Source organism: Temnothorax americanus, unplaced genomic scaffold, assembly GCF_048541705.1.
Source record: "Temnothorax americanus isolate GAGA-0224 unplaced genomic scaffold, ASM4854170v1 Scaffold83, whole genome shotgun sequence".
In the NCBI taxonomy this organism is placed as follows: Eukaryota; Metazoa; Arthropoda; class Insecta; order Hymenoptera; family Formicidae; genus Temnothorax; species Temnothorax americanus.
The window spans coordinates 444,071-566,099 of record NW_027509806.1 but is presented as its reverse complement, the minus strand read 5'-3'; the positions used below and the strand labels follow the sequence as shown (position 1 = coordinate 566,099).

At 35.9% G+C, this 122,029-nt stretch overlaps 7 protein-coding genes, 1 long non-coding RNA gene and 4 pseudogenes across 26 annotated transcripts; 4 read left to right on the top strand and 8 right to left on the bottom strand.

Moving 5' to 3' along the window:
* Nucleotides 1-4,129: 4,129 nt before the first annotated feature.
* LOC143907554 (uncharacterized) lies at nucleotides 4,130-7,324 on the bottom strand (the record flags this gene model as incomplete). Its single annotated transcript, XM_077424395.1, has 4 exons — nucleotides 7,153-7,324; nucleotides 5,589-6,818; nucleotides 5,107-5,280; nucleotides 4,130-4,759 (listed from the first exon to the last, which is right to left on the bottom strand). Coding segments are annotated over exons 1-4 (2,206 nt in total), but the record flags the coding sequence as incomplete, so codon positions are not given.
* Nucleotides 7,325-10,752: 3,428 nt separating this feature from the next.
* LOC143907513 (uncharacterized) lies at nucleotides 10,753-15,236 on the bottom strand. Of its 7 annotated transcripts, XM_077424358.1 has the most exons (5): nucleotides 14,534-15,236; nucleotides 13,002-13,275; nucleotides 12,769-12,896; nucleotides 12,036-12,395; nucleotides 10,753-11,723 (listed from the first exon to the last, which is right to left on the bottom strand). In XM_077424358.1, exons 4-5 carry the CDS (start codon nucleotides 12,142-12,144, stop codon nucleotides 11,101-11,103), a joined length of 732 nt encoding a protein of 243 aa, XP_077280484.1. In that variant the 5' UTR covers nucleotides 12,145-12,395; nucleotides 12,769-12,896; nucleotides 13,002-13,275; nucleotides 14,534-15,236; the 3' UTR covers nucleotides 10,753-11,100. The 7 variants fall into 7 exon arrangements, with proteins under 7 accessions (XP_077280484.1, XP_077280482.1, XP_077280483.1 ...); XM_077424356.1 differs by having other exon boundaries at nucleotides 12,036-12,424; nucleotides 12,769-13,275; XM_077424357.1 differs by having other exon boundaries at nucleotides 12,769-13,275.
* Nucleotides 15,237-16,904: 1,668 nt separating this feature from the next.
* Nucleotides 16,905-67,688, top strand: Tp53inp (Tumor protein p53 inducible nuclear protein). Of its 7 annotated transcripts, none has more exons than XM_077424336.1 (4): nucleotides 16,905-17,045; nucleotides 61,058-61,228; nucleotides 63,788-64,269; nucleotides 64,581-67,688. In XM_077424336.1, the coding sequence occupies exons 2-4, from the start codon at nucleotides 61,078-61,080 to the stop codon at nucleotides 64,725-64,727; spliced, it is 780 nt and encodes a 259-aa protein (XP_077280462.1). In that variant the 5' UTR covers nucleotides 16,905-17,045; nucleotides 61,058-61,077; the 3' UTR covers nucleotides 64,728-67,688. The 7 variants fall into 7 exon arrangements, with proteins under 7 accessions (XP_077280462.1, XP_077280463.1, XP_077280467.1 ...); XM_077424337.1 differs by having other exon boundaries at nucleotides 16,976-17,070; XM_077424341.1 differs by lacking the exon at nucleotides 16,905-17,045 and adding an exon at nucleotides 17,085-17,220 and having other exon boundaries at nucleotides 61,058-61,181.
* Nucleotides 18,309-29,212, bottom strand: LOC143907507 (uncharacterized). Of its 2 annotated transcripts, none has more exons than XM_077424343.1 (3): nucleotides 24,967-29,212; nucleotides 21,819-21,997; nucleotides 18,309-19,553 (listed from the first exon to the last, which is right to left on the bottom strand). In XM_077424343.1, the coding sequence occupies exon 1, from the start codon at nucleotides 28,380-28,382 to the stop codon at nucleotides 28,008-28,010; it is 375 nt and encodes a 124-aa protein (XP_077280469.1). In that variant the 5' UTR covers nucleotides 28,383-29,212; the 3' UTR covers nucleotides 18,309-19,553; nucleotides 21,819-21,997; nucleotides 24,967-28,007. The 2 variants fall into 2 exon arrangements, with proteins under 2 accessions (XP_077280469.1, XP_077280468.1); XM_077424342.1 differs by lacking the exon at nucleotides 18,309-19,553 and adding an exon at nucleotides 21,663-21,695.
* Nucleotides 35,033-38,841, bottom strand: LOC143907522 (uncharacterized). Its single transcript, XM_077424364.1, has one exon. It carries the CDS (start codon nucleotides 36,320-36,322, stop codon nucleotides 35,033-35,035), a length of 1,290 nt encoding a protein of 429 aa, XP_077280490.1. The 5' UTR covers nucleotides 36,323-38,841.
* Nucleotides 67,689-73,592: 5,904 nt separating the features above from the next.
* Nucleotides 73,593-74,048, bottom strand: LOC143907553 (uncharacterized). Its single transcript, XM_077424394.1, has one exon. It carries the CDS (start codon nucleotides 74,046-74,048, stop codon nucleotides 73,593-73,595), a length of 456 nt encoding a protein of 151 aa, XP_077280520.1.
* A 125-nt stretch (nucleotides 74,049-74,173) lies between these two features.
* LOC143907505 (uncharacterized) lies at nucleotides 74,174-76,755 on the bottom strand (annotated as a pseudogene).
* Nucleotides 76,700-77,573, bottom strand: LOC143907552 (KRAB-A domain-containing protein 2 pseudogene; annotated as a pseudogene).
* Nucleotides 77,574-79,980: 2,407 nt separating this feature from the next.
* Nucleotides 79,981-87,559, top strand: LOC143907526 (uncharacterized). 3 transcript variants are annotated; one of them, XR_013259883.1, is made up of 6 exons: nucleotides 79,981-84,806; nucleotides 84,893-84,923; nucleotides 85,615-85,707; nucleotides 86,595-86,704; nucleotides 86,886-86,953; nucleotides 87,036-87,559. XR_013259883.1 is itself a non-coding variant. In XM_077424366.1 (4 exons), exons 1-4 carry the CDS (start codon nucleotides 84,661-84,663, stop codon nucleotides 85,904-85,906), a joined length of 333 nt encoding a protein of 110 aa, XP_077280492.1. In that variant the 5' UTR covers nucleotides 79,983-84,660; the 3' UTR covers nucleotides 85,907-86,169. The 3 variants fall into 3 exon arrangements, 2 of the variants coding, with proteins under 2 accessions (XP_077280492.1, XP_077280493.1); XM_077424366.1 differs by lacking the exons at nucleotides 86,595-86,704; nucleotides 86,886-86,953; nucleotides 87,036-87,559 and adding an exon at nucleotides 85,844-86,169 and having other exon boundaries at nucleotides 79,983-84,806; XM_077424367.1 differs by lacking the exons at nucleotides 79,981-84,806; nucleotides 84,893-84,923; nucleotides 85,615-85,707 and having other exon boundaries at nucleotides 86,595-86,763.
* A 12,670-nt stretch (nucleotides 87,560-100,229) lies between these two features.
* Nucleotides 100,230-101,881, top strand: LOC143907523 (uncharacterized). Of its 2 annotated transcripts, XR_013259877.1 has the most exons (5): nucleotides 100,230-100,346; nucleotides 100,444-100,585; nucleotides 100,687-100,805; nucleotides 100,909-101,217; nucleotides 101,412-101,881. It is a non-coding gene; the product is annotated as an uncharacterized LOC143907523 (long non-coding RNA). The 2 variants fall into 2 exon arrangements; XR_013259878.1 differs by lacking the exon at nucleotides 100,230-100,346 and having other exon boundaries at nucleotides 100,387-100,585.
* An 8,919-nt stretch (nucleotides 101,882-110,800) lies between these two features.
* LOC143907551 (18S rRNA (guanine-N(7))-methyltransferase-like) lies at nucleotides 110,801-114,229 on the top strand (annotated as a pseudogene). The gene is made up of 4 exons (XR_013259885.1): nucleotides 110,801-110,943; nucleotides 112,316-112,802; nucleotides 112,911-113,057; nucleotides 113,832-114,229. The product of XR_013259885.1 is annotated as an 18S rRNA (guanine-N(7))-methyltransferase-like (transcript).
* A 2,491-nt stretch (nucleotides 114,230-116,720) lies between these two features.
* On the bottom strand, nucleotides 116,721-119,175 carry LOC143907519 (uncharacterized; annotated as a pseudogene). The gene is made up of 6 exons (XR_013259875.1): nucleotides 118,576-119,175; nucleotides 118,256-118,500; nucleotides 117,749-118,013; nucleotides 117,264-117,682; nucleotides 116,944-117,179; nucleotides 116,721-116,861 (listed from the first exon to the last, which is right to left on the bottom strand). The product of XR_013259875.1 is annotated as an uncharacterized LOC143907519 (transcript).
* Between the last annotated feature and the right edge of the window lie 2,854 nt (nucleotides 119,176-122,029).

The window sequence follows — 122,029 nt, the reverse complement described above, 5'->3', positions numbered from 1 at the left end:
TCTGCTACGCGGACGGCCAGAAAGCATTTTCAGGTTCAGGCCGTATTGCTAAAGAATCCAAGACGCGGCAACGCCGCGCGGCGTTGCCGCGTCTATAGCATATGTCTCTCCACCGTGCGTCCGTTTGAGCAATTCAGTAGTGTGTGTACGTGTACGGACATACACCACTTCATAGAACCTGAAATTAGTTGGTAACACTGAAACCGGAGTTTCGCGTTGTCACCACGCGAGGTCTCCAATATCAGTTCGGCCTTTGCTTTTAGTTGACAGAGTTGACATTACCGACGTCGAGGAAGTTCGGCCTTAGCTTTAGCATCCCCTTAAGGGGATCCTAAGCCGTACGTTTGTATTACCGACCAAATTCTATATCTGTCCTTGTATAGACAATGATGATAGACAAGGATAGACATGGTTATAGGTTATAATTTCTTCGAAACTCTTATTTTTATTCCAGGCTTTCAATCTCAATTTCAAAGGTACGTTATTGTTTGTGCACGTCTTTTGAAGAGTGGAAACATTTCATGTTGTACATATTACTTATACAACTATGTTTATATTAGAAAATGAGGTGACAGCATTTTTACATTTTTTTTAATTATTACTAATTATTTTACATTCCCATTTTTTATTAGTACCTATACTTTACTCCTGTAAAAGGATTTTGCGATCTATAAAGCCGTTTCAAAGAACGAGTTCTGACTGTTTTTGTCAGTATTTAGGATCCCTTATATACTTATCATTGTACATAGATTTTTGTGCGTACTTTAATTCTGCAAAAGATTTTTGCATTTCTATAAAGCCAATTAAAAATTTATCTAGAAACGATAATGTCGGTAAATCATACGGCTGCAGGATCCCTTTAAATAAAACACTCTGTATTAACATTAAAGTCATGTAATACGTTTACGCGAGCGTTACTTCTGTAGTAACTTACGATATATCACTCGTTTACGCGGAGTAAATTATCGTAAGTTACTACAAAATCCCGTTTACGCGAAGGAATTTTCGTAAGTTACTACAGAAGTAACGCTCGCGTAAACGTAGTAATGATTAATCAATAAGTCTCGAATACACATAACGTACTCTACCTAACAAATCGAAATCCAAAAGTATCGATTCCAAACGTAGAAATAGTCGATACTCTTGACACTAATCGATCCTAATATCACGGGACCTCATTACCGCCCTGATGGCCATGATCAAAACCAGGCCTCACTGTAGTCTAGGCATAAAATTCCATACCTCGGAATCTACAGATAAAACAATTTTTCCCCAAAAAAAGTTTTTATTTATAAAAAGATTTTCGAAATTCGCGCCGTTGAAACTAAAACATGTAATATGTATCTATGGCCTAGGTTATATCGACTGTTTGGTACGCGTACCAAGTAGGGGAGACCGGGGCGAAGTCGTTACCGGGGCGGAGTCGTCATTGCAATTATCTCGAAATCTGTATGTTGTGTGAACTCGCCATTAATACTGAATGCGGCTTATGGTCCCACGTGACCAACGGAGTTTAGTGAGGTTATGTGCCATGTTGTGAATATTTATTAATTGTGTCTCCGAATCTCAAAGTAAATAATTCTAAAGAGTAATGCATGCTTCACGAATCCAGTGAAGTTTTTTTATTTTTATTGATTTGTAATATTTTATGAGCGACCAAACTTGAAACTTGTGTTCGCCCAGCAAACGCAAAAGGATTAAAAAATATTTAAATTTTTTAATACCTTTAAATCCCTTTTTTGGCGGAATTAGATAAAATTAGATGGGGGATTCGAAATGTGAGATGGTCCAATCCCATGGAATCCAAACAAGAAATTTTCAATTCCATCCAATCCTATGGAATCCGTAAAGGTTATGGAATCGCATGGCATTAAATGGTTTAGGGAAACGTCTCGCGCCTCCGTTGTTCGTCGGTGAGCTTTTGTGTATGCCTAAGGGCATTACACGCACTACTGCCGACGGGCAATTAGCCCGAAAATGAGATTTGTAAGATTTGTCAGGCACCGTGCACCGTAGGGGGTCCCTTTACATAGCGGTCGAGACGAAACTTTAAACTCGAGAAGATGCCCCGGCAATGCGACGGCTAGCGACGTCGACGCGAACTGCCGGTAATGCAGATACCGCGCGGGCGTGTACTATTGGTGGCGCGTACCGCCACAGAGTTCAACACGGACACTTTTCAATCCCTATCCTGGCATTCAATGGTATTCATTTTATTGTCAGAATAGACGGAATTCAATGGAATTCAATACGGAAATTTTTAATTCCTAGTTTGGCATTCAATGGTATTCATTTCGTTAACGGAATCAATGGTATTCAATGGAATTCATCACGAAACTTTCCAATCCCTAACCTGGCATTCAATGGTATAATGTTTTTGTGTCGGAATTGAATGGGATTAAAAAAAACAAATTCTTTCTAAAATAAGGAATTTCATGATATTGAAACTATTTTAATCCCTTTTTTGGACAGAATGGAATTCGGAAAGTCCTTAATTGAATTCCTGGCAATCCCGTTTTAATTCTTTTCAATCTTTTTTTGTTTGCTGGGCGGGGCAAAGTCGTCATCAAGCTATATCATGGAGGCTTCCGGCGAATATCAAAGTCAGAGAAGCAGCAGTGGTCGGATTCCGGCGAGGACTTGGATAATATGTGCTGCGTGTGCTCAGAGATGACAGAATAGAGCTGACGAGAAACGTGCGCGCGTAGGGCACATAAGTGTGTGCGCTTTTCTTGTAATTATTTTCCGCCAACATGTTTTTAATTAATGTTTCCATTTTTTTATTCAAAAATAACTAAGAAAATGTATCCTATCATTTTTCATGATCGGAATCATAAGTTTTTATTGCTTTATATGTAGAAAGAGCAAGGACAGGGTTCGAATATATGTTTGCTCCTTGACGTCTGACGAGCTACTGTCTTTATTCGTGTGACTGTGTGACTTACAATGACTTACAGTACACTAGCGCTAGCTACGTATGTGGCTACTTCCACACTCATACGCCGCACATACACTACATCCTTCGCCCTTTTAATATGCATGTAATATATATATGTGTAATACAATACAGTTTTGCGCTATCCAGTGGCGTTGTAACGCTCTACTGGTTTTCTGACTCTAACAGATTTTCTCGTACCCGTTTCTTCTTCAGATTCTTGCGCATTTATTCCGCCATTCCGGTTTTTTGCATTTCTGTTCTTAAAACTAGTTTTTTTCTATTTTCTCATCTGATCGTAATGTCGCTTATGCTCCTCCCCATCTTTAAATTTTACCATACAACTTCGAGGATATAAGTCTTGTATAATTGTAGCTTCCGACATTTTCGGGTGGTATTTTCGAAAATCTTTGGCCATTACTACGTCGTTTTGTTGGAATTTTTCATTGCGATTTCCTATAAAATTTTTTATTTGGTCTTCTTGTTTTAATTCAATAATTTTTTTACTGTCCGGGCGTAGTATATCCAAAGTTGTTCGAAATTCCCGACCCATTAACAATTTTGCCGGTGTCTCGTTTGTAATTGTGTGTTTTGTAGTCCGATAATTGAACAAAAATCTACGCATGGCGGTTTGTATATCGATGTTTGAACTATTCATAATGGCTTTTATTTTACGTTTAAATACTTTTACAAAATTTTCCGCTGCGCCGTTAGTAGCCGGGTGTTTTGGTGCCGCGAATGTATGTTTAGTTCCTATGCTTTTCAAGAAAGATTTGAACTCGTCGCTTGTAAATTGGGTTCCCGAATCTGTTATTACGTGATGCGGTAAGCCATGCTTCAAAAACGTATCTTTGAATAATTTGATTGTGAGCTCTGCTGACATATTATTAACTATATATATTTCTGGCCATTTTGAAAAGGCGTCTAAAATTAATAGAAATGTGTGGCCTAAAAATGGCCCTGCGAATTCGGCATGAATCCTATGCCAAGGCTGCGTTGAGTAAGGCCATGGGGAGAGTGTCATTCTTCTTGGACTATCATTTACTTCAATACAATATTTGCATGTTTTAACTCGTTCTTCAATATAACTATCAATTTTCGGCCACCAAACAACTGACCTTGCCATACTTTTCATTTGAACTACACCAAAGTGACTTTCGTGCAATTTTTCTATTATGTCACTTCGTAACTTACTTGGTATTATTACCCTTTGACCCCACATTAAACATTCCTTTTCTGTACTTAATTCGTCACGCCGTAATGCATAAGGTTTAAGTTCTTCTGTCCACGCATTTATTTTACGCTCTGGCCATCCATTGGTTACCATTCGTTTTACAAGCGATAATACTTTATCCTTACTAGTTTTGCGAGCTACGGCTTTGTAATCTAAACATGTAATTTTGCTTTGAATGGCATAGTGTAGGTAACTGTAACTTGGCACTGAATCTAAAATTTTATTTTGTTCGACATAATTTGTTGGTAGTCTTGACAGGGTATCTGCGACTATGTTGTCTTTAGTTCCTATACATTCTACTTTATAATTGAAAGCTGATAAGAAGTATGACCAATTTTGCAATCTACTTGCAGCCATTTTTGGTATTCCTTTTTCAGGAGAGAAAATTTGCGATAAAGGTTTATTATCTATCCGTAAAATAAATTCACGAGCATAAAGATAGTCATAAAACTTTGTTATGCCAAAAATAACAGCCGCAGCTTCTCTGTCAATTTGCGAGTATTTTTCTTGCGCCTTCGTTAATTTTGTCGAAGCAAACGCTACGGGCTTTTCCCCATCGGAATACGGTTGGCTTATCCACGCATCTAGCCCTAATGGCGAAGCATCGCATGTCAAAATCAATGGTAACTCAGAATTGTAATTAGTAACTATTTGTTTTAACCTGTATTTTGTTTCTGTAAACGCTTTTTCACAATCGATATTTCAATTAAAATGTTCTGAATTCATACACTTATATAATGGTGCTAGAGTTTCTACCCTATTTTTGAATAATCGGCCATAATAATTTACTTTACCTAATAGTATAATAATTGTAAATCTTTGTGATTTTCGGGCTTTTTCATTTCTACAATAGCTTTATATTTCTCTTCATCAATGCTGATATGTCCGTTGGACAATTTATAGCCTAAATACGAAACTTCATCTTTGAAAAAATTACATTTCTCTACCCGTCCTTTTAATCCGCATTGTTCTAAACGCGTTAAAACTCGATCCAAGTTTCGCAGGTGATCTTCATTATCGTCACCGGTCACTATTACATCATCTGCTACGATCGCTACGTTTTTAAGGTCTGTGAAAATCTTTTCGATTTTCTTCTGAAAATAACCCGGGCCTGATGCAATACCGTACATCATGAATCGACATCGGAACAAGCCTTTGTGTGTATTGATGGTCATTATATGTTGCGAATTTTTGTCGACTGGTACTTGCAAAAAAGCATCTTTCAGATCAAGTTTGGAGTATTTTTTTTCTTATTTTTATTATTTCCGCGGGTTTGTAAACGCGCTATTGCGTGATCGAAATTTGGTGGTGCATATCGTACGGTTTTTAAATGAGGATTGACTGTTACTTTATAATCCGCGCATAAACGTACATCGCCGTTTGGTTTCATGATCGGGACGATGGGGGTTGCCCACTCACTAGTTTCGACTGGTTCTAGTACTCTTTCATCAACTAAACGATTCAATTCTCTTTCAATTTTCTTTTCTAAAGCAAACGGTACTGATCGTGCCTTTACATATTTTGGTGTCACTCCTTCTTTCAATTCTAATTTTATGTTACCTTTTGTGAATATACTCTTATTTGATTCAAAAAAACGTTTGTGCGACGAAAGTATCGCTTGCAATCGCTTATTATTACTCGTAGTTTTAATAGAATGTAGCTCTAATTCCTTATACAATGGCCATAAGTTTATAGCTTCTAACCACGAACGACCTATTATTGGCGGGCTTGACGATTTAATTACATAAACATCTGTTCTTAATTTGCAATTATTGGCTTCTATTTGCACATTTTTAAACATGCCAACAGGTTTGCTGATCGATTCGTCATGATTTACAAATTCGATATCTGGTTTATACATAATAATATTATGAAAATATTTCTCCTTTAATTTCATTGGGATAACAGACATTGCCGCGCCTGAATCGATTTCCATATTTATATTTATTCCGTTTATTTTGACCGGCATGAATTGAGGTTTAACCATTTTTTTTCCTGATACATATTTTAGATTGTATAAACCGTATGTTTTGTCGTTCGTAGCAAGATCGTCTTCATCGCTCGCCGCAGTGTCGCTCTTATTGTCTAAATCGTTATGTTCCTCACATGCGTTAACGAAATTTAATTTGCGATCATTATTCGTCGTATAATTGCGCGTTCGTCTACGTTCCTGACACATTAAATCAACATGACCGCGCCGTTTGCACAGATTACAAATCAAAGAATCACGTAACCTACATTCGTTTCTCCAGTGTCCAAACATACCGCAACTGTAGCATCTGTTTACCGATGACCGGGTGTCGCCTTGTTGTCGTCGTTGAGCTGGTATTTGGCCTTGGTTCGGACGGTCCCTTCTGCTGACAGTGCTGACTTCCCCTGTGACTTCCTCTCTCTGCCTCTGTTGATTTGGTTTGCCCCGGCCTTGAAACACGTTCACCTTGTGTAATTCTTCTCTGCTTGTTTCGTTATGTAATAATTTATCAGTTTCTTTGTTAGCTGCTTCTGATGCGAGAGCTTTCTTAATTGCGCTATCTAACTTGAGGTCGTCAATTTTTAAAAGCTCCGCTTTTATTGCTTTACTTTTTAAACCACAAATGAGCTGGTCAAGAATTTGGTCGTCTTTATGTGCATCCGGAAATTTGCAATTTACTGTCAATGTTTGTAGAGCGATTACAAATTCACTTATTGATTCGTCTTCCGTTTGTAACCTCTGGCGAAATTCATTTCTGTATACTACGATGCTGGTGGTTTTATGTAGTCTGTCATAAGCTTGACTATTTCTTCAAAAGTATTTTCTTTTGGCTTTGCCGGCTGACATACCTTAGCTATCACATCATAATAATACAATAATCCCTTTTTTGGACAGAATGGAATTCGGAAAGTCCTTAATTGAATTCCTGGCAATCCTGTTTTAATTCTTTTCAATCTTTTTTCGTTTGCTGGGATATGATCACTTTCTATTCGAACGAACACATGCACTGACTCTTCTGGAACATCCTCGTCGCCAGTTGCTTAATATGTAGGAAGAGCAAGGACAGGGTTCGAATATATGTTTGCTCCTTGACGACTGACGAGCTACTGTCTTTATTCGTGTGACTTACAATGACTTGCAGTACACTAGCGCTAGCTACGTATGTGGCTACTTCCACACACATACGCCGCACATACACTACATTTATGGTAAATTTGAAGAATTTGGGCCTCCTCACCGATTTCGTTAAACTTAGGCTTAATCGACGCGTTTTTGCACAAAACGACCGTATCTGGCAGAAAAAAGTGTCGCTCTGTCCCGCGAAGCGAGATATTAACAGTTAAAGTTGTCGACTATTAGGTTATGAGACCTGTCATACCGACGAGATGTATCGACTACGAACATGCTCTGTGGCCATATGCGCATGCTCAGTGGCCGCACGCGCATGCAGCAGATCACATGACAACTGTTTGGTTGGTAAGTCAGAAGTGTAACTTAATTCGAAATGATATTCTTTCGGCGTATAGATTAGTGACGCGCTTTAAAAGTATTTAAGTGTTTAATGCGCGTCAACTAACCTATGTAGATTAGTGACGCGTTTTAAAAGTATTTAAGTGTTTAAAGCGCGTTAACTAACCTATGTAGGTTAGTGACGCGCTTTAAAAGTATTTAAGTGTTTAAAGTTTAAAGCGCGTCACTAATCTATACGCCGAAAGAATATCATTTCAAATTATGTTACACTTCTGACTTACCAACCAAACAGTTGTCATGTAATCTGCTGCATGCGCGTGCGGCCACTGTGAGCATACGCATATGACTGTAGGGCATATATGTTCGTAGTCGCTACAGCTTGTCGGTATGACAGGAATCATAACCTGATTCCTGTCAACTTTTACGTTTAATATCTCGCTTCGCGGGGCAGAGCGACACTTTTTTCTGTCAGATTTGGTCCTTTTGTGCAAAAACGCGTCGATTAAGCCTAAGTTCAACAAAATCCAGATTTACCGTTTTTATTTAAAATTCAGTCCAAGAATGGAGTGACGATTCCGCCCCGGCAATTTTGACATTTCAATTTTTGCACCTTTATCGTTTTCACTCTATACCAATTGAACAAAGCTAGAGTTCTATATAAAGAAAGAAGCGACATTGATGTCCGAACTTCTGATTGGTAATCTGATTCGTATTCTGATTGGATATCCCCTCCTAAGTTAGCAGCCATATTGGCACCGGAGCTGACCACGATCTTATAGCAAATTCGGCACCTTGCACTAGTGCGCACTGAGTGCAAACTTTTTCGGTGCCACACATTCGGCTGCCGCCCTCTGCCCCAGTAGAGTGAAATCATCGTATTCGATTGTGTTGCACTACTATCATGCGACTTTTGTATCGTATTCGACGAACAAAAACTGCCCCGATATAATGCTAAATTCGTATTCGAACAAACAAAGCAAACTGGATGAGGGCAAATTTTATTGCACTGAAATTTTTGGCAGTGCGGTTTGGTATCACCGAGTATTTAACCACAAAATTTAAAATGGATAAAAAAGTATCCGTTATATATATGGAATTATTGGAAACGAGTAGTAGCGATGATGAAATAGAAAATTTAGTTTTAAATCATATAAGAGAGGAAAAACCAAAAGTAAAAAATTATGTGGATGTAGTAAATGAATATTCCGACAGAGAAGTATGTAATTTTACTTGATAATAACTGCCCTTATAAAATGTATATTGCAAAAAATACTCATATAAAAAATAAATAATGACTATATCTGGAATAGAATATACGTTATAATAAAATAAAAATATAATATAAAATAATAAATTATAAGTTATAAAATAAATATAATAAGTGTAAATTATAAATATACATATATATAAAAATATAATAAAGATAATAATTAGTTGTAATAGATGTTATATATGTTATAGTTTCAGAGAAACTTTCGACTACAACGCAGCACATATGCAAAATTAAAAAATTTATATGAAGAATCACAATTTTTTCACAATGTTGCCGATAATATAATTTCAAGTGACCAAAAATTATTAGCATTTTTATGGTAACAAATTATCCAAAAGCAATATGTTTGTTGTACAAATATATGCAATTATAATAGTATAAAATAAAATCAGATTTTTTTTACATAGTTTTACAATATATAAAAGAGATAATATATTTAAATTACATTTAATTTTTTTCATAAATATTTTTGTATTAAAGGTTTGCAGGTAACAAAGTCAGCATCAGAGACGTTGCTGGCAGATTTAATATGGCAGAATCCACATTTCATAACAACAGTGACAATATTATGGATTTCTTAAATGACATAGCAAAATCAATAATAAAATTTCCTCAGACATTGGAAGAAAAAATAAAAATATCCAGAAAGTTTGAAAGTGTAAGAAAGAAAAATAAATAAATAATATATTTTTAGTGTTGGTGCGTATTGTGTATGTGTGTGTGTACGTGTGTGTACGCACAAATATGTAGTTTTTAATGTTGTATACAGCGTTATAGTAAACATTTACTTAAAGTAATATTATAAAAAAAATATTATTTACTTAAAGAGTAATATTTAAAAAATATTTGGTATAATATTTCTAAAACATTTTTGAAATATTCGGAAATATAATATTATGAAGCATTTTAGAAACATGTAGGTATAAAATATTATGTGAGAACGTTCATAAGATACACAAAATCAATATTTCACGATGTTAATCTGATATTTCTTATTTATTGAGATCTAATTGTTTATTTTTATTTATAGATAAATGGTTTTCCTGGAATTCTGGGATGTATAGATAGAACATATATCTCAATACGTACACCTGCTCACAAAATCAAGTCAACATATGTGAATCGGCACGATATGCCATCTTTAACGTTACAGGCAATATGTGATGCGGATAAGATGTTTCTCGATGTTTTTACAGGACCACCCAGTAAAGTGCATGATGCACGTATCTTTAAATTATCATTCATAAGCACTATATTGCCAGAAACATGTGAAGATGAGTGGCATATATTAGGCGATGCTGCCTATCCCCTTAAAAAGTATCTTATAACTCCTTACAGAGATTATGGAACTTTGACAGAACAACAAAGAAATTTTAATTACAAGTTCTCTGTTTGTAGAGTAAAAATAGAAAATGCTTTTGGTTTACTAAAAACAAGATTTAGACAGTTAATTAGATTATATTTTAATACAGTTCAACGTAGCTGTAAATTTATTCTAGCTTGCTGTACACTCCATAATTTATGTATTCATTATAAAGATAATTTGGATGATTTCATGGAAGAAGTAGACATTGTAAATATTCAAGATTTTGAAGAAATTAATAGAGATAATAAAATTGAAGGTGAAGAAAAAAGGAATCGGCTATGTCAATTATTGTCATAATTCAGTTTTCTAAACTTATGACGTTTATTACGTTTCATTTTTTATTACGTTTAATTTTACATTTTGTGTTTAACTCTATATAAATAATATCTAATAAGAAGTATATATATATAATAATAGCATAGTATAGCAAAAAAATATTTATTTTATTTTTATATTTTTAAGTATATTAAACAAAGTATTTGCACATATTTTTGCATAAATCAAATATTACATAGTAAACATAACTTTCGGCTATTAGAATTATTATTGCGTGTTTAGTATTATTGCGTTACACATAAGCCATAATATTAGGGAGTTTTTACGATACTGTCTTTCAAAAACTTCCCATTATTGTGTTACAATATATGACAAAGTGTAGTATAATAATATACATATACGTTACTATAATTATGTTTATCCTTAACAAATACAAATATATTATATTTCTCATAAATACTTCGTTTTCTTCAACATTACAAAATAATATACGTAATCAGAATTATAAAATAATATGTAATTAATACTGCAAAATAATAAGTAATTAACATTACAAAATAAGTAATTATCTTTTTTATAAATTTTCTTTTTCAAAAAAACTTTTTAATAATTTCATTTTTTCTTCATGTCTTTCTTGTCTTTTAGCTTCTTTTTCGTTATGAATCTTTAATAAAGTCTGTGCTAAACTTGAATCTTTCTTATTTTTTTTAACGTTAGATGTTTGTGGAGTATCTTTAACATTAATCACAACTTTGTTTGCACTTTGTGATATTTCTGGTTGTACACTATCATCTATAGCAGCAATCTTTTTTATTTCATTTTCAAAATTTACTTTCATTCTTTTTGACCCAGAAGTGGAATTATTTTTATCAGAAACGCGTTTTCTTTTAAGGATAGTTTTGTAGCGATTTTCGCATTGAATATATGTTTTTTTAATACCAAGAGTTGCTTCTAAATCTTCTGCTATTTGTTGCCACAGTTGCCACATTGCTTTTTTATTTTTAAACTTCTTCATCGGACCTACTAATTCCAAGTAGGTTGCGTATTTATCCAATAACAATGTCGTGCTCGTATCTAACCATTCGTTTTCAGAAATGTGTTTTTCTTGTGTATGTAATGAATCAAGATCGTTACTAGGAAATTCAAAACCAGCTTCGAGTAACTGTTTCTTTTGTACCATAATTGTGTCTAAATCACCTGTAATATAATAAATTATATATATAATATATATATACATATATATATATATATATATATATACATATATCTTATAATATGTACATATTATAATATGAATAATAATGGCTCGTCTACAATAGCCGCAACAGTATGCAGTAAGCAGTAAGCTGTTGACTAATGGGATTTTTACAATTCAAGAATAATTGACTGTGGTTGGTCAATAGCTTATTGCTTACGTCTTACCGCATACTTTTACAGCTATTGTAGACGAGCTATATGATACAAATCTATAATAGAACAAAAATACAAAATATGTATATGATGTATAACCTGTTTCTTTTTCAACCTCACGTAAAATGTGATCCGTATCTTCTATCAACTTATTATTTTCATCATACATAAAATTTTTAATATTAATCACGCTCTCCTCCACACTCATTTTGCTTTTTTTCAAATTATAAGTGTTAAATTTTTATTGGTTATACCTCCTGAGTACCAGATGCATGAACGCAGGATCATGCCTGAAGATCATGCACGCATGAATACAGTGCTGCTTTATCCCAGTGCTGCCCCATTTCAATGCTGCACTGAGATTGGTCGCATGTAATCGATGCTAACTAGAAAATATGCTGCACTGGTGCTGTATTGGGGCAGCACTAGCACAGAATCAGTGCGTGTCTGCCGAATTCGCTATTACATACGTATGTACATATGTACAACTGACATAGTTAGGTTAGGTGAAATCCAAGAGGCCGAAAGAGAAAAAGGACTGATTAGATTATAATATTAAAATAATTATTGTTGTAAATAGACAGTCATATATATAACCCATTTGATTTATATCGGTTCTTATCTTTCTTACAGTTTTAAATATTAATTAATGATAAATAAATATAGTAAAAAGGTGCGAAGTTTCTGGCTGCCCTGTTAGGCAAGGTAAAGGGTTACGATTATTTTATTTTCCAAAATGTGAAAAGCGACGTTTACTTTGGCAATCTTGGATAAGAGTCAACCGACCTGGATGGAGCCCTAAAACAAATAGCCGCATATGTGAGGTAATTACCTAATTATCTTTATGTCACCATATGACATTCTGCTGTGATATGATTTTACGTTTTGAATAATGTAACATTTCTATTATTTTGTGTATTTATTTTCAGTTGCACTGTATATTTGGGAAGCGCTCACATCCTAACAAAATAGAAAAATATTAATGTTCAAATACATTACGATCTTATTGGAATAATGCATTCAATAAAATTAGAATCGATTGTATATATACAATACGTCATTTACCTCTTTGCATGACATTTTCAATTTTCACCATCAATTATCACTCAATCACCACATTTATTCAATAAAAAACATGAAGAGAATAAAACTGCAACATGTATTAAACATGTGTATCGAACATTTTAACCTCACGCTGACGGAGTATGTTTATATATATTAAATGGAGTTTGATGTTTGATGACATGGAGCGGTCCCAATATGGCGGTGCTGGAGGTGATGGTGGGGATGCGAAGTCTGTAGTGGGGGTTCGATGTCGCTTCTCTCTTTATATAGAACTCTAAACAAAGCGATGTAAACAAAAAATGTCCGTATAAATTTTGTAGCCAAGGTTCACTCTTTACAACAGTATATCACATTTTACTAAAAGTATTTGTTTTGTTAAAAATCGGCATCGAAAAAATAGTGACGACTTCGCCCCGGTCTCCCCTGCTATATCTTATTAGAATCCAACACGGGGGCGGGGGTTACATCATATGGTCCAATATGGCCGATGAAACCGTACAATAAATATTTTGTACCGGTAATATATCGCATAGGTTTTTGATAAATATATGGCTAACTATGCAACATATTTGCGAGTGGGCCCATACAAGTCCCTCTGAAAGGAAAATTATAGAGAGGGAGAAAATATTCTAAGCGTAGGTATGCGGTTTTAATAGTTCACATCTCACTACCAGATGTCATAGCACCCGATGTTGAAAGCTAATATCCGTATAAAATCTTGGGTTATACCGGTGTAAACCGAGATTTGATACGGATTTGATACAAATATAGTACTTGGTACGCGTAACAAACGGTCGGTGTATCTAAACTAAACTAGGCCTATGTATCTGCAGGAAAAACCAGAAGTTCGTGGTATTTTCTCTGAGTACACAAAACTAGTAAAATTATTGTTGACGATATCCGGTTCTTCCTGCACAAATGAGCGCTTCTTTTCAACTCTCCGGCGATTAAAAAATTATTTGCATTTTACAATGCTCCAGAAAAGATTGAATGATTCTAGTATTATCAATACCGCGATGTACATACGTGATCGAAGATTTAGATATTGATGTATTTATTATATTTTTATTAGCAGACATAACTTAAGAATGCAAACATTCGCCATTTCTTATAAGAAATAAATTATAATTGTTTTTATTTATCGTTTGTTCAATTTACTTAATTATAACCTTTCACTTAATTAGTTTAAATTCAACTTGCTTCCCCCCCTCCTGTTACCTGACTAGGGCTGAATAGGGCTCGCGAAAAAACGTGTAATAACACCCCTGATATCACTAGCTACATATATATATTGTACATTTTATTAGCCCTGCGTAATGCGAGAAGAAAATTGAGAACAAAATTGAGTTTACAACGCGATGTGAGAAGATTTAGGCTGCGTTCAGGAAGCGCGCTATTAGCGCTATTGCATCATTCTATCTTTATCGCTCATCAGGTGTGAAACAAGGATAAAATAAGCAAATAGCATTAATAGCGTCTTCCCGAACGCACCCTTAAAGACACTATATATGCGGAAATATGAGAATAAGCACCATATTACATCTTGTAGAAGTACGGGAGTGCGTCGCAGCGAGGCTGCCGGTGTTGATCGGCTCAGGCGTGACGTTGGACAACGTGGACAATTACGCGGACGCGGCGGATGCGCTGATCGTGGGATCGCACTTAAAGACGGCCGGCCGGTGGGAGAACACACTTGACCCGGCGAGAGTCCGTGCTTTCGTCGGGCATTTAAAAAATCAACAATAACGACTGCAATAACATGACTGTATAATCGACGAATGAGAGAAACCGAAAGGAGCAGTCAGCCATCTAAAAAGAACGGGCAGCTGTTCGACCAGCTGAGCGAATTCCCACCTTCGATCAACTACGTCGCCATCAGGACTGAACATTGTATCTGCAAAGCAAGTGGTCTTCGGGCCCTGAGAATTGTAGAACCGTACAATGCGAAGACAATATCAATTTAAGACGATATTTGAAATCCATTACCTTTCTACATATATTAATAGGATATATATTGATTAGAATCTTGGAGAACGTAAACGATCAAGTCTAACAACTTGCATACAAGACTTTGAGAAATTATGAAGATTCATAAGAAGATTAAGGATCGCGTATTAAAAAAAGAACGCCCAAATATTTAAACTACTCATTTCAAACTTCAAGTTTTATCAATCTGCTTGTGTGTGTATGTGGATTTTGCATTGTACAAATGCGAGATGTTCTCATAACAGTTTAGTTCTAAAAAAAAAACAATGATTGATATTATAATGAGCTTTTATCTCAGAGTGAGTGAGTTATTCTCTATTATTGGTTACAAGAATATTACGTGTACCTACATTGTGAAAGATTATGCACAATGATAACAAAAACATATTATTTATTTAATAAATTGAAATTTTTCTTAAATATTGAGAATTATGTAACAAAAGACAGAAACAATAAAAATGACAGAGTCATATATATATATATATATATATATATATATATATATATTTGTCAGTAACAATTTTAAAATAGGATATTAATTATATATCCATATAATTCTATTAATAGAAATAAATACATTCTTGTTTTATTTTTATGATTTTTACACATTTGTGAAATACGATATAGTTGTTTTACAATTAACATAAAAGAGAAACATATATCATATTGTGCCAACTTCATATTACATGTGTTATAATCGCAATAGAAATCGTAGAAATAATTTTAATGAAAATTATCTACGAAAGAGATTTGAAGTTTCTTTCGTACTTATAATTGTTTGCTTAGGTCGGCTTAGGATATGTGCTCTAATAATAAATCTGATCATTGATAACGACCATATCCTGCAAAATCGAAAGCTCCACACATCCAAATGTAAGAAAGGTATGTGATAAATATAACAATTAGTGGAATTTACGGGAAAATTAAAAATGCAAAGGAAAGACATCAGGCCAAGAGGTAAAAAGAAATTTGAATATTTACAAGTTTAACGTGATTTTAAGAATCCAAGGACGTCAAGAAGACATATAAAAGAGCTATAATTTATTTTAAATTTTAAAACTTAAAACTTGTTATTTTTAGAAAAATATAAGAATTTGTATAAGAATATTACAAATAATATTTTGAACATTGATTTCCAACTTTTGTCTAAAAATAAACAATAAAAATGTTTTTTGCAATACACGAACACAATATTGCAAAATTTGTGAGAAAAGAAGAGGAGAAATGAGATTAAAACTTTCTGTGATAGTAATTAATTACATTACAAAATAAATTCGCAGCAACTTCTCGAACAAATTTATAATTCAACACTCAACATATACGAGATATTATCAAAATAATTTGAAAGAATTTGTTACAAAAATTTGAAAACTGTTGAAATATTTAGCAAAATTATCATGTCAGAAATATAAGAAACGTATGCATATTAGATATAAATGTAATATACAACTTTGTCGTCAAATTCTAAATCAAGATAAAATAACGCAGATGACGATTAAATAAGATGAGAAGATACTTCTCATTGTTTCGAATCTAAAAACAATTAGAATCGGCATTTCTGGAGGAGAAAATCATTATTTCAACGGAACGTATCGACCGCGCGGATTCATATCCAGCACCTTCGTCAAATACACCCCTGTCGTCGCTCTACGGGACACCCCACCACGCCGACATTATCTTTCCCCCCGTACGTTACACTCGCCCTCGCAGTATCCGCGTCCTTCCCCTGTCACTGTTCCACGGTAATTCCCCTTCCGCCTCGTTCCTCTGTTTTATCGAGATCTCACTCTCGCGTCCTTTCGTGCAGCCAACTCGTTTCTGTCTCACTCCGCCACGTCTAACTCCCTCGTATACGCCTCTCTTCTCTCCTCTACCATCTCGTGGGAAATTCTTCCCTTCCGTCTCGCTATCCTCATCGCCAACCGCCTTTCACCCCCACACAACCTCTCGTCATTGGACTCGGGTCGCCTAGCCAGCCAGCAGCCAGCCAGCCAACAGCCGAGATCAGCTGACGGCAAGCAGTTGCTACCACGGCTCCTCAAACGTGAAACTGTTCAGGCGAGTGGATCTCTTTGCTTTTTCGGTGATTCTTTGTCTCTTTCTGTTTTCTCTTCTTACATCGTTGCAACATTAAGCGTCACTTTGCTCAATATTTGCGTTGACGACGGCGTTTTGAAGCTGATACGCTTTACATAACCAACGAAAACGTCGACGAGACGATGATTCTTCCATGGTTGGTGCTTTAATCTATACAACCATTCTCGCACGCGCATTTGTCACAATGACCATTGACGCACCGAGTAACGCGCGTAAGGAACTCCGGAGAAAAAAAGGCAACTATCGGTCGTATAAACTATAAGTACATAAGACGAATCCTTTAAAAGTGATTCTTCCTGGTTCTGTAGTGTCTCGTTTGTTAAAACTATACTGCATATAAGGGGTGCGTTCGGGAAGACGCTATTAGTGCTATTTGCTTATTTTATCCTTGTTTTACATCTGATGAGCGATAAAGATAGAATGATGCAATAGCGCTAATAGCGCGCTTCTCGAACGCAGCCAAGATATGCGAGAAAGTGAGGGAAGTTTGAAAAAGAATGGAAAACAAGGCTTTCATACGCGAGAGCAAATGAAGTATTAGGGACAGCCTGACGACAAATTTGTTTATTTTATCGTATTGTATAGCGAACTGTTTCATGACGATGTAATGTGATGTGTGTGTGTGTGTGTGTGTGTGTTTATTTGTATGATGTAGAAATTCAAAACACGAACGATAGATTGGAATACCGGAAATAAAGAAGGCAATTACAAAAGTGCTTCCAAATTTTTGTAAAATTACTATTACATCAGCTGTGTGCAATCGTTCATCCTGAAATTTTACAAAAGTATCTAGAAAAATATGTAAAAAACGACAAAACTCGGAAAAAGAAAAGTTATTTTGCGGCAAAATTTATTTGTTATACTTTATTATAAAACGGAAAAGTAAGACAATTAATAATCAGGATAATGCAAGGAGGATTATTTTGAAATGTATGATTGACGGATTTTTTCATCGTGCACTATAACTTTTACAAGATTACAGTTTTAGCAAATTTGAAAAAAAAATCTTTAAACCAAGACAACTTTGATTTAGAAATATCAAGTTGAGTTTGCTACAAGTCAAACTTTTTATAACTTTATTACCCTATCCGTCGTGTTTTTGCTGAAGAATTTTTCGTAATATATAAAAGTCTCGGAAAAAAGGAAAAGCAAACTAGTTAGAAGGGGATCAGTACGATGGAAGCAACAAAGATGATTAAGATAAGAAAGCGAGTCGTAAATTCATCGTTTACATTTTATTTCATGTTTTTATTACACAATTTACTTGTCGAGTGGTTGAGTCTTGCTTTAATTGAACGTTTGCCACACACATGAGGTACATAAATACAGGGCCTCGAAAAACGAGGGAGATCGGGTACATTTTAATTCTAGCATTGCTAGTCGAGTAATAATTCCGAGCCCAGAATGATGTAAGTCATTCAGCCAATTGTGGAATAAGCCAGGATGATGTCATGGCAAAGATAAATTATGCAATTTGTAATTCTGTCGTCTCTGACAGCCACACAAACGTGGTTGTCATAAAAGTCAGTAATTACGATCGTTTAGGAAATGCGATTTGCAATGCCGTGATATATAAGGGATTTTAGAACTGTCACTCTTTGCGTTTGATCGTGGATTCTGCAAGCTTATAGCTTATATATCTACATTTAAATTTATTTGGATCTATTTTACCTAATTTACATTTTTTTAACTTTTTGCACTTCTTCATCTGTGTATTTTTATGTTTTCTAAAGCCCATATTAGATTACGGATTGGGATTGAGATTTGATTGAAATTTAACCAATCAAAGCAAAGTTCACTAAACTTGAGATCAGTTTTCTCTATTCTGATTGATTAAACTTCAATCCAATCTCAATCCCAATCCGTAGTCTGATGCGGGCTTTAGTTCATCTTTGAACATATTATTAGAATATCATGAATGTGTTTATTTCTGCTCTTGAACTTGTTCGCAATTGATCTAAAAATAATCATACTGTATACTGTGCATGCTTACCTTAAAAAGTAATAACTAAAATAACAATAAGGCTATTAATTAATACAAATTGTTAAAAATTTATGACATTTTAATATTTGAAGAACTCTATTTTGTTGTAATAATTATTTTTGGTAATTTTTCAGAATAGGGCCTTTTCCAAATTTTGATATTTTTTTGCGGTTTTCTTGGTAAAAACTTTTGTTATGACTCCAACAGTGATAATCAATCGGGAGAGCCCGAAAAATATGCACTCTACCGATTTTTTTTACCTATTTTTACTTTATTTTTGGTAAATGTCTAGATTAAGGGCGCATACACTTGCTAGAATAAAACTTTGTTTCTAATATTTTTCTAAAAGAAACTATATAATCTCGATGCGCTTTCATAGGCAAGTGAGTGAGAAGACCACGACCTTGATCTTGAATTTGCTTTTCTCTGTCTAAAAGAGTCTTCTCCCGGAGAATTTTCCTCGATTGGAGTTATTTTTACATTATCTATGTCAAAGTTAAAAAATCGAAATACTAATTGTATAAATTAAAAATGTCATTTGCGTAAATATATCACGATAAGTTATACATTGCCGGCCAAAAGTTTGAGACCACATATACAATTTAAAAATATTCCAGTGAAACACTAAAATCCCGATTGATGCTTACTCAATATCTTTTCTTAGTTTGACAGTAAACAGACATTATATTTAGCATAGTTAACATGGCATTGTTTAATTTCAAGAAAATGGACTACGACCGTTTTTTAAAATGGAGTTGTAATACTCTTTTTAACTTGCAAAAAATATTTTTTGTAGAACCTTTAAACATTTTATTATAATTTTTTTAATTTTACTTTATTGTAAAACAATGATTAAAAAATAATAAAAATATGTTAAATTATATAATATAAAGTTTAATTTCATTTCATAGTAGACATTTTCAATGATTGGTCTTAAACGTTTGGCCAGCAATGTTTGTGCATTACAAATCGCGCAATGCAAGCATGCAAGCTTTAAGGAGTTAAATCTGAAGAAATTATGAGGATTTGTGTTAGGGCCTTGGCACATAGAAAAACTTAAGCGGTAAAACTTAAGCAGTAAGAAATCAACGATATGGATTCGCTACCGCTTAGGGTCGTGCCTTAAGTTCTTGACTGTGATTGGCTGATTTGCTTACTGCTTGAGTTTTACTGCTTAAGTTTTTCTATGTGCCACGGCCTTTACTCGAATAGAAAGAGACTAGGATTAGAAAAGAAAGACATAGGTATATATATGTATTTGTCATTGCAATTAAGATACTTATAGTTATGCAGTTGGCGCGTGATTATCGTCAGGAAAACTACTCACTGAGAGAGAATTCTCTGCTCTTTTAGCCAGACAGAAGCATATTCGAGATCAAGGTCGTCGTGATTGCCTCACTCAACCGCCCACGAAAATGCGTCAAGATTATACAACAATATATAAAAGTGTGTGTATTTATGTGTGTGTCTGTGCGTGTGCGTGTGCGTACGTGCGTGTACGTGTCATGTCGTGTCGTGTCGTTGTTTTTTCGTGTCGTGTAGGTATGTGTATATAAACGCGCGCGCGTGCGAGAAAGAGAAAGAAAAAGAGAGAGAAGAAAAAAAGCAGAGTGGAGTTGAGCTAAGTCAAAGTGCAGGAATCCAAGAATCCATTTTAGAATCGAGAAGTCTAATGCCCGTTTTACCAATGTCGTTTAACTTGAACTTTAGTTTAATTCACTCTTTGTCTGTTTCTAAGAGCCAAAGCACATAATATGGCGTAGCGATGTACCACAGTCGTAGTCCTCGACCTGACAGATCAGGATACGCCAAAGCTTGTGCGTTACTTACGTCCTCGACTACGACTGTGCTTTGGCCTTAAGAGAGACTGTTAGAAAAAGACAAAGATTGAATTGAACTAAGGTTCAAATTAAACGACGTTGGTGAAAAAGGGCATTAGTATCTATATAAGAATATGATTTGAATCGGGAGTAAATAGTGTAAGTAGTGACCGTGTACTTCAATCAAGGGATGAGAGTCGTTGAATAATACCATTTGATAAAGTGATAAGTCAACTCTAAGTAAATTAAATGATTTGTTTGATATTTAAATATTTAACAGGTGAACAAAACTTATTTAAATAGTAAATATTTCTCTTTACACAGCCAGCTCCGATGACCTTGACCTTGACATATGTTGTCAGGGACATAACCTTAAGTAACTTTTCCTTATAACTTAATCGTGGGCCATTGCTTATTTAAAAGTTGAACAAAAAGTTTGAGAAATTTACAAGTTTTGAAGTAATTTGCTGATATGTATGCATAGACAGTACACATATAAATGAGGGAAGGGCTACCCTTCTTCCCCATAGGCAGGGGTGGGTGGGAGTGAAGCTAGGTTCGCGTAGGAAGTTGAAAACTATACAATAATAGACTTTGTTTTGCCTTATATGCAGGCCGGGTCAAATCAAATACCTCGGAACCTGTATATTGTGCGAACTCGCTATTAACATTGTAAACGCTGCTTATGGTACCCATGTGACCAACGGAGTTTCGGCAGGTTACCTGCCGTGTTATGATTTTTACAAGGACAAACGTGTTTTCGAAAGGTGAAAGTTACATTTTCTGCGCGTGGAAATTTTGTAATATCTGCAATAATATTTGCTCTCCAAATCTCGAGGTACGTGATTATAAAGAGTAATGCATGCTGAACACGAATCTAATGTAGTTTTTTATTATTGTTGATGTTTAATATTTCGTGGGCGATCTAACCTGAAACTTGTGTTTAGGGCTAATCCGTCAGTAAGCAGTCCGGGTGCATTTCCAAGGAATTTCCGGGCATTTCCAGGCTCACTGCATATGGAATATGGATGAGACGGGAATTACAACCGTTCAGACACCGAATAGAGTCATCGGACGTCGAGGAGTGAAACAAGTCGGGCGAGTGACTTCTGCGGAAAGAGGAACCCTCGTAACTATTTTTTAATAATGTTTCGCATAAAAATTTTAAATAAATTTTTATATTTTTTTTTAAAAAACAATTATTAAAATGTATCCTATCATTTTTCAGGATTAGATGTACGCATATGTATTGAAAATGCAGTGTGACGGTTAAACCCCGGCATTTTTGAGATTTCATTTTTTCCACCGTTGTCGTTTTTGCTCTATACCGGTTAAACAAAGCGACGTAGACAAAAATTTCCTATATAAATTTTGTAGCTAAAGGTTCACTCTACAGTGGTATACCACATTTAACTAAAATTATTTATTTTGTTGTTAAAAATCGGTACCAAAAAAAAACTGACGGTTTAGCTCCGGTCTCTCCTATGCATATAATGAGACTGCAATTTTGTCGTTGCGCTGCGCTACACTATTGACAGATAAAATTATGAAAGATACGCATGTGGTATGTTTTGTTTTTTATTTGCTTTTTTATTTCACGTAGTCCAATCATGTGATAATAGAGTGTGAAGTAAAAGATTAGCACATTCTCGCAAATATTAAAAATATAGAGATTTAAAGTAGGGCGTTAAAAATAGTAAGATTTGATTGCAGTTTTCTAATATTTATTCCTATCTCGATTCCTATTATACATATAATATATCTCTTACTGTTTAATTAATTTTAGTACTCTAAATTTTCTAGAAAGCTTGATGATCAAACTCTAATTAATTTAATTAGCGATTAATTTATCAAACAATATTAGTAGTTTTTTATTAATATTGAACTAATATTAATATAGAACTATTAATTTTTTGACACATGAAAAGAAAAATTAGATTATAGAGATAATGAATTATATAACTAGAAATTATACTAGTATAAACTGCAATTTTGTCGGTTGAATTGATTGTCGATTAAAGTTAATCGGAATTTAGTCAAAGTCACTCTAAAAATACAATTTTTAGAAAATCATGTGGTATAGGTACCTATATAATTCAAGATAAAAAGATAGCAAATTAATAACTTTGTGTTTTATAATTATAAATACCCCTGGTGGAAAAATTTCGCTGAAAAATTTGTTGAAATTTTATTGAAAATTTTCTGAAATTGTTCCACGTTTTGGAACACTTCTGAGTGAAATTTCAGCCTAATTTCAACGAAATTTCAGTATAATTTCAGGAAAATTTCAACATAATTTTAACATAATTTAGGGATAATTTCAACAAAATTTATGGAAACAAAATTGCATGTTTTTTAACGAATATTTTCATCAAAATTTATTTAAATGTGAAGAAAGTATTTATAAAAACATACAAATTTGTTTCTAAATTTAATAAAATTTTGTTGAAACTATACAAGAACTTCAGATGTTATTAATTATTTAATAATAATTGAACAATAAATTAAATAATTAATTCAGTACAATTAATATCTTAATTTATTGAAATCAATTTTATTGCATCTATATATAAAATAATATAAATCTATATATATAAGTACCGGACGTCTGTCTGTCTGTCTGTCTGTTTGTCTGTCTGACCGTGAACTACTCATTCGTTAGTGGACCGAATTTTTATCAAGGGTACATGAAATAGGGGTAGAATTTCCCGAGGAATGCCATAAAGTGTATAGTTTTTCGTTACCGATTTTCTGGAAACCGATTTTTCTAATTTTTCTAATTTTTTGGGAAATAATTGACCGAATTCGGGAAATAATTAAGGGTACATGAAATAGGGGTAGAATTTCTTGGGGAGTGCCATAAAGTGTTATAGTTTTTCGTTACCGATTTTCTGGAAACCGATTTTTCTAATTTTTCTAATTTTTTGCGAAATAATCGACCAAATTTGGGAAATAATCGACCGAATTTAAAATAATTATATATGAAACGGGTAGAATTTTCCGGGGAGTGCCATAAAGTGTATAATTTTTTGTTACCGATCTTTTTGGAAACCGGTTACCAAATTTTTCTAATTTTTCGGAAATTAATTGACCGAATCTTAAAAAATTATATGAAGTAGGGGTAGAATTTTCCGGGGATTGCCAAAAAATATATAATAATAATATACTTTATTTGATTCGGCCTTCCAGCCTAAAATCCGGGACTTAGTTTACAATTTCGCTACCTAAACATTCACTCCTTCATCCACTCTCTCTTTCCCTTCTCCTATTTAGTCTCATTTTTTCTAATTTTCTCATGCATTTCACATTTGCTATTTTTCCTTCCTCTCCTAAAAAATCCTTCACTCTAATCTTGCGCTCTCCATCTACATGTGTCAGTATGTGCTCCATCGTTCCTTCTTTTTCTTCGCAGATCTGGCATTTTCTTTTTCTTGCTTCCGCCCAGAATCTGTTTCTTTCCTCTTTGTTTCCACATCTCCATATCGCATTCACTTTTTGGCTCCCTTTGTGCCCTTTTTCTCTCAAATATCTCGGTCTTTCCTGCGCCATTATGTCCTTATATCTCTCGTTGCATCTCGTGCTTTCTATTTTACTATCGATCCATTGCCCTAGTCTTTCTCTCTCTCTCTCTGCCGTATTACTTGACCTATATCCACCTCTCCATCCCTCAGTAGTTTTATACCCTCCGAACTAAATCCGTTTTGCCTATAAAACATCTCTCTCTTTTCCCCCACAATGCCCTTCTGTCTCTCTCTCTTTTTCCTTCACGCATTCTACTACCAATTTTCTTTCCCTCACCCTCATAGCCTTTTCCTCGAACCTTACTGCTCTGTTTCCCGCAATTGTACTTAACTTTACTCTCCCTGTTTTCTTATACACTATATAGTTCGGCGTACAGGAGTCGAGGCTAAGGGTCCACTTTACATCCTTTTTATGTATTCTTTCCAATTCTTCTCTTTCTCTCTATCCCCAAATCTCTGCCCCATACATTATAACCCCAAGTACTAAATATTTAAATAATATCATCCTTCTCCTAAAGTCATCCCTGAACCTACGTTCCCCCAACCCCCATACCTGCCTCATCATTATATTTGCCTTCTTCTTTGCACTTTTGATCTGCCCGTCGTCGCTTCCATTCCTCCTCAACTCGTATCCCAAGTACTTGTATTCCTTGACTTCCTCCAGTCTCTTTCCTTCCTATTCCCATCCCACCTCCTTTCCTCTGCCTCCTCCTCTTCTAAAACACATAATTTTCGACTTTTCCGTGTTCAACTGCAGCTTTTTCCTCCAGTCTCTCCAGTCTTCTTATCATCTCCTTCATTTCATCCACACTTTTTGTTAGCAGCACCAGATCATCTGCGTACGCTAGTGTCTATATCTTTTCTGCTCCAACTCTCATGCCGCCTGCCTGCCCTGTCCTCATCTCCTCCTCCACATCTGCGATCAATATCGAGAACAGTAGCGGACTCAGAGGGCACCCCTGCCTTACTCCTTTCTCCGTCCAGAACCAGTTGGAGACTTTTCCGCTCACTTTAACCGCATTCTTCGTCCCTTCATAGATTTCCTTGATCCTTTCAATTATCCTTCTTCTTATTCCTCTTTTCTCCATTGCTTCTCATAAGATCTTTCTGTCTACCCTGTCAAAGGCCGCCCTTAGGTCCACAAAGAACCCATATACTTTTCCTCCTTTTTTCCTCAGTTCTCTCTTGACCACATGCTGTAACACATACACGTTGTCCATCGTCTCTCTGCCCTTCCTAAAACTTGCTTGGGTTTCCGGCAGAATTTTCTTCTTTTCTGCCTCCTTCCTTAGCTCCTCTGCTAATATTCCTGCGTATATCTTATACACAGTACACAACAGGGAGACTCCCCTGTAGTTTTCCACACTTTTCGGGTCACCCTTCTTGAAAATTGGGGCTATTAGCCCCACTCTCCATTCTTCCGGGAAGCCTTCACCTCTCCACACCTTTTTCAGGATCTCCTTCAACTTTCCCTTTATCCGCCCGTCACTTAACTTCCATGCCTCCCCTACTATCCCATCTACTCCTGCCGCCTTTCTCTTCTTTAAGTTATTAATCTGTTCTTCAATTTCTCTTGATCCTGAATCTCCAGCTCCCCATCTTCTTCCTTGCTTCTTCTTTCCACCTCCTCTCTCCTGTCCTCTTTACTTCCTCCCAACAGCTGCATAAAATGATTTTCCCATTCCTCCATCTTTATATCTTCCTCAATTAATACTCTTTTCTTCCTTTCCTTGTTAATTATCTTCCATATTTGCTCTTCTGTTTTTGCGTTCCTGACTTCTTCCTCATATTTCTCTAGCCTTTTTTCTTCCTTCCTTCTGCACATCTCCCTAAATTATCTTCTTAGTTTCACATATACCTCCTTTCCTTCTTTTTCCATTCTCCATCTTTTGTATGTTTTCTTCAGCCCCCTTTTCTTTCTCTTGCTTGCACTCCTCGTCCCACCAATCCTTCTCTCCTATTTTTTTCCTCCTTATCGTAATCCTTTTCCTTACCATACTTTTCTCTACTGCCTTCTTCAGGTTTTCCCAGACGTCCTCTACCTCTTCCCCCTCTACTTCTACCTCTTTCGCTTTCTCCTTATACTTCTTAATACTCTCTTCGTCCCACTGTATCACTTCTTTTGTCTTCTTTTGCCTCTCCTCCTTTAACCTTTCTACTCCTCCCCTTATTTCTAACTCTAAGAGTTGGTGGTCCGACTCCACCCTTTCCCCTATCGTTAACTTGATCACTCTATATATCCCACGCCTCTCGATTCACCACCATGTAGTCCACCACCGATGTTCCTCTTCATCCGGAGTACGTCCACTCTCCTTCCTCGTCGCCTCTCATATTACCGTTCCTTACCTCCCATCCCCTCTCCTCCAGCATCTCTAAAAATTCCTTTCCCTCCGTGTTTATTATTTCGTCTTTAGAGCTTCTCCGTCTTTCTCTGTCGTTGTCCCCCTCGTAATTTTTACTCTCCCCTTCTATTCTTGCATTAAAATCTCCCCCTATACATAGAATTTCCTCCTCCCTTTCCTCTATCATTTCCTCTAATCCTCTTCGTAATGTTTTCATTTTCTCCCCATTATATACCGTTATTATTCTCCATATTTCCCCCTCTACCCTCAGCCTCCTCTCCTGCATTCCGTTTACAAATACCGCTTCTTTAATATTTATCTCCTCTATCTCTTTCCTTATGCCTGTTATTATACCTCCCTTTGCCCTACCTTTACATTTCTCTCTAAACGCGTATTGACATTTCCATACAAATTTCTTTTACATATTCCTTTTTATTCTCTCCCATTCCTTTTCTTCTACCCACGTTTTGCATAGTCCTATAATGTCAAATCCTTCTATGTATTCCCAGAACTCTCTGTCCTTCTTCTTCAGTCCTGCCACATTCCAGAAGATCATCCTTAGTTCTGCGCTTGTGTATTCTTGTTTTCTTTTTCTCTCCTTTTTTTCTTTCTTTTGCCTCCCTCTTTTACTCGCACATCTATTCCTTTCTCTCGGCCAATTTTTGAAAATTCTCCCTTTTCCTTATTTCCTCTGCCTCCTCATTCCATACATACATCTCATTCTCTATGTACATTTTTCTATATCCTACCTTTACCTTCTTTCCTTTCACTCGTTCTTTTCTTGCCCATTCTCTCAGTAACTTTGTACATCTCTCTCTTCTTTCATCAGGTCGTGATCAATGAATATGTTTCCCCCGAACAATTTGCTCTTCCTTTTCATTATTGTTTCCTTTCCCTCCCAATCTTTCATCTCTACTATTATTACTTCCTTTCTTTCCCTGCCTACGACTTGGACACTTTTTACATTCTTTTTGATCCCGAATTTCTTTTTTAGAAATTCTTTAGCCTCCTTCTTCAGGCTGCTCTTCCCTTTCCTCAATCCTCTTATGGTTATGTTATTCCTTCTCTCCTTCTTCTCTCTCTCGTCCATTATCCTTTTCAACCTTCTCACTTCTTCTCCTATCTCGCCCGTTGATTCCCCCTTGCCTCCCTGTCTACCTATCCGTTCCTTCACTTTTTCCGTTATTTTTTCTATTTTTTCCTCTAACCTCCCTTTTCCTCCGGTTCCTTGTCTCTTTAGTTCTTTTACTCTTTCTTTAATTCCTCTCTATCTTCTTCTCCATTCTTTCCTCCTTAGCCTTCCAGCTTTCTTTTAATTCCCGTATCTCGATCCTTGTACTTGCCATTTCTTCTTTTAATTCTCTCAATAATGCTATCATAGCTCCCTCTTCACTCTTCCTCTTTCTATTCTCTTCCGTATCTTTCTCCTTCTCTTTCAATCTCTTCTCTCCAGGTGGTGTTCTATCCATCATATTGCTCCTTTTGAATATCTCTGCTGTCTGTCTCTCTAGCTCGTCCCTCTTCCTCTTATCATACGTAAATTCCAATATGCTAGTTGAATTCGATCTCTCTCTCTCCGTCAATTTATCTTTCCTCGATCCTCTTCTCCCTCTTTCCTCGTTCTTCTGCATGGTATAAATCGCCTGACAATACGCACGGGCCCGCCGCGTTACATGCGGACTCGGCCTTACTCGCAGCCGCTCACTTGTAACCCTACTCTATGCCGTATGTCGACTATATACTCTATGCCCTATGCCGTATGTAAAGCGCACGGCATCCTCTATTTATCCCTAGCCCTTCCCCTCGTCCCTCTATCCTAACCTCTCACTTAGTCGTCTCTTTACCCCTTTAATTAATTTTCACCCCTTACGTCTCTCTACTTCCCTCCACTTCTGTCGCCTCCTCCGCCGTTTACCTCCCCTCTCTTTCTATCCTACACTCCGAATCTATCCGTGAACGCAGTCGCTCGCAATCACCCACGCAACGCTCGCAATCCGCATCCACTCACACACGCATCCACTAACCAAGTCCCTGCCAAAAAATATATAAGTTTCGGTTCCGATCTTTGGGGAAATCGGTATCAGAAAATTTTCCAATTTTTCGGAAATTAATTGACCGAATTTCAAACAATTGTATATGAAGTAGTGGTAGAATTTTCTGGGGAGTGCTATAAAATGTATTATTTTTCGTTACCGATCTTTTTGGAAACCGGTTACAAAATTTTTCCAATTTCTCGGGAAATAATTGAATCTTAAAGAATTACATATATGAAATAAAGGTAGAATTTCCCCGGGACTGCTATAAAGTGTACAATTTTTTGTTACCGATTTTTTTGGGAACCGGTTACACATTTTTTCCAATTTTTCGGGAATTAATTGACCAAATCTTAAAAACTTATATATGAAATAGGAGTCGTGTCAAAATTTTTTTAATTTTTGGAGGATAAATTTAATTTTGTATTAATGGATAATTTTTTTATTAATTAATTGATTTTCTTGAAACCGGTTATGAACTTTTTCCAATTTTTCTAAAGAGGTTTCCGATTTGTTTAAAAAAATGTACGTGATTGTTCTAATTTCCTCAAATTTTGAGATATTAACTGAATTTTTTTAAAAATAATTTTTTGTTATTTTTTTAAAAACGATGCCCAAATTTTTCTAATTTTTTGGGGATGGCAAAGACGTGTATAATTTTTCATAATCGATTTTTTGGAAACGGTTTCAAAATTTTCTAATTTTTTGAGGATGGCTACGATGAGTTTATAGAAAAATTGCTAATAATAAAGGGGTTTCTGATTTTTGCTCCAATTTCCGTAAATTTTGAGATATCAAGTTGAATTTTTTTTTATGGATAATTTTTATAGATAATTTTTTGTTACCGATTTTTGTGGAAACCGGTTACGAAATTTTTCAATTTCTCGAGAGTTAATTGATCGAATTTCAAAGAATTGTATATGAAATAAAGATATAATTTCTTAGGGTTTGCTATAAAGTGTATAATTTTTTGTTACCGATCTTTTGGAAAACTGGTTACGAAAATTTTTCAATTTTTCGGGAATCAATTGACCGAATCTTAAAGAATTACATATGAAATAAAGGTAAAATTTTCCAGGGATCGCTATAAAGTGTATAATTTTTTGTTACCGATTTGTTTGGAAACAGGTTACAAAATTTTTCCAATTTTTCGGGAATTAATTGACCAAATCTTAAAGAATTATATATGAAATAGGAGTCGTCAAAATTTTTTTAATTTTTGGAGGATAAGTTTAATTTTTTATTAAGGTGGTCCTTTCGCGGACCCAGCTAGTCAAGTAACAGTCCGTCATGAGGTAATTGAAAACAAACATTACACAGCATTCCAATAATTATAATAATATAACATAATTTTACACGCACGCGTTAATCGTATTTAATTATTTACTAATTAAAAAAATATCACAATAGTAGTGCGGTTGAACTCGATTTAGGTTAGGTCAGGCATGACAGTACGAGTAAAGCAATATGCGCGTGGATCCACTACTTATTTAACCTCATATATCAGAGCAAAACATTCGGCAAGCCCTTATTTTCAAGGTATGTACGAAATCCGGAAACTTCAGGGAATATTTTAAGACATGAATAATGTATTCATCTGATCGCTAAGTACATGTATTATTCGTTGAAAACCTCGGCCGTAGCGATTTGCATCATTCTATCTTTCTCGTTCATTAGATTTAAACAAGGATAGAATGACAATGGCACGCTCCGCGAACGCACATTTAGAATGACTTATTTCTTGTAAAGTGTCGGTAACCTCACTTGATTTTTCGTACACATGTCCCTTATTACTGTATATTTAACATATATCAACGTTAGGTACTTATCTAATACTTGTTCTCACGAAAGGACCACCTTAATGGATAATTTTTCATTAAGAATTGATTTTCTTGAAACCGGTGCCAAAATTTTTTTTATTTTTTGATGATTTCAAAAAAAAAAAATAAAATGGAAGAAAATGAAAAAGAGTTAATAATGGCGGGTCAACGGAGGGTGAAAACGCGCGAGGCGTGAGCAAAAATAAAATTTGAAGACTTTAATATAAGGGATTACATTTTTGAAATATTTGACAATATGCTAATCTGCATCAATAATATATTATATATTATTTTTTATTTTTTAAAAAAGAATTCGAAGATGTAGGTTAGAGTTTGAGGAGAAAGAATATCAAAGGTGCTTTTAATTAATGAGTGAGTTTGGGGAGAGGGCAATAGATTTTGAGCCCGCGCGAAGCGCGGGCGAAAAATTTAGTAAATATATAAGTACCATCTTCTGTCTGTCTGTCTGTCTGTATGGCCGCGAACTACTCATTCGTTAGTGAACCAAATTTTTACCAAAAGTATATGAAATAGGGGTAGAATTTTCCGGGGAGTGCCATGATGTGTAAATTTTTTTGTTACCAATTTTTTGGAAATTGGTTTTTCTAATTTTTCTAATTTTTCAGAAAATAATTGACCAAATCTCAGAATTATATATGAAACAAGGGTAGAATTTTCTGGGGAGTGCTATAAATCGTATAATTTTTCGTTACCGATTTTTTTGGAAGCCAGTACCAAAATTTTTCCAATTTTTCAGAAATAAATTGACCGAGTCTTAAAGAATTATATGTGAAATAGGAGTAGAAAGAACTAAAAAGGATATAATAAAATTTATTAATGGATCGATTTTCTTGAAACCGGTGCCAAAATTTTTTATGAAACGTACCAAAAGATTACTAATTTTATAGGGATGGCTACTATGGGGTTAAAAATTTGGGGTTTTATGGGGTTCTGTTGGTGCTTCTAATTAATGGGTGAGTTTGGGGAGAGGGAAATTGATTTTTCGCCCGCGCTTCTTAAAGAATTATATCTTTATATATATACATAAATGAATGTATATTTGTATGTTTGTCCGTTATGCAAATCTGCAGTTTTCAACCGAATCTTAAAGAATTATATATGAAACAGGGGTATACATTTTCTGGGATGTGCTATAGAGTGTATAGTTTTTCGTTACCGATCTTCTTGGAAACCGGTTCCAAACGACCGAATTTCAAAGAGGGGGGGGGGAGGGGGGGAGAGATAGATAGATAGATAGATAGATAGATAGATAGATAGATAGATAGAGAGAGAGAGAGAGAGAGAGAGAGAGAGAGAGAGAGAGAGAGAGAGAGAGAGAGAGAGAGAGAGAGAGAGAGAGAGAGAGAGAGAGAGAGAGAGAGAGAGAGAGAGAGAGAGAGAGAGAGAGAGAGAGAGAGAGAGAGAATGAATGAATGACCTTTATTAGCTTTCTCAGCTATTTTTACATACTACATATTTATACATACAACAGAACGTACTCTTTTAGCACACGTTTGAACATTTTTAGTTCTTCGCATCTTTTAATTTCGGCTGGCAATGCGTTATACATTTTTACTCCTTCATAGAAAATACTTTTTTGCGCATTTCTCGTCCTACGAAACACTATTGCTATATCGCCGGTTTGTCTGGTTTGCCTATCAGTGTTCTTTCTCACTAATTCTAGACGGTCTTTTAATTGTTCCGGTAGCATGTTGTTCACCGCTTTAAAAATAAATGTACACACATTATAATATAGCCTCTGTCTTATGGACATAAACTGCAGCGCTTGCAGCATATGCTCCACTTTGGTATATCTATTGCATTGCAGTATGACTCTCATAGCTCGATTTTGCGCTTTTTGCAGCCTGGTTAGCTCCGTTTCACTCATGTCAATTAATAACGTTGCACAATACTCAAAATGAGGAGCTATGATTGTCTTATATATCGTGCATCTGGTATAAGCCGATATATAACTACCAATTCTATTAAGAAAACTCGTTTTTTTCCCTATTTTCTTTAGCATATAATCACAGTGATCTCTAAATCTAAGCCTATCGTCAATCATTATACCTAGGTATTTCATCATTTCGACACGCTCTATCTCAGTTCCATCTAAGCATGTCAACATAATATTACCTCTTAGCTCTTTTCTTACACTTCTAATTATCATATATTTCGTTTTCCCTGCATTCATTTTTAACTTATTTATATTCATCCACTTTTCTCTCTCTCTCTCTCTCTCTCTCTCTCTCTCTCTCTCTCTCTCTCTCTCTCTCTCTCTCTCTCTCTCTCTCTCTCTACTATAACAAACATCGAATTCATTTTCCTTTCTAGTTCTGCGCTACTTTCTCCCTCTACATATATTAAAGCATCATCGGCAAACATTTTTATCTTACTCTCTTCTGGACAGACTTTGATTATATCATTTATGTAAAGTATAAATAACAAAGGTCCCAATACAGATCCCTGTGGAACTCCATATTCCGTTGCCATTAATTTTGACCATTTATTATTAAATCTCACCTTCTGAGTTCTATTCGTTAGATATGAATTAAACCATTCAAGAACCTTACCTCTGATTCCATATTGATATAATTTTCTTAGTAATCTTTCCCTATCTACTGTTTCAAACGCTCGCTTCAGATCCATGAAAATTACCCCCACCATTCTCCCTTCACTAACTATCAGTTTCCATTCGTCTATAACAGTTTGTATCGCTGTTTCACATGAATAGTGTTTTCTAAAGCCCGATTGATGTTCAGTTATAATACTATTATTTTTTAAATATAATTCAATTTGCTCTTTTACTACTAATTCTAGCACTTTCTCAAATATAGGTAACACATTAATAGGCCTAAATTCATTCGCCTTCTTGGCTTTATCTACTTTTGGAATTGGTATTATTGTAGACGTTTTCCAACTTTCTGGACAGCAACCATCTCTCAGAGAGTTATTTATTATATCAACAAATTCCTCTTTTATTACGCAAAACGTTGCTTTTAATATATCGCTAGTTATTCCCTCTTCCGTACCTTTTTTTTGTGGCAGTCCCTTAACAATTTTCTCTAGCTGTTCTATCGTGATATTCTCAAAATTTTCCATAGTTTCCATATTTTCTATAGCATAAATAATTCTTTTACCTGCGCCTGTAGGCTTATCCTCGATTATAGATTTTATTATACTATTAATATTTTGTATATAATATAAGTTAAATTTATCCGCTATATTGCACCTTGTTGTACTATAATCTATGTTATCTAATATTTCAAAATCTATATCTTCTATTTCTTTTGCATATACTGGCTCGCCTTTAATAATTTCTTTTAAAGTTTTCCACATAGTCGTAGGATAATTCGTTTCCTTATTAAAATCTATCATATTTTCATAATATTCTTTCTTTTTTATCCTAATTAATTTTACTACTGCATTTCTATTAACTTTAAATTGCAACCAGCTTTGTTCTGTATTGGCATACATTGCTTGCCTAAATGCCTCATCCCTCCTATCCGCAGCTTCTCTTATTTCATCTGAGAACCATTTTTTCCCTTCCCACACTTTCGGAATTCTAGATTTTCTCTTCGGTGCCATTATATCTAACGCGTCTACTATACTATTGACAAATTTTTCTGCTCTCTCATCCACACCCATACATACACACTGCCAACCCTGACTTTCCTGTAATTTATTTTTTACTAACATAAATTCTTCTTCATCAAACTCTTTGTAATTCCTAGCGCTAAATTCTCTATATTTGCTTTCACTTTTATTCACACTCAACTCAACTTCCAGCCACGCATGGTCCGTAATTTTAGGTTCATGAATTACTTGCACTGTTTTATTATTATTAGCAAAGATTAGATCTATAATTGTTTGACTGTCTTTCGTGATTCTCGTCGGTTCATTTACATACTGCTTCATACCCAGACTTAACATTGTCGTTTGCAGTTTCTTCGCATAAAACGAGTCCGTCCTAAGATCTATATTAAAATCTCCTATTACCATGCATTCTCCCTTTATTATTAACTCCTCTACTATATCCTCGAAAAATCTTATAAAATCCCCGTGCGATGCGCTAGGTGAGTGATATATTACCACTATCACTCCTTTATATAATTTATCTTTTACTTCTACCGTGACACACCAACAATTCGATTTTAATTTTCTTACTAACACTGTCTCGTAAACAATATCATTCCTTACATATAGAACAACGCCTCCTGTATTTCTATTCTCAGCATTACATCTAGTTATACTATAACCAGAAACGTTCACTTCACTGTCTTCAATATCCTCGGTCAATCTGGTCTCCAAAAATGCTAAGAACGCAGGATATATTTTCTTCATAATCCGATGTTGAATCTCATCCTTATACGCTGTCAAGCTCTGCGCATTTGTATACAGTAAAATTTCTTCTTTCTTCTGTCGTTGCTATTCCTCTTCCCAGCCTGCTCTCCTCTTCTCTTCCTGTAACGCCCTTATAAAGGTCGGACATTCCCGGCTAATAGCTTCATGGTCATCATTTATCTTCAAATTGTATGTTCGATTTTTGAACATACAGTTCACACACTTTTTCTCCGTCGCTGTACAAACACGCGAGTTATGATTCCCCGCGCATTTGTAGCATGTTTCTTCTCTCTTACAATTTTTCGCGATATGAAAATATCCCCAGCACTTGAAACATCTTTTGACACTGATGTGATCAAATGCAGGACACTTTTTCCATCCTACATTTAGTTTTGCTTTCTGCAATATCATCTCATGTGTTTCTTCATCTACTTCCACTATTATTGATCCTTCTTCATTTCCTTTTCTTTGATCATTCTTTACTTTGACCATTCTCTTCACAATTCGCATATTTACTGTATCTATTTTATTTTGCTTCTTTATCGTACTTATAAGTTTATTATCATCTAAGTTCATCTCTTCTATATTTATATTAATAACTTTCACCTTTGGTTTTGACTTAGATGACTCCGTTACTTTATAATTCTCTCCCAGTTTAGCCTGAACTGTCTCTTTCAGCTTTTTTACCTCCTCTCCAGTTTTACATCCCATGATTACTACTCCTTTGCTTCCTTTTTTTAATTTTGTTATTCCCATTGCCATATTCTTTATATCTACCTTTTCCTTAATCACTTTTTTCGTGTCTTCACTCTCCTGTTGCACTTTCGGCTTAACAATTATAAGACTTTCTTTCTTCTTTTCTTTAACCGCTTCACTGTAGCTTCTTTGCGTTCCTGCCTTTGATTCATACTCTATTCCCTGTATTATTTTCCTCAAGTTTTCCAGCTCTTGTTTAACATTACTTAATTCTTCATGAACTACCTCCTTAATCATTATTTTAATTTCATTTTTACGCAGCGTTTCATCTTTTATTTCTTTGACAGTTCTTATAATCCAGTCTACTTTTATATCCATGCTTGATCCTTTACTTCCACTGCTCGATGTTGTGAACGCTACTGTAGATCCTGTAGATCCTGTAGATCCTGTAGATGATGTCCTGTCTCTCCCTGCCGCCGGCACCTTCTCACTATCAATTACGAATTCCTCAAATGGGCCTTTACACGGCACGTACTCTTGGTTTCTATCGATAATTTTATGCTTATTTACACATCCCGGATGGTAAAAAAGCTTTGGGCAAATTTTACATTTAACGGCTCTGCTCTTAATCGCCTTCTTACATGCCGAGCATCGATACTCGGCGTATTCCTCGTTCATTCTGCTAATATCGGCAGAGACAGTTAATTGACTCGTCACTATAACACGTCACTTTCACACGTCAGCGTTTTGTGTTCGTCGCCGATGTCTACCTGTCGTACGAGGCTTCGATGACCTCTGTACGAAATGCAGTTCTCGTGTCTATGTATCAACATATTCCGGCTAGATAATACTCATGGCTACCCCCGGTCTATGAAGATATTCGTTACACAACTTTTTAACACTCTCCCTCATTTCTAAACCACCCAAAAATTAACACTTTTACGGAGCGATGTTTCACACGTCTGCTTCTGCTGAGAGAGAGAGAGAGAGAGAGAGAGAGAGAGAGAGAGAGAGAGAGAGAGAGAGAGAGAGAGATTGATTGATTGATTGATTGATTGATTGATTGATTGATTTTTATTATGCCCAAGCAATAGCTAAAGGGCAAAGAATGAATACAATATGCATTGAATACATGTAAATAGAACATGTTCATGTTCATGCTCTCTCCCAAACAATACACACTTAAAACTAACTTACAACTAACTCGCCTTAAAAATTAACGCAACTTAAAACTAAGAGAATAACGCTACGCAAGAATAACTACAAAGAAAAAAATATAGAAATACAGCAATTTGCAAGAACAAAAGTCCAAAAGACCCACTACTCAGATTCAGACGAAAGCAAATATTCACGAAGAAGGCTTTTGAATAATGCAAGAGAAGATGCAGATGTAATTTCATCCGGAAGAGAATGCCAAAAGTATATGGAAGAAAGTTGGAAGAAATTTTTATAGGTGACCGTTCTGTGAGCAGGAATATGAAAGATTTGAGGAGACAAAGCAGCAAGTCGGTCAGATCTTCTGAGTAATGGGTCAAGTGGAGTAAAAAGTTCACTTAAGTACAAAGGTGAAGACAAATAGAGTATCCGATACATCTGACACCCGAGAAAGTACCGCCTTCTGTTTTCCACCAAAAGCCATCCCAGGCGACGCCTATACTGAGTAATATGCTCATCCCGCCGCAAGTTATATATGAATCTAAAAAATGCAGCAGTTCACTAGTCTTTGTACCCGGTGTTCAGTTCATCACTCAAGCCATGATAGACTAGGCAACAATAATCTAAATGGGGTAGAATTAACGTCATCACAAGCTTAATCCTCAGCTCAGTAGAGAGAGAGTTTTTATTGAATTTCAGCTTGTGTAACGCCCAGTGAACAGAGAGAGAGAGAGAGAGAGAGAGAGAGAAAGAGAGAGAGAGAGAGAGAGAGACTATTTGCGTGTTTTACTACATATGTCCTCCGGGGCGAAGCTCGGGTAACCAGCTAGTATGAAATATATATAAAGGTAGAAATAACTAAAGAATATAATAGAATTTAATTTTTGGAGGATAAGTTTAATTTTTTATTAATAGATAATTTTTTATTAATGGATTGATTGTCTTGAAACCAGTGCCAAAATTCTTCTAATTTGTTGTTGATGGAGTAAAATGGAAGTTTTTAATCAATCCCCTTAGGGTTACAATTCTCATCCATCACTACTTTTCTCCTCTCACTTAACTCTTTGGACCAACGGCTTAATGTCTCTTTCCGAAAGACGGAGCCCAGTTTTCTCCGCATGAGAGTCCTTTTCTCGCACGGAGGGCGCAGTTTTCGGAAATAAATTCCATGTTTACGTGCTCAAGTGGACTCGAACCTGGTTTCTCAGGTTATGAGTCTGGCGCTCGTCCACTAGATCACACTGCCGCCTTAATTTGTTGTTGATGATTTCGATAAAACTGGTACCAAAAGATTACTAATTTTATGGGGATGGCTGCTAATATGAGGTTAAAAATTGGGGGTTCTATGGGGTTCTATTGGTGCTCCTAAATAATGGGTTTTGCGCGGGCGAAAAATCAAGTAATAATATAAGTACAAAATTACCTTTTTCAAAAAAGGTGCCAAGTACACGCAATGTATTTTATAAATCCAAAAATCCAACCTAAGTGGTAGTAGCTTTATTTCTGTTTAACAAAATTATATCACAAAATTGCATTACCTAACTCAACCTAAGTGATATGTATAAATCCAAAAATTTAACCTAAATGATAGTAACTTTAATTAGTAGCTCAACGCAAGTGATATGTATTTTAAAAAAATATATGAAATCTTTAAATTGCGCCAATTACAAAGAGAATATATATATATATTTAGGTAAGGGTCAGACGCGGTTCTTAGTGCGCAGTATCAGTATCACTGATTTATTACTCAAGTTTTACATCCATCCGTACGTTTCTGCTCCAATTTGAGCCATCTTTAGCGGTATAATATTAAAAAATAAATTTAAAAGTTCTCCGTTTTAACGTGGTGTTTCCTGATTGGAGATTTTAAGAAACGAAATTGAAAACATAATAAGACTAAAAGATCCCTATCTGTAAAAATAATTTCATTGTTACAAAAGGTATTTATTAAAAAATCTAAGGTAACTCACCAAGTAGTCTAGAGAACGAATACATCAAAACAAGTCGAACGAAGCAGATATAAAAATATAGTATCAACATCTAGTAAAAGTATAATCTATACTAAGAGATCCAGAGATCCTGTCGATACGACGCACAACAATGATATAATTCGGTATTACAAGAAAGGGCATGTCTTAAGTCAAAGTATCAGTACAATAAATTATAAAAGTGTAGATCAAACAAGTAAGAAATAAAACTAATAAATATTCAATGTATGAACAATAACACGTGATCTGACGAAAGACAAAATGTTTATAAACATGGTTTACAGTTTATTTAAGATAGACACGTATGTATGGTGTTCTGTATCAGTTTGGGAGTTGAGACTATTCTTTTGTAGCTTAATATGTGACATCTCTGAAACTAGTCGCTTTGCTAAAAATTGTTCTTTATCTAAGATTTCAACGTTCTCCCAATTAAATTCGTGATCGAAATTCATTCTATGTTTGGTAATGACAGAATGAGTTGTTGTATTTCTATGAATATGGTTGCAATTTTCAGAAATTTTCGTTTTTAATTGCCTCATCGTCTGACCAACATATGAAGCGTCGTAATTTTTACATGATATTTTATACACAACATTTTTATTTGATTGGATAGGGAGAATATCCTTCTGCATTTTAATAAAATTCTTAAGTTTATTCAAACTATAAAACGACAAGTTAACATTAAGATCTGTAACAACACTTTTAAATTTGTTCGATATATTAGAGACATATAGTACTGTGAACCATGTGCGTTGTCTTTTTTCATTCGTGGGTGGAGGTTCATTCTGTTTTCGAGTACATTTATTAAGCAGAGATTTAATTTTAGTATGAATTGTGTTAAAAATGAATGTTAACGGGTAGTCGTTCTGTAAGAGAGTGTTATTATGAATTTTATATTTTTTAAATGATATTTTGGATGTGATAATAAAAATGCCCTATCAATCATGCCCATAACTGTGCCTCTTTTTAAATATATAGGGAAATAGGGTGTTGCGACATAAAATTAAGAAAACGGCCTGAAAACGTCGGTTTGTGAAACCAATCAAATTCTAGAACGTTGTTGTTTTTAATCATCGTTAAATCTAAAAAGTTTAATTTGTAACCTTCTATTTCAATGGTAAACTGTAACCTAGGGTGATACGAATTAAATACCTGTAGTATTGTGTCAATAGAGTTAGGAGGTACAGCCTCTAATTGGAGCCGAAACGTACGGATTACGGATGGATCATGGTATAAATACAAGAGTATGCTCTTGCGCACGCGACCAATCAGAATTGTCGAAGTGTGATGTCACAGATAAACGGTAAATTTAAAACTGCTGTTTCCAAACAGCTTATGTTAGCGGCATTCTCGTCAGATATATTATTTTAGTTTTAAGTTTGCAGGGAAAAAATTTGTTGTAAAGTAATAGTTTATGAATTAATAAATACCTTGTAATAAAATAGAATATAAATAAACATTATAAACGTAATAAATATAGAAAAGTTTACAAAACAAATATATAAAAATGTTAATATTTTTTTTACTTTGTTTGACAGTTTTCCTTTTCATATCACTTTATAGGGATTAAATGACAACAATAATAATAACAACATATATAAAGATGCTACGAAAAAGATTTATTATTCGTAAATTTGGTTAACTTTTTTTTCTTATTCTTAAATCTATTTTGTACAGATGGTTCGATTAATTTCGCGTACCCTAATGTAGGTTCTTGTCCTAACAAGACATAGCAAGACCTCTCTTGGCAGTTCAATAGGTTTTAATGCAATTTCTATTTTATCCGTAAGTTTCTTGAAGATGAATTTGTCTTTACTAAGCTTTGAACTGTGATACTTGGAGAATTCTGTGTTCATAATATGTGCAGCTTTTAAAAGATCAGGCGATGGGTACATGCATTTTCCTCGGGAAATAAATTGTAACCCATCTAGATCAGTTCTTTACTTTACTGTTAATATTAACGAAACTGTCGTGAGATTTGAATTGATTTCTCACCGTAGTAAGAAGCGCGATCTTGTGTTACGACCTACGTAAAATAATTACTGTAGGGAATGTAAAAGGTTTAATGGTTATTTCATGATACATAAGTGTAGAGGGATAGTAAATGATGGAATACAGCCAAATACAAGTGCATAGCTCTTGTATTTTTTGTTTAACTTAATATCTTGTATATTGTATATCCCTCCTGTGTTTAGGATATACGGCAAGTTAGCATGCGGGATTTAGGCCATAGTACGGATACTTTGTAAAACTCGAAATCTCCTATGTGTTCTTTTTCCTTCTCTTTTTACATCGTATAACAATAATCTTTAAATATTATTGAAAGGAACAAAATAAAATAAAAATAAACAGCTTTCGTAGTTCGCCAGTGATAAATAAATATATTTCAGTTTCTCGACTTAACTGGCAAAGTTTCGTACATCAAATTTCGCACGACGTTTTGGCCCTTGGTTTGGGCCCTTATCAAGTGACTAAATCATCTATAAGACTCGTCGTAAAACATCACAAGACATCCGTAATATGAAGTTGTTCCAGGAAAATCATAAAGATGTCTTGTGTGTCGAGTGATAAAATATATACAAGTCAACTATAGCCGAACGTGACATGTTCGCAAGGAAGCGATCAACCAACCGAATAATTTTTAATGCACCCCTATCGTTCTTCTATTTTCTTTTTAAAATTTTTTAGTTTTATAATTTGTTTATCATTCTTACAAATATTTTATAACTTATTATGACATTTTATTGCCTTATTTATAAACATTATTTGCAATTTTTTATAAGGCTTACATTTTACCCATGAATGTCATATAACCCGCATTTCTGATATGGCAAAAATGCAAGTGTTTCTAAGTTTTTTTTATTAAATACAAAGAATCAATATTTTATGTTTCTAGTAGTAGACAGTATAAAGTTTTTATTAGTATAATTCATTTGCCTTAAGAGCATAGTAAATAGTATTCGATAAATTAAGTTTCCCTTAGCTGCGGCGTATATACCAGAGTTACCCTATTATATGTTTTTGTAAACAGATTGAAATCAAACTGCAAATAAATTATTCATTATTATCTAACGCCTTTAATGTTCAGCATCGACTTGTTATCTGTTATTAGTTAAAAGAAATTAACAATTCGTCACTTTTTCCCCCTTTCTCTTACATAATTTATGTATTATGTGTATTATAGGTACAACTAAAAATAAAAGTTTTGATCTTCTTAATTCTAACAATAATAATATTAATTAATAGTAATAGAAAACATAAATATACAGAGTATTCTCTAAAAATTAAATATGTAGTATAACAGTACTCTCTCCAATTCCTTCGAAATTTTCAAATTTTAACAAATTTATCGCTTATTATATAATTAATACACTTAAAATATCACAATGTCGGCAAGTAAGAAAATGATAATTGAAATAATAGTTTACGGATATATATTTATGGATATACATTTATTTCCTATCACGTCCTCTTCCGCCGCTTTACTTTTTTTCAGGTCTTTCAGCACACTCTCTACCTCTTCCCATCCTACCCCCTCTCTTTTCTCTACTTCCGCCTTCGACCCCTGCTCTCCCTCCTCTCCTTCTCCTAGCCTTCGCTTGTATTCCGTTCCTTCTAACATTTTTCTTAAGTATTTATCCCACTCCTCTATTGTTATCTCCTTATTAATTTCTACCCTTTTTCTCCTTTCCTTGTTTATTACTTTCCACACTTGCTTCTCTGTTCTCGCCTCTCTTACCTCGTCCAGCAGATTTCTCTATTTTTCCTTTTTTCTCTCACATATTTCCTAATACTCCTTCTTTCTTCTCTTATGATTTTCTTTGTGTTTTCTTCCTCTTTTCCAGTCTCTTAATAACTTTTCTATCTTTTCCCTCTTTTTCCTACAGTCCCTATCCCACCATCCTCCCTTTCCTTCTGCCCCTCTTTTTACTCTTCTCATCCTTTCTTTCATCTTAATTCCTTTTGTCAACTTTTCGATCTTTTTATCTATTGCCCCCCCTACTTATTTCTACCTCTTTCGTTCTTCTTCTAAACTTCTCTCTTGCCTCTTTCGACCAGTCCGTCTTTTCCACCCACCTCTCTTCCTCCGCTATTGTCCCTTTCCTCTCACCACCACCTCCTTTGTCCACCCGTACTGCTACTGATTGGTGATCCGAATCTACCTCACACCCCACCTCCAATCTTGTTACTCTTTCCCAAACCTTCCTATCTTCTTTCGCGTAATTGATCATTGTTTCTCCTTTTTCTCCTGTAAATTTACCCCGCTTTTTCATTTCCTTCTTTTGCTCCATTTATAATTCCCCACCCTTCCTCTTTAACCCATCTAATCAGCCCTTCTCCCTGCCTATTTATTATTTTATATTTCGATTTTCTTTCAACTTTCTCTTCTCCATCTTCCAGCGCTCCGTTCTCCCCTGTTCTCGCATTGAAATCACCCCCCACTATCCATCTCTTTTTTCTCCTTTCCTCCTCCTTCACCGATTTTATCTTACCCATTACCATAAGTTGCCGCTTACGTAAACTATTGCCAATCTCCATTTTTTCTTCTTCTATCTTACTTTTCTACTCATTAAATCCTCCTCCTTTATCTATTCTTCTTCCCTTTCTAACCCCTTTCTGACTCCCATCATTATCCCACCTATTGCTCTTCCTTTTCTTCCAACTCTTTTTTTCTTTACACCCTGTATCCTCCAGTTGAACTCCTTCGACACGTTATTCTTCATCTTCTCCCGTTCCTTTTATTTCAACCATATTTTTACCAATCCCACGACATCCCACTTTTTTATCCTTTCCTAAAACCCTTCCTGTTTTCTCTTTACTTCCGCTACATCCCAAAGCCTATCTTTGGGCTTCCTTTCTGTTCCTTCCCCTCCTTCTCTCTCCTGCATTCCTTTCTTCCCCCTCCCCCCTTTTTTCCTCTCTTCACTCTTTTTTACTTTCCACATTCTACTCTCTCTGATTCCTTTCCCCCCTCCTCTCAGCCTCACCACACTCTCTTCCTCCCTTTTTTACCTCTCTTCCCTCTTCTCTCCGCCCTCCCCTCCCATCGTTTCTCTTCCCTCCTTACTATTTTTCTATTCTATTTTTCCGTCTCCCTCTTTTCTACTCTTTCCCTTCTCCTCTGTTCCTTTTTCTCCCACCTCCTTTTCCTTGCCCCTCTCTCTCATTTCCCCTTCCATCTATCAGGACTTTTTTTTCCTCATCCCAATTTCACCTTTTTCTCTCTATATCCAAATCTTTCCGTACTTTATCTAATCTCTCCTACTATTTCTTCTCTCCTTTTCAGCTATCCTCTCCAGGCTCCATTGCATTTTTCTTTGATGCTTTCCTTCAAGGTCATGTCATTCTTTATTCTTTCCATCCTTCCTTTCAACACATTCTTCTTCTGCATTACCTTTCTTTTTCTTACTCTATCTTTTAACCTAACTAAAACCTTCTTCTCTTCCCCCGTCTTTTTTCCTATCTCTTTTACCTCTTTTATTTCTCCCTACTCCCCCATCTCTAGCCATAGCTTCTCTACCGCTTTCTTTCGCCTTCCCTCTTCTATCTCCACCCCTTTCACTACTACATTGTTCCTCCTTCTGTCTTTTTCTTCTAACTCTCTCCATCTTTCTAGCTTTCTTATCTTCGCTCCCATTGCTTTATTTCTTTTTCCTATCTCCCACTTTCCTTCCTCTTTCACTTCTCTCTGCCCTTCCTTCCTCCCATCTCTCCATTTCTTAACTAATATATTTAAATTTATATATTAGTTTTAACTTCTTTATATACACTACCGCTCATTAATTTCAATATACCCCTATGTTTGTTAATTTCTCTGTAAAGGATGAACATGATACATATATGTTTTGTACAGAAATGAATACATTTGCTGTTATAAACACTTGCATGCATTGCATTTTTGTATATTATTTATAGAAAAATGCCACGCATGCAAGTGAAATGTTTATAACAGCAAGTGCATTCATTTCTGCGCAAAACACGTATCACGATGTTCATCCTTTACAGAGAAATCAACGAATATGTTGTATATTGAAATTAATGAGCGGTAGTGTTGTGACGACAACGACGATGTCTTCACGGTCTCGCCGGCCGTGGAAGAGCGCGCTGTCGCTTTTTTTATTATGGAACTAAAGTTTTTCTATAATTATTTCCCAAAATCGCGATAGTACTCTCCGAAACCCAGATGGTAGCTCGACTAAATAATTCTTCGAAATATTGGGCGCCAGGTGCGATTCCTCGCATCACGATCCACACGATCGCAATTCTCTCAGGTGTGAGTTTCTTCGGCTAATCGCGGTTGGAGGAGGAGGGGGAGCGCAGCGCAATTAGCACACACAAATAACAATAATATCAAATGTACTGTATTTGAAAGAAGGTTACGTCAAAATCAAGTTACGTCAGAATTGATCGGTGAATTACAGAGATTGTCTCGGAATAATCGGCAAAGTACAATTTAAAAGAAGATGTTACCTTAGAATGAATCAGCAAGTTACTTCAGACGGAATCGGTGAATTACAATTTGAAAGGAAAAATTACTTCAGAATAAATCGGTGAATTACAAGCTTTCTCTCGAATATTTGGCTATAGAACGCGGAGATTTACAAGATACAATAACGCGGAAATTAACCTAAGGACGTAACATATAAGACGCAGTTACACGAACGCAATACACAATACGCGATTAAACGAACGCGATACACAAGACGCAATTACCCGAACGCAATGCACAATACGCGATTACACGAACGCGCTACGCAAGACGCAATTACCCGAACGCAATGCACAATACGCGATTACACGAACGCGCTACGCAAGACGCAATTACCCGAACGCAATGCACAATACGCGATTACACGAACGCTCTACGCAAGACGCAATTACCCGAACGCAATGCACAATACGCGATTACACGAACGCGCTACGCAAGACGCAATTACCTGAACGCAATGCACAATACGCGATTACACGAACGGGCTACGCAAGACGCAATTACCCGAACGCAATGCACAATACGCAATTACACGAACGCAAGACCGATACCTACGCGCGACGACTTTCCAACTGCCGAATGACCATCCGCAACGTCTCGCAAATGGTCCCAAAATGGCTAGACTCGGGCCTCCCGCGAAAAGTCCCAAAGTGCCCAATACAGGTGCCTCACGCCCCGGGACATGATTGCGCGAACATTACTCCCCCGTTCTGCGACAATACGGTTTGTATTAGCGCGAAGGATACCTCGCTACATTACGCACAACGCGATTACACAAAATTCTAATAACACGAAACTAATACTCGACGAATACTACAACGAATCACACGGTGACTGTTGGCCGCGTACGATTTTTCGGGCAGGGCGATCCCATATTACTCTGTTGGCCGGGCCCTCCGTCAGTATTCCATTTAATAATTACTTGCTCGGTAATACTTATCTGCACAAAACGCGATGCTACAAAATACTTCGCGACACAGTACGCGATTTTACAAGCATGCTTCCCGCGACTCTACGCGACTCTCAGAAGGGCCCCGGCCGTTAGAACGATCTTACTTGTACCCAGATGTGGGTTACGAGATGCTTGAGTAGTGGCCTTACAAATTCCGCAAGCTCGGCTGCCGGTCCTCTTGGGATGTCGTCTCTCGCCACGCCGACACGACAGTGACGATTCTCTCAATCCTTTGGCCCGGCGGGACCACGCTGGGCCCACGCGCCTGCGCGCCGTGCTTGCAAGCCCGACCACCGGTATGCTCTCTGCGAAGGCAGCGCTCGACTTTCCGCCCCTGTCGGCGCCCTTTCTGATTGCTTCGCCCGCCGGCGGCATTTTTGATGATGTTGGGGTCCGGCTGTCCAGGCCGCGACTTTTGAGCCGGTTTCGACTGCCAGGCTGGCCAGGCCAAGGAAAATCAAACGGCGGCAATGCCCCGTGGCGAGTTCCTCTGTGGGCTTATCCCGGCGTCGTTGGCTGATGCGTTCGCCCCGCGAAACGCTCCAAGCCGAATCGGCAAAGGGCCCAAACGTGACCCGCCCGCCGGCCAACTCCTCTGAAGACGCCTCCCGTAATTCCCTTGGCGCGACTAAAGTCGTTACAATCTTTCCCGGCCATTTACTCAGCATCTGAAATTCTCGTAAAAACAGTATAATTTATACCGAATTCTAAAGCTGTCGCCCCGCCCCGCTCCGGCGGAGACGACATTCCGGACGCTCCCCCCGGTCGAGCTATCGTCTGGGCAAGGGACGTTACTATGTCACGTCACAGTGTATATAAAGAAGTTAACTAATATATAAATTTAAATATATTTGCAATATAATAAATATTTTTATAATATATAATACCTTTCTCTATATTGTTCCTTCTCTTTTCCTTCCTTTTTCTTTTTTTATCTCTGTATCTTTCTCTCGTCTTAAAATACTTTTTACTTTTTTATAAACAGCTTAAGGTATCAATACAATAAATAATACTATAAAAGCTACATTTGGATGGTAATAATTTACACATCCTACCTCATAATAGCGTAATAAATGAAAACGATTCATAGGAATAAATGTGATAATATTTATAAAATAAAATTAAGTATGAAATATATACATTTAAGAAATATTACTTTAATGATTATATTATCTTACGCGTTATTAACATTCCATACAGGCAAAGCAAATAGATACTATGATATACAGGATACCTTTAAACAATTGTTTTATTTTTTAACATTTTTCAGATATATTGTAATATAATCGTATAATCGTCATATTTTTTTACACAGGAATACTAACGCAAAATTATTCGGACATTGTCACTACTAAAATTAAAAAACCAGAAGGTTTAGGTAATGTACATATTTTTAATTCACATATCTCTCATTTACTACCGATCATCATTTCATAATGATGATCCTGATTAGGCATCATCTTGTCCGCAATATGCTTATAGACTTTTCCATTCAGCATTAACGTAAAACATAAAAAAGCCGTCGTACCATCTGAAATCGTTATATATAATTGTCTTGGTATTATAATCAATTTTATAATAAGTGTTTCTCTCCGATAACGTAAACAAAATTAATTTTAGGAAATCTAAATTATTTTATCTTTTTCTGAAGGTAGAATAAAAAACGAAACTAAAAATCAAGTTTTTTTTTTCAAATAATAGACAACTTGAAGTAATTATAATTAATGTTTATAAGAACAATTATTACTTACATCTGCTTATATATAAAGTATATGATTTCAAAGATAAATCTGTATCAAAAATATATAGTTACTGTAACGTATCCCTGGCAAAAATTAAGAAGCTTTATAAAGCGTTGACAACCGTTCAATGAGAGTTTTTTTGAGAGTTTATACGCTTTCAAACTTTATAAGAACGCTTACACAACGCCGTTGGATTTTAAACGCTTTCAGAACGCTTATAAAACGCTGTATATAACGTTTCATGAAAGTTCTGAAATGCTGAGGCAACGCTTTTCAGAGAACGCTCAGTAAACGCTGCGTGCAGAGAGTTTGCTGTCAGATTTTTCAAACGTTTAGCAAACACTTTTCCCAACGCCGTAAGACAAGCGTTTTCAATCCGTTCAGCAAACGCTCTTCCGATGGCGAATTGTAGAGGTGCAGTGAACGATTTGTAAGGCGTTAACGCAAACGGCTTGGAGACGCCCAAGAAACGCTTTTCCCGACTCCGTAACACAAGCGTTTTCCTTCCGTTCAGCAAATGTTCTTCTAACAATGCCGCTAGGCGGCGTATCTTTCTCACATTTAAAATACATCCAGTCGCGTATATAAGCAGACCCCCTGCGAGGCGAAAAGCAGACTTTAACATTTAACGCTCTTTACGCCGTTTCTTCTAACGACAAGAGTAAACGCCCGTTAAGCTCAATAGAGGCTGCACGCAGTTTTCAATGATAAAAGCAAACGCTTTCGACTTATCAGGGCTGCGTTCAAAAACGTCACCCGATTGCACACAAGTATACTCCCTTTTCTTTCTATCTCAGCGAGTTAGAAGGAGAAGGGAGTATATACCCGTGTGTACCCGAGTGACGTTTCCGAACGCAGCCTAAACGCTTAACAGAGGATCTCTAAATGTTTTAAAGAACTCTCAGCAAACGTCATACGTCATGTAAACGCTGTACAAACTCTCAAAAACGCTATATACAAACGCCTTTCAAACGCTGCAGCGTTGCAATTTCCGCTCTACGAACTCTCTACTGACCGTTTCTAAACTCTCAACGAACTTCCGCAAACGCTCACGTAAACATCAAACAAACGTTTATGAAACTTTTCATTTTCGCCAGGGATACCTTAGATTAGATTTGTACGAGCAAGTAATATAACTAACCTCGTGAGACACCACGCGAGCAAACGTCATTGCGTTAAAAAATATTAATGTAAAATATAATTATCCACATACATTATATATATAAAAAAAAAAATATATATATAGTGGATTATATATAATAAATAATTCTACCTACCTCGCAAAACACACCACGCGATACACGCGCGAAACTCGCCAAACTCGCCGCGATCTCGATCGCCGTCGTCACTTCGATCTTTGCGTGACGCGACCGAAATTCGGAATTAAACGATCGTATTAATGATGAGAGATTACATTAATAATAATATTAACCTCTTAATGATACGACGCGAACCTGTCACATCACGACTGATCACGACGCACACGCACGAAACTCGCGGAACTCGCCGTGATCTCGCGATCGCCGGCTTCGACCGGCCAATCACCGGCACGGAAAAGCGACAACACGACGTGCGAGATATTCGACTCCAAACAACAACTTCTCGCGTCTCCATGGATTTTTTTATTATAGACTAGACACTACAGACGCGCGCTTCGTGCGCGCTATTTAGCTTTAACATTATGCTATCAAGAGACACGGTAGTGTCTCGCGCCAAGTACACGCGGAGCGAGACCGACCGTGACTCTTTTACGCGACGCGACGGGTTGCGAGTACCCGAGATGTTGAGATCTCGATAACGAGTGAACGAATCAAGTTCTAAGTAGGCTTGATCGATAGCTTGGGGTCCAATTAAGGGGGGGTTTCTCTCATAATATTCCGCTACGTGCCCTACGAGCGGAGATATTGCGACGCAAAGTCCAAATGCGAAAATTTATTTTTAAGATACGTCGTCGTCTACGTCGACCGCTCTTTATAACATACATGTAACAAACAGAGAACGTCACTTTCACTTTTTCGACACTGGCGGCGCAGGTATCGCCAGTTTCGATATCGCGCGCGTATTTCGAAATTAGGTCGATAGACTTATCGGTCAGGAGGAAGATTTCTATTTAGGTAAAAATTAGGTATATATATAATAAATATTGAGTCAACGGAAAAGAAGGTTCTCTACGCTTGGCAGAAAGTGCCGCTAGGGAATTTTTAAGTCGATTCTTATGAATCAAGCTTGAATTTGATGTCTATGTATCCCAGGTTGCCGATGACGAGGTCCAGATAGTGCGCTTTATAGTTTTCGGTGTCCAGGTGTAATAATACGTTGAATTCGATGTCTACGTGTCCCAGGTTGCCGATGACGAGGTCCACATAGTGCGCTCCGTAGTTTTCGGTGTCTACGTGTATTAATAGCTTGAATTCGATGTCCACGTGTCCCAGGTTGCCGATGACGGGATCCAGATAATGCGCTTCATAGTTTTCGGTGTCCAGGTGTAATCGTACGTTGAATGCGATGTCTAGGTGTCCCAGGTTGTCGATGACAAGGTCCACATAGTGCGCTCCGTAGTTTTCGGTGTTTACGTGTATTAATACCTTGAATTCGATGTTCACGTGTCCCAGGTTGCCGATGACGGGATCCAGATAGTGCGCTTCATAGTTTTCGGTGTCCAGGTGTAATCGTACGTTGAATTCGATGTCTAGGTGTCCCAGGTTGCCGATGACGAGGTCCACACAGTGCGCTCCGTAGTTTTCGGTGTCTACGTGTATTAATACCTTGAATTCGATGTTCACGTATCCCAGGTTGCCGATGACGAGGTCCAGATAGTACGCTTCATAGTTTTCGGTGTCCAGGTGTAATAATACGTTGAATTCGATGTCTACGTGTCCCAGGTTGCCGATGACGAGGTCCTCACAGTGCGCTCCGTAGTTTTCGGTGTCTACGTGTATTAATACCTTGAAATTGATGTCTAGGTGTCCCAGGTTGCTGATGACGAGGTCCACATAGTGCGCTTCATAGTTTTTGGTGTCTAGGTGTATTAATAACTTTAAATCTGAATGGGTGCGTTCAGCCGATACTCCGCTAGCCTAGCAATCGTGAGCAGTCGCTCGTTTTTGCTCGTTTCTTCTCTTTTTAATCCAGTAGGTCAAAAGAGAGGAAACGAGCAAAAACGAGCAACTGCTCACGATTGCTAGGCTAGCAAAGTATCGGCTGAACGCACCCAATGTAGGACACGTAAATATCGAATTCGAGGTATTAATACATGTAGACACCGAAAACTACGAAGCGCAATATGTGGACCTCGTCATCGCCAACTTGGAACACGTGGCCATCGAATTCAAGGTATTGATACACCTGGACACCGAAAACTATAAAGCGCGCTATGTAGACCTCGTCATCGGCAACCTGGGACACCTAAACATTGAATTCAAGCTTGATTCATAACAATCAACTTAAAATTTCCCTAGCGGCAGAATTAAAATTATGTCTAGACATAATAAAAATTGGACAAAAATTATGTCTTTACATAATAAAAATTGGATGAATTAAAATTATGTCTGACGTAAAAATAATTATCAAAAATATCGATACCTGAAGATATCGGTACATATACAGTTGCGAACAACATTCAGTAAGACACGCAAATAAAAATAAATAAAGAATTTTACAGTTAACGACTTATTAACATTAATCATGCTTTATTGCGATTATGTTTTATGTTGAAATTAAAAAATATATACAAGGTGTACAACTAAAAGGGTTACAGATTATTATTTTAAAAAAACTAAGCAAAATATTAAATTGTTGTTTTCTTTAGAAATAATAGTCTGTAACACTTTTAGCTTCATACCTTGTATTATATACGGTTTATAAGATTATAAGATATATTGTTTATAAGATTAAGATGCGTAACACTGCAAAAAGGCGTGATATCCGTACAAAATTACCTTTTTAAAAAAAAGGTAAAAAAGAGCGCCAAGTACACGCATAATAGTGTATATGTATTATGTTGTTACTTTGTTATGTTGTTACCTCGAAAAAAACAAAGTGGTAGTATTATACCTCCAAATAGCTTTATCCTGTACATACTGTTTATACAATGCGTAATATACTACAAAAAGGCGTGATATCCGCACAAAATTACCTTTTTTAAAAAAAGGTAAAAAAAGGCGCCAAGTACACGTATAGTAGTGTATATGTTGTTACCTAAAAAAGAAAGAAAGTGGTAGTATTATACCTCGAAAAAACCTAAGTAACAAGTGGTAGATCTTTATATCTCGAAAAATCTCGAAAAAATCTAAGCAGTAGTATCTTTATTTCCGAAAAATTATAACCCAAGTAATACACGTCACAAAATTATGTTACCTTATCAAAAAGAAGAGTCGCGCTTTAAGTGATCTATTACAATTACAAAAAAGAAATGATATCTCTTTAAATTAGAGCGCCAATTACAGAGAGAACATGTATATTGCCTCAAAAAATAATTGTTGCACTACTTTGAAAAATCTTTACATTGTGTCAATTAGAAAAGAATTTATAATAACAATTTTATAAAATTAAAAAATTTTATTTAAATTTAACAAGAGAATACAAGATATTTAAATACAAAGTTATTTACATGTGTATTTTTTAATGGCCACAAAGAATTACAGAGGTAACAGTACAAAATAAAAATATTTTATTAAAATACATAAATTTTTCTTGTAAAAAAATTTCTTGTAAAAAAACCTTGTAAAAAACCTCAAAATTTTAAATAAATAAATAAACTTATTCTATACTTAATTATAAGCCGCATTATCCGCCGTCCGCGTAGTCACGCACACCCATATCACTCACTCCCACATCCACGCTGATAATCATTTAATATTACTCCCATCGCATTCTTCTCTGAATTATTTTTATTTATTGTTGTCCTTATTTATTTAAAATTTCGAGGTCTAGCAGCGCTAAGTTTTTTTACAAGAAAAATTCATGTATTTTAATAAAATATTTGTATTTTGTACTGTTACCTCTGTAATTCTTTGTGGCCATAAAAAAATACACATGTAAATAACTTTGTATTTAAATATCTTGTATTCCCTTGTTAAATTTAAATAAAATTTTTTAATCTTATAAAATTGTTATTATACATTTTTTTTCTAATTGACACAATGTAAAGATTTTTCAAAGTAGTGCAACAATTATTTTTTGAGGCAATATACATGTTCTCCCTGTAATTGGCGCTCTAATTTAAAGAGATATTATTTCTTTTTTGTAATTGTAATAGATCACTTGAAGCGCGACTCTTTTTTTTGATAAGGTAACATAATTTTGTGACGTGTATCACTTGGGTTATAATTTTTCGGAAATAAAGATACTACTGCTTAGATTTTTTCAAGATTTTTCGAGATATAAAGATCTACCACTTGTTACTTAGGTTTTTTCGAGGTATAATACTACCACTTTCTTTTTTTTTTTTAGTTACTATTACACTATTAACCCTTGATACACACAACTGTCAAAATATACAATGACAGCTGCAAATGAAGTAAGCGCAGCAAGAGAACCAATTGGCATCGCGGAAAAGAGGCAACAATAATTTCGATACAAACGCAATTCACTCAGTTAACACGCCTTTTTTAAAAGTGGACTAGAACAATACAAGGGCGCGCGCTACGCGCGCGCCATTTATTCTATTATTTCATTTATAATATATTACTTAAAAGTTTGGAAGTATTATAATTATTTAACACATAAAAATATAAAGTCCATACTTTATTTAATAAAGCAAATCAATTTCTATGGCTTCCGCCAAGAAATCTGGAGATTCATCTTCGTAGCTGACATAGCACACACACACACACACACACACACACACACACACACACACACACACACACACACACACACACACACACACACACACACACCCACACCCACACCCACACCCACACCCACACCCACACCCACACCCACACCCACACCCACACCCACACCCACACCCACACCCACCCCCACACCCACACCCACACCACACCCACACCCACACCCACACCCACACCCACACCCACACCCACACCCACACCCACACCCACACCCACACACACACCCACACCCACACCCACACACACACACACACACACACACACACACACACACACACACACACACACACACACACACACATTTTTTTTTAATATATATTAGGTGCTGCGTTAAGGCAAGTCTGGCCATGGCAATGTCCACATACTGCTGAACATTTTATACCCATTTATAGTCCAGTCAAATTAGACATTTGAGCTCGGAAGTGAAGCGGTATCAATGAAACTTTTTTGGGTTGTTGGTGGGATGTAGAAGAGCTTATTTCTGAGTTGTCGGGCTAATCGGACCGATGGGTTTTTAAGGGGGGGAGAAGGAATGAAAAATTTCGTTTTTTTGCAATAACTCGGCGAATTTTGACCCTACATGATTTACTAACCTCTTATTTTGTAGCTCTTTTAAAGCCCTACAATTCATTTTTTGAAGACCCTAACTTAAAATCAATATTTGTCGAGTTCTGGCGAGTCCCGAGCGCACTCGACTCGACATGCGACGCGCCGTCGCATGGCCGATCGTCATCGCGGCGGCGGGCCGTCGCGCCGCTGGCGACGATCGGCCACGCGTTGAAAACGCGACTTCCAGAGGCTTCCCTGGGCTTAATTTTTAACGAATCTGAACGACTGACCCCTCGTTTTGTAGGTCTCTTTAAGCCCTACAACTTTGTCAGTGGCGGCACATTTCTATCTATTAATGGAAACGAGATAAACGCAAAAAACCGCGACAAAATGCATTTTTTCCCACTTTTACCGGCTAGAACTAGACAAATATTGATTTTAAGTTAGGGTCTTCAAGAAATAAATTGTAGGGCTTTAAAAGAGCTACAAAATGAAAAGTTAGTAAATCATGTACGGTCAAAATTCGCCGAGTTATTGCGAAAAAACAAAATTTTTTATTCCCCCTCTCCTCCTTAAAAACCCATCGGTCCGATTAACCCGACAACTCAGAAATAAGCTCTTCTACATTTCCCCAACTACCCTAAAAAGGTTTCATTGATACCGCTTCACTTCCGAGCAAGAGCCTTTTTTTTGTCTAATATTTGACTGGACTATAATAAAATAAAATAAAATAAAATACATAAAAAAAATAAATTATATAAATTTGGAATACTAAAATTTTTTGTACGTGCAATGACCTTTAAAGCTCAGACACAATAAAAAAAAACTTATTATAAGAATAAGATAAAGGCATAAAAGAATGCATCTCACTTCAGTACCCGTATACATTAAAGAGATGCAACATATGCCTAGCTTCTTCCTTATTTCTTTACTTTATTCTTTATTTTTCTCATTGTGTCTGAGTTCTAAAGGCCATTGCACGTACAAAAATTGTAGTAGTAATTGCAAGGCCATAAGAAAACTAACTAAACATAGTCAATAATTTTCCTTGCGGTCAAAGAATAATTGATTGTGATTGGTCATTTTCTTACGGCCTTGCGATTACTACTAAAATTTTTGTACATGCAATGGCCTTTAAAATATTACATATATGATTTTGACATATGCATACTCGCCATATATGGAATAATAAACATTTTAAAAACATACATGTGACGTTGTAGCACGTAATTAAAATAAAAGTAATAAAAATTTATACATATATATTACAAATATGTTTTGTATATTTATTATTTTTGTACGAGTAACTACATTTATTGAGCAATAATAATTAATCATTATATATGTGTATACATAATATAATTTTTAAGGTTTGTGCTGTTCATTATAATGTTGTTGTTCGTACGAAAATAATAAAATTACATAGTAACATATTTGTAATATACGTAATTCGTCACTCGTCAATTTATTACAGTACCAGTATAAATTTCTTATTATCTTATTATATAATTTATCTATACATTTATACATTTTTTAATTTATTTTTATAATACAAGTTTTCTCTCACTTTGTTACTGTATAATTATTTATTACTTTTATTTTAATTACATGTCACAATATCACATGTATGTTTATAAAATATTTATTATTTCATATACAACAAGTATGCATATGTCAAAACATGCGCTTATGGAATTTTGGTTAACCTAGAGATCCTAAAGCGGGGAGCACACACTTCTTCACAGCGCATAATGCGTAAGCATAAGAAAACTGATTGGTTTATTTTCTTATGCACATGTGTATAGATCAATCAATTTTCTTATGCTTACGCATTATGCGTTGTGCAGAAGTGTGTGCTCCCCGCTTAAGGATCTATCCAGACAAACTTGCATAAGTACATAAACATACGCATATGAAATAGATTGATCTATTTCCTTATGCACAAGTATATAAACAAATCAATTTTCTTATGCTTAGGTTTATGAACTATGCAAGTTTGTCTGGATAGATCTTAAGTGCTGGTCTACAACCTTGCTTTAAAGAATATTTAAGCTCTAAGCCGTAAGAAATAGACCAATCACAATCAAACTTTTGTCTACCGGTACTGCTACTGATTGGTGATCTGAATCTAGCTTACACCCCACCTCCAATCTTGTCACTCTTTCACAAGCTTTTCTTCTATTACGTAATTGATCACTGTTTCCCCCTTTCCTTCTGTAAAAGTCACCTCCTTCTCCTCATTTCCCTTCTTTGTTCCGTTCATAATTTCCCACTTTTCCTCTTTCACCCATCTAATCAGCCCTTTCCCCTACCTATTTATCATTTTATCTTTCGATTTTCATTCAACTCCCTCTTCTTCATTTTTCAGCGCTCCTTTCTCCCCTGTTCTCGCATTGAAATCGCCCCCCACTATCCACTTCTCCTCTCTCCTGACCTCCTCATTTACCGATTTTATCTTACCCATTACCTTGTCCAAGTTGCCGCTTACGTAAACTGTTGCTAATCTCCATTCTCGTTCTTTCATCTTTCTTCTCTAATCATTAAACCCTCCTCATCCACCCATTCTTCTTCCTCTTCTAACTCTTTTCTGACTCCCATCATTATTCTACCTATTGTTCTTCCTTTTTTTCTAACTCTTTCTTTCTTTACACTCTGTATACTCTAGTTAAACTCCTTTGGCACCTTATTCTTCATCTTCTCCCATTTCTCCTGTTCCAGCCACGTCTCCACTAACCTCACGCCATCCCACTCTTTTATCTGTTCCCAAAACCCTTCCTGTTTTCCCTTCATTCCCGCTACATTCCAAAAGCCTATCTTTAGGATTTCTTCCTGTTTTTTCCTTCCTTCCTTTTTTCTTCTTTTTTTTCCCCTCTTTTTCCTCTTTTTCACTCATTTTTACTTTCCCCACTTTACCCTCTTTGATTTCTTTTCCCCCTCCCACAACCCTCACCACACTCCCTTTTTTCCTACTCTCCCTCTCCTTTCTCTTTTTTCTACCCTCCTTTCCCATCGTTTTTCCTCGCTCCTCACTACCTTTACATTTTATTTTTCCGTTTCCCTCTTTTCCACTCATTCTCTATTTCTGTTTTTTTTTCTCCCCCTCATTTTTCTTGTTCTTTTTTCTAATTTTTCTTCCCATCTGTCAGGACTTTTTCCTCATCCCAACTCCACCACTTCCCCTCTATCCAAATTTTATCGTACTTTATCCAATCTTCTTCTATTCCTTCTATCCCACCTATTGCTCTTCCTCATCTTTCAAATCTTTCTTTCTTTGCACCCTGTATCCTCCAGTTGAACTCCTTTGGCACCCTATTCTTCATCTTCTCCCATTCCTCCTGTTTCAGTCACGTTTCTACAAACCCCACGACATCCCACTTTTTTATCCTTTCCCAAATCCTTCCTGTTTTCCCTTCACTCCCGCTACATTCCAAAAGCCTATCTTTAAGCTTCCTTGCTGTCCCTTCCCCTCTTCCTCTCTCCTATATTCATTTCTTCCCCCTCCCCCTCTTTTTCCTTTTTTTCACTCTTTTTTACATTCCACACTTTACTCTGTCTGACACATTTCCTCCTTCCCCTTAGCCTCTCCACACTCTCTTTTTCCCTAACTCTCTCTCCCCTCCCATCGTTTCTCCTCTCTCCTCACTACCTTTCTATTTCATTTTTCCAGCTCCCTCTCTTCTACTTTTTTCTTTCTCTTCTGTTCCTCTTTCTCCCCCCTTTTTTTTCTTGCTCCTCTCTCTCTCATTTCCTCTTCCATCTCAGGACTTCTTTTTTCTCATCCCAACTCCACCACTTCTCCTCTATCCAAATCTTTCCGTACTTTACCCAATCTTTCCTATTCCTTTTCTCCTTCTCAGCTATCCTCTCTAAGCTTCATTGCATTTTTCTTTCCTTCAAGGTCATGTCATTCTCTATTCTTTCCATCCTCCCTTTCAACACGTTTTTCTTCTGCATTACCTCTCTTTTCTTTACTCTATATTTTAACCTAACTAAAATTATCTTCTCTTTCTCCGTCTTTTTTCCTATCGCTTTTACCTCTTTTATTCCTCCCTCCTCCCTCATCTCTAGCCATAGCTTCTCTACCGTTTTCTTTTGCCTTCACTCTTCTACCTCCACCCCTTTCACTACTACATTGTTCCTTCTTCCGTCTCTCTCTTCTAACTCTCTCCACCTTTTTAGCTCTCTTACCTACGCTTCCATTGCTTTATCTCTTTTTCGTATTTCCCACTTTCTTTCCTCTTTCACTTCTCCCTGCCCTCCCTTCGTTCCTTCCATCTGTCTCCCTCTCTATACTCTCCAGTCTTCCTCTCAACTCTCCTATCTCCTTTTTCTTCTTTTTCTCTTCTTTATTTTCTGTAACTTTCGTAACTTAAGCACGAGATATAAAACCCATGAATTTTTGAACGTATACACTACCGCTCATTAATTCAATATACCCCTATAATTGTTAATTTCTCTGTAAAGGATGGACATGATACGTGTGTTTTTTACAGAAATGAATACATTTGCTGTTATAAACACTTTCAACACTTGCATTGCATTTTTACATATTATTTATATAAAAATGCAATGCATGCAAATGAAATGTTTATAACAGCAAGTGTATTAATTCTGTGCAAAACATGTATCATGATGTTCATCTTTTACAGAGAAATCAACGAATCTGTTATTCACTTAAAATGATACACCCTGTATATTGAAATTAATGTGAGGGGTAGTGTATATAAAGAAGTTAACTAATATAGACATTTAAATATATTTGCAATATAATAAATATTTTTATAATATATTATACATTTCTTTATATTGTTCCTTCTCTTCTCTCCTTCTTTCTTCTTTTTTTATCTTTATATCTTTTTCTCGTCTTAAAATACTTTTTACTTTTTTATGAACAGCTTAAGGTATCGATACAATAAATGATACTATAAAAGCTACATTTGGATGGAACGATAACAATTTACACACTTTACCTCTATAATTATGTTAAAATCATCAGATGTACTGCAATATAATCGTCATATTTTTTTTACAAAGAAATACTAACGCAAATTATTCGGATATTGTCACTAAAAAATTAGATGAAGATAGTTTGTAATCATACAAAGATACTGTTTGGGCAATGTACACATCTTTTTAATTCACATATCTCTCATTTACTACCGATCATAATTTCATAATGATGCATTTGCAATGAAATAGATACGTTAGCAACATTGAAAACCATCGACTGGAAAAAGCATTCCTCTTGGTCTATTCGTTGTGACGCATAAAATCGTATAATTTCTACACTCAGCAGTGGATTCACTTCAATTGATGCTATTTTAAAACAGAGTTCAATTCAAAGAATCCTCGTTGTTATTAAATATGCTTACAAAGCTTGTGAATAGCGCTAATTTCCCTGCCATGCGCATATCTTTTTTTTTCGTGGCTGTATCCTAATTAGGCATCATCTTGTCCGCAATATGCTTATAGACTTTTCCATTCAGCATTAACTTAAAAAATAAAATGCCGTCGTACCATCTGAAATCGTTATATATAATTTGTCTTGGTATTATAATCAATTTTATAATAAGTGTTTCCTCTCCGATAGCATAAGCACAATTAATTTTAGAAAATCTAAATTATTTTATCTTTTTAAAAATCTATTTAAAAATTCTAAAAATCAAGTTTTTTTTTCAAATAATAGACAACTTTAATTAATTATAATTAATGTTTATAAGAACAATTTTATATTACTATTTAACGGAATGTTAATAGCACTAATTACACTTACATTTTCTGATTAGAGCTTATTATGGCATGTTGTATTTTCCAAATTTTACTTCCAAAACATAGAAAATACCTTCCAGCCTGTGACACCACGTATACGCTAACAAACCTGCACGGTATCGTTTTCAGAATGCAGTGTGACCTTTAGGATGTCAAGCTTGACGTGTGCGAACTTCATATGACCAATGAAAATGAACAACGCAACGTAGTTGCTCTTATTCTTTTAAAAGAATCAAATTTTTTATTTGGCGTCTTATAAATGCAATATCAGTTTATTATATCATTGCGACCCAAACCATGAGATTACAATCGTCTATTTGCCACCGTATATTTGTGACAGTTATTTGTATAATAATTTAATTTCTTTTGTATACATATATAGGGTAACTCCGGTATATACGCCGCAGCTAATGGAAACTTAATTTATCGAGTACTATATCAGAAAATTCTTAATGAAAGAGCTTCATTATAGTGTTTTGAAAACGTCTCAACAAGAGCTACAAGAGTATGCAATAAAAAATGGGGAGTTACATTTAAGAAAACATTTGATCACATTGACCTGGCCTTGAAAAGGTCACTGAAGGTCAAGTCCATATTTTCATCATGTGTCCTTCAACCATGCAACTTTTGTCTGAAACATTTTTCCGTATCTTCCATATTTTCCGAGATATTCGCCTAGAACATTTAAAATGGATATTTAAAAACACTTCGCGGTGTGTGTGTGTGTGTGTGTGTGCGTGCGTGCGTGCGTGCGTGCGTGCGTGCGTGCGTGCGTGCATGTGTGTGTGTGTGTGTGTACGTACAATATATGCGTATATCGCTATAGAATTGCTAATCTCGGTATTAAATATTTCGGTATTAAATCTCTAATTTTAAAATTTATTTATTTAGTTTTTTTCTATATATGTCACAGACATTGAACACGATAACAAAATGTTGGGCAACTTTGTCGGTTACTTGTTCGGAAGTAACTATTCTGGCACGCAAGATTCGCTTGAAGAAGATCCTCGAACTCGGGGGATCATGCGGAGATTCAGGCAAGTGGAAGTCGAGGACGATGAATGGATCCTTATTGACCGAACTGGTACATAATTTATCGTTGCTTTTAGTAATTTATTTTTAACTATGTATGAGAAAGAGAAACATAGGTGGAGCAAGAAAAGAGACTCTATAATACGACTAAACTTTAAATATAATTTAATAAATTAAATATTATATGTTATAATTTAATATAAATTAAATTTATTAATTAAATTTTAATTGGATAAGAATTTAAGTAGATAATCATGATTGTATCTTTAACATGGAAACACATACATCATTAAACCGCCTCTATTGTTAATTTAGAAAATCCCTCTAGAGATTTTGTTCATTTTAATATACAGGGTGAGACACTTAACGTGACGATATTTAGAATAATTTCTGTAACTTTTAGTGCAAACGGAATCTATTAAATGACGATTACACAAGAGATTCTTATGTTAGTAATATATCAAGTAAAAACATACATCAGTGGCAACCAGCTAATTAGGGACATGTCTGTTGCATACAAATTATTCAATTTTATTGCAAATAGATAAACATTTCTTGAATAACAACTTCTTGTATAGAAAGAGCACACAATGAATATTGAATTTAGTCAGTCAAGTCCAACGACTTTAATTTTATTATAAATTAATACATATTTAATTATTTGTGAAATGTAATCCGAACACAAAAATAACTATACATTTTACACATAATAACTGAAAAGTTTTAAAGGAGATAGAAATCAGTAATATATTTAGTAGCACGACCTTTTGCGGCTGTGACTGCATCGAGGCGACCTGGCATGCAATCAATTAATGCAGCGCATCTCGTAGGCCAGTTATATTAGACATCAAACCTTCCAATTAATCTTCCCAGGTGGCAACCACCATGAATCGCTTTGATTTGAGGTGCTATAAGTGGGATTTATTTTGCTTCGCAAAATTAACGCGCAATAAAAAGTTATTGACAATATTATCAACAAAAAACACGATTTTTTTATTTTTTCTTAAATATCTCGAAAACTAAGCAAGATAGGATAACTAACTATACGTACTTTTTTTGTAGAGCGTAAAATTATCTACAATAATGATCTAAATAACATTTATCGTCAAGTCAGTCGTTTAGCTTGCACGCACTGTCAAAGTCCGAGACTCGGATCCCGAAAACCCTCGATTTTACCGTTTTTTTTAAATGTTGCGCTGGTGATTTTTTTTCGTCATTTAAAATGAAATTAAAAAATCACACATTATCTGAGAACTACAAAGAATACTTTTCAGATGCAACCGATTTTTTAGACCCTTTTTCTTTAGTTTGTAGCTATGTAAGCAAAAAATTTTGATATTTTAGAATAGTCTTAGTTTTTCGCTGTTTTCAGGCCTTAGAATTTATTTGAGACGAATTTTATTGTATGCATCTTGTTGTGGACAAAATTTGAAATAAAAAAGAACCCTTATATTTTTTTCGTACGACGAACGCTGATTTTTTTATTGACGCGCAAAGTTACACCGAGAGAAATTGAAGTAGTTGTGGCAACTATTTTTTTGGCAACTCTGCAGTTTAACTACTTGTAACTAGTTTTCCAAAGTAATAGGTACTAAATAGTACTGAACACTATAAAAATATAGTCACAGAAACAATATTTGTCAACTATTAGTTGATAGTGAAATAGCGTCTCAACTATAATTATTATAGTTATATAGACTCTATAAAATAAGATATAACAATAACATTTTTCCAATTTAGACAAATATTTTTTTGAAGTAAAGCATACTTCCAGAAGCCAACTTGGCGCGGGCGGCAGCGCTGGCTCGCGCGGCGAGAGAGTTCGGCTCGCGCTCGTTACGCGGCGCATCGCCAGTATCTTTTCGCGTAGTTTAAATTCAACATTGATTCCTATAACTAGGGCCGCTCAGCAGGGTTTTTCCAGCGATCCTTCTAAGGATCGCCAGTCAGGGTGTGCTCACCCACATATATTAATCAATTTTAAATTAAAAATCTGTAAAATATATATTTATTATAAAAATCTTTTTTACGTTAAAATTCTTATTCTTTATGTAGTAATTTTTTACTTAATGTTTACTTTTTTAAGCCTTTGGTTTAACAAATAAGAAATTATTCTTTAGACAACTCTAAAAATTATGTTGATATCACTACAATGATATTATTCATGTTACTACAACATACTTTTTGCATACACAATATATTTTTTGTTAATACCACTATTTTTTTATAGTTTATATAACTTATTTATTGTTGTTATCACAACTATATTATACATAGTTGAGGCGCTATTTATCCACAGTTTAGTTGCTTTAACCACAAATTTCTATAGTTGCTGATACAAATTTTTTCTCTGAGTGTATCCAATAATGCGCACAGGTCGGATAACGCTTGTTTTACACTAAAATAATTATTTTTTATTAAAATTTACGTGATTTTTCGCATTATTATTGAACCATATAATATAAATGACTTTTTCTTCCTTTTACTTATTTTTTCAAGTATTATTCTTGAATTTCTATTGCCTTTTTTTAGCACCTTTTTTCTTTTTATATTTTGTATCATTTTGATTATTTCAGATTATGTCGTCGCGCTCACTTTCCTTTCGTTTCAGTTGAGGGTACGCTGGAGGAGCCGTGGTATGAAATGCCACCCGCAGTGTTCACGCAGGAAGGACCCGTAAAAGTGGCAACCTCACCCATGGAAAATTTGCTAATAGAACATCCTAGCATGTCCGTCTATTCCGTCGTATCAGGGACGATGACATCTCCCCCTGTCGCACCAGATACTCCGCCCCCCTCACCGGATGGATGGACAAAAAGCCAAAAGGATGTTACTGTTTTATGTAACGCTGACGTTCTCGAAGAAATCCCTGCGGCATCGCCAGCTGATCTCTCGTCCTCCACGTCCACGTTGTGCACCATGTCCACATCTTTAGATAGCAGTTCAAATCGAAGTAACATTGATGAACTCTCACGCAGAGTTGTTGCAGAATTGCAAGCCATCCACAGTGACAAACTACCTGCATCTGATAGCAATAATAACCGAGCTAGAATTGGAAATCAACTTCGTTCTGCTCAGGAACGAGCTCAAGAGGTACGAATTTCCCAAATTCTGAAGTGTTAGACAAGAGAACAAATATTGATAATATCTCAAATATATCGACAAAACAAACTATTAAAAAAGTTTGTTATTATTATAAATCCATCACGTTTTTATATTCCCAGTAACTATATGACTAATTTCTTCCCAAGTTAGAAAAGTCTCTAAATTTTTTAGATTTAAACCATTGTCATTAAATATTCAAGTGTTCAAGTCATAGAATCTTTTGATTCTTTATTTCTTTTTGTTTGTAAATTCTCACATTTCTTGAATACTTTTGAATATTTGCCCTTCTGTCTTTGCAGGTGTTAAAGAAGCGCACGACTCAGAACCTGAAGAAAGCCCGTCTGGAAAGAAACAATAAAGCGCGCCAAATAAAAGGCAAGCGACTTCGTCGCCAAGACCGTTTACGTGTTCGTCACAGTGGCGCCAATAACAATCGAAAATGCTAGTCATCTGATCTCAGGCCAAAATGTACTTAAGCTTCTTCCTAAAATGACCAACGCTACGATATATAAATAGTTACTCAATAAAATTTCGTTGCAATGATAAAAAATAAGGCGATATATTTATAAGAATTGTGCAAGTTCAGTGAGCACGTGTGTGTTAGCGTGTTATGCCCGTGTCACACTAGCGACGGCGATTGCGTCTACGTTTGCGTTTACGTCTCTTGCCCAATCAGAAAGTAGCTGCTGGCAATTGCAATTTGCGATTTCCGTTCTGATTGGTCAAAAGACGTAGACGCAAACGTAAACGCAACCGCCAATCGCTAGTGTGATACGGGTATTAGCAGTGCTAGCAGTGTACTAGCAGTTTGCCAATAGTTTTGAGCGACAGATCGGTATCAAACTCATGTTCTGTCAACAGATTGCCAGTAGAAACCAAACGAAATTTGTGATTTTATAATTATTTAAATATAATGTATCTATTATTTAAATGATAATAAAATAGGGTACATTCTATTCGGTTTCAGCAGTCGATTTGTCGTCATTCTATTAGTACATTTTGTTTTATTTCTACTGGCATTCTGTGGACGAAATTTGTAGTAGATACTTTATAAAATCTGTTTTCGACACAGATATGATTACCTGAAAAATTTATTCATTACAAAAAAGAGTTGAATGGTCCTAGAGACTTTCAGGCAAGAGTTTGATTGCTGTATTTTATATCGAATATAGTAACAATATTTAAACAATTATCAGCAAGCATAACTCACTAATGATTGGATATATATTGTAAAAAATGATTACACTATTTAACAAAAAATAAATTTTCGAGGGTAATCGTTTCCCGTAGTTTTTTTAGGCGCTAAAATATGAGCAAATTTCTCATAACTGTAACATGATATAGCAACTTGGTAAATGGATTATATTCGGCGCCCTAAAACCACGAAGAGAAACGATTATTTTTGTTCTCGTGCATTTTTCTTAATAGTGTTATCGTATGCGCAGTTGTAATAATTTAAACATATCAAATAATTTTCAATGAGAACGCTTTCTGTAAATTATGAAAAGAAAATATTAAAATGATGAATTCAATTTAATTCTTTGAACTAAACCAGATATTAAAGAGTTCAAAAATCATATTTTTGCTCGAAAGTCTCTAATTCCATTTTAACTTTTGAAAAAAAAAAAAGATCAATTTTATCATTAATTTATAATCGGGATATTCATCATTAAATATCTCACAATATCCTGATAAAAAAAACAACGTTTTTCAAAACTGATTTTCTAAAGTGAAATATGTTTGTTAATTGATAATATCAATTTTATATATCGCATTATATACACGGTGTCCCAAAAGTCCCGGAACGGTCAAATATCTCGAAAAATATGGAAGATACAAAAAAACGTTTTAGATAAAAGTTGTAGGGTTTCAAAAGATCTATTTACTGACCTTATCAGTTTGACCACAAGTAGCGTCGTTAAGATCAAGTCAGGGTCACTTTGAATTTTTGAAATTGGACCTCCTATTTTTTATTACATGTTTTTGTAACCCTTGTCGAAACGTTTTTAAAATACTATAATGGAGTTCTCTTTCGTAAAGAATTTCCTAAGATACTTTAAATTTTGTCAGATTATTTTTAATATAAAATATGAAATATCTCGTAAAATAATCACTTGTCGATGAGTTTACTTTGATATTTTTATACGTAAGATAATAAAAGGAATCAAATAATTATATTAACGTTTATATTTGCAATTTTGTAAAATTAAATGCGTTCACAAAATGCAATCAAATTTTTAATATAATTTTTTCTGCTTTTTTTACAATAATCAATTTCTTTCATTATTCTATGTATAAAAGTATCAAGATAAAGTCATCGAAAAATGAGTACTATACGGGATATTTCATATTTTATATAAAAATATTGTGACAAAATATTTAAAATATTTTAGTAGAAATTCTTAACGAAAAATAGCTTTATTATAGTCTTTTGAAAACGTCTCGACAAGGAATCGACAATAATACTCAATAAAAAATAGAGGATCCAATTTATAAAATTTAAAGTGACCTTTGACCTTTGATTTGACCTTAATGACGCCACCTAGAGTTAAACTGATAAGATCAGTAAATAGATCTTTTTAAACCCTACAACTTTTGTCTAAAACGTTTTTCCATATTTTTCAAGATATTTGAACATTCCGAGACTTTTGAGACACCCTGTATATAATATATACATAAAATTCAAAATGTCTTATTTAAAGGAAAAACAGATAAATATCTTAAAAGTTAATAAATTTTACATGAAAGTAGTTTATATGAAAATTGTTTAGTTTCGCGAAAAACATTTTATGAGCATTATGTTTATTATGTAATAGTATTGGCAATTTATAAGATGTTTTATATTTTGTCCTGACATATTTTATATATCATATAAACTTTTAATTAAAAAAACTTTTTATTAAAAAAAAAAAACAAATGTAACTTTAAAATCTCGTAACTTTCTATCTACACAAATACATATTCGTAAGATATGTTTCTCTCGAAGTTAAATATTCTTATATAAGCTATTCTCTAATACAAATAATTTTTTAAATAGATATTTGTAGATAGATGTTTTCATTAATACACAACTGACACAACGCACATACGCGCGAGTATGCACGCATCACACGCACGCCCGTACGCATGCACACGTTCCACATACGAATTGTATATGTGTACGACGTGTGTGTGTGTGTGTGTGTGTGTGTGTGTGTGTGTGTGTGTGTGTGTGTGTGTGTGTGTGTGTGTGTGTGTATGCACGCGCGTGCGTGCGTGCGTGCGTGCGTGCGTGCGTGCGTGCGTGCGTGCGCATTACATTTATATGTATATATCAATTATTTATATAAATACAAACGAGATGTATGTGTAAGAGAAAAATGAATTGCTTATAAGGTGTGACAACTCGCAATAAATTCTTAATCAGAGCAATGGTTTCAATTTGTTCGCGACACATTACTCCGTTTAGTACGATGCCATAAGTTACTCGCGTGCATGAATTTTGATTCAGAGTTTATAAAATGGGGGTGAACCTTGATTCGCGTGAAAAGTTAAAAACCCGTTTTTCTTCTTTTGTCGCTTCGTATAAAAAGTTGCATTGTGTAAAAATATTTAATATCTATAACAGAAATATAATTTGTTATAGCAGAGAATAGTTAGGATATTGAAAAGTGGCACCTCGTTTCGCATGGAAAGTGTATGCGTGGAGGCAGTAGGTTCCGCCCCCGCGGGGGTTCACTACCGTTAAATTAGACCGTGGTAAATTTCAAACCCTATATATAATACCACACAACAAAATTGGGGGAGACCGGGGCTCGTTGGCACCGTTTTTACAATTTCGTCATTTGAGTTTTTATACAACTAATTATCATGATTAAACAGTACTAATATGATAGAGAGAACCTTTCTTTACATTTTCATGCTAGGAACGCTCCTGTATACCGTATAGTTTCTTTGTAATAAATGAAATATGAACACGCTGCATTGTGGGAGTGTATGAAGTTAGCCCCCCTTTTTTTGAAATTCATATTTTTGAAAGTTGTTCCAGGTTGTTCTGACTTTGTACTACATTGTTCCAAAACGATATTCCTTAATTCCAAACAGTTTTTTAATAAAATTAAAAAAACGATTTTTTTGGCTGACCCCCTTTTTTTCGAAAATCGAAATTTTTTTTATCGCTACAGATTGTTCTAGTTGTTCCAAATATTGTTCCAAAAGGACAGATCCTTAAATCAAACCGAAAATCCAGAAAATAAAAAAAACTATTTTCCGTTGGCCCCCCTTTTTTCAAAAATCGAAAATTTTTTTATCGCTACAGATTGTTCTAGTTGTTCCAAACATTGTTCCAAAATATTAATTCGATTAGTTAAAAAAACTTTAAGAGATATTGAAAAAAAAAAAAACCTAAAGGGTACTTTACTCTTCATCGGAAATATTATTTTTTGATTTTCTTCGTTAAAAATCTTGTTCCAGGCTTCCCGCTTTAAAACTATCGTGTTCTCCACTGGAACAACTGAGAACAAAATTTTTAAGACCAGAACAAGAACCTAAAGGGTACTTTACTCTTCATCGGAAATATTATTTTTTGATTTTCTTCGTTAAAAATCTTGTTCCAGGCTTCCCGCTTTAAAACTATCGTGTTCTCCACTGGAACAACTGAGAACAAAATTTTTAAGACCAGAACAAGAACCTAAAGGGTATTTTACTCTTCATCGGAAATATTATTTTTTGATTTTCTTCGTTAAAAATCTTGTTCCAGGCTTCCCGCTTTAAAACTATCGTGTTCTCCACTGAAGCAACTCAGAACAAAATTTTTAAGATCAGAACAAAAGCCTAAAGGGTACTTTACTCTTCATCGGAAATATTATTTTTTGATTTTCTTGGTTAAAAATCTTGTTCCAGGCTTCCCGCTTTAAAACTATTGTGTTCTCCACTGGAGCAACTCAGAACAAAATTTTTAAGACCAGAACAAGAGCCTAAAGGGTACTTTACTCTTCATCGAAAATATTATTTTTTAATTTTTTTTGTTAAAAATATTTATAGTTTTGGAACAATGTAGTACAAAGTCAGAACAACCTGGAACAACTTTCAAAAATATGAATTTCAAAATAAGGGGGGCTAACTTCATACACTCGCATTGTGGCCAACTTTCCCCGATAGTAGGGTAAGTTAGCTATGCGACAAAAGTCCACGTTAAATTAATGAATACGTAATAGAAACACAAAACGGGTAACACATACGTACTTCTTGATAAAGATTGTATCTTTTAAAGTTATTTTGTAATGATCGAATATTAAAACGTTGTTGCAGAAAAATAATTGTGAACTATTTTAGATGTAGCTTTCTTCATCATAAAAATATTAATATAAATATATATTTAGCTTCTATCAGCATTGTAGATAGTAAATCACGTGCTCAAACAGGTCTCACGCGCACGGCAACAACAAGTCAAGCTAAGCGTGTCTTGATATGAGCCAACATACCCCATCCCTACATACGTTTTATTTCAGTCGTTTTATTACAATAAATTACTATTGTTAGTCAAAATAACATGTCGTATAGTAACAGAAACTTTTCTTTTAACTAATGATACGTCACTTTGATTTACTTTTCAAGCTGAAGAACATTAATACGATATTTTATATTTTATTTTATTTTATATTTTATATTATTATTTTTATATTATATTTTTTTTTTTCATTCTTTTTCTCAGCGAAAAATCTATCAAATACACCTATCCAATTGAGGGGCCCCGGAAATAACATTATCCCCAGACAATTTCTTTCTGCAACAAAATTTTCATCGAAGCTTAGTTATCGAGTTATAAAAAAAAAATAGTTATCTTATTATTACGGGCCGGGTACAGGTGGTATACAGGAATTGCGGGCGCAGTTTACCGTCCGCTGGATGTAATCCGCTGGCGTGCATTCGCTCATTTACAGAGATAATGGTATTGTTAATCACTTAACTTTCATTTAGACGGAGGGGTTCGACAATTTATGCGACACTTATTTCTATTGTAACTGCAAAGACGCTTTATTAGGCACTCGCAACGTGCGACGTGCGTGGTACAAGGGGTCTGACCACAGACTGCCGGGATTCACTCCCCTCCTCTCTCCTCTCTACCCGTCTTGTCGCTCGTCTGCCGTTTTTTAGAAAACATATACACATATACATATATATATTTCCTAGCAACTACCAGCACATCCTCCCCCTTTTCTTCTCAGAAGGGAAGAAAAATAAAACTTAAAACTAACATACTTTGTATCATTTAAACTTATAATGAGATCTAACAATACTGGAGTTGTCGAAAGCTCATAACTATATATCTTATTATTTCCTAGTATTTAAATCGCTCAGGCTTTCTGATTCTGCGTCTACTCCTCGTAGTAACAACCTTCGAGTCACACTCTACTCCTTCGCAATCAAATGGCTCACCAAGGCTCACCTTCATTTTTACAATTATCTTTATCTTTCTTATCATTAGATTGCTCTGAGTTCTCTCGTTCATACAAATTTTGCGTAAAACTTGACTCTTCCGTAGAGAGTTCTAGTGGATAAATTTGTTGTATCGGTCTTTTGAATATGCCATTTTTAGTTTTCAAAACAAAGACTCTTTCTCTACCGTCTCTATCTGGAATCGTTTCTATTACGCGTGCCAGAGGCCAATCTATGCGCCTATGTACATCGTCCCCTATTAAAACTATAATACATCTCCGACTTTTACTTTACGCATTTCTCTTTTCCCGTTTTTTAATAATAAGTGTCCTAAATATTCGGTACAGAACCTCTTTCGAAGGTCTTCAAGAATTTTCTGTCTGTGTATGAACTTCTTGCATAATTTTTTTCGATAGAGCATGTCATAATCTGAGACTCCACATTCTCAAATTTCTTGTAAAAAACATTGATGAAGACAGAGGTTTAAGATCATTGGGTTCTTCCAAAATATATATGTAAGCGGACGGGAATTATGTATCGCTTTTGTATCGCACAAAACTGTATATAAGCTTTCGTATGAGAGACTCGCTTTGCCTAACATTTTCCTTAACAGCGTCTTTAGGATTCCTATGAGCCTTTCCCACCATCCACCCCACCATGGTGCTGCAGGTGAGTTGAAACACCATTCGATCTGGGATATTGAACTATCTTTGGTGACCCTTTTCCAGTCTAATTTCCTTAACATATTAGAAGCGCCCATAAAATTGATCCCATTATCGCAATATATACTACTTGGACGTCCACGCTTTGATATAAATCTCCGTAAACATTCTAAGAAACCTTGTGTAGATAATGTGGACGCCAATTCCAAGTGTACCGCTCTATATACGGCGCATGTAAAGATGCAAATCCAACCCTTTCCTCCCCCTTTAAAATCAAAGGTCCTGCAAAGTCTATCCCTACTGTTTCAAAAATCGCTGCGTCGCGAACGCGATCGGGGGGCAAAGCATCAAGAGCTTCGCATTCCATGCGTTTCACCTTTTGTCTCTTACAGATTACGCAATTCGATATGACGGATTTTATTGTTTTTCGGAGAGAAATAATCCAAAACTTTTCCCGTAAATGACACATGATTATTTGCGTTCCTGCATGAATCATATTTTCATGTGTTTCTCGTACTAACATATAAATTATATCGTGGTTGCTGTCTAAAAGAATAGGGCAGAGAAAGTTAGGCGCATCTATTCGGTTGAAGATTTTCGTTCTTAAGATATATAACCCGTCTCTGTTTTTCATTATTTTGAAGGATGATAATTTGTTTTTAGTTACAGTGGTGAACATGTAGTCTTGCAAATATTTAAGTAGTTTAATTTCGGCCGCCCTTGGTTCGTTAAAAATTAGACGCAATTTATTTGTCTTCTCTTTGGTTAAATGTACTACCTTTGTTATTTTGGGCGTCGTACGATTCTTTTGTTCCCTGCAATTTGCAAGAAACCTAATTCATCCACGCTAAAAATCTGATAAGTCTACTGTAAGACGAGAAAAAATCACCAACTTTGAATTCCAGATTCTCTGTATTGATTAGGTGTGTCAGACTCGACTTTTTTATTTCGCCTTTTATTTCTTCTTCTTTAAACTCGTGTTCCCCCGCGGGCCAGTTCGATTCAAATTCCTACAACTACTTCGGTCCTAACCACCAGTCGGATTGCGCTAGTTGCGAAGGATTGCAGCCGCGCGAAGGAAGATCTGCGGGATTTAGTACCCCAGGCACATATTTCCAGTCGTGTTCCGCGCTAAGCGATCGAATTTCTTTTACTCGGTTCCGCACGAATGTTCCCCATTGCATGTCCCGTTTGATCCAGGTTAATACCGTAGTTGAATCGGACCAAAACGTTGACTTTAAGATTTCCCTTGTTAAAGACTTGACCACGGCGTCTGTGAGCCTAACTGCTATGGTGGCTGCCATCAATTCGAGACGTGGGATTGTTGCCTTTTCCGGGGCTATACGTGACCTAGCGCTTAACAACCTAACTTCTATTTCACGTGTATCTAGGTTTTCAATTCTCGCAAAAACAACTGCCGCGTAGGCCGACGCACTCGCATCACAAAACGTATGTAGCGTCAGATTACCTCTACCGAGTTTTCTTGAGATTTCCATTGTATTTAACCTATGGGGAACATAGGTAATTCCTTTAGCCAATTTAAAAACCTATCCTTACGACTATCTGTAATCTCCGTATCCCAGTCTATTTTCTCCCTCCATAATTCTTTGAGTAACAATTTAGGTAGTAAAGACGCAGGGCATGTGAACCCAATGGGGTCAAAAACTTTGTGCGTGGTGGACAAGATTTCTCTTTTTGTTACGACTTCCAGATAGTTACTTTTTAATATAGCCGGATTAATCGCTATTGTATCTTTTCCTTTATTCCATAAGACGCCCAGGACCAATGTTGTTTCGTTTTCCGACAAATCCCCTAAGCTTTCCCATCCCCGAAGTTCAACCCCCCCGTCGCCATAGCCGACGTGGCTTCTTCTCTGAACGTTTTTAATTCGTCTTCTGAGTTTACACTCATAACGCAATTGTCTACATAAAACGAATCTTTCAATTTTGCTATTAACTCCGGGTTTTTCTTTACGTTTGATAGATGCAACTCCATAATCGCAGCTAATAAAAAGGGACTACATGTCGGACCAAACACTACACGGCAATGTCGAAAGATTACAATTTCATTGTTGACTATCCAAAAGAAATGTAAATGATCGCGGTCTGTCTTGTTAATAACTATTTGTAAAAATGCTTTCTTTATATCTGACACGACTCCGATTTCGCCTTCTCAAAACTTGTTTAAAGCTGAAGGTACTAGTTCGATTAAATTTGGCTCTTTTTCCAGGCACTAATTTAGAGACGGGTAACCTTTATTGCACACCGACGCGTCAAGCACTGGTCTAATCTTAGTCGTGCCATGCGTCTTTACTACCGGGCGGTGTGGTAAATAATGGCCTAAATCATTAACTTCTTTGTCCGGTACCCTCTCAATAATACCCTCGGATAGCCATTGCTTAAAAACTTCGTCGTACGCTTTCAGAAGACGCTGTGTCGTTAGCCTTTCTATACGTTTCTTTAATCTTAAACGTGCAGTGTCATAATTACTAGCAACAGGCGCGTGATCCTCTACCCATGGCAATCTAACTTCATACCGACCTTCCTCATTTACTTTAGCTGTTTCCTTTAAAAATTCTCGCGTTTGCTCTTCTCTAACTAATTTACTCGCCTTTTCGATCGGGTCCGAAATACCGACCACATCCAAACGCCATAGATCTGATATATTGGTTTTAGTCAAATTAGACATTTGAGCTCGGAAGTGAAGCGGTATCAATGAAACCTTTTTAGGGTTGTTGGGGGGATGTAGAAGAGCTTATTTCTGAGTTGTCGGGCTAATCGGACCGATGGGTTTTTAAGGGGGGAAGGGGGAATGAAAAATTTTGTTTTTTCGCAATAACTCGGCGAATTTTGACCGTACATGATTTACTAACCCCTCATTTTGTAGCTCTTTTAAAGCCCTACAATTCATTTCCTGAAGACCCTAACTTAAAATCAATATTTGTCGAGTTCTAGCGAGTCCCGAGCGCACTCGACTCGACATGCGACGCGCCGTCGCATGGCCGATCGTCATCGCGGCGGCGGGCCGTCGCGCCGCTGGCGACGATCGGCCACGCGTTGAAAACGCGACTTCCAGAGGCTTCCCTGGGCTTAATTTTTAACGAATCTGAACGACTGACCCCTCGTTTTGTAGGTCTCTTTAAGCCCTACAACTTTGTCAGTGGCGGCACATTTCTATCTATTAATGGAAACGAGATAAACGCAAAAAACCGCGACAAAATACATTTTTTCCCACTTTCACCGGCTAGAACTCGACAAATATTGATTTTAAGTTAGGGTCTTCAGGAAATAAATTGTAGGGCTTTAAAAGAGCTACAAAATGAAAGGTTAGTAAATCATGTACGGTCAAAATTCGCCGAGTTATTGCAAAAAAACAAAATTTTTTATTCCCCCTCTCCTCCTTAAAAACCCATCGGTCCGATTAACCCGACAACTCAGAAATAAGCTCTTCTACATTTCCCCAACAACCCTAAAAAGGTTTCATTGATACCGCTTCACTTCCGAGCAAAAGCCTTTTTTTTGTCTAATTTGACTGGACTACCTCCTGTACGAATAATGTAGTGATCATTACCGCCGCGTCGACCCTTTGAGATTCTTTCGGCAATTTTCCTATCACCGTCCATCCTAACCGTGTTTCAAAGACTATCAGACCGTTGTTTAAATCGTATTTGCGGCACGTTATTAATTTTCCCGCTACATCCGCGCTAATAAAAACATCTATCGAGCTACTGTTCTCTCCAATGTCCGTTAAATGAATATTTTGATCCCGTAATTCATCGACCCACTTATCTTTTCTAATGCTTTGAATTGTAGAACAAATAGTTTCCTGATCCATTACCGAAAAATTGCACGCATAAGAATCATCGAGATTTTTTAGCCGTATCTAAAATACATCATGTGTTTTACATGATGATTTAACCCCGCCAAACAAAGAATGGGAAATCTCCTGCTTGCCCAGAAAAACATAACCTAATTTTCTTGCGACATCCGTGCGGATGTATGATCGCTGGGAAGTTGTATCTATTACCGCTCTTACTATTTTCTCTCGTGACTGCGAGTACAACTTTACGCGAAGCGTTTGTAAAGAAACGTCTCGCATTTCGCACAGCGTGGCTAAACTATGTTCTTCCGTGGTTTTCGCGGGATCTTTATGCTCTGGTTTATTCGGCGGAACATTTTCTTTGCGGACTATACCCGGGCACATCACTAACACGTGTCGTCTCGAACACTAATCGCATCGCAATTTAACCTTACATTTTTGAGACACGTGTCCGCGCTTTAGACAATTAAAACAGCATCTTTCTTTCTTTACGATCTCTTTTCGCTCGTCGAGCGTTAATTTTCGCGCATTTTCGCAGACCTGACTCTCGTGACTCGATTTACAAAATATGCACTCCGCGGGCTTAGGGTCTTTAGAAACAAGAAGAACACTAGCGCTGGGTGCTTTTTTCGCTGCTTCTATCTTGCTCTTCTGCTTCTTCGCCTGTTCCGCCGGTAATCCGCATCCTGTCAGCGCCATGTCGATGCGTTCCTCATTCTCGACCTCGCGTTGCAAAAATTTATGAGAAGATTAGAAAGTCGGTCGGTAATTTCACGTCCTTCATTATCTTCCGGTCTCTCTCGTCCGCTGCGTTGCCATGCGCGTAGTACTTCTTCAGGGAGCAACGATTCGACTAAAGGATAGAGCATGGCGGCGCATTTGTCCGTTGTCACGCCCAACGTTTCCAATGCACAAATGTAGCACTCAAGTTTATCATATACACTCGCCAACGATGCCTTCTTAGGTTCCTTCACCGCGTTCTGCAATATCAAACCGAGCAACTCCCGCACATAAAATTCTACAATAATGTCCTCTCGTCCAAAACGATTTTTTAAACTCGAGATCGCTTTCACATAGTTTTCTCCCGTTGGCGGGAAACTTTGCACGATCTCCTTGGCACGAGAATCCGGGAGCGTAGCTTGCTGCAAATATTGGAACTTATCTTCATTACTGATCGCCGGGTCGTCGTGTATTTTCTTAAACTGGCTCCAGAACGGAAGCCACTCTTTGATCATGCCACTGAATTTCGGCAGTTCTAATTTCGGGAGTTTCGCTGTATTGACGGTGTTGGAAACTGTCCTTGGTACGTCGACCGACGTCGTCGGCGTCAGGTTTACCATCTTCATCTTTGCCGTAATGAAGTTCGTCATATACAGATCGTTCGATTCAAGCTCCTTCATAATGGTGTCGTCGTGTTCGCATCCGATTGGAAAAGCAATTGGTTGTACACTCAACGTCATTAATGCCTGGTCCACTAAAGTTGATGCATTTTGGAACGCATTCAAAACGCGTGCAACGTTCTAACTATTTGTGCACCGTGACTGATCGAGAAACGGCAACGCTGTCCCCAGCTGTCTTTTGGGCCACATATTTTTTAATTCCTCTATAACGCTGTTACAAAATTCTCTTCCGTTGTCTGATTGTAAGACGGATGGAGCACCGATAACGCAAAATATGTCTACAAGATTATAAGCGACTTCTGCAGCAGTCTTGGTCTTTAGCGGGCGAAGATACACAAATTTGGTTAAGTGTTCTTGATAATTTAAAATGAATTTATATTCTCCATCCTGGCTTGTTTGCATATCGATCAGGTCTACTTGTGCTCGGTGATTGATTTCTTTGAATATCAAAGGCTTAACTACAACACCTTTTTTGGGGTGAGCTTATTTCTTCTTTTTACAGATGAGACAAAGCTCAAGGTAAATATGAATTACCTCTCTCGTTATATTTACGTATTTCGTTTTAATATTCTTTTCTAATTTATGTTTTCCGCCATGTCCGGTTTCCAGATGTGCCGCATGGATAATATCAAAAACTTGTTCATTATGTGTGTAATACTTAATCTCCTTCTCGTTTTTTAACAAAGGTTGAATAAGTTTCTTAGATTCACCTATAGATAACACATCGTATCTTTTAAGACGTCTGTAATCGGTGTGTGTCTTTTTGGTCCTCACCTTTGCTTCTTCTACCGCAGAAATTAAATCTTCATATGCGTTTGCATTTTTTATTAAAAAAGAATTTACACGTAGCTTTAAAGATTTTAACTTTTCTTCGAACTTTTGACGCATTTGATCTCTTTCTAAGTCCGTATCACACATGACTGACATGACACACAAGTAATGAACACAATTTTGCTCAAAACTTCAAAGACAAGGTACAGTTTTGCGTAAAATATTCGACAATTTTCCACTGCTACGAGTCTCGTACATTAACGTAATCGTATGATACAATAGTACATCATCCCGCGCTCACGCCAATGTCGCCAGCTGATCCGCGGGGACTGAGAGCCACTCGAGAGTCGGGCGGTGGGGATACGCACTACGCACACGTGCGAACGTGCTTCTTTTTCGTGTGCGTATCCCCACCGCCCGACTCTCGAGTGGCTCTCAGTCCCCGCGGATCAGTTGGCGACACTGGCGTGAGCGCGGGATGATATACTATTGTATCATGATCTATATTCTAATAAATACTGTTAAATTTGCACCAAATAATTTTATTACATAAATATCTGCCCCAAAAATTAGGAAACCTAGACTACTACGGACTCCGTGGGCAATGTCGACAATGCTAAATCTCTGTGGACTAAGCTGCGCTAAATAGACGGACATTTAGCGCAGCTTAGCCCACGGAGATTTAGCATTGTCGACATTGCCCACTTAGAACCGAGCAAAGTCCGCAATGTGATAATCGTTGCTGACATTGCCATCGCTGGATGGGCAGTGTTAACTTTGCCCACATCAAACCGGGCAATGTCCGCTAATAAACTACTTTGCCCAGTCGCGTTGTACAATGCTGACATTGCCCGGGCAATGCCGACACTGCACACCATGCGGACTTTGCCCGTAACATATATATATATATATATATATATACCAGCTGGTTACCCGGGCTTCGCCCCGGAGGACATATGTAGTAAAACACGCAAATAATTTCTCTTTCCCTCTCTCTCTTTCTTTCTCCCCCTCCCCTCTTTTTCTCTCTCTCTTTCTCTCTCTTTTTCCCTCTCTTCCTCTCTCCCTCTCCCTCCTTCTCTCTCTCTCTCTCTCTCTCTCTCTCTCTCTCTCTCTCTCTCTCTCTCTCTCTCCCTCTCCCCCTCTTTCTTTCCCTCCTTGTTTTTATATACAATTCTTTGAAATTTGGTCATTTGTAACCGGTTTCCAAAAAGATTGGTAACAAAAAATAGTACACTTTACAGCACTTCTCGGGAAATTTTGTCTTTATTTCATGTATAATTCTTTGTGATTCAATCATCAATTATTTACCAAAAAATTGAAAAAATTAAAAAACTGGTTTCCAAAAAAATTGGTAACAAAAACTGTATACATCATGGCGTTTCCCGTAAAATTCTACCCCTACTTCATATATAATTCTTTGCAATTCGGTCAATTAATTCCCAAAAAATTGGAAAAATTTCTGATACCTATTTCCAAAAAGATTGGTAACGAAAAATTATACATATTATGGTAATCCCCGAAAAATTCTACCCTCACTTCATATACAATTTTTCGAGATTCGGTCAATTATTTCCCAAAACATTGAAAGAATTAGAAAAACCAGTTTCCAAAAAATCGGTATCAAAAAATTATGCACATATTTAAAATTTGAAGGATTTGAAGGAAAAAAACAATTAAATTTTTTTTATAATGTGGACAATTCTTTAAAATTTTGTCATCTATTTCCCGAAAAAATAGAATAATTTTGGATACCGGTTCTCAAAAAAATTGGTAACACAAAACTATACAGTTTATAGCACTTCCTGGGAAATTCTACCCCTGTTTTATATACAATTCTTTAAGATTCAGTCAATTATTTCCCAAAAAATTGAAAAAAATTTGGATACCGGTTCCCAAGAAGATCGGTAACGAAAAACTATACACTCTATAGCACTCCCCGGAAAATTCTACTCCTGATTCATATACAATTCTTTAAAATTCAATCAATTATTTTCCGAAAAATTGGGGAAATTTTGGATACCGATTTCCAAAAAGATCGGTAATATAAAACGATACACTCTATAACACTCCCCGGAAAATTCTACCCTTACTTCATATATAATACTTTCAAAACCAGTCGAATAGTTTAAGAGTGCATAAAGGACATACATACATACATACATACATACATTCATTTATATATATAGAGATTTTTTTAATTTTTTTACCCTTATTTTCCTTCTTTAATATCCATTTTTTTTAAATTACTTTCCATTTCTATATATTTTTTTTCCATATATTTCTTTTGACATTTACTAACAACTGACATATACTGAGTGAAATTATCAACTTATCTATACAGAATGTGAGAAGCCGATTAACTTGAAACTTGGTGACATTTATGAGTGTATGTTCGGCTCGAACTTCTGAACTCGAATTTCTGAGCCGAACATATACTCATAAATGTCACCAAGTTTCAAGGGTAAACCAAAGGATAATGTCGCTGCCCTAGATATAGAGGTCGATGTTGAATTTTAATAACGCGAAAATATACGACGATGCGCCGCGTAGTGTCTATGTCATTTGTCTGTGTTATATTATGAAGTTGCTGCTTCCACATATTATATGTCAAAACTGATAAATCAGTCACTTCAATTCGTGACTGTCGCGAGCAATTAATTATTTAGTGAAAACTTTTTTAGTGCCACCTTTGACGTTATTAAATTTCACAGTCAATACTACTTTCGGATACCGATTTCGAAAAAAATTGGTAACAAAAAACTATACACATAATGACACTCCCCGGGAAATTCTACTCCTGTTTCATATATATTTCTTTAAAATTCGGTCAATTATTTCCCGAAAAAATGAAAAAATGTCGAATACCGGTTTCCAAAAAAATCGGTAACAAAAAATTATACACTTTATAGCACTCCCCGGAAAATTCTACCCCTGTTTGATCTACAATTCTTTGAAATTCGGTGAATTATTTCCCGAAAAATTAGAAAAATTAGAAAAACCGGTTTCTAAAAAATTGGTAACAAAAAACTATACACATAGTGGCACTCCCCGGAAAATTCTACCCCCATTTCATATACTTTTTGTAAAAATTCGGTTCAGGGGTTTGGGCTGAGCGTTGATGAGTGAGTGAGTGAGTCAATTAGGACATCTTCCTATATATATATATATATAGATATATATATAGTATATTTTTTTTGTCTTTTTTTAAACAAATTTCGCAGATAGGAATCATATTTTCTTTACTCACACAAAACTTGTATATCACTCTGGTACTGTGTACCTTAATCTAACTGTGTATTTTAAGGCGAAAAAATAAACGAAGCGTGACTCGGCGAGTCTGGCTCAAAATAATGACAAATAAAGCTCGTATAGCATGACAACGCGTCGTTTATTTTCGCCTTAAGACTGACGCCGAATACCGACACTCTGTTCAAACCATCTAACCGTTCTTTTCAAAGCAGAAAAGGAAAACAACGTAAAAAATAACAATTTCAATCGTGATTTAATTAAAAATCTTTCAATCATTTTATTAAATATACAAATGGAATTTAATTATAAGCAAATCACTACGCGCTTGGAGCAGCCGCGCGCGCTTGATCTTCGCACTTCAAACGACTGCTGACTGCGTCAGTCCCATTAAACTGAAATCTGACCATTTTCTTCCTTTATTATACGCAATAATTTAATAGTTTCTAAATTTTCAGCTATTTCGAAACAGTTTTACTGACCTAATTATTGCGACCACTTATGCGAGGTGTTGACTCGCTGCGTCCCATAACTGTGCGGTCTGACCACTTTCTAACGGTTTTTTATATTATTTATTAGTTTCTCACAAAATTTTAGCCATTACAAAACACTTTTATCGCACTTAATAATTTGACCTATTTCAAAGCGCGCCGGCGCCAGGTGTCCCAGTACCTGACTTTGCGAGTGGGTGCTGACTTGCCGCAATATAACGTTATGTGAAAAAATCAGCCATTATAAAACTCTTGCAGTTTTTTAACGCCAGCTCTCGCTTGCGCGACCAGCATATCCTCTCCATCTGAGTAGTTCGGACACGAACCATAGCATGGATACGAACCCATGTATCGTTACCCGAGTCCTCTCTGATTGTTACCGAGCGTAACGCTGTAGTTGACGTCCACTTTCTCAGAGGGCAGATTAGAACAGACGTCCCCCGAAGCCGGATGGCCGCTCTCAGGTTTCTCTCTGGTCGCACCATCGAGCGCACCGTCTCGTTTCGTCAAAATATGACGAGGCGAGCGGGATGTTTGAGATCGTAATAATCCGCGTCGAAAATCGCATGTCCGAACACGCACGCTTGAGTAAAATATAAGTCGATCAAAATTTCGCTTTAAATTACAGTCAAGTTATGGCATGCATTTTTCCGGTATTCTTATTCCGGAAAGTTCGCTAACATTATTATTAATAACAAAGTCACGGCGAACCGGTCGCACAAGCAAGCAAAAAATCTATGCCATAAACATTGCTATCGAAAACAAGTAACGATCTCTGCGGATCGCCAAACGAAAATTGTCGCTAGTACGATGACGTAGGCCGCCGATAGCCAATCACCTTCCAAAATCTGAGCGCCGTGCATGTCAAGCGCGAATCTTCCCGCGGCCGGCCCTTGGCCACCAATCACGCACCTGATTGTGAGTCCTTAAACAACCTTTGATGTTTAAATTTATTGGTTATTAGTCCGGAGAGAGCCTCGACTCGGAATTAACCCTTCGTTGGTACGTCGGGTCACTCGTGCCCTAGCGAAAGTGACTGTCCCTGTAGCTCGAAGGGAGGGGGGGGGACCAAACTATACTGAAAAAAATTGTATACTACTAAGCTACTAGCTCCCCAAGCGCTGACGGTCTAGTGCGTAAACAGCCGTTGTGAGAGCCAGACGAAATTTTGAAAGTGCACGAGTGACCCGACGTTACTAGTTACGTTGATTAAAAATAGCAGGTGAGTAAAATGTTTATTTTAATTTAGATGTTTTTTTTACTAAAAATTCATGTTCTTTTATTGAGAATTGATAGATTAATCTTAGTTATCTATAAATATCAATCTGTGCACAATAATTTAGCCTCGATATTACTATAATTTTTTCATATTTTTGCACTTTTTTATAATTTTGTAATAAATAATTGTGATTGATTACATTTTCATGAATAAAATTAATTAAAAATGAATAAAATGTGTATTTTACTGTAATTTGTACCTATTTACGTACTTTCAAAAAACGTGATTTTGATGCTCAAAACTTAAGCATCCCATTTATTTATACATACTTCTAATATTTTTTTTTTAAGTACTATTCTTAAATTTTAATTTTTTTTTTTTTTAAATATATTAATTGTTGCCACAGTTACGATTTTTTGAAAAAAAAATGGACCATTTTTTACGTTTATATTTGTTTATATAAATATATTGCTTAAACAAATAAAAAAATCGGCAATATAGCGATGGATCCTTAAAGTAGAATAGTTAATAAGGTAACATAAATTTTTTCAGATTTTTTTAGAACACTTTAAAGTATTTTTTAGGCGTCGGACACGAGTGACCCGACGTTACTAGTTACAGGTCCGGAAAAGACGTTACCAGCGAAGGGTTAATAAAAGATTCGCCGCTGTACCGAGGGCCCTCTTTTTGTCGAAGTTCACCCGCTAGTTAAAACCGCTTTGCACACCACTTCGAATACTTTCGCTTAGAACACGAAATTCCGCTATCTCGCTTAGCGAATCCGCTTTACTGCTTCTAGCACGCCGTGCTCAATTCAGTGCGCGCGTTCACGGCTTCTTGCTTTGCTAAAAGTAAAGGAACTCTGTACATTCTGTATATATATTTTGTAATATACTTATTTTATTGTACTCATTCTCATAAACTTATTGAACTGTGTCTCCTCGTGTTGTCCTTCTCGCGCTATCACTCGCGCTACCGCGTGCTCTGTGCTCTCGAACAATGTATATACAGAGTAAGGAAAAAATATCGGGGTTCCGAAATATCTCGAAAAATATCAGTTCTGCAAAAAAATGTTTTAGATAAAATAAGTTGTAGGGTTTAAAAAGATCCATTTACTGATTGTATTTGACCTTAGGTGGAGTCGTCAAATCAGAATCACTGAACTTTTTGAATCAAATTCTCTATATATTTTTTATTGCATATTTTTATAGCCCTTGTTGAGACGTTTTTGAAACAATAAACACTTTTTCTTTAAGAATTTCCTGAGATATTAAGTTTGTCATGATATTTTTAATTTAAAATATAAAATATCTCATAAAGTATTCACTTTTTGATGACTTTACTTTTATACATCGATGACTTGATACTTTTATACATAGAATAGGTAATGAAAGGAATCGAATAATAATATTAATTTTTACATTTGCAATTTTGTAAAATTGAATGCGTCTACAACATGCAATCAAATTAAAAAAATTTTTTTTACAACAGATCAATTCATTTTATTATTCTATGTATTAATGTATCAAAACAAAATTACCTTTTTCAAAAAAGGTAAAAAAAGGCGCCAAGTAAAGGAGACCGGGGCGAAGTCGTTACTACAGTTATCTCGAAATCTGTATGTTGTGTAAACTCGTCATTAATATAGTAAACTCTACTTATGGTGCCCATGTAACGAACTGAATTTAGTGAGATTATGTGCCATGATTTTTATTAAGGCAAACGTGTTTTTGGAGGTCCAAAGTGAAATTTTTGCGCGTCGAAAATTTTTATTATTTTAAATATTATTTTCTCTCCAAATCTCGAGATAAGTGATTCTGAAGAGTAATGCATGCTGAACACGAATCCAATAAAGTTTTTTTTATTTTCATTGGTTTCTAATATGAGCGATCAAACTTAAAATATGTGTCCGGGGCAAAGTCGTCACCAAGCCACCGGGGCAAACTCGTCACTATGACGACTTTATCCCGGTGGTTTTACTCTATTTTTTGTTGTAAATGCGTCATTGTATTTCTCAATTGCAAGAAAATGGTACGCACGTACCACCACAAAACGATCCCGTCGACAAGGAATAACTCAGGAAGGCAGTTCTTGCGGTAAAAAAAGGAAAATAATCAAAAAGATAAAATTAAGACAAAAGTAGCCGCAAAACAATTTGGAGTCACGAGAACTACGTTGAATGACTGGCTGAAGTAGAATAATGATGAAATAGCACACTTGGATGATGTGGCCGTACGATATCATGAAAGCTTCAAAAATTAAAGGGCAAAAATCAAAGTCAAAGAAGCAGCAGTGGTCGGATTGTCGGATTCCGACGAGGACTTAGATAATATGTACACTCAACGTCATTAATGCCTGGTCCACTAAAGTTGATGCATTTTGGAACGCATTCAAAACGCGTGCAACGTTCTAACTATTCGTGCCCCGTGACTGATCGAGAAACGGCAACGCTGTCCCCAGCTGTCTTTTGGCGCACATATTTTGACACAACGACGACGTAAGTTTGAAATAAATATACAAAGTGACAAGATATATTTTTAATTTATTTCAATTATATAATACTGTGTGTTTGTGCTTTTGCAGAATGCAGGAAATACAGATTCCAAATATATTGGTAAGTCTATCAGTGCAAATAATACTGTCGCTGACACAATATTATTTATGAACGAATGAATGAATGAATGAATGAACGAATAAATGAAATAAATTATTTATTAATTAAAAATTCATTTATTCATTCATTTATTAAAAAATCATATCAGTTTACAGTTTGCTTGCTCGGAAGCTAAGTTCATAACGTGATTTATTTATTAATTTAATAATTTATTTACTAATAATTAATTAAAAATTAATTAATTAATGATCCAACGATAGCTGTGTTTCAAGTGCAACAAATAATCGGTGCGCAGTTAAACATGTTGGAAAAAAAAAAATATATATATATATATATATATATATATATATATATATTTACGTATGGCTTTGATTCTAATTTGATTAATTAATTAATTAATTTATTTATTCAAAAATCATATCAGTTTACAGATCGCTTATTCGGGAGCTGAGTTCATAACGTGATTTATTTATTAATTCAATAATTTATTTATTTATTCTATCATTAAATGATTAATACATAAATTAATTAATATTTAATAATAAAATAAATAAATAAATTATTGAATTAATAAATAAATCACGTTATGAACTCAGCTCCGAAACAAGCAATCTGTAAACTGACAGGAGCTTTTTCTATCGAATGAGAGTTGATGCGGCATTAGATGTGACAGAGACTGATTTTGTTTCAGAAGCTGCCAAAGAGTTCCTCGAGCGTTATAAAGCCAGTAAAGAAGGCAGGAAAAAGCAGTTATCAATATTGTCCCTTAAGACGTGTCCATCAGGTAAGTCGCAAGACAAATACTTGTTTATGAAAATGAACGCTGGTCTCTCTCAATTCATTTATTATAATATTCTTTATTTATAATATACTTACTTCTTTTTATTTTTAATATTCTTCTATGATTGATTTTGTTTCAGAAGCTGCCAAAGGATTTGCAGAATCAAAAATATAAGGAACACAAAACAGATATTAGCGATTAGGAAAATAAATTATATATCAAATAAGTAACATTTACTTCGCCAGTCAATAATTAACACAATTGAGAATTTGATTTATTATGCCGGCAATGATTATAATCGTCCTGACAAATCGTCACCGAGTTTTGACCAAGGATTAATAGGGCTTCTGGTCATTCTAAAGTTGATGTAATTTTAGATGCTTGCAATATAAGCATCTTGATTAAATAATTAAATTTATTACGAAAAATATTGCCTTGCCTGAGATAATATTTTTCGCAATAAATTTAATTATTTAATTAAAATACTTATATTATAAGCATTAAAAATTACATCAACTTCAGAATCCTTGGTCGAAACTCGGTGACAATTTGTCACGACGATTATAATCGTTACCACGATTATAATCATTGCCGGCATAATAAATTAAATTCTCAATTGTGTTAATTATTGACTGGCGAAGTAAATGTTACTTATTCGTTATGTAATTCATTTTCCTAATCGCTAATATCGACTTTTTGTTCCTTATATTTTTGATTCTGCAAATCCTTTGGCAGCTTCTGAAACAAAATCAATCATAAAAGAATATTAAAAATAAAGAAGTATATTATAAATAAAAAATATTATAATAAATGAATTGAGAGAGACCAGCATTCATTTTTATAAACAAGTGTTTGTCTTGCGACTTACTTGATGTAGAGTCCTATATTAGTAGAGAGACGCAAACTTTACCCCCACTTTGCTGCCGTCGCCATCTTGTGATCGTACCCCCACCTTGCTGCCGTCACTATCTAGCCAGCGCAATCAGTGCTGTTTACTAAAGTAAGTATTTATTCTTCGTTGCAGTTCAATACCTGTATCGACATTACATCAATTTTTATTTAAGAAATGAAATAATGAAATGCATCGAACGTGACATTTTCGAATATAGAGAGACTTGTTGCTCGTTCGAGGTTAGGCTCCTACCAAGTTTTACGCTTTTCAATAATTTTCTTTTGTGCAGGGAGAAAGAGCAAGTTGTTTCACTGTCATATCAGCGAACCTGCTGGTCCATTTCTGAATATGTGTGAGGTAAATTCAGTTTTTTTATCTCAAATAAATTACAAATATCCGTCGACCCTAGTACTGTTACTTAACCTTGATCTTTCTGCAGAGCTCCAATTTAAATCTCATTTCTGCTCCATCGTCTAAGGCGGATGAAATACAGTATCTCAAGTTCCAGACCAGAATAGTGGAAGAAAAATTAAAAAATCTTCAAGAGCAGGAGTATAACAGTGACTTTGCTACTTTTGAGAAAATGGTTTGTGACATACACCTAATGAAACAGGAGCTGTACGTTGGCAAGCGCTTGCTAAAGGTTTTGAGCTATAAAAGAGTTTTAAAGAGTCTTAGTGTTTTGGGCTCGTTCTGTCTATAACGTAATTATAAACGGACTAATTGTATATTTATAATTTATAATTTAATAATACAGTGCCTCGCATTAATATTCGGACATCATAATACTTGAAAAAAATTAATCGGTATATTTATTTAAGAAATGTTTTTTTTTAGTAAGTTGAAGCACAAAATGATACCCTACAAAATATTGAACTATTGAAGTTATAGTAATTTAATTTATATGTAAATGTAATTTATGCAAAAATATATTTTTTATAAAATGTCCGAATATTAATGAAAATCACTATATATATAAAATTGTATAATTGTTCTAATTTTGAAATAAATTATTATTTTCACAATATATTCTTTATTTTATGTAAATTTACATTAGTGGTAACGGTTTGTCAGTCTTGAAATATGTAAAAATAAATACCCTGCCAGAGAGCATAACACAAATAATATAGTACTCTGCATATGTGTGAGCATTGGTACATATTATATATATTTTATATAGAGATAAAATTTATGACTGACTGTTTATTTCATAATCTCACAATACTACATATTATATATAATATGTTTTATATTTTTATATTTTTATATTTTTATATTTTATATTTTATATATTATATATAATATGTGTGTATGTGTGTGTGTGTGTGTGTGTGTGTGTGTATTGTGAGAGAGAGATCATGAAATAAACAGTCAGTCATAAATTTTGCACAGGTAAGAGACCGAATCAGCGAACGATAGCAAACCTGGCCGCAGTCTTACTGCTATAAACGCGTTCAAAGTTCATTTCAGTACGTTTTTTTCTTGTTTTCAATCCATACATTTTCAGTCGCATTGTGATAAACCTCTTCAGGATTTTAGTAGTGATATCATGGCAGAGAGGTACATCTGCTCCTTCCCAGACATACTGTAGCTCTTTTACTAAGAAGTCTACAATGTTCATATTTTTGGCTTCAGTAAGTGTGTCTATCAGATTGCGGAAAGTAATTTCACTCTTCAAGATTGCTTTGAAACAAGGATGTGACACGTACAGAAGGCTCCCCTCTTTGTAACTCCTCATTTGAACAATAATGGAATAAGGGTGATGCCCTTCACCTTTCCAAAGAACACTTTTGAAACAGTTATCGCAGACTGTCATGTTTGTGCACTTCACACTATACACAATTGATCCAGCTATGTCATATATTATTGACCACTCCCATTCATCAATGCTATGCATCTGGTCATCAGTCACCTGTGGGACTTTAATAGCACATGTTTCGAAGAATGCATTCAAGTCTTCTTGTTGTTGTCGTGAGATTGCTACAGCTTTAGAAAACTCCAAGAAATCTTGTTCAATTTTTTCACCTACAGTGTCATCAACATCATTATCGTAGTTGGTGTTTTTCTTGGTATTGATGCACAGCTGTGACAAGGTAATCATTTTCAAATTTTGTTTTAGATGGAGAGCGTAAGGAACAGGCTGTTTGAAGCGCAGAAGAGAAAACAGGTTTTCGAGACAATCTTGAGTGAAGCGGCCAAGTAATAAAAAAGAAAAACCAACTTCATTCAAAAAATAATTCTGCAGCAATATTAGACAATCAACTGCCATGAGTAGTCCTGTCTGGACTGGTTTCCAGTGACCTTTTGTACCAATCTTCATATGTTGGAATACATAAGCTGTGAATTTAAGATGCTCAATGGCTTTGTTGTATGCATCTTCATTTTTCTTACTGAGAGCTAACTTCTGACCTCTGTTGGTGACAAGAGCAAACCAATGATCTACAAGAGAAATGAAGAAAGCTGTAGTGAGAATTTTTGTATCTCCTGTGGTCTTAGCATACATCTTGAGGCCAATTACCGTTCTTTGACAAATGACAGACCTTGCTGTGGAAACTTTCATTGTGGAAAAGTGATTACTCTTCGCGTGAAGACTAGACTCTTTTAATTTGTTTGCAATATTAAATTCAAACTTGTTTTCATGACGTATTAGTTCTTCTAAGTGTTTAACTTCCACAATAGGATAGCTGAGGCCTTGAGAATGCACAACTGATTGAGGCAAACAAATCACTTTCTGACTCTCCAACATGGAACGGATGTTTTTGAATAAATGCACAGGATCAGGCATGATGCATAATTTGTCTTGTGGTCGTGCTGGGTGAGGGACGGTGCATCTCTTTACCGTTTTCATAGCGTCCAACATTCCAAGCCCTCCACAAAGATAGATTGTCAGGCCCCATGTCTGAAGTCACAGAGGCAACTTTCAGGCCAATATTCTCAGCTCTTACAATAACCTTATTGATGATGTCTTTTAATGCATTTCCTGTAACATTACAGTCTGTTTGATTTGATTCGGAATCAATCTTGTTTGTGAAATAATATGCCACGGCATACTTCCACCGAGTGGTGATTCCTGCTAATGCAATGATTAATGCTTTCTTTGCCAGGCCAGTGTGCTTAGGAAACGTACATAAGCCAATGATCCATTTACTGGAAGAGTAATACATTTCACCGGGCTTAATAGCCATTTCATCAAATGCTACCATGCAATGCCTCTCACAAAGTGCCATATATGGAACTTGACACTTAACTACATCAAATACTTCTTCCAGAATGCCTGACTCAAACTTCATGTGTTCAACAGCTTGCTGAAGTTTTCTGACTGAAGGAAAAATTGGAAACTTTCTGACGAAATCTGAGTAGCCTTGCGTGCCCCATTTCATTTTGTATATTAGTCCGTCAGTAATAGTTGGAGTGCTCCACTTTCTTCCTTTTGTAGTTTTTGCACATATAGCCTTCAATTGGTCTTGGCGCAATCTGCCGGTTAATAATTCATGGCTGCGATGATGGAAATCTTGAAGTCTTTTAAGATCTATTTTCATTTTTGTATGTTGCCTCTTAATACTGCAGTAATTCTTAAAAACTCTATCTGCCATCTTTTGCATGAAAACATGTTTCGTCTGGAGTTCGGTTAATTTTTTTTCTTTTAATTCTAATCGCCGCTTCAAAGCTTCCACAGATTCTTCTTCCGTGGTATCTGTAACTGGTGAGGATGTTGATGACTGTTCTTCCGTGATATTTGCAACTGATGAGGATGTTAACGACTGTTCTTCTGTGGTATTTACAGCTGGTGAGGATATTGACGACTGTTCTTCCGTGATATTTGCAACTGATGAGGATGTTAACGACTGTTCTTCTGTGGTATTTACAACTGGTGAGGATGTCGACGACTGTTCTTCCGTGATATCTGCAACTGGTGAGGATGCTGACGACTGTGTTTCCGATGTAGATATTTTCTTGGTTAAATTGACAGAGGTGACAAAAATTGCTGGGCGGATAGGAGTGTTATCCAAATTTATGTTAGAAACATCTTTCAAGATACTTCGTGATTGAGGGAGGAGTATCGGAGGATGGGGAATGGCTGGTGGAGCACTGGGCAGGTGACAGTAGTTATGATCATTAAAAGAAAAATTATTAAAGGCAGACAAAGAATTTTCTCCTGAAGATAGTAATGATGGAATAGCCGAGCATCACAACTTTCTTGAACCATCGACCCTCCTCTGCTCCCACTGGTCTAAGCCAAAATGCATCTAAACATTAAAAAGGGGTACGATTAATTTATTAACAGAAAATTTATTAACAGCAGTAGAAACACATAGTGATGCATACTTCGCAAACTGTGCTATTTGTATAAGGTTGCCAATTTGGACGGTTTACTAATGAAATCCATTTTGCACGCCTTTTTGATTCTTTCGGAAATTGAAACAATATAAGGCCTTGCTTTTCCTTTACATTACAGCCACTAACTGAACAGTGCCTCATCTGGAAATAGATCAAATAAACGAATTATAATGAGAATCCGACAGAATGAAAAGTTTACGCTGCATATATGGTGCAGGGCACAAATAAGCAACCCACAATGTCAGTAAAGTCCTCTGCAGTTATTTAACAACACAGAAAAGATATTTCTACTTACCTTGATCACAAGAAATAATAATATATATGCATTTATAAACTTTAGTCAACACTGTCAGTTGTATAATGCAGGCATTCCCACTCTGCCGCCGCTGCCATTTTGTGATCGTACGCCCTGATGTCTATTGGTCTATAAACGACCAATCAGAAGGAGGAACAAATTTGCGTTTCTTTACTAATATAGGACTCTAACCTGATGGACACGTCTTAAGAGGACAATATTGGTAACTGCTTTATCCTGCCTTCTTTACTGGCTTTATAACGCTCAAGGAACTCTTTGGTAGCTTCTAAAACAAAATCAGTCTCTGTCACATCTAATGCCGCATCAGCTCCCATTCGATAGAAAAAGCTCCTGTCAGTTTACAGATTGCTTGTTTCGGAGCTGAGTTCATAACGTGATTTATTTATTAATTCAATAATTCATTTATTTATTTTATCATTAAATATTAATTAATATTTATGTATTAATAATTTAATGATAGAATAAATAAATAAATTATTGAATTAATAAATAAATCACGTTATGAACTCAGCTCCCGAATAAGCGATCTGTAAACTGATATGATTTTTGAGTAAATTAATTAATTAATTAATTAATCAAATTAGAATCAAAGCCATACGTAAATATATATACATATATATTTTTTCCAACTTGTTTAACTGCGCACCGATTATTTGTCGCACTTGAAACACAGCTATCGTTGGAACATTAATTAATTAATTAATTTTTAATTAATTATTAATAAATAAATTATTAAATTAATGAATAAGTCACGATATGAACTCAGCTTCCGAGCAAGCAAACTGTAAACTGATATGATTTTTGAATAAATGAATGAATAAATTTTTAATTAATTAATAATTTAATTCATTCATTCGTTCATTCATTCATTCATAAATAATATTGTGTCAGCGACAGTATTATTTGCACTGATAGACTTACCAATATATTTGGAATCTGTATTTCCTGCATTCTGCAAAAAAGCACAAACAGTATTATATATATATATATATATATATATATATATAATTGAAATAAATTAAAAATATATCTTGTCACTTTGTATATTTATTTCAAACTTACGTCGTCGTTGTGTCAAAATATGTGCGCCAAAAGACAGCTGGGGACAGCGTTGCCGTTTCTCGATCAGTCACGGTGCACGAATAGCTAGAACGTTGCACGCGTTTTGAATGCGTTCCAAAATGCATCAATTTTAGTGGACCAGGCATTAATGACGTTAAGTGTACTGTTCAGAGATGACAAAAATCAGAGGTGACGAGAAACAGTGCATTTCGTGCGTGCATAAAGCACACAAGTGCGTGCACTTTTCTTGTAATACGCACCGTTCGCGGCACGCCTCTGGTCACAAGCACGCAACACGATACATTAGACGCGAATTGACTGTCGGCCGCATCTGAGTTCCCGAGGAGGGCTTTCTAATACTTTCTGAACTCTATCTCGGCCGCCCTACGACCACACGTTCTATCAAAATGCCAAGGTAACCTAACCGGCATTCACACAGTAATCTGACTGTGGCGGTCAGCTGTCCGCCACGAACACACGAGCGTACGACCGTACGTACGCGGCACAGATAGTACAACGGGCGCGCGGCACGAAGTGTCCGGGTTCCTCCACTTCCTGTTCCGAAGACCAAGACGAAGGATCGACCTGTCCTGACCTCCATGGTAAATACTCTACCGTGGAAGTGCATCCCGAAGACCAAGACGAAGTAGAAGTTTACGCCGATTGCACACTGGGGCCATTCCGACCCAGCCCATCCGGCAGCACTGGAATCAGTCGTAAACAAGGCGCCGTCTACTTCCAGTCCGACTCCAGCTCCAACTCCAGTTCTTGAGATCTCAACGAAGGATCAGAAGGAAGAGACTTTCCTACCTTGAAAACTTATCCCAATAGAGGTCCAGGCGAAGGACCAACTTCCTATCTTTAAGATAGAGACCCTTCTACCTTGGAAACTCATATCGATTGATCTACTAATCCCAGTTCCACGAATCCGACATCTTCCAATTCCACACGATCGGGGAAACTCTGTGGCCACGCAGACGGACTACGTATTTAAAACTCCTTCTCAACTACGTCTTCCACGTTCCCGACTGAGTCCCGTTCCGTCCACACCAAGAGGCAAGCCAAGGACTCCCGGACGAAACCTGGTGATACCACGAAAGAGTTCCCCTAAGAAGAAGAGTTTCGTTAAACAACTTTTCCAAGAAGAGTAATGAGAATATTGCATTACACAACAATAACTTACACTTACACACACGACCACGTACTCATACACATTGAAGAGGTTTATTACTTGTACATAGAGCATGATAAAATATAGTGAGATTTTACCTATATGAAAAGATTCGTTATTGTGGGAATCGACGTACCTACCCTGATATCCTAACCATAATCTACCCCACACTGACCAATCTATACGGTAATCTAATCGGTATGTGCGATTACCAAGATTGGGCCTTGGCCGAGATCGAGCCTTAATTACCGCGGTGGCACCGGAGTGGAGATCTTACAAATTAGCTGCTCGCTGCTGCTTGGCGGCGTCGGGACACTTTTTTCGGGGATGACTCCTCGGCTGCGGCTGGTTCGACAATAAAGTAATGAGCGGCCGGCCCGGCGGGACCACGCTGGCACCCGCGCATGCGCCTTCAAACTCGCGGTTTTTCGCCCCGTAAATCTGTCGCGCGTGCCGCCCTGCTCGCGGCGCCGCTCGCATCCGCTGCCTGCCCGCGGCAATTTCAATTGGCTGTCATGGTGTACGGGCTCATCTCAGTGTTAGCCCGGCTGGCCAGACTCTGGCTATCCTGCTCGGCGCCCTAAGTGCCGCCGGGGTAAGGCGTCCGGGGCGTCCACTCGCTCCGCGGTAGCGGTGACGTACCCCTCTCTTATGCTGCAACGGGGCCAGGGATGTGCTGTGCGAGACCATCTATGCGCTTTGGCGACGGTGGGCCCGCGTGACCCGCTCGCCGGTCAACCGCTCACTCCAGCGTCCCCTAAGCGACTCTCCTTGCCTCGTTGCGACACACGTCGTTACATATCTCGTCGTCGATCTCATGCTCCGGCACCACCTGTCATTCCTACAAAATCTAACTAGAAAAAATAATTCGTTAACGCAATTAGCCCTCCCCTACTCGAGTCGAGGCGCCATCCCCGACCTTCCCCTCGGCCGAGCTACCGTCTGGGCGGTGAATGCGACAATGTCATGTCACAATTTGTAGTTTTTTATTATATTTTGATTGAAGGGTGTTTAGTTAACAAAACTGCATGGGAGGAGAATTAATGAGTATCTACATTTTGATGCCTAAAATGTAGGTATATGTATATTTGTAATTTTTTTTATTGTATTTTGATTGGAAGAAGTGTTAGTTAACGAAGCTATGCGGCTATGCAGTTTTGTTCACTAAGTTAATTGGTTTACGTTTAACCTGCCATGTGATTTTATAAGTTATCATATAACTAAAACAACCTAGCTTCCGAAGCGCGGATCTAGCTCGCGGCTGGTCAGGGTTCGGAGTAGGCGCGAAGGAAGACACAAGACTCGGTTAAAATAGAAAACGTAACAAGATTTATTCAATTAAGTGCAAATACATACGTGCGATCGCGGAGATCGAAGCGAATAGCGTAGCGGAGCTATGTACAGAGATCGCGGTGTTGAAGGCGGAAGTGTCGTGGATATATACAAAGATCGCGGCGTTCACGGACGCGGAGGTGGCAACGGCGGGATACAGAGATCGCGGAGCTCGAAGGCGTGAAGATCGCAGATATATACAAAAAATCGCGGCGTTTGCGGACGTGGGTGTGGTAATAGCGGGATACAGAGATCGCGGGGTTTCGCGGACGCGAATATAGTAACGGCGGTGTGCCAAGATGGCTGTACGCGATTGTCATCTTACCAACACTCTACGTTGATTGGTCGATTCACTTATGACTTACGACTTACGATACAACTCATTGTAGACCGGGCTTAAGAGGATCCTGCAACCGTATGATTTACCGACATTATCGTTTTTAAATGGATCTTTTAATTGGCTTTATAGAATTGCAAAAATCTTTTACAAAATTAAAGTCTGCACAAAAAATTAAAAATATTACTTATTTGGGCACATACAGCTGTCACCTCCCGCGAAAAACGATCTAATATGAATCTAACTAAAATCATATTAAATCATATTTAATTTGGGTAAAATTCAAATTAAATCCAGAATTTATATTAAAATTATATTTGTTTAAATATACAGTTTTAATTTGCACTTATTCAAATCAGTTATGTAGATTAAATATGATCCACAATAAAATAGGGCTTTAATTAAAATTTAATTAGATCACTTATGTGGATCATATAACACTTCGAATCAAATATGGTTTTAATTTGTATTTAATAAGATAACTTATGTGGATTATATATGATCCAGAACCATACATGATGCAGAATATTTATATATAAGACTTTATTAAAAAGTTAATGTGTTCTGTATGCGACTTTTACTCGATTCAATTGCGGCTTTAACCCAAAGGGCCTAGCGGAGTAAGCATGTGAAATCGGCCGTTGATCATACGGAGCTGACATTAATGTCACAAGTTAGTACCAATATGATAAAACTTTCCACCAAATATTATTTAAAAAAATTCATTTTTTTAGAAGTTATACAGGGAGAAAGTAAAATAAAGAAATATATTTTTCTCGAAAACCACTTGACCGATCTTGATGAAAAAAATATGTTATGTAGACTAATAAAACTAATTAACAAAAAAATGTCCAAAACGTTTGCCAAAAAAAGACCAAAAAAAAAAATTTGAATTTTTAAATATATTTTTTTTAGGGTGATATTTTCGAGGTACCCCTTTGAAATTTTTACGAAAATTTTTCTTAAAGTGTCCACTATAACATATATTTTTTCAATTTTTTTTAAATGGTGGAACATAGTTAAAAATACGAAAATCGTAAGCGTCGCGTCACTCCGGCGCACAGTGCAGTGCCATTCCACGTTGCGGGTGTTTGATGTAACTTTACTAGCACATATGTACGTCTGCAATTAGCCTATAATATGTATACTTTTTAATTTTTATAGTTTCCAGAGTTTACCACGTGGAGGTTGCAGTACGGTTTTAAACTCCTTATTGGGGTGCTTTTTTAACGCGAGTCCCCTCGCCTTTCACTACGTTTCCGTAAAATCAGGGTGCTTTTTTAACGTGAGTCCCCTTAAACAGATCGCTAATGGGCTACGAACAATTGGATGCTGCTGTCATATTGCTGCAATTATATATTATCTATTTCATGCAAGATATTTAGCGAAAATTTTGAAACCAGCAGAAATACTGAGCGATCTGTTTAAGAAAACAAATAATATTCCAGTAATAGACAGTGTGATAGTGAAGAAGATTAAATAAATCGTAGGTGTAGGGTGTAATGAGAGACGAGGGGTCTTACATTCAAAAAGCACCCCGATTTTACGGAAACGTAGTGAGAGGCAAAGGGACTCACGTTAAAAAAGCACCCCGATTTTACGGATACGTAGTGAGAGGCGAAGGGACTCACGTTAAAAAAGCACCCTGATTTTACGGAAACGTAGTGAAAGGCGAGGGGACTCACGTTAAAAAAGCACCCTGATTTTACGGAAACGTAGTGAAAAGCGAGGGGACACACGTTAAAAAAGCACCCCAATAAGGAGTTTAAAACCGTACTGCAACCTCCACGTGGTAAACTCCGGAAACTATAAAAATTAAAAAGTATACATATTATAGGCTAATTGCAGACGTACATATGTGCTAGTAAAGTTACATCGAACACCCGCAACGCGGAATGGCACTGCACTGTGCGCCGGAGTGACGCGACGCTTACGATTTTCGTATTTTTAACTATGTTCCACCATTTAAAAAAAATTGAAAAAAATATATGTTATAGTGGACACTTTAAGAAAAATTTTCGTAAAAATTTCAAAGAGGTACCTCAAAAATATCACCCTAAAAAAAATTATTTAAAATTTCAAATATTTTTTTTGTCTTTTTTCTGGCAAACATTTTGGACATTTTTGTTGTTAATTAGTTTTATTAGTCTACATAACATATATTTTTTTTCATCAAGATCGGTCAAGTGGTTTTCGAGAAAAATACATTTCTTTATTTTACTTTCTCCCTGCATAACTTCTAAAAAAGTGGATTTTTTAAAATAATGTTTGGTGGAAAGTTTTATCATATTGGTACTAACTTGTGACATTAATGTCAGCTCTGTATGATCAAAGGCCGATTTCACATGCTTATTCCGCTAGGCCCTTTGGTTTTAATTTGATTCTTATTAAAACGTAATTTTGTTTAAATAATGTTTAAATAATATTTGCAGTAAAATTTGTTTCTTTATTTGTCGAACTTAACATGTAAAATTTTTTTATTCAAATTAAAAAAAAAATAATATAGTCATATAAGATTATATATGATCAGATCAGAATATTGTGCATCTCAAAGTATCCGATAGATGGCATTCGATGTGATCTGTTTCTCGTAATTAAAATTTGACAAAGAGTGTTATAAGATAACGGTATCAAGAAGACACGACATTGTCTCGGAACGACACAATTTTTGTATCAGTTATATCGTGAAGTCCACTCTTATAATAAAGTAGCACGCTTAAAAATTAAAGTTTTATATAATCTTGTTCAAATTTAAATTGGTATAATTTTAAATTTAAAACAAAATTATATAAAATTCTAATAATATCAAATAACACTTATATATGACAAATTTGACTTATATGATTATATTTGACTTATATGACAAATTTGACTTATATGATTATATTTGACTTATAAGATTATATTTGACAAATTAATTTTGAATTTATTACCATATTTAATCCACATTTGACAAATTAAAACCATATTAACTCTGCATTTCCTTAGGTCTGTGCGGCTGATTTTGCATATTTTAACAAAGCAAGGTCCAGTTTAATCCATATATAGATTAAATAAGATTGGGGTACTTTAATTTGATTTAAATATGACATATTTAAATTATAATTAATTTGCATATTCGATTCTAATAAGATTCTTATTAAATTCATATAAGCTTTTAATACGGTTTTAATACAATCGTTTTTCGCGGGCTGACGACAATATTTGCTTAAAACAAAAACTCTGCAGTTTATACATACATAATGTTTATCATTTTCTCTTGGGAAAACATGTAGGAATAATATCGTGCAAGTAGAAATAAGATTTAACGCGTACAAAAAAAGATCCATCAAAAGTTTATTTTAGTAATGCAAATACGGATGCAGAATGACTAATCCGGGAGTCAGGGGATTAGATATTGAAGTGCACGGCGCAAAGCTGGAATTTTTTTTAATCGATTCTTATGATATCCCGTAACAAGCGTGTAAAGTCTCTAGAATCAACTCGGCCTGCTTCGCCTTTTTTTATTGCAAAATATATTTAAAAACGCGTTTCTGTATAGTTTTCTTTAAATAACTCCTTCTGTGTTGGTCAAACGACAAAACTTGAAGAAAGGAAAATTGTTCGGAAGAAAATTTCCTATAAGAATAAACCTTAAAAAAATTTTTTAATCTCAAAATTGCAAAAAATACGCGAAAAAAGGGCCATTTTTACAGGTTCCCGAAAACTGGGTTAAAAATTATCATATTTAAGCGGACATTCACTCAATGATACCTTTCAGTATGCTGAACAAGTGTGCACAAGGCTCGCCTCCAATTTTTATATGGCTGCCTATTAACAAATTATTTATGCAAATTGGACGTTTGGCTCTCACGTCTGAACGGGTAAACTTATTTTGATGCACTTTATCGGAAATGAAAGGTAACGATGTCTACTTTATGAATTTAAAATAAAAACATTTTTTTCTATAATTTAACTATTATTTTAAACAATTTAAATTTCGCATATTAAATATCGGCGTTATTTATTGGCGTACAGTAATGCAAATAGCACCATTGGTTTGCGCTTAAAAAATTATGAATTTAAAAAAAAAACGTCCCGATACGACCAATAAAAGCCGAGATAATTGACTTTTACATAATTAATGATTACAACTAAATTATTTCATATTTTTACTTGAAATTTGGTGTGAAGGTACTAGAGTGAGTGCTTTAACGGCGGAATTTTTTTGCTGCAATTCGACTGCCAGGTTCGGCAAAAAATCGATTAAAAAAAATTCCAGCTTTGCGCCGTGAACTTCAATATTCTCATTTTTTAATAGCCCTGACTCCCGGATTAGACAAGTTTGAGTACAATTTCACGGAGCGAAGAAAAGCCAGCGTTTTACCCCCCACTCCATCAATTTTTGTCATGGTGGCGTTACGGCGTTGCTTAGCTAAAAAGTTCAACACGGTTGAACTTTTAGCGAAGCAACGCCGAACGCCGAAAACATGTGGTGACACAGAGAGAAATAAGTACACGTGGTGACACAGAAAGAACGAAGTTAAATAGTTATAAGAAAGAAGTTAAATAATTATAAGTATGGCTCTGAAGGGACGAATAATTTTACATCGCCAGAAAATACAAACGAAGTTAGTATCTATATATTATACAGTACTAAGCATACTTATAGGTTAGGTTGCTTTTTATTTCTTATTTATTTAAGTAATATAAATTTATTTGTTATATTGTGTTAATTTGTATTTGTTATATTGTAGGAAACTCTATTGTACACCTGTGACATATGTGAAAATGTCATTCATAAAAATGAAGTAGATCTGCATCCTTGCTTTGAGGGATTTAGTCATGTTTATATAAATAACGATTTACATATTTCATATCCTTAAAACGGTGAGTATTAATGCCTTTTTTTTATTATACATATTTTGTCAGTAGCATTAGTGGATATTGTAATGTGCAGATGACGGACAAATTATTCGTAAAAGTTTGGTGAACGGTACGGAGGCGATGGTGGTGGAGCCGAGGGAGGAGACCACCCAAATCCTAAACCAAGATGCTGAAGGCAATTGGCGAAGCAAAAAAATTCAAGAAAAGGAACAGCTTATCGAAGAAGTTCGCAAGCGTCCTCCGCTATACGATTGTCGTCGTCCTTTCGCAGAACGAGCTCTGAAAACCAGAAACAAACTATGGGAAGAAATAATTGCAGCAATGAACTGTAATATTCTACGTTTATAACTTAACTGGAATAAAATTTATTAGTGTGCTATAAACATATTTTTATTTCTTCTATTACCCACGATGGACATTGCAAGTATAAAAAAAAATGGAAATCTCTGTGCGATGCCAACAGAATCCATAAAAATAAGCAGCACCAACCGAGTGGCTCAGCGGGAACACGAAGAAGCAGCTGGGTGCACGCTGAGTGGATACAGTTTATCAACGATATGCAGTATCGTATGTATGAATTTACGAGCGTATAAACGTGTCTCAATGCACTAGTACATTTTTATTTTTATTTATTGCATGCAAATTTAATGCAAAACTGTATGTTACAGGACTGCAACCAATATTCCGGCGTCCGAAGGTCTGGAAAACCAATGTGAAGAATCCAATGATAGTGAAGACATCTTTTGTAGTGGCAGCATTGGCAGTAATAGCAGCAGTCGTGGATCACGTGAGTAAACTAACAAGTCTACTACATAGTACCCTTTATTTGTGTGACTTATGAATATAATTTTAATAGATAGGAAATACAGGATCTGTGAATATGGTTGTAGGTAAGCGTCGTCTCAGTATAGATGAAGACGGACCCTTTGATCAATTGGTTGATGCTCTCAATCGTTCACCTGCAATTAACATTCCGCCGTTTGTACCTCCTCCTCCTCCTCCTCCTCCTCCATCAACATAACCGACTGACAAAGCGGCTTTATTTGGCAATCTCGTTGCTGCCCAACTTCGAGAAATCAATCCTCGGCTAGTGGACGATGTTATGCTGCAAGTGATGCAAATTCTGACTAAAGCGAAGAAAGTGTAATCGAGAAGGATGCAAACAGTGGGCAGATTTGCGGAACCGTGTTGTAGAACATGTAAGTTTATATATTATTCAGAACGTGTTTAAATGATAATGAAAAGTATATATGTATTAAATTATATCATACAAAATTGTCAATATTCAAAATTTAGTTGAAAAATATAAAATAGTAAAATATTTATTTGACGATAGTCTTACTTTAATAATATCATGCACAGAATGTAGATATATAAAGAAACATTTTTTTAGAACATAAGAATTATGGCCAAATATTACACCAAGATTGCATTAACTCGCATGGCTGAGTTACTAAATCTTCCGACTGAAGAAACAGAAGCATGTCTTTGCAATTTGGTAGAGACTGGAGTAATCAGCGCGCGTACAGATCGCCCAGCTGGCGTAGTCCGTTTTACTGGAACGCAAGAACAAGCTGCTCTTCTAGATACAAAGGCTGCATCGTTATCAAAATTGATGGGCCTTGTAAATCATACTATATATTTAATTTATCAAGAGAAAATGGTGGCCGTTGCGCAATCTTGAAATTGGTATATGTATCTATATCAGGCTCGTGTACATTATCGTATCTCATGTTATAGATTTTAATTTTATTTTCATTTAACAACAGCATATTATTTGTAGATTTATTAACAAATTAACTTGAATTATGATTTTGGGTTGTAAAAACACTTTTTGTTTATATTTTTGTGTATTTGCTATGTAATTCGCACATAGCTACTATATTTAAACAATATTGAAAATATTGTTTATTTAGTATTTATGGAAATTCTCTATTTAGAAATTATACGCATTGCAAATAATTTTTTTCTATTGATCACTAATAAAAATAGAAAATTTATATACAAAATAACTTATTATATCCAATATGTCTTAGCTTGGATAATAGAAATTGAAACTGCAATCAGCTTTCCGCTATAATACATCTATAAAGTAAAATAATCGTTCTGCTTTTAAACGGATATGAAACAACTCGGATTGGGTTCCATTCATTTGAAAACTGAATATCTATAACCAGGAAATATACACCTTTTTTTAAAAAAAAGTAAAAAAAAGCGCCAAGTTCACGCATAGTAGTTTAACTATATGTTGTTACGTCGAAAAAAAAGAAAATGGTAGTATTATACCTCAAAAAAATTTAAGTAACAAGTGGTAGACGTAATCTTTATATCTCGAAAAATCTCGAAAAAATCTAAGCAGTAGTATCTTTATTTCCGAAAAATTATAACCCAAGTGATCTATCAAGACACATCACAAAATTATGTTACCTTATCAAAAAGAAGAGTCACGCTTCAAGTAATCTATTACAATTACAAAAAAAATGATATTTCTTTAAATTACAGCGCCAATTACAGAGAGAACATATATATTGCCTCAAAAAATAATTGTTGCACTACTTTGAAAAATCTTTAAATTGTGTTTAAATTTAACAAGGGAATACAAGATATTTAAATACAAAGTTTACATGTGTATTTTTTAGTGGTCACAAAGAATTACAGAGGTAAGAATACAAAGTAAAAAGATTTTATTAAAATACATAAATTTTTCTTGTAAAAAGACTTGACGCTGCTAGACCTCGAAATTTTAAATAAATAAGGACAACAATAAATAAAAATAATTCAGAGAAGAATGCGATGAGAGTAATATTAAATGATAATCAGCGTGGATGTGCGAGTGAGTGATATGGGTGTGCGTGACGACGCAGACGGCGGATAATGCGGCTTATAATTAAGTAGAGGATAAGTTCATTTATTTACATCGAATTCGAGGTATTATTACACCTAGACACCGAAAACTACGGAGCGCACTATCTGGACCTCGTCATCAGCAACCTGGGACACCTAGACATCAATTTCAAGGTATTAATACACGTAAACACCGAAAACTACGGAGCGCACTATGTAGACTCGTCATCGGCAACCTGGGACACCTAGACATCGAATTCAACGTACGATTACACATGGACACGAAAACTATGAAGCGCACTATCTGGATCTCGTCATCGGCAACCTGCGACACGTGGACATCAAATTCAAGGTATTAATATACGTAGACACCGAAAACTACGGAGCGCACTATGTGGACCTCGTCATCGGCAACCTGGGACACGTAGACATCGAATTCAACGTATTATTACACCTGGACACCGAAAACTATGAAGCGTACTATCTGGACCTTGTCATCGGCAACCTGGGATACCTAGACATTGAATTCAAGCTTGATTCCTAAGAATCGACTTAAAAATTCCCTAGCGGCACTTTCTGCCAAGCGTAGAGAATCTTCTTTTCCGTTGACTCAATATATAGGATAATTACATGAAACAATTACCTTGAATTAATCGTCGCGTCGCGTAATAAAGAGTCACACGGTCGGTCTCGCTCCGCGCGTACTACCGTGTCTCTCGATCGATCGAGATAGGTTAACTGATCAGATGAACTGACTGACAGCGCTCTAAACAAACGCACTGTCTGCACTGCACTGCACTGCGATACTAACGCCGCTAGCCGCCAGTGTCGAAAAAATGAAAGTAACGTTTCTGATTATGACGTCATGATATAAAACGTCAGCGTTAGAAGTAGAAGAAGAAGAAGAAAAAGTATCTTAATAAAAAATTTTCACATTTGGACTTTGCGTCGCAATATCTCCGCTCGTAGGGCACGGAGCGGAATATTATAAGAGAACCCCCCCCCCCCTAATTAGACTCCAAGCTATCGATCAAACCTATTTAGAACTTGATCCGTTCACTCGTTATCGAGATCTCAACATCTCGAGTACTCGCAACCCGTCGCGTCGCGTAAAAAAGTCACGGTCGGTCTCGCTCCGCGTGTACTTGGCGCGAGACACTACCGTGTCTCTTGATTATAAGTAATTATTAATGTATTTTCTATTTTAAATAGAAAAGACACAGACACATTTATTTACATACATCCTTCATATTGCCACGGCACTGCTCCCTCGTTATTAAAATAACGACAAAATTTATTTCGAATTTCTATGCATTGTCGGGCACTCATGTTTGATCCACAGTTTGAGATGTCTCTGAATGCGCATCCATTTTCCATGATGACACGCCAAGACCCTGGTCTGAAGCCATTTGGACAGTGCGGATCATCGACATCGATCAAACCCGGAGGCACATATGCGTTCTCATCAATGTCCGGCCGGCAAAGCCAATTATGCAAACAAACAGTTGCTTGAATCATTAATTTTGCGTTATCAGGACTGGCGATAATTGGTTTTCTGTATACTCTCCATTGACTGGCGAGTATACCAAATACGTTTTCTATTATTCGTCTCGCACGACTCAAACGGTAATTGTACATTTCTTACTCTGGTGTCAGTCCTCTACCTGGATACGGACGAAGCAAGTATGACTTTAAAGGAAAGGCTTCGTCTCCCACAAGACAGTATAGTAAAATTGGTCCTCCTTCTCCAAGCGCTGCTGGTTGTGGAATATTCATTCTATCTTCTTCAAACGCTTTTCCCATAGCACTTTCTTTGAAGACGCCACCATCACTTCGTCGTCCGTATGCCCCGATCCCGATATCCACAAAACGTATTATATAATTTGCATCGCAGATAGCCATGAGAACTATGCTGTGACTGTGTTTATAATTATAAAACGCTGATCCAGCATTTTTGGGACACTAAAAGTAAGAATTGTTATTTCAAATTGTACTTCTTATTAAATTATATCGTATACCAACAATATGATTTTACGTACTTGAATGGTGACGTGCTTGCCATCAATGGCTCCAATGCAATGAACAAAATTCCATCTTTCGTTAAAATCATTGGCGATATCCACCCAGTCTCCTTCTTCCAGTCGACCCGAAAGAACTAAAGGGCATAAAACATCCCATATTGCTTTGCAGGTTTCATGGATGATATTACCCGCTGTTGTCACTCCCACGAGATATTGGTAGGACATCGATATCATGGAGTCCCCGGAAGCACGCACGCACGCACGCACGCACGCACGCACGCACGCACGCACGCACGCACGCACGCACGCACGCACGCACGCACGCACGCACGCACGCACGCACACACACACAAGATGTCTATAATATTTAATATATAATATACCAATATTCACGCATTAAGAAAAAATGTATAACGTTGTTACGTTTATACACTACAAAAAATACTAAATTAAAAATTAAATTGGATCAAGCAAAACAAACCTCAATGTTAATGCCAACCGTTCAGCTGGTGAGATACTTTGTCGAATGACGTCCTGCTTTTGCAATCTTGGTCCAACCATGCCCAACAATTCTTCCAACTGAATTGCGGTCATCCGAACATAATTGTGGAAACGTATGTCCTCCAATATTAACTTCGGGATCGACGCAAAGAAAAAACTATGTACATCACGATTTTCAAAAATGGGTGCTACCCAAAACCTTTTCTTCGCGTATCTTCTTTTCTTTTTCATTAAATATATAGCTGCAGCTGTAGCGGCAATGCGTCGTCTCCTTACAACCTCTGCTGCAACTGCAGCTGCCACTGTACGTCTATAATATTCAACGTACGCGATGTACTGTCTATAATAATTGGAGTACTCCATTTTTATTATACACAGTTCTTCTTCTTGTCGGTTAAGCGTTAGCTCAGCGTTTATTATAAATGCTACTTTGCATTGCGTGGAGTGGGGGTAATACGCCAGCTTTTCTTCGCTCCATGAAAATGATAGGGGCGATAGCGTTAGCTGTTTTACGCTGGCTTTACATAGTGAGGTGGAGTGGGGATAAACGCTGGCTTTTCTTCGCTCGCATGAAATTTTAGCTTAACAGTAGTTGCCGGATCTCGCGAGAGATGGCGAGCAACCGAACAAAGACAGATGTCATTTCGTTAAACAAAGACAGATATAGGGAAAACGAAATTAGAAAAATTGACATTATCGACATCGAGGAAGTCCGCCTGTCACTGCAGGATCCCCACATAGGACTTATCACATGAGTTACCATAAGTAATTTTTTAAGTCATGCTAACTCCCGTAAGATTGTCGGTCTTTAATAGTATCTCGTCGATGCTTTAGTTATCCCTATTTTACTTTAATTATCCCGATCAAACAAATATTAGCTGATTCGTATCGACTACAGCAGATTACATTTAATTATCAAATTATCATATTACATTTAATTATCAAATTATCATAATGTTCCCATGCAGTCTAACATGAAAAAAGAGAACATCGCAAAAGCGTGTGTCAAAGAACTTAATAGGGAGTTTTTGCAATACCGGCTTTCAGGTACCGTAACCGTATCTGAATTATTCAGATACATTCACTACCCTAAGAGCACAGTTGACGGAAAGTCGACGGTAAGTCTCTTAGGGTCTTCTTCGAAATCTTTGGACAAAGAGGGGGGTGAACCCAACGTCTTAAAGACTCCCCAAGTCCCTGTCTCGGCATTTGCCCTACGTCCCACGGAAAAACCACAACTCAAAAGAACCGTGGACGAGACAGTCTTCTTAACAATATTCCTCCAAAAAAATCTTGGCCGATGTTCCGCCGCGGTGGCTCGGGTCAAGATCCAAGCTTTCTCACAAACCGTAGACTTCCTCTGGAGAAGAAAAAAAAACAAAATACAACACGCAGTAAATTTCGAACAAAACATTCTTTCAAATTTAATAAATCCAACACTTCATTATAAAAACTTTTTATTAACAAGCATCTGAAATCTTATATTAATAAAATTATTTTCTTGTTTATTTCTATTTTTTTGGGGGGGGGAGCTCCGATCTACTCTAACCTTCCCTTAACTATTCTTTTCTTTCAAAGTAAGGAGCTAATCTATCCGAATGAACAACCTTTCTTTTGTGTCTGGGAGATTTCTGAATGCATTTCTGAATGCTATTTGGATTCTCTCAAATGGTGTTTCAACATTGTAAATCTGCAAAGGGGATTTCCCCTTTCCAGTGGGGCCTTTTTTGAAAATACAAACCTTACAAGATTTGCACCAATCTTCCACATCTTGTTTGTAAGTTGCCCAATAAAAACGCTTCCGGATTTTCTCCAACGTTTTATTAATACCGAAATGTCCTCCCGAAGGAGAATCGTGGGCCTCCCTCAGAATCTCCTTGACCTGACTTCGTGGGACAACAAGCTGAAAAAAACTTGTTTTCAGATTTGGGGCTTCCCACCTCTTATAAAGGATTCCTTCTTTTAAAACTAGAGCGTCCCAATGTAACTAGTAGATCTGAGCGGAAACGTCTCTGTCAGGGATTTCAAAACGTGAAGGACGGATCCCAGTTTCCTTAGCTCGAAGAATAAATGTAATCCCCGTGTCCTCACTTTGTTCCTTACGCCAGACCTCTGGACTCTCTCTCTCTCTGAAGAATCAAACGCGCAACCATCTTGTCCTGTTCTTCGATATTTTTCTTCTCTATACTGCTCTCTCACAATAACCACAGCCAAACTTTTCACACTGACGTCTAAATAGTTCGTCAGCATTCTTGTGGGATTCCCCTTTACGATGGATAACCTCAAATTCGAATTGCTGGAGCCTTTCCAGCCATCGTGCTAACTGCCCTTCCAAATCTCTGAAGGACATAAGCCATTTCAGAGAAACATGGTCGGTTCGGATTACAAACTTCCGCCCTAAAAGATAATGACGGAAAAATTTAAAAAAGTCCACAACCGCCAAAAGCTCTCGGCGGGTTACACAATAATTTCTCTCTGCTTTATTAAGAACTCGACTGTAATAGGCTATAATCCTCTCCTTCCCTTTTTGTCTTTGCGACAAAACCGCGCCGATACCGATATTTGAAGCATCGGTATCTAAAACAAATTCCCCCTCTTCTTTAGGAAAAGAAAGGGCCGGAGGAAAAGATAAAACTCGCTTTAATTCCTCAAAAACTCTTTGATGCTCCTCCTCCCAAACAAACTTAGTTTAGTTTCCCGTGAGGAAGTAAAGGGATTTCGCCAAAGAAGAAAATCCTTTAATAAACTTCCGGTAGTACGAGCAAAACCCTAAGAAACTCCGCAATTGTTTTTTTGTATGCGGTACTGGCCAATCTTTAACCGCGGTTATCTTTTCAGGATCCGTAGTTATGCCTTCCGCCGAAATAACGTGTCCCAAATATCTAACGTTTCTACTAAAAAGAGTGCATTTATTTGGATTCAACTTCAGATTAACTTCCCTTAGGCGTAAAAGCACCGTCTCAAGATTCCTCAACATTTCAGAAAAACTTTTACCAAAAATTACATCATCTAGATAAACTAAACAAATTTTATTCAAAAATTGTTTAAGGACTTTTTCCATAAGACGCTGAAACGTAGCGGGAGCGTTACAAAGGCCAAAAGGCATAACGGTGAACTGCCAGAGACCGTTACCGATAGAAAACGCTGTCTTTTCTTTGTCTTTAGGACGGATTTTTACTTGCCAATATCCGCTTTTTAAGTCTAAAGTGCAAAACCAAATGTTACCTGATAACAGATCAAAAATATCGTCTATTCTGGGAAGAGAGAAAGAATCCTTTTTAGTTACAACATTAACTTTCCTGTAATCCACGCAAAATCTGATAAAACCATCTTTCTTTTTGACAAGAACTACTAGTGAGATCCAGGAGCTTTGTGATTCCTCAATCACCCCTTGTTTCTTCATATCTTCAATAATTTTATTCACCTCTTCCCGCATTTGGATTGGAATACGACGGGGAACCTGCTTTATAGGAGGAGAATCTTTCACATCTATAGCATGTTTAACAATATCACAATTTCCTGCAATAATTTCGTTAGAAAACACATCCTGAAAATCACTCAGAAATCGGGCAAAAATTTCTTTTTGGGACTCATTCAGATACAGAGAATTATTCACAAAAAGTTCTTCTAAGATAGACGAATCTCCTCCAGAAGAAGCTTCTACTCGAGAACAATTAAAGACTTTCTCTCTATTTAAATCGGGATCAACAAAGAAAGATTCGAAAACCTTTTCCAAATTTATTTTTTTAAGAAAATTCATTCCCAATAAGCATTCATCAAAAATCTCTGCCACAAACATAAGAACTTCGACAGAATATTTTCCTAATTGAATATTTACTTTAACTTTAGATTCTAAAGGAACTCTTTCTTTAGTAAGATACCTCAGATTGCAATTCTCTACTTTAATTCTTTCTATTTTATTCTCAATCATTTTATAATTAACAATAGAAACATCGGAGCCCGTGTCTATCTTAAAGGAACAACATTTATTGTTTAGTAAACCAACATAACAGAAATCTTTTTCATTTTTCTTATCAACTACATTTTTTAAACGAAAAACTTTCGGGGTATTTTTCGCAAAAGTTGAGCCCGCCCCGTCGAGCTCAACTAAACCGCGTTTCCCTCTTCGGGGCATTCAGATCGAAAATGCCCCGTTTTCCCGCACGTCCAACATTCCCTTTGGTCGGCGCCAAATTTGTGGCCGCGCGAGTTTCCCTTCCGGCTTCACCAGCCTTTCCCTTTTTCCTCTTCCTTTCTTTCTTCCTTTCTTTCAACTTTTTTCCGCGCGTCCTTTCTCTCCACCTTCTCAAAATACTTTCTGAAATATTCTCTTTTTCTTTCGAAACTATTCCTCTGAATAATTTTTATCGCTTTCGCCCTTTCGACGGCTGTTTTCAAGGAGGTTATTCTCTCCAATTGGAGAGTCCTCCTCAGAAAACCGTCAGATAATGCAGAAACAAATTGCGCGCACGCAATCTTGTCTCGAACCAAAAAAGAACACTCTGAGTAAGCTAATCGCAAAAGTCTTTCTAAATCCGAGCCAAGAGAAGCCAAATCCTCTCCATTTCTCTGCTTTCGGCCCGTAAATTGTGAATAAAAATTTTGCGGCAAACTCCCCTCGCCGAAGCGCAACTCCAATTTCGATTTCAATTCTTCGAAACATAAATTATCTAAATTTTCGACAGACTCTAATACCGTGCGCGCTTTTCCTTTAAGACTTGCGGCCAGCGCAACGGATTTTGGTGCGTCGTCCCAATTATTTGCGCGCGCGATGAGAAGAAATTGGGAGAAGAATTCTCGCAGCGGCGTCGAGCCGTCGAACGTGTCGGGCTTCAACTTGAAGCCTAATTCCGTACGCGCACAATTTCCGGGCGTTACTTCCGCGGCGGCTCGCGCTCTTGCGTCACCGAAATTTCCGCGCGACATTTCCGCGACCGTGGCGGCCCGCGCTTCCGTATCTCTGGTCGCGTTATATGAAAAGGAACAGCTGCGGGAGTTCTCGTCGCTGTGGCTCCGCTTCCCGTTGTCGCAGCAACGCCGCGTACTCCTCACGCATCTGGAGAATCTCCTGCATCATGTCCTGCAGTGTCACAACTTCCGCTGAGAGCTGAGGAGCACTCGAACCGGGTCGTATCTCAGTCTCTGTCTCGAGCCGTGGAGCGCTCTGTCTCGGGGTTCCCATCCGCGCTCTCTTTCTCGTCGCCGGCGCTATTAATGACTCGTTGGTGCTCTCCATTAGTTCCGCTCGTCCGCTCGTCCTCGCTCGTCCGATCCTCGCTCGTCCGATCCTCGCTCGTCCTATCCTCGCTCGTCCTATCCTATCCCGGACGAGCCCCCAAAATGTTGCGCTGCGCTTCGCTATCGCACTGTTACGGGCAAAGTCCGCATGGTGTGCAGTGTCGGCATTGCCCGGGCAATGTCAGCATTGCACAACGCGACTGGGCAAAGTAGTTTATTAGCAGACATTGCCCGATTTGATGTGGGCAAAGTTAACACTGCCCATCCAGCGATGGCAATGTCAGCAACTATTATCACATTGCAAATTTTGCTCGGTTCCAAGTGAGAAATGTCGACAATGTTAAATCTCCGTAGACTAAGCTGCGCTAAATGGACATGTCAAGCTTAAAGACCGAAAACGCTCACTGGGGCGAAAAAACGGTAATTAAGCAGTATAGGGGACCACTCTCCGATGACCTTGACCTTGACATATGTTGTCAAGGTCACCTTTCTGAGTGACCTTCAGAAGGTTTTAGCCCTCAATCATTGTTCGTTAAAAAGTTATAAACAAAAAAAGTTTGAAAAATACAGCAGCTATTTTGAATATTAGAAGGCATAAATAATTAATATATACGTGTGTGTGCCCTGCTTTAAAGAAGTTGTGATTTTCTTTAAAGCAGGGCACACACACGTATATATTAGTTATTTATGCCTTCCAATACTCAAAATAGCTGCTATATTTTCCAAACTTTTTTGTTAATAACTTTTTAACGAATAGCGAGCGACGGCTAAAACCTACTGAAGGTCACTCGGGGTCATGACCTTGACAACATATATCAAGGTCATTAAAATCGGTAAGGTCGCCAAACATTTTTTTGTTAATAATTTTTTAACGAACAATGACCGAGGGCTAAAACTTTCTAAAGGTCACTCAGAAGGGTGACCTTGACAACATATGTCAAGGTCAAGGTCATCGGAGGGTGGTCCCCTATACTGCATAATTACCGAAAAAACTAACCACAACGCGTTGTGGCATATTCAAAAAGGCCACAACGCGAAATTCGTATTGATACTTTAAAAAACGCTTACAACGCGTTTTGGCAATGTGAAAATGCCACAACGCGTTGTGGACGCTTATTGATGCAGCCATGACACGACGTGGATGTTTTTAATTACATGTGAACTTTCAACGCGTGAAAACCCATGTGGTAACTCGTCTCGCGTGGAAAGTGTACGCGTGGAGGCAGTAGGTTCCGCCCCCCTGCAGGAAGCTCCATTACCGTTAAACTAGACACTACAGTGTGCCTTTCAAAAGCACCCTGTTTACATGCGTGGACTTTCCATACATGGAAAGTTGTAAAGCCATGTGGCAACTCGTCTTGCGTGGAAACTGAGCCCCTCCCTTGCCTACATAAGACTAACTGTTAATTTTCGACATTGTCCACTTGGAATCGAGCAAAGTTGGCAATGTGATAATAGTTGCTGACATTGCCATCGCTGGATGGGCAGTGTTAACTTTGCCCGCATCAAACCGGGCAATGTCCGCTAATAAACTACTTTGCCCAGTCGCGTAGTGCAATGCTAACATTGCCCGGGCAATGCCGACACTGTACACCATGCGGACTTTGCCCGTAACAAATACATCAACAACAACCGGTCGTTAAGGACCGCGCTTCAACTTGAAGCTATTCGAGCGAAGTTTGGGCTCCTCGTGAGCGAAGTTCCGCGCGCAACTGGTGTCTCAACACGGGCACAACACTATTAACACATTATTTTTAGACGTAACTGTTGATGAAAGAGAATTAGATGGTGACTTAATTTTGAGAAATATAGGTCAAGGATTGCCATTTAAAGCTGGTACGTTTGATGGGGCTGTCAGTATTTCTGCGCTTCAGTGGTTGTGCTATGCAAGCAAAACTTCGCACAATCCTACAAAACGTTTATATCGTTTCTTCTCAACGTTGTATGCATGCCTGTCAAGAAGCGCAAGAGCAGTGTTACAATTTTATCCAGAGAACAGTGAACAGGTTGAATTAATCACGGCACAAGCCACAGAAGCTGGTTTTTATGGCGGTGTGGTTGTCGATTTTCCGAATAGCGCAAAAGCAAAGAGAATGGTCTTGGTTTTAATGACCTGCTCCGCTTCCAAAGGCACTAGGCGTAGAGAACGAAGATAGACAAACCGTCGCTAATTCAAAAAGGTTTGATCCTCTCGTTGTCCGTTATATCTATTATTTTGTAATTTGCAATTATTTTAAATATTTTTCTATTTTACCTTCCAAAAATTGTAATAATTTTTTTGTACTTAGGGAATACATAAAGAAAGCCAAGGGTAAATTATTGAAGAAAAGTAGGGACTGGATTTTAGAGAAGAAAGAAAGGCGGCGCCGGCAAGGAAAAGAAGTTAGACATGACTCCAAATATACTGGACGAAAGAGACCCAGGAGATTCTAATTGTAAGATATACTTCGTTAATATAAAAAACACTATTTTAATAATTTCTATATAATCAATGTACTACTTAAAAATAATATATGCGTAAAATATTTTTTTTAGTAACGAAAAATATGTGCTTATAAATTTTTTTGTTAAAGAATATCAAACATGAAATTTAATAATCGTGACTGTGCATAAATGTATGTGTAAAGGGGAATATTTTCCTTTAAAAAGGATATTAGGAGTCTTTTATAATGTTAATATTATGGTAATAATAGACAATATTAATAAGAGATCAAAGAATGAGTTCAATATTTTATATTTTATTCTCTACGTAAACATAAATTGTAAAATACTCTGTTGTACTCCAGTAGGTAATACTTTTTCTAATTCTTCATGATCCAACCACTGGTATTTTACGTTATTGTTGATATCTCTATCCATATGTTTGGCTAAGAAATAAAATATTTTAGCACCATAACTTCCTTGCTCGCAAAGCTTCTTAGGATATTTGTATTTGTAGAATCCGATAGGTGCATTTTCATAAAACTTTACTTTTATTGTTGCACCACATGTATCTTGTAATACTCTCCCCGCAGTCTGTAAAAGAATTGATAAAGAACATTTTCAAATAATTTTTTTGTCCCCATTAAGATATTTTCATGCAAAATTAGTTGTAGAGAGAAATTGTAATATATTTATTCGGCTAAAATTGTTATTTTAATTCTTACTTGTTTCTTTATGTTTGAAATGTATATTTATGCAATATATATAAAATTTTGTTTATTTTTTAGGGCAGTAGAACAAATATTGGCGTGATTGTAACGTCATTAATTTTTGCAGAATATGCTTAACTCTATTTAGACATGTACTTTTTGAGAATCATTGAATATGGCAAATTTTTGCACATTTATTAAGAGTAATTGAACGAACACAACATACTGTCCCCAAGGTCGGTAAATGGACGACGGCGCAAAGGAAGGTCTTCTCACCCAATTCAACAACATTGGCACCAAAATGGCGGTCGCTATCTTACAGCTGTTCAAAGTAATCATTTCTTTGCCACAGCTGTCAGTTTAAATAGAGGTTAAGGGTAGACAAGAGTTGTTTGAAAAGTAAATGCAATTAAAATTACAACAAGAAATGGTAAAATAAAAGGAAATAAAGTGTTTTGATAATAAAATTAATGTAATGAATTGTTAGTAATACAGATTTAAATATTTATTTACATTTAACAATTGTTTGAAACGTAATTATTATAAATTGTAACGATATAGTAATTTTGAAAATATGTAACGTATGTGTTATTATTTTATATAAAAATAAAAAACCATGACATATAAATTCTCAGTTATATTTATTTTTCTTAACATAAAATATGTTATTATAAATGTAATATCACATCAAAAAGTATATAATTTATGAGAATTATTAACTGAAATTATTACCTAAACACTTGTCTGAATGCACTTTTTGAACCAAAAGATTTATGTTTCGACTGTTTAATTATTTTCTTTTGGTTATTAACATGAATAATTTGACGAATGTGAATATAGCGGCGGATAATATTTTGAAATGCATTACAAGATTTACAGGGTGGTATGGTAGAATGTACCCAAGTTTTAATCATAAGTAATAAGTGTTCAAATAATTGAGGATGTAGCGCACACTGATGCAAATGCTCTTGAAGATGTGCTTCGACTGCAGTTATGTATTTAAAAAGTGGAGTAGAAGGATTTTCTAAAAATCCGAAGGAGAGAATTTTGGTATAAATCGAAAACCGATTGCTGTCATTCGTAGTAAGTGTCATTGCACATGATCGACAAACGTAATGTTTGCGGAGAACGTAAGATATGGCACTTCCAATAACATTATTGATGACATTACATTGAATTGTATTTTCTATGGGTTTAACATAGCTATAATCTTGTTCATCTGCGTATGGTACATTCATACATTTGTAAGGTGGAATACTTGTATCTTTTTCTTCATTTTTATTTATACTTTGTTTTAAAGTAAAAAAATCAATGTAATGTTCATCATCATCAGATTCATAACTTTTTTTTGTCTTATGATTGTCAACAAATTGACAAGTAGTAATAAGACGAAGACATCTTTTTACTTGTAAAGCCGTTGGGTTAACATTTCCATGTCTTCGCAATGTAGAAAATAAGTTTTCCAAAGCATCCTGATTTAAGCGAGAGGTGAAAAAGTAATGATAACCATCTTTAAAAAGTTTGTCTACAATCCACATCGAATTTAAAGCTGATATTTTGATACCAGTTTGAACTGGCTTCCATGCTCCTCCAATTACAATATGCTCAATTAAATACAAGAAGTTATCAATAATTGCTACTTTTTTCTGTTTATTTCCTGGTGTGATTGCATCGTTTTGATATCTACCATTCATAACATTAAACCAGGATCTGACTGTTCTTAAGAACCAAGCTGTAGTTAACGCATCTCGTTCTATAATTTTTAGTTGTACTAAAGTCTCTAAAGCGGCTGCTGTTCTCTCCGAAAATATATGAGCTGCAGCTGCAACATTCATTTTATTGAAATTTGAAGGTTTCAAGATATCTGTAGTGATATTTGGCGCAAGTTTCAACTGATAACGTCTTTGAATCTCTTCTAATTGCTCGAGATATCGAAACCGAACTTCATTACAAGGTAATCCTTCAGATTGCATAACCGTTACAGCTACTTTTATAATCAGATTATTCATTAGAGCTGATCGTAAATTTTTTAATAGATGAGGAACATCTGGAAATATATATAAAGATTCATCCGGTCGTACAGGATGAGTTATAAAAGGTGTGTTATTATCTTTGCCCACTTTGAAACCTAATGTTCGCCAAACAGCTTGGTTCTTTGATCCCATATCTGAGACAAGACCGTGTACTTTGTAACCTATTTTTTCTACATCCTCAATTATTTCTAAAATTAATTTACACATGTCTTCTTCATCTGATGATTTTGTTGTAAGATGCCACGCGATGTTCTGTTTCCAATTTTCATTTAATCCTCTCAGCATAAAAACAACAACACTTGAACTTAGTGTATTTTTATCTTTACATGTTGTTTGACCGATGAAAGACCCTAAAGCCGTAAATAAAACACAAAGAGAAGGAACAATAAATATAGATATAATTTATTACTACATACGTAAGAAACATCAAAATTTATGTGAAAATTAGGAAAAATGCAAATTAAATAGAAAAATTTTAACTAATAATCTAAAGTTGTACAATAAAGTAAAGAATTTTTTGGATTTGGATTGGAAAAAATTGTTGGAGAGTATATATAAGTGTAAAGTGGGTGCTTAATTTATACAAAATGAAATAAATATACAATGTTAATAAGTTATTTCTTATTCACAATAATAGAATGCACTTACTTATTTCATCGTGTTACTTTAATTGAGATACCAATATTAAAAAACCATTTTGTAATTTTAATAAATATCTACTATCTTATTACTAATACTACTTTCTACTTTTAATAAGTACTAAAAATACTAATTGGTCTATTTATTCCGTAAATAACAGTTGTTTCCAGGAACTGCATACTCGTCTATCATGTTGTTCATTTTCCAAAAAATTCTTGTATTAAATTGACTGTACAAAAACAGTCAAGTCACCATGATCATGTTACAGATGGGGTGGGACCCGATTGCCCACGTCACCGATTTAATGTAAAAATATCATATTAACTGATTCAGTGGAAAAACTCCAACTAACGGTCGCTGTGATCAGTCGCAACGTGGTCAAACGGGGCGCTCCCTACAGACGACCAGTAGATTGATGGTGCTGTGGCAATGAGCTCTATTTTTATATGAATTATTTAATTTAACTATTTAATTATTTAATTTAAAAAATCTATTTCCATTTTAATGCTTTGTATTACCTGTGCTGACATCATACTCCAACGTTTTTTGAATATCCATCTCATCCATTAAAAGTACACAATCCGATTGATGTGAAGATTTGTGAGTTTTTCTTTTTTTTTCCATTAAGGAAATCACGTCTTTTAGCACGCCAGGGCTAAAATCTAGTTTATTTATATGTCTACATAATGTGTGGAATAAGACGGAAGAGATAATCCCATATCTTTCTTTAAATACAAATATGCTTTCCATCCTACTGTAAGCCAAAGAACATATTAATCATTGTTTTATTTCATTATCACTCATGAATAAACAAGTACTCATAAACTATTCCACTTACCAGCATATCTTATTTGCGTAGCCAATTTTAAACATTCTGGAGACCATTTTGATCGTGGACCAATTAACCCTGATGCAAATTGTTTAAGAATTGGCATTTCTTCCAATCTTTTCGATAGTGTTGCATATTTTTTCTTCAAGTTTTTGTATGCTTTTATGTGGGCATTTGTGTACTTCTCAGCTTTTAATCTCAACAGCCTTTCTTTTTTCCAAGTTTTGATTTAAGTATATTATTTTTTTGTTGTGTGTGAACTAATTCTTTCTTAAAATATTTAATTAAATTGGCTTGTCTGATTGTTCCATTATTATTAGAATAGTATGCAGTTTGGAATGTTGTAACATTACTATCTTCCGCAGTTTGAGTTCCGGTATCTGCGGAAACAAACACAGGCTGACGATCATCATGTTGAACATTTGTGTCTACAAAAAAAGATAAGATTGTGATTAAAATGTTTGAAATAACATAACATAATATTTACCACTTACCATTAATAACATTTTCTTCAGATAAAATAATTGCAATTGGTTCAGTTTCATCTCGTGAACCTTCTTCAGAAAAAATAGTTGCAGAAGATGCAATTTCATCTCGTAAACTTTCTTCAGAAAAAATAGTTGCAGAAGATTCAGTTTCATCTCGTAAACCTTCAGTAACAATTTCCTCATTTACAAAAATAGTAGGAATAGCATTGGGTTTTAATTTGTGCCATCCATCCTGCCGCCCACCTTCAAATTGTGAATCGTCAAAATGAAACTGCAACGACAACAAATATTAATTGCCTATTTATTATATTTGTCAAGAATTGCAGCAAATGTTTAACTACACAATTTTAAAACCTAGTATATTAATAACACACTTGCTAAGTCTCGATACCTATTATGTCTTAGTTAAATAAAATTTAATAATTTTTGGTTTGCAAATTGTCCTGTACTAGGTTTTACAATTGAACACCATAGTATACAATTATTATTTACATCAAATAATATTATCAATACCTCACATAACCTCGAATTCTCTTTCGGATATGTATTACATTGCTTGCTCCAAATTTCTTTACGCTGTTTATCGCGAGGAAATCTAAATAAACGAAATCCTTGTTCCGCACGATTACGACAATTCTTTGCACAACAAGCTGGCATTATTAATGTATTTCCGTTTCAAACTAAATATTTTCTTTCTTCCACAAATTTTACACTACCTCCTATTTTACACAGTCGCTTTTCTCGTAGTGTCACCGTGACTGTAAATGTAATTAATAATGCTCGATAATAATGCTCGATAATAGTGTTCGATTTCATATGTACAGAATAAAAACCTGACAGACCAATACAGACTGCCGCTCTCGTACGACACACACTCACACATACTTCGTGGACCCAAAATGGCGCCCGTGAGAAGACCTTCCTTTGCGCCGTCGTCCATTTACCGACCTTGACTGTCCCTATCTTGTGCCTCAAGATAGTTGACCGTGTGCGTTGCTTTTCAGCCTGTCTCCCCGTAATTAATCTTAATTTTTTTTTTATATAATCAATCGCAGATTTTCATCTGTATATATATTGTACCCCTATTTAATTCAGGCAAGATTAAAGTAAATTAATGTAATGAATATATACCGGGTGTCTCAGACCACCCGTATCACCCGATTTATTCGTAAACGCAACATTTTAGAGAAAAATGTTTCAGACCAAAGTTGTATGGTTTCAAGGGGTACATAAGACGTTGTCATTAGTTTCACCTTAAATAGTTGCTTGAAGGTCACGTAAAGGTCACCTTCAATTTTTTAAATAAAATTACCTACTTTTTATTACATATTCTTGTAGCTTCTCTCGAGGGCTTTTCAAAACATTATAAGAAAGTATTTTTTCATTAAGAACTTTTGGAATTATAAGGCTTGAAAGTTCTAGTATTTTGACTTGACATAAAATACAAAATATCTTGTAAAACATCAAGTTTTCGGTAATGTTACCTTAATACTTTTATGCACAGAATAATGAGACGAATCAATTGGTATAAAAAAAAGCATAGTTCTTTTAAGAAAAAATATGTAATTTGCAACACGTATCTGCATACTTTTTCTTAAAAGCAACTATGTCTTTTTTTTCATATCAATTGATTCGTCTCATTATTCTGTACATAAAAGTATTAAGGTAACATTACCAAAAACTTGATGTTTTACAAGATATTTTGTATTTTATGTCAAAATACTAGAACTTTCAAACCTTATAATTCCAAAAGTTCTTAATAAAAAATACTTTCTTATAGTGTTTTTTAGAGCCCTCGAGATAAGCTACAAGAATATGTAATAAAAAGTAGATAATTCTATTCAAAAAATTGAAGGTGACCTTTACGTGACCTTCAAGCAACTATTTAAGGTGAAACTAATGACACCATCTTATGTATTCCTTGAAACCATACAATTTTGGTCTGGAACATTTTTCTCTAAAATGTTGCGTTTACGAATAAATTGGGTGATACGGGTGGTCTGAGACACCCGATATATTATATAAATATGAGATACGTGCGCGATCATAAAATTTGGTCTAAATTAGGCTAGTGTGTATATAATTAGTAATATATTTTTTTACTATCGATAAATTGACGTTTATTACGCTGAGATAAAAGATGTGTGTATGTGCATTATAAATAAGATGTAATTTAATAAAATCCGTAAGAACACTTATTAGCTTGTGCATTATTTTATCTGGAAGTAATTGGAGAAGGAATTTTATTCCATTGTTAATTCGTTCTTAGTCAAATAAACCGATTATTGAATCACTATTATGTATCACAGAGATCGATATTTGCGAACCAATCTCTATTCTAAAAGTAAATTGCGACTTCTTTTATATTAATAGCAATTGTTCGAATCTTACATCTTTATTTACATGTTTTACATGCTTTTTTTATAAATATTGAATTGACAAATGGATAATAAAAATATAGCATCGTATATTATAGATAGTAGATGATACGTTATGTCGAGGCGGAAATTCCAAAATCTGTGGAAGAACAATTTTACAGTATACCATAAATTTATGTACGAGGACCAAATAAACCACATAATCGTTTAAACAAAACGATCATGTAATAGTAATTAATCTGTAATCTGATAATTAGATAAGTATAATTAGATAAAAGCAACCTGTGAAAGAATTCGTGGAACTCGAGCGGACTATCGCATTGTGATATAATATGAAATAAAAAAAGTTATTAAAGAAAAGAGAAAAAAACAAATTATCTTTTGTTTATAATGTTTGTACCTATTTATCTTTTATTGAATAATTACACATTATTGTTATTTTGCATGAATGGTTATTATGGCAATTCATGTGCGAAAGCTTTTAGGTCGGTATTCATATTCATTGTCGCTTATTTTAAGACCGTCTTAAGTATAATGTCTTAAAAGATGCTAATACGGCTTTGTGATTGGTTAATGACATCTTAAGATTGTACTTAAGATGGTTGTAAATATAAGATCTGACTATGAATACCTGTCTTAGGCTGGTATTCATAGTCTTCAAGATTGTCTTAAGTAATGTCTTAAGACGCTAATACGGCTCTGTGATTGGTTCATGACATCTTAAGATTGAACTTAAGACGGTCTTAAATAACTATGAATACCGGCCTTAAATCCAGTGAAGAACTAAAGGCAAGAACCAATCATATTACAGAATTACTGAGCGCTTACTGGTCTGCTTTGTCTGCTGAACGCGCCCAATGTTATCATTTTACCAATGTCACCATCTTATAAAAATTTTCTGATCAACCAATCAATGCTATGCACCACAAAAGCGAAGGCGCCACAACACAAAAATTGCGTTTCGCAATTGTTGATCATCGCATCGTCGCCCGTCGCATTGTTGCTCGTTGCAATCGTTGCATCGTCGCTTTATACAAGCAACATAATATAGATGTATATTTTACATAAAAGCAATGTTCGGCAACGTGTGTATATATATATATATATATATATATATATATATATATATATTAACAACTTCAGACACATTTCTTTATAAAATGTAATTTTTTTCTGTTAAGATTAAAATGCATAACACTACAAAAAGGCGTGATATCCGTACAAAATTACCTTTTTCAAAAAAAGGTAAAAAAATGCGCCAAGTACACGCATAGTAGTGTATATGTATGTTGTTACCTCGAAAAAAACAAAGTAGTAGTTTTATACCTCGAAATAACACCCTGTAAATACTGTTTATAAAATGCGTAATACTACAAAAAGGCGTGATATCTGTACAAAATTACCTTTTTTAAAAAAAAGGTAAAGAAAGGCGCCAAGTACACGCATAGTAGTGTATATGTATGTTGTTACCTCGAAAAAAAAACAGTGGTAATATTATACCTCGAAAAAACCTAAGCAGTAGTATCTTTACCTCGAAAAAACCGAAGTAACAAGTGGTAGACGTATAATCTTTGTATCTCGAAAAATCTCGAAAAAACCTAAGCAGCAGTATTTTTATTTCCAAAAAATTATAACTCAAATGATACACATCACAAAATTACGTTACCTTATCAAAGATGAGTCGCGCTTCAAATGATCTATTACAATTACAAAAAAAAATGATATCTCTTTTTAAATTACAGCGCCAATTACAGAAAGAACATATATTTTTCGAGATACAAAGATTACGTCTACTTCTTGTTACTTAGATTTTTTCAAGGTATAATATTACCACAGTTTTTTTTTTTAGTTTAAATACAAAATTTATTTTCAATAAAATAAAAGATTGAATCATGAAGAATTACAGAGG

Coding starts and splice junctions, on each gene's coding strand:
- LOC143907513 (XM_077424353.1), bottom strand. CDS start 12,144: ATGAGTGTGGAGGAGAGCGTGATTAATATTAAAAATTTTATGTATGAT. Junction 11,724..12,035: donor TGAGGTTGAAAAAGAAACAG/GTTATACATCAT, acceptor ATTATATTACAG/GTGATTTAGACACAATTATG.
- Tp53inp (XM_077424334.1), top strand. CDS start 17,218: ATGGTTGGTGCTTTAATCTATACAACCATTCTCGCACGCGCATTTGTC. Junction 17,321..61,057: donor GGAACTCCGGAGAAAAAAAG/GCAACTATCGGT, acceptor TATATGTCACAG/ACATTGAACACGATAACAAA. Junction 61,229..63,787: donor GATCCTTATTGACCGAACTG/GTACATAATTTA, acceptor CTTTCGTTTCAG/TTGAGGGTACGCTGGAGGAG.
- LOC143907507 (XM_077424343.1), bottom strand. CDS start 28,382: ATGCAGAAGAACGAGGAAAGAGGGAGAAGAGGATCGAGGAAAGATAAA.
- LOC143907522 (XM_077424364.1), bottom strand. CDS start 36,322: ATGAACGAGGAATACGCCGAGTATCGATGCTCGGCATGTAAGAAGGCG.
- LOC143907553 (XM_077424394.1), bottom strand. CDS start 74,048: ATGTCTAATTTGACTAAAACCAATATATCAGATCTATGGCGTTTGGAT.
- LOC143907526 (XM_077424366.1), top strand. CDS start 84,661: ATGCCTGGTCCACTAAAGTTGATGCATTTTGGAACGCATTCAAAACGC. Junction 84,807..84,892: donor TATTTTGACACAACGACGAC/GTAAGTTTGAAA, acceptor GTGCTTTTGCAG/AATGCAGGAAATACAGATTC. Junction 85,708..85,843: donor CCTTAAGACGTGTCCATCAG/GTAAGTCGCAAG, acceptor ATTTTGTTTCAG/AAGCTGCCAAAGGATTTGCA.